The sequence below is a fragment of the Seriola aureovittata genome, chromosome 10 (genome assembly GCF_021018895.1).
Source record: "Seriola aureovittata isolate HTS-2021-v1 ecotype China chromosome 10, ASM2101889v1, whole genome shotgun sequence".
In the NCBI taxonomy this organism is placed as follows: Eukaryota; Metazoa; Chordata; class Actinopteri; order Carangiformes; family Carangidae; genus Seriola; species Seriola aureovittata.
In genome coordinates this window covers 6,920,340-7,064,518 of record NC_079373.1, presented here as the reverse complement: position 1 = coordinate 7,064,518, position 144,179 = coordinate 6,920,340, and the positions used below count along the sequence as shown (strand labels likewise).

The following is a 144,179-nucleotide window of genomic DNA, read 5'->3' as shown; positions in this document are numbered from 1 at the left end:
CTAAAATGCTGTATATTTCTTTAATGGTTAGGAATATTCTCTCTCTCGTTTAAGATAAACGACGTTTACAGTTTGGTGTGAATTTCTCCTGGCTATCTTTCAGGGTTACAGGTGGAGACAGATTTCCTGAAGTCCTTTGATATTGTAAATGTAATGACGCAATGGACAAAGCGTGTCAAACAGCCTCTTTCTCAAAGATATAAATCTCTTGTATTATTCACCGTACCTGGGCCATTAAGTATGAGCCACTACCTGCAGTTTACAGATGATCAAGTAAAGACAAGCTGTCCCACTGAGATCTCATCATGTTGAGAAAATGCACCAACTCGCATCCCCTCCTTTCCACATATTGCCAAGCATTTATCTTGGAGATGTGTTGACGTGCAGTATGTTGTGAAAATAAAGGGGCACACAGGTTGAGAGGGAGTAAAAGCATAGAGAGGCTCAAATGTGCTTGGACGTGAGCCTGAGGAAGATTCGAGAGTCAGAATTTATAATCTATCTGACAGCAACAAGCTCCATTCCTCCCTGGAGTGACATGCCTCATCTTGCTCGCGGCGCAGACACACACACATACAGACACACATCATCACTCTCACCAATCATTTGCCTCCAATCTGGCTGTCCAGCAGAGTGATATACTGTACAATGATTGAGCTGAGGGAGATTTTTTGGTGCACACAAGTCATTATATTCTTACTCTTTTTCCCTGTTTACAGTATTTTCAGTTAGTAAGGCACACATACACAAAAATTTGCATATGCATGTGCAAATCCAGATACAAACAGACCTTTGTAGTCTTGGTCTCGCAGGTGTTGGTGAATAAAGAATCACAGGCTCCTTGGTCTTTGGCCAAGTTGATACCAGTGTTGCACATTTTATCCTCAAGCACTGTTACACAGCACTGCTCCTGCACTACCCTGTCAGCAAGAAGAAAAAAAAATGCAAAACACAGGTGGTGCATTTATTCTCAGCTCTATCAATAACCCCCTCCACTCCACACACAATGCAGAAAACAACCTTGCCTTAAAGTGTAGCCCATTAAAATCAGCCTGAGGCGTGCCTGATGGGGATCTCAGAGTTGTCACACTAAAAATGCATGGATGAGTGGGATGAGTAAAACCCTGTGTGGATTCAATGGAAGTTTATTGTGTTTTGCAACACTGACATCACTGGGTTTAAACTAGGTTGAGCAGTGCTCCCTGAGGTCTTTCTGCTGTTGTTTTAGACCTGGGTTAAACCAACATTTGTCTCCCAAGATTAACATTTGCCCACCTCCACATGTCCTTACTCATGGTGGGATTGCAGCTTTTTTGAAGGCATAACTCCATAATGATATGACTAATACTAACCACTCCCTTAAGACAAGCCTGCTATGTCCTGTAAGAATAGAGATTACTACCACTAATTGGTTGACTCTACAGTTGCAAATACGTATATGTTTGCTTGGGCTCAGTGACATCACCATGGCAGAATCAGTGATAACGTGTAATAGATGGGATTCAAAACATTTCTATTAGTATAAAGTGAGTAGCAGAAAGTATTTCAACTGACCTTGACCAGGACCTCATTGATAGGAATCAATAAAACACTGCATGCTTTAATGTCAAAACCATTATCCGGTAGACGCACAGTCCTTTACACAAGAGCATTATTATGAAAATATCAGTTACTCAATATTTCGGTTAGATCAGATTTCACTGTATTGTCTAGCGTTTCGCTGGCTGTTTGTGCAGTCCAATCAGTTAAGAGTGGGTGACTGTTTCTGTCTGGCTTGGATCTCTGCCTCTCTCGCTGCAATTTTACAAGACAGAGAGCATAAAACGCCACCCCCTCACGTCTCCTCTCTCATTTCCAACAAGCCTCTTTATCAACTCTTACCAGAAATCTCTTTCCACATAAACCACTGTGGATCTCAAATTCACGTCTAGGCGCACACCTCCTCTGCAGAACCTTTTAAGGGCACAGTCGCACTCCTGTTTTTCTTTTCTCTTCTCTTCTCCTCTCTCCTCTCTTTTCTTCTGTACTTTTTTTTTTCCCCTTTGGTGTCTGAAGTAATCGTTCCTGATTTCCTGTTATTGCCTCTCAAAGGTATTTCCTGGGTTTTGAAACAGCCCCTCTTCTGACCCCCCCTCATCCTTTTCAACCCCCAAATACACCCTGCTCCCCCACAAACCTCTGCCCTTTTCCTCTCTTCCCCTCGCTCTATAATTTAGACAAATTTGGGATCACTTAGGGTGGCTATGGTAAATGTGTTTGCCATCAGTGTTCACAGCAGCAGATCTCCCTGGCTTATGGGCCCTGAACCTGTGGCAGCACACCTTCTAGGGTTACCAGCAGACCTGTTATTATCCCATCACTATTAGTGTTTCCCGCTCTCACGTGAAGTGAATAATGTGCCTGGAGATTTATGGGAGTAAGGTAAAGCAATCTCATATTAAGGGCCCACAGACATTTCCCCCTCATACATGGTACAGGCCAAATCCCTGTGGGCCAATACTGCAGGAGCTTCTGTGGTGCAGATAGAAAATGTACGATTGTGACAAAGGGTGCAGCACTTAATGACTTGTAAATCTGAATAAGCCCCAGGCAAGTCTTCCACCACAGCCCTCTCACCCTTGTGGCACACAGATTAATGAGAGCAAAGCAGCATATATAGTGCTACCTGCTTACCTGCACGTGGTTGACTCGGATATGAGAGGGAGGGATGCGCAGTCTTCGTTATCACTGCCGCGCTTCTGTCCATCCTTACAGCAGTCCTCTATCGAGATCTGCTCTGCTCCTACAGACATTAAAAGCGACACGAGGTAAGTTTTTGCATGTGTGGGCAGGTAAAACAAAAAAAGAAGGTGGTGAATTTGTACACGTCCCGTTCGCTGTCAGGACATTTTCTAGCACCATTAGGAAGGAGACCCCCATGTAGGTATTGACTGCTGGAGACATGTAGACCGCAGGCAACACACCTGCCTGCATACACATAAGGTGGATTACACACTCGCCTTGAGACTATGGTGTTGCTTTTACATGACTACCAAATGGCATGGTCATAAGCATTGTCTTATGTTATTAAGCATTAGTGATTGACACACTGTTTTGCTAATTAAGTGAATTAGAATGATCAAATCTGGATATCTAACCCAAACAAAAGTCTTGCCAGTGTCCTCGAAGGCAAGTTGCCTTTCCTTCTCTGAAAAAATGAAAAAACAAAATTCTAAATGTGTTTGGCAATTTAAACTGGCTGCAGGATCTTTTTTTTGCCAAAGACAATGAATGATGAATATGTTGTTGCAGACACAAGAGGGGCTTTTTTTTTTTTCTTTAACTGGAGGACAACCAACTCTGTGGCAATCTGGCTGTTTATTCATGTGTATTAGAGAGTATGGAATGCTGAATCCACTGTAATAGAAGAGGAGTTGTTGCTGGTTAGTGACTGAGTGTTTTGAATTATTGGGAATAGTGATTGTGAAATGCACTGAAGAAATCCATCTGTTTGAGACACAGCACGTCTGGCAGCAGTGAGCAGCTTCAGATAGTGAGTTAGATTAGGTAGGGAGGACAAGTGTCTGGAATAGCAGTCCTCAGTTTCACAGACTCGCTGCTTTCTCCCAGAGGGCCGAGAGGAATTTTATTGTAACCATTAAATCAAAGATGAGGAACAAGCAGGAATAGTCATCATCACAACATTTTCTGCATTGATAAACTTCATAACATCTCAATGAGCACTGTAATGAAACCTCTCCGAATAGTTTGCAGGTTTCTATAAACCCAGCTCTGCAGCCCAGACTAAAATACCAGCAGGGTGACTGGAGAAAGGCTGCAGGAAATCAAAGCACAGAATTAAAACATTGTGACTATTGCTACTACACGAGGGATGATTAACCTGGCAGCATGGCGGGAATATGGACAGAGGATTTATTACTCGGCAGCCACATTAGCTGACTCACTACTGACTTCTGGAAGTCTGGCACATCCCAGAATCCTCTGGCCAATAAACCTTGTAGCAGCTGGATGAAATGAGATGGCATTTTAAAAGCTTTTCACATGCGCCTACCAAGTAGGTCCTCTCGGAGTCTCTCTCTCTGTGTGTCTGTGAATGTTAAAGACCTCTATCAACACAGCTACACCATGATGTTCCAATGAGACAGGAGCAAAAATATTTTGCTTGCAAAAAGCTGATAATGTGAATTTGCACTGCGTGCCATTAATGCCTCATATAAAGGTGTTAATGACCAAGTGTCAAATACCCTTCTCCCAACTCTGCAGAAGTTGTGCACGTTTTTTTTCTCTCTCTTTTTTGTTTATGACCATTACCAGTAATTGACATCCTTGTGCCAAAACACCCGGTTTGTATTGAAAGTGGAAAGGCATCCAAGGAGCACCTTTCCAGATTCCACAAAATAGCTAATCCCCTAATCTTTCCCTCCAGGGGCATGGTAAGTATATTTTAAATGACAGGAATAGTTGGTCACATACTCTGGAGATTTCTCCCCACAGTAGTTCTCAGCTGATAACTAACTCAGACCCGCTAAGCATCACAGAGTCATACCAACGCCACCGCTGTCTGCTGCTTTGCAAACCTAAATTGAAAGACCAGAAGTGGCTTAAAAATTGTGTGCTGCTGTTTTATCAAAAGAAGCAAGCCAGGCCCAGCCGTTCCTCCAGTCTAGATGCAGCTCGCCACAGTTCTGTGTCTCTGTGATGCATTGTCTGTCTGGAGAGGGCTGATTTCCATCTTGGATAGCAGTGCTGGTTGTGAGGGCCATTCTGTCTTGGCAGAGCAGCACATGGCTTGCCTGCGTCTAGACGCCTCATGTAAACAAGGCTTAATGAGCCCAGTGGTGGAGCTCCGCCCAAACAGAGTAGTTGGCCAGGCGTCACAACAGAAGTGTGCATCTCTCTCATGGGCTGCACTCAGGGCTTTTATTTGGAGGTTTCTGTCAGTTTTAAGGCTGTTACACAAGAGGTAGATCTATCTATCTATCTATCTATCTATCTATCTTTCTATCTATCTATCTATCTATCTATCTATCTATCTATCTATCTATCATACTCTTTCTTTGATGAGGTCTTTATGTGACACACTTAGCTACATCTGGGAGCTTTGCTCATGTAACTGGTTGAGCTGATAGTTCAAACTGACCTGTGACACCACCCCCTACAATGAAGGCAGCTTTAGAAAAAAGTGGCCCCTGCTGACTGTGAAAATTGCCCCATGTGTGACCAGGGGACCGTGAGCATTTGGATATGCCTCATCCGACGCCTTGATGACCCTGCTGTGGGCGCTCAAGTATAAATCACACCCATCTGTCTAGACCATCATGCCCTGGTGGGACACTGGTCATTCTGAGCATCTCAGCATACCAAGGTACTTGGCCTTTGGCCTGCAGGGCAGGAAGTACAGAAACCAGGGCATTGAGAGCTCCTACTTACAACTATTGTGAAACTGCATTGTAACACTCCTCAGTTAATGTGACGTCTTTTGTTTGTAAACCAAGTTGAGTCTAGGCTATTGCATAAACACAATGAAATGAATAACAAAAAGAATGTTAAAGATGGTTTACGTTTTGATATGACATTTTCATGATACATAAAAATGTATTGTGTGGAAGTTGTCAAGCACAATGCAGTGTGCATAGAGTTACACTCTTTATCTCACTGCCTGCATTGTAAGTTGTAAGGGAAAACAATGGAAACATAAAATAAATAATAAAATAAAACTGACTTCCTTCTAAATCACTAACCGGGTATTTGAATATATAATGACATCATTCAACGCTGCTTCATTTCAGTGCAGCCCTGCAACACTTTGAAGCACCCAACTTTGTAAATTGAGCTTTATCACATGTCCCAACTAGTCCTATTACAAATCCATCCCCTCCGAGTCTCACGCTTTGTCTGCAATCAGTTTGATACTTACTGTAAAATAAATGCTTGAAAAATAAAAATCTCCCAAAGATCATTCACCCCACATCAACATCATCATGTACCGGCGCCATTGTTTGCCTTGCTTTGGCCTGTCTTCATTAAAAGTCGTCACGCAGCAGTTTGTCAGAGAGAGAGGTAACTTACCTTGGCCAAGGAGAACTCCGAACAGAGAGCAGAGCAGCAGGACACGCGGACCCATTGAATGAAGAGAGCTTCAACTAAATGCTGATTTAAAAAGTAGGTGATCCGAGCACTTTCAGCTTCCCGATGCCTGTTTTCTTTTTCCCCCTGCAAGCTGTGTGAATAAACAGCAGAGCTCCTTTAGAAAAGAAAAGACTGAGTCCGAGAAGTGGATGTGATGGAGCTGTGAGTCGCAGTTGCAGCGTGACTGGAGGAATGAGCGTCTAATTATGGCACTGTGAGGGGCGGGCTGGGGCCACAGACACCGACTCATTACTAATCAAACCGGGCTTTTTTTTTCTGTAGTAACTCCAAATTAGAGCCATTAATCGTTAGCTCATTTACAATATATTACAATTAAAATATTTTTGGTTAAAACATCCTCTGGGGTCGGTTTATGTTGTAATTTATTACTATATTCTGACAGGAATGATTCTACCAGAAAAGTCCTTCTAAAATGTTCTATATGATTGCTATTGATGATAAAGTATAAAACCTGAAGTACTCCAGAGGGAGCTGCCATCACTGTTATTGTACAGCCTACTACTGCAAGTGTCTTCGGGCTACTGTGCTACAGAGTATGCATGCATACTTGGAAATCGTCTTCCCATCAATAGCAAAGTAGACTTTTCTGTCTGTGACTAATGATTGTACTGATTACTCAACATCTGGAGCTGGTTTGGAGGTATTTTAAAAATCTGTTGTGGCTATGTCCAGACTGTAAGCTTCGAAACCTTTTGGATATCAACCCTGTCTGCAAATAAATGCACTTATTCACTGCAACAGTTGGGTTTGTTGCACCTTAAGAGAGATGATAGATGAGATTGGAAGCTGGCTCTGTGCTGTTGCATTCACCCCTTATATTTGAGCCCTCACTGATATCTGCTCAGTGGTATTACTGCTCTCTGTAGGCCCCCTACTGCGCTTATTTTCCTCTTTAGCTACTAAACTTTACAGCTGTAGCAAAGAAAATGAGGCATTTACCCTTAAAGTTAATAAATTAAAGCTTTTGTAACACTACCACAGATGTGGGCTCACTGTCAGCCAAAGTGATCATGAACATGCCACACACACACACACACACACACACACACACACACACACACACACAAGTCTACCAGAATTGGCAAGAAGTGGAGAAATAATTGCTAGACTGCATTATAAACATTTTGTACCAACTAAGGCTCTCTGTAAATTCAATCAGTCTACTGACTCTGGGCATGGTGACAGGGAGAGGTTAAATGATCTTCTAATCAGAGCCATATGTCTCCACCACCAGTCTAGCCAGTCTAGAAACATCACGGAGGACTTGATATTGGGACACCACAGGCATACAGGGAAGCCCGCAAAGTCTATGGCAGTTATAAATGGGTAACTGCACAGTAAAAGTGTAGTATGTGACGAGTTGTGTCTCAATCTCCGTGCTCCTCAGCGCACCGCAGCCTTCTTATAAGAGAAGCCTGGCAAGAAGACGAAGAATATTTTAAAGCGACGACACTAGTGTTTTGAATATTTTGCCAAAAAATCCCATTTGCCACAAAAAGTAAATTATAAATTTAAGAATGGTGTTTGTATGACTTCCAGGCAGCCACTTGTCTCATTATTTCTCAATATGATGCAGTATCACTATTGCAGAACTGCTTAAGGGTAAATGTGGGTGGGGGAGTTAGAATTCTATGTTATTTATCTTCCTCATTTAGAAACAAATGCCCTTTTCAATACTGGATTCCATTTCTTCCAATAAATCTACTTGAAAAACATCCCACTATGTGTGTGTGTAAAAATGAGCTTGCAGAGATCTTACTCAGGTAATCCATCACAGTGAACAACATGTCTGCTTTTATTTTTGTCTGTCACTCTTCTGTTGCTTGGTAAAGCAGAACAGAGATCTGCACTTTCATTATCACACTTTAACACTATAACCTTGACAACAACAGGGGCAGATATGTTGTTTATTGTAATGGATTACATAACTTCAGAATATTTTTCTTGCAAATCAGTGTTAACACCTTTACAAAATGAACAGTTACCACAGCGAATACCCCTTTTACTGCAGACCAGTCTTTAATCTAATCTTTTCCTAAGTCGTAACACAGAAAAGAGATACAGGCTCCTAAAATGACAGCCAGGCCAGTGCCAGGCTTCAGCCTGGACTGGTTAGAGTACAACTCACCCTGCCTGCTAAACCTTTCACAACCCACCAACTCTCACTCCTCCTCTCCACCTCCAATCTGGGCTTTAACAAGAAACAGCAGCATGAGCTGACCTCACAGCTCATAGGTGGAGGAAATTAGACAAGCCGAGGTCGCATTCAGACAGTGTTAATCTTGTTGTGGGGGGTGTGGTACAGTTCCTTTGAAGCTCAGCAAAGCTTGTCTTGCCACGTCTGTGTCAATCAGCAGAGAGCCACTAACACATCCAGGCAGACTGAGGGGCCCAAAGGCCTTATTCACTGTTTCTCAGCTCAGCTATAGAAACTTGGGGAAAGTAGCCTAACTTAACTGTTAAGTTTAAGTTGTAATGAGGTTAATGAATAATACTTTCCTTTTTGTGGAACATTAATAGACTCAATTAACATGCTGTTATAAGGAGAAGGATGTGTATAAATCATTACCCAGAATAAAGCTATCATATTTTATTGTACACTGTAAACACCTGCACACTGACTTGCATGCAGGTATGTTTATGACTAAATGTTCTGGCTATTGGATATTAGAAGAAAGCAGTTCACAATGCTGAGTGTGCAGAAGAGAACAGGTTAACTGAATCAAACTAATCTTGGAAAAAAAAGTCTCACACAGTGAAACATATGCAACATGTTTAGTCCTTCACAATAAAATATGATAAGTCAGGTAAATAAACAGATAAAATGAATAAATAAATAAATGATATGTGAAGAAATGAAACATAAAATTTACCTTTACAACATTAAATATGTAGCTCTGCAAGGAAAGATTATATATGTGACAATAAAAACATCTTTAACTGTCTGTGGTTTTATCAAACTACTTTGATCCCCTTTACATTTTCACTTTTCTGGCCTTGGGGTGCTTGTAACTCATCTTAATCCACATTAGATAAACTACAAACATCAAAGCTTGTTATCGTCTTTCCTCTGATCACTGCTGTATTTACACATAGAGTGCCAAACAGGAAGAACGCAGCAGACCTGACCACACCATCGGTCAGCTCAGTGTAATAAGACTTATAATAAGAATGAGTAACTTTCATGTAACAAAAACCAGACTGGTGACAATCAGCTGTACCCTGTAAATGTGCTGCATGTATTGTATACATTTCCAGATATGAAATCCCAGTCTGATTAATTAAGATTTTCAGTGTTGATCCAACAGTGTAACCTTTTTATATACAGTCTATAGCTCTAACACAGTTTAGTCCAGAACATAGAAAATGTGTATCATAGGTCTTTGTTTGCAGTTCAATTCATCATAAAACATATAAAACATCTTAGTGACCTGAATTTGTGTCATAAATGTTTTGTGTAATAAAGTTTTAAACCTCAAATATTAGCTGGTGATGGCAATGTTGCTTTCACACTACTGCCTCTTCTCCATTGGGACAGCTTGGTGCATCCTGGGAGTCTGAACATGTGCGCTGGCGCTTTGCTGGCTGGGGGATATTGTCAAGAGACAAGACTTGAGAGTAAGGCGGGGCAGTGGGTATCATCTCCACTTTGATTTCTGCGAATGTTTGGTCAGAAAAGATGATCCTCAGGTGTTCTTCAAACAGCTCCATGAGCTTCCTGCCTGCCACGGTGACCTCTGTGACAGTCTGACATGCAAGCAGAAGAAAGGTTTACTGCCAGGTGTCAAGAACTGAATAATACTGGAAAAATGGGGGATTCTGCAAACACTCTACCTCACTGAGAGCTGCACAGTTCCCGAAGAGGAGCCTGATGTCTGATACAAACTCTGCAGTGCCTCGGTAGCACAGACTCTGCTTAGCCTCCAGTCGTTTTTTCACAGTTGAAAGATTCATCGGCCTCTTTATAGTCTGCCTGTTATTAGCACATACCTACAGTATTTAGAAAGGGAGAGATAATAAAATGATGAAACTTCATGGGCAGATGTTGATCTATTATTTATAATGATTATATTACATGTCAGCATTGTGCACAAGAGGTTATGGATTTGTACCCAATTTTGTTATGTGAAGGTTTATAATGAAAAGCCAAATATGGGCACTGTGGTTTCACGCTGCACACAAATGTGGCCTTTTATGTACTGCAATGTACAGTTTTTAGGCTAGAATTTTTCATTGTGATTCACTAGGTGCAAATACTCTGTATATTTACAGCACCTGGTTCAAGTTTATCTGTCTTTACTGACAAATACTGCATAATACACATCATTAAAATTACAGTTACAGTAACTTCATGTGACATTAATCCTGTGAACTTTTCCAAGTCACACATGCTTCCAGACTCACCGCGGGGGATATGGGCTCTTGAAAGTTTGAACTCAGGTCACTGCAAAACAAGTGCAGCAACAGCCTCTCACACTTCTGCAGTGGTAGAAAAAGACATCTGACTTAATGTCAACTGATAACCAAGAAAACCAAACACAGTCCTCCAATCTACAGTGTACCGCATCTTCTCACTCCGCTAGTCACTTGAATCTGAGATGAGTACCATGTTGTTATTTATCTGACAGTGATCCACTTGGTGTCAGGCCTAACACTGATTAACATTAGCTGCTAAATCACTGCAACACAACATCAAGGTACTTATTGCTTGTCAGAAAACTTGCACAGTTCCAGATGCTATTATCATTACATGTAATTATTCTACTATACAATATATTTGCTAGACAACAACAAAATCAATAAGGCTGCAAGTCAAATAATTATTAAGGTTGATTTATAAAAGTGATCCAAAAACTATTCATGAGTATCACACACTCACTCCTTTTAGACATGCTGTAAGTTGTGCTCTTAGTTTTCTTGTGATGGGTGTGTTAATGTTCAAATTCAGACTATTAAACAAGGAAGGGGTGAATTTGTCAGGCAGCCAGTGGGTTTGGTTAGATTCAGTGAGGGAGCGGGAGGAGGGCGCTGAAATATGTACAAACTATCGTATGCACCTTATAACATGCTCCAAATGGTTGTACATAAGGATAGAGACAGAATTTGAGCACTTACCTTTATGAAGATATGAGTGTTTTTGTTGCAGATCAAACTACAAACTTACATACCTACAGAGGTGAGGTGTCACACCATAATGATATGTGTTGCTTGGGATAAATAAAGTTACGGAGTTGAACTGAAACTGAACTGAATGGAATGAAACAAAGGCATTGTTGTTTACTAACTGTAAAACCAGAGCTGAAACAGTCTGACTTACTTGAAGATGGTAAACCTTCATTTGAACTTTCTGGCAATAAAACCATTTCTAATTAGAGGTACTACAGTTCAACAATCGCCATTGTAACAAGAAAAAGTACTGACTCGTTTGTCCACAGAGGGAAATCCTCCTTCAGAGTCTGGCTCCTTCTTCACTGTTTTGGCCTCAGGTTTGCTGTCACAGTCATACTCCATCTCAGGCACGAACAGGTCACGGCAGAAAGAGCAAAACCACTCCCGACTGAAAACAGACAGTCCAGAGACTCAATGCAAAAGTCCGTAAAAAATGAACATACATTAGCAAGTGCGTAATGCTGATGTCAGATGAAAACCTCCTGTTGCCAAAATGTGAAAACAACTTGTCAAAAACAGCCTCGTTCTTAGAAGCTGAAAGGTCTGTTTTCTTTTCATTCCACTGACAAACACAATTTATTGATTCTAAAATAAACACAAGGATGAAAAAACACCAGTTATGAGGTTTTCATGTGAGACCAGCAACAGATGAGTTTCATGTGGACAAACTTGCCTGGGAGATTTTAGGAGAGATGGAACATGGCAAGTAAGGTGAAAAACTTTGAGACACTTATCGCAGCACAGCAGCTCTCCTCCACTCTGACACACAGCACACAAGACCTCATCAGAGTCTCCCAGCCGAGCTTGATTTTGTTCTACCTGCTCTTCTCCTCCCAGCGATTTGATCTTACTCTGGTCCCATGGCCTGCTCGGAGGCTTGGAAGGGCTGGTGGGTTTGTGGTCTGTGCTTTGAAGAGGAGTCGGGACCTTGTTGCCTTCACCTTGGGCACTGATTTGCGGGTGTTCACCTGTGCTGTCAGGAAGGCTGGCTCTTTGGTTGTTTTGTACCTGAAATCCACAAACAAAGCTCTGAAAATCCTGCAACCAATATGCCATAAATGGGCTAAATTACGTTAAAGTCCATTGAGCTGAATCCTCATTACACACAACGCTCCGATGTGGCTAATTTGCTATAAAGGTCAACAGCACAGTCACACTCAGAAATTTAAAGGGAAATTCTTGGTTTCATACAAACTGGATTTTAGTTTTAGTAGTTTGGACCAGCATTCCTATTGGTAATAATAGCACTGCACCAACCAAGTTGATTGCTGAGATCTGGGGATGTGGTAACATTACTAAAAAGAAAACAGATGGGCCAAGAAACATGAGCAGTCAGAAGACCATACGGGTTTAAAACAATCTTCAACTTATTTGGAAAAGAAAAAAGAAAGCAAAGACTAAAATTATTACCGAAACTGAAAATCTGTTTAAATGACACTGAACTCTTGGTTCAACTTTGTCATTTCCATAATTGTGCCCGCACATAGATTTTCTGTACAGTAATGGATCATTACTGGCATTTCAGGTGCCATCACTTTTGTTTTTACTTCCAAAGAAAGAGGTTTAGATAATCTGGCAAAACTGCAGGCTTGTTTACAGCCCGTCTAACCGCTTAGGTTTCTTGCCTCGTCTAACTTCACTGTAGCAATAATCTCTGTTTCCAAATCTCCCCAATTACTCTGGTGTGTACACTGTGATAACCGACCATCTAATAGCCAAAAATACTACCCAAGCTGCAATACACTACAATTCATACTGTGTGTTTTGCAAAAAATGTACTCTTGCTACAGTAACAGGCTTTGGATAAATGTATCTACCAAATCTATATATGGAATACTTTAATAACTAATAGTAATTTATTGTCTCCTTACATAGCTGCTGTCATCTTCTGGCTCATCTTTGATGACAATGATGGGCCCTGGTGACGACCTTCGTCTTCTCTTCACAGCTGAGCCCACTGCTCCACTGGTCTGTTGTGTTTCTGGGGGTTTCCAGGAAACCGTCCTTGGGAACAAAGTGAGAGCCAATTACAACAAAGTGAAATTCACTGGAGACACCAATGGCACAAAGGGACTAAGGTCATATCAAGGCAGCAGACTACTTTTCAGATAATCTGTGCTTTTGTATGTGTATGTATGTGTGTGTGTGTGTGTGTGTGTGTGTGTGTGTGAGAGTGTGTGTGTGTGTGAGAGTGTGTGTGTGTGTGTGCGTGCAGCTGTCTTCTCACCCTGGTTCCTCCACTTGGGATACAGTAGCGTACCCTGGTGAAATCTCCTGTCCTTGCGCTAGAGAGGAATGAAAATCTGCTTGTGTATTAATTTCTTAACACAACAACACACACAGTCTCAACGCCACTAAAATATACAAAAGTAGAAATGGTACAGACATACCATTTCTGTGTGGCAAAGAAGGTGGCAGACTCTGGGGATAGTTTGGTTTCAGCATATATATCGGACCGGCTGAATCGTTCCTGCTGTCCAGATACGTGTGCTCAATCTAAACACAGCAGTGCATGTCATTTACGCCACAGCAGGAATAATGCAATAATAATCTTCAGGTACATCAATAGAGGAAGTCACTTACTGTCTGTCGTGACTGGGATGAACTCACGCCACCATTTATGGGCAGTGGTGTAATATTAGTGTACAGAGGTGAAGAGGAAAATATGTCCATAGGCTTGGCTTGGTAGTTGGAGCTGCTTTCCATCCCCCTCAGAGACTACAGATGAATGAGTGAGACACAGAGAGATAGAGAAAAAAGCTTAAATCATTGTCAGGTTACATTCCTGTCGGCATCTACAAGCATGTGCTGCTAGAAGTGGAGATGAAAAGGTGCATTTTCATTACTTTGGTACTGGCTGTGTGGGTTGATTGTGGGACTAAACCATAAACAAAAACTTCAGGCAAATCTGAGGTTTTTTATCCACTGTAGCTTTAACCTTTTCTTCCAATAAAATGAATGAAACCAAATAGTATAAGGACAACACCAACATTTTCCCTGTTTTTAGCTATGGCACAATTTCATTTTAAATCACACTTTAAAAGTCCTGGAAAGCTATTTTCTCAATCAGCCTGTTACAATGAGCAATTAGGACCTACATACTTACTACATATAACATTTTCAAAAGTTATTATTTATTTTTCTTATTCTACACGACATTACTCAATTAAATCTGATCATCCCACACTATCACATTGAGTGTTTGATTAAGTTATATTTTCTAACTCTAACTTTGGGTGTTGCTTATTGACTCATGGATATTTAATTTGAAACCAGGAGTGTCATGCGACATACTTTTTTTTTTACAGAATGCAGTTGACAGTCTTTGCAAACTTTTACAGGAAACCATTAGTTTTAATTTATTTCACAACAGTGTGAAAATCAATTTGCAGACATTTGAAACTTGCATCATGTCAGCTTTTCTATTCATTAAAATTACACGAACACTATGAGTTCATTTTTCAAATTAATCTGTGCTTACAGCTGCACTATGACATAATAAAATGACAAAAATAAAAGCAGACACGTTCTTCATTTAAAATCACAGACTTGTCAGTTCTTCTTAAATTTCTTTAAGCTGACTGTACCATAATGAAGTATAAAGAAAAACAAATGGCCACCCACAACGCAACACAACCTTAAAACCTATAACAGCATGACTACAAAAATACACTAGTTTTAAGTGTACATGATTTGCAGTAAAATGCTGGTATATTTCTTTACCACAGGGAATATTATAGAGTTCATTATGCAGCTGTAACAGCTTGTTCACATCAGTGCGACGCGACTTATGTGTGCACTTCACACGCCAGTATTGTCCTGTGAGTGAGCCTATACTTCGGTGCTGGAACCAAAACACCCCGTGAACTAGACTAAACAACTTGGATGACGAGATATTATCAACCCTTTCTTGTGGAAACTTGGGTTTGTCCTCTGTCACATGTTGGCTGCTGTTTTCCTGCAGATTTAGCTGTTATATTTTATGATTTTGAGTCATAAGCTCATCCAAGGCTAAAATCCGTCTTGACAAGGAAAGACATAAATTGCCCAGGATGTGAAGGCTGTCAGCTCTATTTAGGACAATGCCATCCGCTGTCGTTGCTTGTTAAGAGAGCTTGTCAGTCAAACGGACACACACACACACACACACACACACACATTCATAGACACACACGCAGAAAGACACACTAACCTGGGGCGTAAACCCAGGGCTGGGTAAGGTGCTAGTTGGGCTGATGTGGTTGGGAGGAGGCACAATGAATCTACGGCCTGGTTGTGGGGGCATACTGTGGGAGGGAGAGCCTCCCTGCAGGGGCCCTGGGACAGTTCGCTGTAGTCGGACACTCTGGTACCATGTCCACGGTGGAGGAGGTGGCTGCGGCTGCCAGTGGGCTTGTGGGTTTAGCTTGTCCACCTGCATCTGGAGCTGAGCCAGAGTATTATGGGAAGCTCCCATGGCAAAGCTGTTGGGTGAGCCTGAGGGTCCTTGCCCAGGGTGGGACAGCTGATGAGGGATACCCTGAAAACCAACCAGCTGGTGGCCTGGTACACTCTCCACCACTAAAGAGCCTGAGGACAGACACACACAGACACACACACACACACACAGACAGACAAACACACACACACACACCCAGACAGACAAACACACACACACACACACACACACACACACACACAGACTGGATGAGCATAACAAGTACAGATGAAAAATACAACCAACACAGACAAAACTCCTCCACAAAACTCTGGGGAAGAGAAGGTTTGGGCAATAATACAGAAAAAGTTTTGGAAAGTTTTGGTCAGTATTAAGGGAGGAATAATATGTCAAGTGGGGCTGCAACTAATCATGTTTTTATCTATTTAGTTATCAATTATTAATCTGTTGAGAATGTTTTATATTGTGCTTGTGCTCAGCCAAGTTCACATGGCTTGTTTTGACAAAACCCAAAGATATTTAACTTACGATGATATATAACCAATATAAAAAGCTACTTTTCACAATGAATTAGCTAACAGAATATTCGCTTAAGCTCAGATTTTAAACACAATTGTCAGGCTTAAATGAGTTGCTTTAACTGCCTGGCATTTTAGGCCACTGTTAAGCCCTCTAAACCTCTGAGTCCTTCTGAGCTTTCTTCCCAATTCAGCATCCTTCACCCACATGACAAGGGAGAACCATGTGATTTGCATAAAGACAGTGGCAGTGATGGAAAAATTTCAAATTTATTCCATTTCAGAATCAAGCATCCACTGCCCACATCCTCTTGATGAGATGACAAGTCCCAAATTGCTGTATGCCAACAACAATAAAAAGCGATTTTGGGAAAACAGTGGAATGAAAAAGGGACTGGTTTCTGATGGAAAACCTCTGCCGATGCAGTTTCCAGATACATAGAGTATAGCATGTTCACTAGTCCATTTTGATGTTGTTTAGAGACTATAACTGTTGAATCAGTTGGTATTTAAAGTCAAATAGGAGATATAATACACTATAGTCACATTTGCGTGAGGTTTAAAGGTATCAAAAACTACGAAAAAAGAAAAAGTGACAAATCAAAAAGGAATCAATTCTCTAAGTTTCTAAATTAGCTTCTATAACAGAGACATTTATGTCTAATATCATCTTTATGTCTTGTATATTTATGTCTTACCCAGCTCAATATTCGAGGCCCAATAAGAGGATCGACATTGGAAGCGTACACTGCTCTGTGGTATAAACGAGGTACTGCATTTTGCCCGCAGGAGGTTTCCAATCTGAAACAGAATCTGAAACAGAAGGGATGTTATTAATAATTTTTAGAGGAGCACACTTGTGTGTTACAAAAGGCATATGTTCCCACTTCATCACGTGCAAGACAGGCCAGGCTCTTAACAGGCTCTCAGAGCTGAGCTGAGCTTCACGTTGGGAAAACAAAGAGCCGTGATGAGATACTGTTGAGTGGATAAATGATCAGGCCTCACCAGACGTTTACAGTACAAGAGGGCCGTGCCCCCGTTCTTGGCTGTGGCCCATTTGGTGAAGTTGATGACATGATCCAGGTGTCTGGATAGATAGCCGATGTCCTCCTGTTGCTTTCGCAAGACGGTCTCATGATCCTTTGTTGCAGCCTGGAAAACATGAATAAGTGAATGAATATTTGCAGTGTTCAAACAGCTGGAGGGGATGTGCTCTGGGCCTCAGGGTGAGACAAGTCGACTGAGCTTGCAAGCAAGTAATGTTCTTCTGGAAACAACACCACAGCAAGTTACAGGTCTCCATCATGTGATGAATATCATTGTTTTTGTTCTATTTGGTATATATTTGAAATCTTTGTTCATACCTCAAGTTGATTAATCAGCATCTTGCCCTTTTTGTTTATCTCCAGAATCAAACTGCAGATGGACTTCTTTATTTCATTTTGAACAGACGCACGATTTCGATCAACCTGAAACAGTCTGCCAAACATACAACAGTCAATAAATATTCAAATTTAACAAATTATATGCAGTATCAAATATCACAATTTAGAGACATCTCATTATTACTGGAAGTGAATAATTTACCAGTTATTCAAGACATCATACTACAGACCAAAATTTCTTTTTCAAGCACTTCTGTATACCATGTGTCTCCCTCTTTTGTTTACATTTAGCATTTTATGACATGTGTAATATTGTGGTATGTGGGAATACATACCCATTGTTTATGGAGTTTGACACCTCTTCAATCAGTTTCTTCTTCTCCTGCAGCTGATGGGTCATACTCTCCATGTGCTGCTTGTGGTTTTTATAAGCATCTTCAAGGAACTGGTAACTAATCAAACAAGAACATTAAGTCAGTGGATACAATATAAGAAGTAAATGTTGATTACATAATGTTAGTGTTCTGCCCTGCTACTGTAATTAATCCCTGCCTCTCCTCAATTGGGATATACTATACAGTGCCTTGCTTGAGAACACTTCAACTTCAGTATTAGTATGACAATATACTGTATGGCTTATCTATGCAACATCAAATGTCACATAGTTACTTTTATGTTAATTACATAAATCTGAACAACATTATTGAGAGTAATGTCAAACAAAACTGAAATTGACACTCAGGTGATTGAATCTGTATATAAACATTATGATATGACTTTATATTGTAAATCAGGACTGTACTTGTGGTCCTTGTGCTTTACTAGCTGGCAGTCGCGACAGGTCAGCTGGTCGCAGGTCTCACAGAACAGCTTCAGTGGCTCTTGTTTATGGATGTCGCAGAACATCGGCCTCTGAGTCGACACACCATGGACTTCTGGAAAACAGCAGAGGGTTCATCATTTTAGACCTTCATTTGAGAAACCAGACAATATCTGTTCCATCCACTGCCTGGGCAGCTGGGCTTGAACTATACAGTAGTTTTAACTCCAAGTGTGTCCCATTATTTAACTGAGTGATTAGGTGTTAAATCAGTACACAGTACCACAAAATTACATATAACTAGTTAAGATGGCAGGTTTCTATAGTTTATTTATCTTTTTGGCCAATACTCTAAGGGGGAAATCTTTTACTTTTACCATAATTTGAAATTTAATTTCAAATAATAGTAAAAGCAGTGTGAGAATGTAAAATATTGCAATAAAGCCATATTTTTGCATATGATTTCATTAATGACATACTGTTTGCTGTGTCATGTTAAATGGACTGCTCTAAAAGGCCATTATGTTTCGTTGCATTTACCTCTTCAATCTATCTACTGGACTAAAAAAAAAAAATACACTAAACCCAGAGCAAATTGTGACATCCTCAGCACTGATCCCATAATAGATCTTGCCTTTGTCATGGAAACACACAAGTGTTTCACAGACGAAAAGGTTGAGATGAAGACACAGGCTTGAATACCTTGTGATACTTCTGTCTTCTGTCTGATGGTGTGGTCCTTGGTGAATTTGACCCTTTGATGCGCCTCCACACATGTGGCACAGAGGTACTCAACACAGTCCACACAAAACCCGGAAGCTTCAGTGTTGTCATCACAAGTCATGCAGAGCTACAGACAGAAGGGGCAAGCATCCGAAGCAGGTGACAGGAGATGAAACAATTTATACCTCTTGTTTGATCAAGCAAAAATAGATCTTAGATCTAGATCTATCTGCAAGAACGACAAATGTCTGTTTAGCATTGGCACCTCAAGCAAATGGAGGGCAGATGTCTGCTGTAGAGATTCCCTCAGTGCACAAGCTGACATTGCTCATCTTACAGGAATATCATAGCCATTATCCTAAAAACTAGCAACAAGGCTGCCCCCATATGGTAATGCATTTTTTCACTAACCTGGACTGTCCTCTCCACTGTGCTGCTGGGAGCCTCTGCTGAGTCCTTCACAAACACGTTTTCCACCACATCTATCTCCATACATTCCTGCCTGCAGACCGGACAGCGGATCACATTCACTGGAATCAGACAGGAACACACATGTTGGTCTACATTTATGTGCCTTAAGGACAAATAACTGACACATGGCGCCAGATATTTGTATCCATGAGTCCACACACACATGAGTAATCACGTGAGTAAAGCCTGTGGCCTTAAACACAGCAGTAATGTTACTTTCCTGCCTTGATTAACGGTGATGCTCCTTCATATGTTTGTAAACAAAGTGACTCACGTGGTTTGGTCGCGCTGTCAACCAGGGAGTTTGGCGCCTCCATCAAGGTCAGATTCCTGGAGGGTGAAGGCAAACATTTCTTGCAAAAAGAGTGCAGGCACGGCAGAAGTTTGGGCTCTCGACTGTGAAAGTTTAGATGGCAAAAGGGGCAAGTGTCCAGGTAATTCTGTCCGGTTGCACCTGACTTTTCCTCTTGTACTGGCATGCTCTCAGCTTCGTTCTCAACGATGATGACAGGAGCATCCCCTGACTCCTGTTTCTCTGTTCGTCCATCCATTTCCTCAAAGGCTAAATCTCAGTGTGTACACAAGATATACAGGCACAGGTGAGCAGAACGCGCGCGTTTTCCTCTATACCCTTGGCGAAGACGGCATCTCCTCACACCTGCTTCCCCCCTTCTCTCTCAGCCAGTTCAGCGCTGTGGATGTGTTAATATTCCTGCTCACATGTAAATATATCGACTATAGCGGCTAACCTGTAGCACAAAAGATGAAATACAATACCTCCGCGCGAGGGTGTCGCACGCTCGCGTGCCGCAGATGTTGCTCAAATTGCACCGCACGCGCTCGTTGCGGCACGAGAGGGGTGGGGTCAAAACAGTGCGAGCTCTGATAGGAGAGGCACCAGCTGAGTGCTAGAGGATAAACTCCACCGTCACGGTGTTCAACAGTCTTCATGTTTGTTTGTTACTCTGAAAGTTAGTGTGTTATTAACCAATTAAGGCTTTTCTTATTATTGTAGCTAATTAGTCAGGCTGTACTGCGTTACTCATCTAATAACGTTACTTTTCATGGCGTTACATTTCATCCGTCTGACTTAAACTGTGCTCGTGATAAAGGAGACCTACTCCACTACAATTACTAAAACCTTCATTGTATGTGCTCATACAATAGTTATTGATTTAAATTTCTATCCTGTAAGCCATTAATTATTTTCTTGAAAATGTGTTACTGAACGATTAATACCAGCCCACATGGATGCACATATAGGCCATATCAACTTAAACTCCAGTTAATATGAATTTATTGGCATTGTAATGACATCATACAACACTATAACTGACTGGGTGTGATTAATCTTATGTAATAATACTACTATCATTTACATTAAGTGTGACCATCATTCAGTTTGTTAAGCTTTGTTTATAAAAAAATATGTATAACTTAAATTACTTTGGTAGTGCTTTCAATTGTGTATATTTGAGCTGCTCTCAAAACAACAATAACAGCAACAACAATTAGCTAATATAATATCACTATCAATGACAGCCTGCCTATGTAGTTGTTATTTAACACAGCATGCTGAAAAACTGAATAATAAATATTTACACAAGACTGTGTAACAGGAGGGATAAAAATGTTATCTGCTAGTTAAATTAAGCTTTTGACTTTCCCTTCTCCTGAGAAAAACAAAGCAGTGTGCCACAATGTAAAATCCACATTCGTCAGGTCCGACTGTTTGGGTTTGAGTCTGTCTGCAAATGCTCTCAGTGAGAAGCCATCAAGTGCATGTAAGTTAAAGCTTCAAAGTTCAAGGTTCATGGTCATGTGCTACATTATCTGTTAGTCAGGCTGGAGAGCAGTTCAGTTTATTCACTTTAGCTCAAACATGAATCTGACTGCAGAGAGACACAGTATCGCTCTCAGTGATGGGAACCGTATTCCACTGCTGGGACTGGGCACCTATGGGAACCCTCAAACGGTAAGAGGGGGACAGTATTGTGTCTGTGTTTCTAGATTTAGACATGAACTATTAATTGTTATTAATGACTGCTATACCAGGTGGACTCGTCATAGCGTAGGAGTGTCTGTGTTTACTGCTTGCTGTGATAAGTGCTGTGGATAAACATTAACCAGAATTTTAAATGTTGCTGTAAAATCTGAATATATACAGCATGACTCAATCCAAAACAAGTCAGATAATGTTTACATTTTCTGTGGGTTTCTATAGACACCCAAAGGAACAGCATTTGAGTGTGTAAAGCTGGCCATAGATGTGGGTTACAGGCACTTCGATGGGGCACTGGTGTATTTCAATGAGCACGAAGTAGGTCAAGCCATTAGAGAGAAGATTGCTGATGGAACTGTTAAAAGAGAGGACATCTTTTACTGCGGAAAGGTAAAATGTTCTGACATATCATGCGTCTCATTTGTCTCAATTTAATTTGAATACTATTTATTTAGTTTAAGAACTCTCACATGTGAGCACTTTCCCAAAAGCAGAGTTGTGTACTGTGCTTCACTTCGATCTCTGTATTTTCTTCCTCAGCTCTGGAATACCTTCCACCCACCAGAGTTGGTGAGACCGACTTTGGAGAAGACTCTGAAAGCCTTAAAACTGGACTATGTGGACCTCTACATCATTGAGCTTCCTATGGCCTTCAAGGTTTCCATACACTGCACATATAAATGGCAGTTAACTTATCAGCCAGCCATTTAGAGTCTGAACATTGCCCTTGCACACGCACACAGTGGTAGTGTTTCATTTAGATAATGCTGTTACAAATTTACCTTGTCAGACAGAAGGATTTGATATAAGAAGATATTTCACTTTCATAGAAAAATATGTGAAATAAAAGAATGAATAGAGTTAGAAAGGATGTCAACACGGGGCGCCTCGGTGGCTCCCCTGGTGTAGCGCTTGCTGCATGGGCTTGGTCCTGGCCGCAGCGGCCACGGGTTCGGGTCCGACCCGCGGCCCTTTGCTGTGTGTCATCCCTTCTCTCTCTTCCTGAGTTTCCTGTCTATCTCTCACTGTACTGTCCGAGTGAAGGCAAAAATGCCCACATTAGAATGTTTATAAATTATATAACATATAGTGAAGTGTTTTTAGTTACAGTTTTACAGTTATATTTATACATGGTAGCTGTATAACAATTGTGTGTAATGGGGCTCATGGTTAGCTTTAGGTTTGGAAAAAAGACAGCCAGGAGTGTGTTTGGTTAAGACTTTGCAACTGGAACAATTTGGCTGATATTTGTATGAGTTGTAGAAATTCACTAAAATAATCAAGTTGAAGCCAACTGCAATGCCACACCGTCACTTTGCACAGTATTTCAGCATCACCATGACCACTTAATGTCACCACAGTCTCTTAGGAAGTGTGTCTTTAAATAAGTTTAATTAATACAAGTTATTTAATTGTGTTTGAAATTTTAGCCTGGAAATGAGTTCTATCCAAAAGACCGGGATGGAAAATACATCTACCACCACACAGACCTCTGTGCAACATGGGAGGTCAGTTCTATTGAGTTCACAACAGATAATCCTGCTATTTGATGGCTTTACTCATCTCCCCCCGGTTGTCTGTGATATCTCGATTTGATATTTTCATGACATAATGGCATATTTCATGATATAATGGTAAGACTGATTGCATGGATCTTGTATCAGATTGCATTAGATTTAACTAGAAGTATGTAATGAAATGTCAAGTCAGTGCAATTCAATTTTTCAGATGTATTATCTATGAGTGCGTTTACATGTGCATTAGGATCCTGATTATGAGCCTTATCTTGTTTTTGATTACATTTGTGATGTATCATTTACATGGAACATGAAAAACCTGGTCATTCATATCCCTATATACATGATCATAACAGCATCCAGTTTACTAATCCGGTGTCTTGATTTCTCACCATCTCAGAGAAACCTGGATAAGGTGTTTACATGCCACAGTTATCTGGTTTGCTCCAGGTAGTACATCCAGGTTTCTGAAATCAGGATAAGCTGTTTACATGCACAAAACATAACCAGCATTAATTTGTTGGCCCTTTTTCAATTTAAAGGAACTGCTGTATTGTCAGTGCATTTTAATGGTGCCTATGATGTCCTGTATGTCATAGATTTCTTCCGAGAAAATACAAAAATAATAACAACACAACAATGAATAATGTGAAACCAGCAAATTGGCATGTGATATTCCCTCATACTTGGATGTCCATGCCAGAACATTCTGTGCTGCAGCATTAGAAACTGTCAAGAAGAGTGTCGTAAACAGCCAAGCTGTGTTCTGTTTTTTCCTCTTCCCTGTTTTATGTTTTGTTTTGTTTTTCTCCACTGTCTCAGTAAGTCTGTAAAGATAATCACTATCAGTCTTTGAGGGGATATAAATCTTTTATTCTCCACAGGCTTTAGAGGCTTGCAAAGACGCAGGACTTGTTAAGTCTCTGGGAGTCTCCAACTTCAACTGCAGACAGCTGGAGCTGCTGCTGAATAAACCTGGCCTCAAACACAAGCCTGTGTCCAACCAGGTGACCCCCGACTTGTCTCTTTAGCCCCCATGTTGACATCAGACATAGCATAGTGTATGTCATACGGTAGTATATTACAGCATACAGTGGTTTTATAGGTTGTTAAATGGAAGGCAATGCTTAGCTTTTCATACTTCAGGGCCACTGAGAATTCTCTGTTTTCCATTCAGCAAATGTTAAAAGAAATCAAGTGACAGCTCGCCAATAAATCTGAGAGCAAATTCAAGTTGTTTGATGAAAGGATTTATCATTACTTGGGTGAAGTGATGCGAAGTGATTTCGGCTTTCTCTGTCCTCACTTGGTCCATTTATGTATTATTCGATTCGTTTTCTTGCATAATTAGTGCCACGGGTGCTCAGCTCCGAGGCACTCCTCTACAGCTAGAATAGCTGAGAGGAGTGCCTCGGGGCGGAGCATCTTTTAATATTCCTCATACTTATTAGTGCCACGGGTGCTCAGCTCCGAGGCACTCCTCTGCAGCTAGAATAGCTGAGAGGATTAATATTCCTCAGACTTATTATTATTCTTCCGCCAAATTTTGGCACGTAACTCGTCCCGCAGCTTTGAGAAAACCCCGGTAATATATACATCAAAACGTGCGTCTTGATCCCGAAAGAGGTGCTATGACTTTTGGTGTTAAAATTTAAATTTTTTCCAAAGTTATTCCCAAAATACTGGGAATAAATAATGCATTAGGAATGCATTGGAATTTCCTTTAAAAACCCACAAAATTTCACCTTTTTTCTACAAAATTTCACCTTTTTTCTGAGTCACCCAGCTCTCTCATACCTGCACATAGAAATGTGATTCAAACTATAAAACGGAGGAAAACTTCTGCTCTCTCAAAAACATAACTGTTTTACATAACATGTAAACTTTTCAAACTATGAGCACTCAAAGGAGGAGTGCAAATCACTTTTTCTTCAAAGTTAGAGTGACAGCGTCAGTTGGCTAGAGTGCGTGAAGCAGTAAAAAATAACCTTTATTTTTATTTTTAACTCGAGCTCACGGCCAAACCGTAAAAAGGAGACAAATAATTCTTTCTCAAAATGTAGACATAGTTGTTGGGATTCATGAAATGTAACTTTGACAGGCAGGGTCTGCACAAAATTTAAACGGGGGTGCCGAGTCCAGCAGCAATACCTGTCTCACTCTCATTGACACCTAATGTAATCGTCATTTTTTTTCAAAAGAATCTCACTCCGTCTTCACACTGAGCTTATTCACTCATTTTAAGGAATATCTGAATAAAATAGAGACTGTAAGAAACTTCTGGCTTCAGTGTCTGTCACGGTGTTTTCGGTTTTTGAAAAGAAGTAACGGTTTTCTCATAATTTACAATTGTTTGAAGCCATGTAGAAGCAAAATTCTGGGCAGATTTTCACATTGCCATGGCAACGGCAGCTCCTGACCTGACCTGACCTCTGACAGCCAAGGGCTGCGTGATGTCATCGCTACAGTGACATAGAGCAGATTTTTACCCTAACCCTAACCTTATCCCGGCAGTAGACCCCGTGGCACTCAAAATTTCCCTGGAATTTTCTAGGTTGATAATACTCCCCTGTCACAAAACAGTCAGACTATCTCAAAAGAAGTCTTTCTTTTGCTTTAATTGTTTAATAAGTTGTGAATTTTTCCATTTCCATTCAATTTTATTTTGGCTAGTCAGAGCGCAGGGTGCTAATGTAAAGTCAACACTTTTCTTCTCACTCACCTGTAGGTTGAGTGCCATCCATACTTCACACAACCTAAGCTTCTGGACTACTGTCGTCAGAATGACATTGTGATTGTTGGCTACTGCCCAATTGGCTCCTCCAGAGACGCATCCTGGTACGTAGGTTTTAGGAGGATGATATTTTTAAAAATGAGTTGCTGGCAGTTGATATTTTTGCAATGTTTTGATTCCCCCAGCATCATATTCATGGGAGGGTGAAAAAACTCTGAGCTGCATTTTTAGACAATCATATGGCACGTGATCACGTCTCTGTGACACTTGTACGAAGGGAGGGGAAGGATGCAGAATTAAAGTTCACTAACAAAACTGAACCGCTAAGTCCTAAATCCTGACATGACAGATAACTTTTGTCATTGTAAGAAGCTACATTATATTTGAAATGGAGATCAGTATTTGGCAATGTTAAAAAAAAAAAAAAATCATATGTGCAACATATTGGTCACATATGTGACTGTGCTGCATTATTATTGTTACAAACCCTCATACTAAACATAAAAACTCTGATAAAAGTCTCTGTCCCGGCATCATTGGTATTCTCTTCTGTCTCTGGTTCAGGGTGAATGTGAAATGTCCTCCCCTGCTGGAGGATGAGCTGCTTGTGTCCATTGGGAAAAAGTACAACAAGAGTAGTGCCCAGGTGGCTTTGCGCTTCAATGTCCAGAGAGGAGTTGTGGTGATTCCCAAGAGCTTCAGTCCTGAGAGGATCAAACACAACTTCCAGGTGGGTTAAATATATATAGCATATATATTTTTTGATACTAGGGTGTGTAGGGTTCATTGCAGACACTTAAACTGTATGTTACAAGGATGCTTTCAAATCCACTACAGTATTCATAAATATGTAATTTTAATAAAACCATATTATACTTTGATACAGATATTTGACTTTTCACTCACTGAGGAAGAAATGAAAGCCATTGAAGCACTGAACAAAAATATTCGTTTTGTGGAGCTGCTGATGTAAGTATAAGTTGAACTGAACCTGATCTTAATGTAAATTCATAAGCTATAGTATTACTGTGTTGCATTGTTCTTTAACATCATTATCTGCTATGCAGTAAAAGAAAAGGACGTTCTCACACTACGCTGAGGAATAACTACACTTTTTGTTTTGACGCAGGTGGAGTGACCATCCAGAGTACCCATTTCATGATGATTATTAAACTTTACACATATAATAAGAACAGAAGATAGGCTTATAATCTGCATATTCTTCCCTCTTGAAGGTTTGAACTGGTATTTTTTCACACTAAACACTAGAGGGCTCTAGCTCACAGAGAATGAAAAAGACAAAAGCAAAAATAAATAAATAAAAAGGTTTTCAAGGATAACACACAGCTCTGATGTGAAATGGCAAACTATATTTCATATGTGTAATATTGAAAGGGAGTTGTTTAAAATGATGCAATTACGTAACTGCTGCTATGAACAAGTTTCATTTGAAAATAAGACCATTTGAATTGAATGTGGCAAAATAAATCATATCTAGAGGAATACATTTTGATTATCACTTCTCCGGTTTCCTGAAATAGACACATTATGTACACATTTCTACACATTCAAATTTTCAGATATATCAGCTACTAACGACCTCTGTACTGTATTTCGGCCAAGCAGTGTCTGATCCCCTCATGCATACATACACACACGCACATGTATATATATATAGTGTGTTTGATGTTTTTTTTGAACGGTGATGCCATGGATGGTGACGTGGAAGAAAAAAAACTTTAAAATAATTTTTTAATTTCAATTAATAAAACAAAATACAATTTTAGCTTCACGTTCGGTTGCATAGCTGGTTACATTATGTTTATTCTTCTTGTGTAACATGACTGCCAAATCTCTGTTGGCGTTCATCTTTAAGAGCACAAATGAGAGAACAGCTGAGAGCGGTCTGTGACACTTTGATGTGAATTACACGGTTAACCCTGAGCTCTCTGTGTCTTGTTTGGTCAGAGAGGGTATATGAGTTTGGTAAGATCAAATCCATCATCACAGTGTTGACATTGTGTACTCTCTGTGTACACACCTATTACCTAATTTGACCATCATGGACAGTTTTCTCCTTGGCTGTCTGTCAAACGCACAAGTTTTCCACCACAAAATGAAAGCATGGAGCTGTCAGCAGCATTTTACTAACGTGGGTCTTTTGTTATTAGCAACTAGTCTGTTAAGGTCTGTTTAAAGTGGCCATTTTTTTTATCTGCTGTAAGAAACCTCTACTTTTGTTAGGATACACCTCACTTGAAGAGGCCCCCTTGAAAAGGGTTTGTGTAAATATTTGTATATGCCACAGTTGATCACTTGATTTCGCAGAAACCTAAAAATGGGGTAAAGAGTGAAGATACATTAATCTGGTTCATTGCAGTGCACTCAAAAGCTTGATTTTCCAAGCTTGTCAACCAGTTAAAACATCTGATGTTCTGTCCTTCCACTGACCTCAAGTTAGCCAGTGTAGTTTAATGCATGGTATTTCTTGGATCAAACTGACCTAATATTAATCATTAACAAGCCCTGTGAGTAAGTGATCCTCTGCAATGTCTGAATTGCTGTGGACTAAATTCCAACTTCCCGTGTCAGAAGAACCTTAAACCATTTGCTTTCACTCATCTAACTGAACCAGCACGTTTGAGTTTGATCTGAAGAGACAGGACGGGCATTTCGGAGTAAACAGAGTACAATCTGAGCGGTGACCTGTGGCTGTACAGTTAGAGAGCAGCAGGAGGCTGTAGAGAGAATGAAAAAATACAGTTCATTAATGAGCTCCCCTCTGTTGAGTTGTCCTCTTTTGTCCCATGGATATTTGCAAGCATGACCACGACTCTCGATTTGGCGAAAGGGAGGTGTTCACCTTCTTGCAGAGAATTAGATGAAAAGATTGATATCTCTCACTATACAATTCGAATCTACAGTCAGCAGGCAGTTAGCTTAGCTTAGCATAGCACAAAGACTGGAAAAGGGGAAAACAGCTATAACAGCTAGTCTGGCCTGGCTCTGTCCAAATATAACAAAATACGCCACCTCTAACGCTCAATAACATGTTATATTTAATTTGTTTAATCCCTACAAATACTGCAGTGTGACAACAACATGTTATGATTTTATGGTTAAGGTTTGCGGTTTTTATATGTTATGGAAATTTGGCTATTGGGGATTAGGATGCTGCTGTATCTTTGCTATGATATCATACTGTAGGATTCTCTTTGATTAGCTACTATGAGGTCATGCCATCAAATGGAATTAGAGCTGTTGGTAAAAACTGTCATGTTTATGGCCAGAAGCTATACTAATGCTGAAAATTGCAGAGAGACTTAGAGAGAGATCTGGACTCATTCAGGAAATAAACAGGTTGGTTGTTGTCAAAACTGCCACAAGACTGAAGTCAACTGCAGATGCCTTAATTTTTACAGAAAACTAATGTGTCTGTGTCTTGAATTGTAATTTGATTTGGTGGTGGTGGGGGATGGTGGGGAGTTTACAAAAAAAGACCTCACCCTGTAAGGTTTCAGACAGGAAAAGCAGAAACACATCACTCCCCCCATCCCCACCTCCAAAAAGACCCTCTGGATTGTGACCTTGTAACAAATGCCTTGAACCGGGCCGCTCTAGACCCCTGTGGTGGGAAAATGTTCTGAATGGGCTACTGGGTCTGTGAGGAAGGAATCTGGTTGAGGGAATAAAGGCTCTTTTCCGGGGGCTGAATTAAAGATGTGTGTTGGAGCAAGGAGTGATGTTTTAATTACAATCAGTCAGAAGGAAACATATCAGAGGCTCTTATTTTGAACGTCATGCAGAAATTATTTTAAGTGTACAAGGTTTGTGGATGATGCATTTTTGTATCTATGTTTTTCAACCAAACTTAGTAATATTTGAGATCATTGCACACATGCATACACACGTGTGTACATGCTGCGATACACAATTTCCACCTAAAATACAAATCTGACCAGCCTCTCCCCCCATACTTTCTGCTTGTTCTCTGGACAGAAAGGCCCTGGGAGAATGTGTGTGTCAAAAGGTTACGCAATCAGCCCACCACGCTGAGACAGCACAGACCTCTAGTGTGCTGTGGTGAGTGAGTGTGTGTGTGTTTGTGTGTGGGGGTGTCTGAATGGAATTGGATGAAGGGGAGGGGGGGTCTTCAGAGAGGGGCAGCGCAGAGGGAAAATCTCACTGCGGGCTGCACCAAAGTTTTCAGTTTCTCAGATCTCCGCCCCTCCATGTATGTTATATAGTGAAACCTGAAACGGCAGCAGGCCTGTATTTGGTGCCCCTCTCTTCTGGAAACTGTCATTGTACAACATTATGAAAGGTGAGTGCCTTTGATCATTGATCATGTGGTTTAATTTTTTTTTTCTGTCACAGATGGATAATGACTTAAATTACTGCTGAATATAAACATATTCGTGGCCATCGTGGAATTCTATTTGATTGTTTATTTATTGGCAGCAGAGCTCAGTGGAAGCTGTTGTTTAACATTTCGTTTCTGAGAGCCATGAATGGTTCTTCATTTTGCCCAGCTAATGAAAGGCCTGCATTATTAAAACATAACCAACACGCTCACGTACAAAGACTTTGCATGTGGGAATCGAAACTTGGCTTTTATAACTTACTTGTTGTATTCAGTGCATTTCTATGCAGCACAGTGCATCCAATGCTGATATTCATGCTGTTCCATGCTGTGATCAGGACTATGTGACACTTATCAGTCTTACCAAAGTATTGATAGCAAATCACACCAGATTATTCAACTTTATCAAATGTTTAAAACTCAAAAAACAAACAAAAAAAAAGAACAAGTTGATGTCATTCTTGTTGACAGGTTATGCTATTTCTTTTTACTTTTTTTTTTACTTCCCTTTATTTATTCATTTATTTATTTGTACCTACCAAAATTTAGCATTTTTAACTTCCATCTAGATGTTGAACATCACAAGCTGCAATTGTAAATCTTTGCTGTGTACAGGTAGACGTGTAACATGGTTTGTCCTTGCCTTATGTAACTGATCTGGTTATGTATTAGCCTGCAATTATCCAACTGTGGGAGCGTCGGGGCATAGAACATGATGAGGATGTAACTCTGAGCTGCACGTGTTTAGAAGCGCCAAGATGACTGCCTTTGTCCATGAGATTCCATGAGGTCCCACAGGAATAGGAGACCATTATTTCCCATCCTCAGGCTTTTGTTCTTATATTGATATTATGATATTATGACATTAGCATGGTTCTTATTCTTATGACCAATACCGATGCTAATTCCTAGTAGTCTGGTTTTACTGTCCATAATTTACCTGTTTTGGATCACGCTTGCTGCTTTCATCAACCTTGTTTCCAGCCACACCAGGAAACTGTTTTCAGCTAAAAAAGAAAAAAAAAAAAGCTCTGATAAACTCACAGCACTTTTACAGTTAGCCAACATTAGAGAAAGGGTCTTTAAGGAAAGGGTTAAGACCAAAACAGAGCTAAAGGGTATACTGGACTCATGGTCATCAGGGGGACACAAATTCCAACTGAATGCTAAAGTTGCTCTGTGTATGCTGGATGTGTAATCAAGCAAGTGCTTGCTAACAAGGTCATAACATGTCAATGTGCCATCACGTTTGATTTGACTATAGGACTGGCTCAGGTTTCATTGTATGAGGCAATTGTGGAACATCGTTTATGTGGTAAGAACCAGTTACATGGTGCAGGCTAGTAAACACATCTTAATTCAGCACGTAGGCTAGGAAATGTGTAATTTAAAGATCTGATATCCAGTGGTTTAATTTCTCACCTTGCTGAAGTTATGTAAAAAAATATAGGCTACCTAGGGTGTGTCAGTACACTGTGACATCACTGCTGGGTGTGGTTACAGAAGCAGCAGAGCACAGTTCTGATGACACCCACCAGTGACACTGGGTGAAACCTTAAACTTTCAACCACTGTGGGAAAGTGAGTAGCCTTCTTGCTGAGAGTTAGGTGAGAAGATTGACGGTACTCTCATGTGTGTAATTAAGCTAAACAGAAGACATCTTAGCCCCGCTTTGCATTGGACTGGAAACAGCTGGTCTGGCTCTGTCCAAAAGTTTAAAAAAAAAACAGCTTACTAGCACCTCTAAAGATGACAGATTCATATGTCATATCTTAGTTGTTTCATCCATTCAAAAACTTAGCTGTAAAAACTACAGTTTATAGTTTTTACGGGTTGGGCAGTCTGCTCGGTCAGGACCCCACAGGGTCCCTTTTTAATGCACCTGTAACCCCTCATCATTTTTCAACATCCATCAGACTTCCAATTTTGTCTGCTGTGTTGAAAGTTGACATGAGTCGAGCGAACTGCAGCCATTGTCTACTGACGTATATGGAGTGATACTACGTCATGATTTTAAAGTCACAGTGAACTTTTTCTGTATTAAACAGCATAACAATCTTTCCCAAACCATAACCAAAGTGCTTTTGTTGCCTAAACCTAACCACAGACAGGAATCTAGATGTGAACCCCAGTCTCTGGCGTGACAGTCATGCGGTTTATGCTGCTGCCATCCACCTCAACCACCTCCTGGTGATTCTGCTACTTTTAATAAATGTAGCGCTTCATTCAATCAAAATATATGTTGCCTCTGAACTTTGAAGATTATTCTAAAGGGTACACAGAATGTTAAAAAGTGACGCCCAGGGGTCCTGACCAAGCGTCCATATGCGCAACTACGGAGTGACTCTTGTCACCGTGAGGTTGCCAGACAGCAGGAGAGACTCCAGATTTAGTTACTTTTGCTTTTTCAAGTCTTCATCCTAAACTAAGCTATCAAAGGTGCTCTATACAGACAGGAGAGTGGAACTGATCGTAACATTGAACTCTCTCAAGTTAATATGATTATTTCCTAAAATGTCGAACTACTCCTTTAAGGACCATGCATATATTAAGATCAGCAAACAGCAGCACAACATGTCCAGTAAGTCAGCCAGTCCTTCATTCAGTCAGTCACTCATTCAATAGGTCAGCCTGTCAGTCACTCAGTCAGTCACTTGCATAGGCAGTTCACAGCTTTTCAGAGAGAGGTGAAGTTGGCGCTTTTTCATGGGATAATGCTCCACTGTGCCTCAATGAGGTCATTCTCAGTCTTGGCATATTTTCTCACAGTGTGCCTCTCTTCTGATGCTCCATAAGTACATACGTGTGAAAACTATTTCAGACTGACTTTGCTACTATAAATATTCACCTATTAAAAGGATGTGTTTGAAGTGAGGTATTTGGCTGGTGTGATGAACTCCCCCAGTGTCCACTGAGAAAACATGAAAAAATGAGGTAAACTGTGATCTGGCTGCAAGGCCAGTGAGGATTCTCTTCTGCCAGCACAGAGGAGAGGAGCTCCTCTGCTTTTGTTGCACTAAGCCTTCATTCCCACCAAGTTCCTTTTAGAAAACAAGGGGCTCTATTTTTACCTCAGGCTGCAATTTGGCTCCAGCGCTGGAGATTTTGGCTCCTAAAACGGATCCAACCTCCAACCCCATGCGCACAGCACATACAGAGTCACACTTGTGCTCGACCTCTGCCCTATGCCAGTAGGAGCACATTCCTAAAGGTGGCTTCACACAGGGCTGTTGGCTAAATGGGATTTCCACCGCCTGTGTTGTTTTCAGAACATGTAACAGAAGTCAAATACAGGCAACTTCATTGGTCCAGATCACACAACACGTAATTTGTGTTTGTTTGTGTGGATGCATGAAAGACAGAGGAAGGGAAGGAGGTTCGGTGCAAAACATGTGTTCCACTGTCTCCTCTTGCAGACTGATGACGAACTTGTTTGAATGCGGACAGTTTCAGAGGGAGATAAAAGGGTAACAGAGGAGCTGGTGAGAGGCCTGTTAATGCAACCTGACAGGAGTGAGCACAGTCAGTGAGCTGTCTGTTTCATCCACAGAGAGAAATTCTTTCAGCAGCACTGGTCCCCGAACAGGGTCTGGCTGAGGGCTTGACTAACTCACGTAATATCATGCCATTACTGACCTCACCCAGCACAGCAGAAGTAGTGATAGTGATGTATTATAGCTCATGTAAACATAAAAAGATATATTTGGCACATCACATGCACAGTAGGAATTCTCCTTGAGAACTAGCCAAGGTCCTGAAATCCTTTATTCTCTCTCCTGGTCTTAAATCCATGTAAGCCCCAAACAGACCCCCTTTACTAAGCAGGGCAATATTCTTATATATCACATTTAATGACAAATAAAATGAATGTGCTTTGCATTAAAAATGCGCACATGCGCGCACACACACACACACACACACACACACACACACACACACACACACACACACACACACACACACACATTATAACTTATCATAATCTTAGGAAAATGTAGTTTGCTTTTGCATGTTGACACAGACACAGATTTCAGGACTTCAGTCACCTGAAACTGATTAGATTAGAAAACTGACACTTACAGACCTGATAGGTGCAACTGGATTATACTCAGTGAGCAGGTCAGGAGGAGTTAAACCATTAAGTGCTTTAAAGACTGTTGGGTGAACTTTAAGCTGGGTCTGATTTCTCAATGGGTGCCACTTAAGTGATTTAAATACTGCAGTAATATGTTTGGCTATGACTGTGCATATAGACTCTGGCTGCTGCATTTTGAATTAGCTAGAGCTGAATTATTGGATGCAATTTCAGAATGACTGCTGTGTCAATTCCAAAAAGAGTCTCTACAAGACAACTGTCAAATTTATGTTCATAACCCATTTCTTAATTTTTTCCAGATTTGTTTGACTTAAGAAATGTGAAAACTGCAGGACAATAATTCATTATTATCATGTATTGACTGTCTGTTGAAGCATATTGTGATGAGATGGTCATGTTATTGAAAATGTTTGATTTAGTGCAATTTTTAATACTAACACCAAAGGTTCTTTTGGCTGATGTAACTGCATAACTGTCAACTATTTTATTATTTTTCACCACATCATGATATATAACGATTTAGAAAAAATATCAATCTGGTGATATAAATTTTAGACAGACCCAGCCACTGTGGTGAATCAGTAAAACTGTCACTGTTTGTGGAGTAGGATTTGCCTCTAAGGGACATCATCTCTCTCTTTACTATTCAGAGAGACTTGTTGATCCTTACAAATTAAAACTTAGCTGTAAAACATGTGCTATGGGATTGTTGGAATTGCCTCTTTAACTCTTTGTCAAAGGAACTGCTATTGAAAAACAAACCAATTACATGAAATGATTGCCATTACCATCCTACAGGCTATAGCTATATCTTTTGCTCTATTTCTTATTTGTAATATTTATTTTTACTCTTCTACTCTTTTCAATTTAACACTTAGGGCGCACAGGTGAGATGGAGAACACATCCAAGGTAGAACCCTCCAACGGGCACAGCAGACCCCTGGACATTGTGCCCAGTACAGAGGAGAAGATGACAGACAGGGGTCAGTGGGGCAACAAACTTGAGTTTGTTCTGTCAGTGGCTGGAGAAATTATAGGCCTGGGGAATGTCTGGCGTTTTCCCTACCTTTGTTATAAGAACGGAGGAGGTAAGTGCTGGAATTACTTAAATCTGGTTTGTTATTGTTTGTTGTTTCCTGTTTGACACAAAATGTTGCATTTCAGAGTGCAGTCTTGCCTGCATGTACAGCATCTAGTTATTGAGGCAGGATTGCACTTGGTTTAAACCTAACATAAAGAGAACATAAAGAGGCATTATGTGGGTTAATGTGTGATCTAGTCTGTGGATCAGTTGCTCAATGGAGGTCATGGTTCACCAAAATTAGGAAAAGAGCCAGAAAGGTTTTTTTCATGCAGCCAGTTAGTTACTGTCTGACACAGGATACCTCATTTAATACAGAATAAAATCTTAAAAACAAAAAAATCTTTAAATTTCCATAGGAAGTGAACTTTGATTCCCGTAGATAGACGATTTCAGATTTCTTTTACTTTGGATATTATTTATTTATGAAAGAAGGAAGAAATTTTGCATCAACATTGTTTTTTATTTACAAACCGTGCCTTACAGTGTAAACGTGTTAATGAATTTGAAGGTTCTGTAAATAATTGTCACTGCCACTAGATGTTGCACTAGACCACCAGCATCTCAGACCAAAACAAATATTTCGTCGGCCACACCTCCGTCATCCCCTCCCTGCGCGTCCTCAGACTGCAAGGTGTTGCGAAGTCAAGTGAAAGCGGCAACAAAACACACAAGAGGTACAACCGAATAAAGTTACACTGCGTATACGAGAGCCAACAAAATACAATCCAGCCACAACCATTAGCATTGCCGTGACATGCTACTGCAATGCTGACAGTTAGCTAGCTAGCAATAGCAACATTTGCCGAGCACATTATGGATAATAGTAACAGCAACTTAAATAACTGTTATCATGCCTACTGCAGCCAGTCACTCATGAAAACAGACATGTCACATTATTTAGCCATCGAGTTACTTACACATGGAAGAGAGAAGAAGCCAGTTCCGAGTCAAGCTGAAGCCCTTTAGCATCTCCTAGGGTTCTCCATCTTGAGAAAGCCAGACCAGTATTGGCTTCATGGTCTGACTGGAATAGAAATTCAGCCTTGGAGTAAACCACCGCGACCGAGCGGCACAAATTACACTGGGAAGCCGGTAAAAAACTTTATGGATGTTTTGAAGGTCCACCAGCCGACAGGGATTTGAGCTGGTAGTGCCATGGCCAGCCCACATGTGCTCTGGTCTCATCCCAAGAACATAGATACCCAGATTACAACACATACAGAGAGGATGTGACATTCATTACATTCTCTGCTCAGGACGCCATTACTCCACATATCTTTACATAGAAAATGCTGCTATATTAATGTTTATAATCTCATTTACAGAACCTATAAACAATTAGCATGTGTCTCTACTATTCTACATTGCTTGAGAGCATACTGAAGGCATCTGAATGAAGTGTTGAATCTTGAAACCTTGAATCTGTGTGCTTATGTCAGGTGCCTTCTTTATCCCATACCTCATCTTCCTGTTTGCTTGTGGGATCCCGGTCTTCTTCCTGGAGACGGCTCTGGGTCAGTATACCAGCGAGGGGGGTATCACCTGCTGGAGGAAGATCTGCCCTTTGTTTGAAGGTACTTTTCTTTTTCTTTTTTTTTTTTCTTTTACATAAATGTGATTTACTTTATATTTAACATGTAAAAATGCTGTACAGCACCATGAGTGGCTCAATCTCCTCAGTATAGCAGTTTTAGTGCCATGCACTCCCAAAATCTGCTGATCTGTTTTTCACTTTCATGATATCACTAAGCTGTATCTTATGCTTTGTAAAAGTGTATGTGCAGGGGTTCACCCATCTTCATGATGTTTTGAATGTAAATATGTCATGATCTAATGACCACAGTATGTGTGTTATTCTGTAACAATGAGTTGCTTGTGCACCACACAGGATACATTCAAAAATGTATGGGGGCAAAGCCCCGGCAACATATATCTGTACAACAACGTGGGATGAAAGGAATTTCAGTCTGTTTATGTCCATGTATCATTTTCATTTATCATTAGCCTTTGTGTATATACAGTATGTGTATAATTGTGCATGTGTTATGTGCATGCCATACAGATGTGGGAGGGTGATACATGTCATACAAATGACTGGAAAGCAACCAACACTGGCTAACAACACATTTCTCCAATGCTTGTAGCATTCAGCTGCCCTCCAATAAGCCTGTAATCAGCCTGTACTCATAACAGCTTGGGGAGAGTATATTATAATTTGGCCTGCATGTAATTTAGTCTGATGCAGTCATTTGAAAGGGCAGAAGCGGTGAGCTGAGGATGGGTTTAATCAAACACTGGAAAGATATGCTTCTTCCAAGGTTAAATTATGCCTCTTTGACTATAGTGAATGGAACTGTCAGGGAGCTCTCTCTCTCACTGATTCAGAATAATTTCTGTGAGCCACTTGAGATAAACTAAATCGAATTTGAAATGTCCTCAGACTGCTGTCGAATACACTGCTGCAACCAAACTACACACTCCAGGTGTGCTTGTTTAAGGGCATCCACTTTGCTCTTGACTGACAGTGTGAGCAGAAAATATCTGCAGGACAATGCCTCATCACAACACTATATTAAAAACACATACCTCTATGGAGGTAAATTAAAAAATATAGTCATGAGTTTCAGGTGACTATAAGGAGTAGAGAGAAAGACTGTGTGAAAAATGCAGATTTCCTCAAAGGCCAATTTGTTAAAACAAGCTGCATGGTTGCAGCTTTTCTGCAATTGATTTTCAATTTTTTTTTTTTTTGCCAAAAAGTAATAATAATGGCTGTTTGTTTCGTACTGCTCAGTAAATGCCATAAACCTGATGTTTTCTTTTCCAGGAGTGGGTTATGCCACCCAGGTGATTGTTGCTCTACTCAACATCTACTACATCGTTGTGTTAGCCTGGGCCATCTTCTTCCTGTCCAACTCCTTCACATGGGACCTGCCCTGGGCCTCCTGCAACAACTCCTGGAACACGGGTAATACACTCCATAACAACAGCCAGAGATGTTTAGTGTATATGTAACCATGTATTTAAACTGGTGTAGCCAGGCCTCCATTTTGGCAAGCGCAAGCACAAGTTTGCTTAGAAAAGAAACAAGACAGGGGCATCTAGTGGCGTAGTGGGTTGAGCAGGCACCCATATGTAGAGGCTACAGTCCTCGCTGCAGTCGGCCTCGGTTCGAATCCCGCATCGGACGGCCCCTTACTGCATGTCATTCCCCCTCTCTCTGCCTCCCCATTTCCTGTCTCTTTCTACTGTGCTATCATAAAGGCATAAAAAGCACAAAAAAAAAGAGAAACAAGACAATTCTGCAATGGGGAACTGATGGCAGAGCCTGTTGCTGGTGGACTCATGGACTGAGGAGCTCCTTTTGGATCAAGTTTTTGATTTTCAAAGCTTTAGTTATCGTATATTATATGTTTTGTTATTTTGATTTTTCTAATCCACTTTAACATTTTATTAATTTGTAGTTTTATTTTATCTTCAGGGAGTGAGTGTTCCTGCACCATTTCACTTCTCCGTCTCAGTGCTGGCATTGTTTCACTTGCCTGTGTGTAACTTGGAAACCTCAGAGAAAGCTTGGATTTCTTCACAGGATTGAATGTCTTTTTGTCTTTCCTTCATTCAAGATTCCTGTATGGCATTTCAGAGGGGGAATAGCTCCATCAATCACCATGAGAACGCCACCTCTCCTGTCATTGAGTTCTGGGAGTAAGTGCCTTTTTGTTGGGTATGTCCTCAAATGGCCTTATGTGCCAGCAAATTCACAAAATATTCATTTCAACAAGAAGGTTTTAAAAATGTATGATCGTAATTCTAGATGCAACTTTTACAACTTCAAAAGTTTTGCTTTTTAGCCACATGGTCTTTTGAATTGCTTAGAGGCCCTTTGCTTCCTAGCTCCTGAGAGCACAGACAAAATATTATACTGGGAGAGTTGTGAACATAAATACACTGAATATGGGTTACAATGAATTCTTAGACTAGATAAAACAATTCAAATGTTTGTCTGTTGCATGTTTGTGCCACAGGCGCAGAGTCCTGAGGATTTCCTCAGGCATTCATCACATCGGCTCTCTGAACTGGGACCTGGTTGTCTGTCTGGCCATTGCCTGGGTTATCTGCTACTTCTGCATTTGGAAGGGAGTGAAGTCCACTGGAAAGGTAAAACCTGTCCTCCATTCATGACAAACAAATACTCTATATGGGAATAAGACCTATTCTGGTCCCAGTAAATAAGTTAGAATGTCCAGTGTCTAATGTGTCTAGTGACACCTAGTGTTGAACACTAATGAAGTTATTTAAACCTTTGGAAATAGAGCAAATCCTCCAGATTTGTGAGGCAGTGGAGATGAATAGTTGCATCCACATTCATCCTTTTTGATCTTGCACAGTATGTTCTCTTTTAATTGTATGGACTATTTTGACAGATATCTTTATTTTCATGTCTTATTCACCTCATGGTTCGTGCTAGTAAAGTACAATTTAACTTGTACCCAATCAAAGCTAACTGCATTTTGTAGTCTTTCCTAATTGTTTTTGATACTTTCTTACCTTGGTGGATTGTCTTATTGTACTAATATTGTAGTAAACTAGTGTAGATTGTCATTGTATTAATGTCATTGTCATATATTCATTCATTCATTTCTATATTTGTGTATCCGTTCACAATTTCACAAAAAAGGCTTCCACTGAAATACTTGAATCATGGCTTCTTTCTCGAGTGTTTTTGTTGGAAAAGTGTTTAGTTTTTTGTCTAGGCCAGGTGCTGTGTATATCACATCACGAGGGCCAAAGAAGACTGATTTAAAAAGCTTTTTAAGCTACTTTGCTCTGGTTTTAATTGATAAATATTTGCTGTATGGCCAGGCTAATTTTAGCCACATTGAAGGCATGGACAAAAAATGACACCAAGAGAACGTCAACTGAAAATCCTAAACACCAAAATGTTCCATATATTTGTATTATTTGTACAAAACCCTTTTAAAGCTATCTAAAACATTTTTTTTGCCTAAACAAACATCATGAAGAAGAATGAATTTCTACAAAGGGACAAACTGCTATAAGCCAAGCAGAGACGTATGCCTGATGACAAAGTGCTGCTGTTTCTCTGCAGGTGGTTTACTTCACAGCCACCTTTCCATATGCTATGTTACTGATCCTGCTGATCAGAGGGGTCACCCTGCCAGGAGCCTCCAGAGGAATCCACTTCTACCTCTACCCTGACCTGGGACGCCTATCTGACCCACAGGTAGGCTAGAGCTGCACTTGCATTCAGATTCTCAGTTCGTTCTGTTGAACATACACAGAAGGACACACTCATAGCTATGCAGTTACAACTGAAAAAAACCCATGTCTACCAGCGTTTAATGCTTTGCAAAATGCTTTGATGCCTTAATATTGGTAAAACTGGCACAAACTGGTACAGTACTGCCTTGGGATGACCAGGCCTGCAGATACATTATGCACATCCACAATTTCATGGTCAAACTCACCCATACTGATGGATAATTTAAGCACATTTTAGCCAACCAACCTGTCCTGTGACTCCCTGAAGCTTATGCCATCTCTGCAGTTTCATTTCACAAATATTAATACATTACACGTGCTAGCCTTGCAAAACTGTTGCTGAACGTAACTCCGTTGCTGACAAGTCCACTTTATCAACTTAATTTTTATGTCAAAAAATCAGTTAGTGGAGGTTTAAGGAGAGAAGATATAAATCTTGTGCGTCCATCCATCTACTTGTATGACTTTTTGTGGCAGTAAAATCACATTGCTTCCTGTTTTTGTAGTGAATATGAACATAGGTTCCTTTAAGCTGTTTGGACAAACAATGCTGCGAGTGGATTTGGGTTGTTGGTAGTAACATGGGCTTCTTTCCTTTCCGTTACATTGCAACCAGTGTGAAAATCCAAAAGAGGGGCCCTCTTCAATCCCTCTCAGGGCTCTGGGGATGAATACAAACCCTGTGTCTGCAGGCCAAGACAAGCTAGGCTGGTGGAGTTGGTACCTTCGGAAATACCTGCTTTTGTGCTATGTTGTTGGTTGGACCCCCAGTCAATCAGATCTTCAGTCCTGGCTGCCAGCTGCCTTAAACATGCCCCAGTGCTCTGGAGGCACTTTACCAGAACTGCAAGAATAAAGAGAAACCTCATTTAAATTTTGAAGTGCGAGTGAGTGTTCAAAGAGAGGGTGGAAAAGTGCTGCACTTTATGCCTCAGAATGACTGAGATGGATAATAGGCTTTGCTGGTTGGGTGATGTTAGGACGGTGGTGTTGAGAGGGTGAGTTCTGGAGTAAGGAACTTCAGATTTGATAGCTGCATTGGGAGATAAATTGTGTTTTTAAGAAGAGATGACGCAGTTTGAGTGGAGGTAACACTTTCAATATGGAGAATAGATGAGAGGTTGTGTGAAAATCAAGCTCACAATGGACATCACTGAGTTAAAAAGGCTTAACAGCTACTTTTCTGTGAGTCTGGGACTGAAGTGATGGAGAGTCCCCAACATTTGATGCTGTACGAATTTTGTTTTTTTGTCATATTAACCTTATATTGTTAGTGAGGTGTCCCTTGTCAATAGACACGCTGGGAGGATACATATTCCTAAGTTATGAAACATCAGTCTACAAACACTAGAGAGTCCTTCCTCACGTGCATGGGTTTGAAATCTATTTCCACACAAGCGAGTGAGCTGAGCTTTCAGTGTTAGCAATACATCGTTTTGTATTACTGTTAATCATTTGAAAGCATGCAGAGCAAAATAATGAAAAAAAGGTAAACTGATAACTGTTACACATTGTACTTGTTACACGATCAGCTGATGGTTCTGTTTGAACTCTGGCAGCTCGGTTACGTAGGAAGCTGGTTTGGTATCAGAGAAGCTATGGGTTTTGTGGCTGTGGGTTGAATCCAGATTGTATGAAAAAATGTACAGTGTTTCTCAAAGACACATTTTTAAAGTTGAGTATTTTACATAATACTTATAAAAATGTTCAGGGCAGTTTAAAAGCTACTTTCATCAGTTGATGGAGTTAATTTTTCCCATGGGATACTTCAAAATCAACATAATAAAACACTGCAACAAAAAAGGTTTTGTACTAAAATTATTATCGTCTTCTCCCTTTGAATGTATTTTCTGTATTTGACTCTCTTGTTTCTGTTCTGTCCTTAGGTATGGATGGATGCTGGAACTCAGATCTTCTTCTCCTATGCCATCTGCCTGGGCTGCCTCACTGCACTGGGAAGCTACAACAAATATAACAACAACTGCTACAGGTGTGGACTGAAATGATTACGCAGTGAGCATTATGGTCAACACTAATCTCTGTAGTCCGCCTTAAATGTCAGTAATGCTTAATCTGTTGTTTAGTCGTTCAGTTAGTGTAAATGTTTTATTTTTTTATATGAAGGGAATCACTTCTCGAGGACAGACATTGCTGTGTAATATTTGATTTTATTCATTATGTCTCCCTCTCTGTGTTGTCTCCAGGGATTGCTTGTCCCTCTGCTTCCTAAACAGCGGCACCAGTTTTATTGCAGGCTTCGCCATCTTCTCCATCCTGGGCTTTATGTCCTACGAGCAGAACGTACCTATCTCAGAAGTGGCAGAATCTGGTTGGTGGTTCTTTTACTTAACTTTATGAAAACAGATCACTGCATTCATACTATAGGTTAGGTGCTATAGGAATATCATTCTCTACTTCTATTTCTGCTGATTTACTTTGGTTGAATTATTCTAAAAAGACTTAAGATATGAATCACGCACTAGACTTTATCTGGGAAGCTGAGCAGCTCAACAATATGCAGTTCATTGTGATCATGTGACAGCACACTGAGCATATGGCATTAAAAATTACTGTATGAGAATGAATTTGAAGTTGGTGGAATCAATCAACATTTTCAGAGCATTCCCATGAGCAAAAATGATCAGTAATGGAAATTTTTAATGAGAAAAGCTGAACTGTGTCTAAACCAGGTCCAGGTTTGGCCTTCATAGCCTACCCTCGAGCTGTGTCCATGATGCCTTTCTCCCCTCTGTGGGCCTGCTTCTTCTTCATTATGATTGTCTTTCTGGGACTGGACAGTCAGGTGAGACCAACATATGAACCACAACTAAACAATCACACACACACACACACACACACACACACACACACAGAGGGTTCAGTCAGTGCAGTTATACAGACATAACTCTTACTGCACAGTCCTTTTATTCTACTGAGAGAATGGGTAAAATTTAGCTTGTGTAGTATATTTTTGAATAGGTCAGAAATCACATACATTACCATTGGCACACACACAGAAATATATATATATATATGTATGTATAGTACAAATATCTCATACTTTGGATGTTTCCCTCCTGATCAGTTTGTGTGTGTGGAGAGCCTGGTGACAGCCATGGTGGACATGTATCCCTCCACCTTCCGCCGTAAGAACCGCAGGGAGCTCTTCATCCTGGGAGTGGCCATTGTGTCCTTCCTCATGGGGCTCATCATGCTGACAGAGGTTAGTCCCAGTGACTCCACTTCTTTTTTTCTTTTTTTCTTTTTTTTTTTTTTTTTTTTACAGTGATTACAAAATAACCATATAATCTTTATATTTTGCATGACAGAACTCCCATTCATAAACATCTTTTTCAAGGTGATATTAAACAAGCATATTAACAATGACTGACATTATGATAATGAGTCATAATAAAAGAGTGTAAATAGGATAGTAAAGGTGAAGCTGCAATGGTGGTTTGAGTAAGGCCTTTAAGTGAAAGCTTCCTTTTTTGCCACACTGATGAAATGACATCAGTGTGGCATGACCTAACCCTAACCCTAACCCTAACCCACCAAACATATTTTAAAGTGAAACTGCATATTCTGCCTACTACAGCTTCGTCAGCACAACCTTCTGTCCACATGAACGGCACATTCCTCTAAAGTCCCTTCATGTCCAGACAAAATCGATTCTCAAACTGTGTGCTGTCTAAATCAGTGTTGTAGTACTGAACTCCAGGACTTGGACCTGAGGATAACTCGAGGCCTGATTTTAAGGACTCGTGACTCAAGTTGGACTTGAGCAGTGACGAGTCAGAATTGGAATTTATTGGCAATTTCACAGGGTGACAACAGGATGATTGGACTATAGATAATATCGCGCATCCATAAGTGTGAGAGGGCACATGCTTGCGAGAGCATTGGAGCCAATCTCGTAACACAATTCAGATTCAACCATGCTGACTGGGACTCAAACACTGGGGACTCAAGGTTTAGTGACTCGACTGCAACACTGGTCTGAATATGAATGTTGCACTTTGCAGAACTGTGTGCAAGAACAAAATAGATCATTGACTTTCACAGTGTTCTGAGATTTTGTCTTCAGTTGACTGCATGCAGGTTTTCTTTAGCTTCATTTCCCTCAGGGTAATAAACCCGTGTTTGCCCCCACAGGGAGGAATGTACGTCTTCCAGCTCTTTGACTACTATGCAGCCAGTGGGATGTGTCTGCTCTTTGTGGCTATTTTTGAAACTGTTTGCATTGCTTGGATTTATGGTGAGTGTATTACTCAGGCTATTCAGGAACATTTGAAGGGGGTATTTAAAAGACAAAGGCTTTAGTCTCACTAGGCACTATTCATTCTCATCCACTGCTCTCCAAGGCTCTCTTTTGTTTGATGCAGAGCTTTGGAGGCTGAGGCTGAGACTGAGCGAGGGGAGTGTTATTTCTATTCGATGGTTTATTTTCAATAATCAAATGAATAAAATAAATTCTAAGGAGTAGTTTTCTTGAGCCAAATAACACAATTAAGTGGCCTAATTTAGCCACTGAGCAGTAATTAGTTGAGGAGTATTAATGTGATGTTTTTCCACTGCTCTTCAAACATAACACAGATGATTATTAGATATTGATGTAAGTCTCCACTGCGTTTCTCTCATCTCTCCCAGGTGCTGACCGTTTCTATGACAACATAGAGGATATGATTGGCTATCGCCCCAGCCCTGTCATCAAATACTGCTGGCTTTTCTTCACCCCTGCGACATGCTTTGTGGGTTTCACATTCATTCTCACTATGCATGTTTTTGCATTTCTTTCTTGGAAGCAGAGCAGCCTCTGGTGGCCAGTGTGGAAAATACATTTTATAATAATAAGTTAATGGATAAGATTAGTGTTAAAATTGAGGTCAAGGATTATAATCAGCTATTTAAAATCATATTTTGAAAATAAAACTATGAAATATTCTTACTCTCTCTGTTAACAGGGAACCTTTGCCTTCGCCTTGATCAAGTACTCACCTCTGAAGTACAACAATGAATACATATACCCATGGTGGGGCAATGGGATAGGCTGGATCCTGGCTCTGTCCTCCATGCTGTGTATCCCTGTCTGGGTGGCCGTGAAACTGTACTACACCCCTGGAACACTGAGAGAGGTATGTTTCACCTAAAAACTGTCCTTTTCAGGAACAAATTCTCAGCTTTATTTCAAAAAGCATTTTAACATCTTTTAGCTAATTATTTTTGTTTCATGCCCTGAAAGTTTACTGTGTAGTTCAACACTCGGACCACCTTTGTTTTCAGTAGGCACCTCTGATGTCAGACTAAAATGGCAGACAAAAGTACCGACTAGTTGCAGAACATAGTGGACAATTTTGCATCTTAGTAGCCAGATACTTCCCTCAGTAGTTGGCAGACACCAAACCAGAGTTCAAAGATGTTTGAATATTGAATTTGTTCATCAGGTGGCCAACAACGTGACTCCAAGTCAATGTTAGTGTCTCTCCACATCTCCTGGCAGTTGCTAATACGTCAACCATATCATCTTTGTAATGCACTAATATGTCAGTGCTATGTTTACAGTTTATTACACTGCCCCTAAGTGGTCAGAAACAACAACGTACAAAGCTATTAAAGCCTAAATATTGCAGTTATTTGAAATTCTTTCGAAAATAATCAAATGCTCATCCTGGTAATCTAGTGGTTAAAGCGTTCTCCATACTGTATAAGCACAACATCCACGGTTAGATTCTGGCCAGGTATCATGTCTCTCTCTTCCTTCATTTCCTGTCTGCATTTCTACTTTCACCATGAAATAAAGGCAAAAAAAACAAAACGAGGAAAAGTCAAAAAATATTACTGATTTTGTGTAATCCCTCAGATAATATTACTGGTTACAGTCTTTAGTAGGTAACTTCCTCTGATGTCAGCTTCTTTATGTAAAAATGTTTTATCCGGAAATGAGTAGCCATCAATCACTTACATATTAAATTACTCATATATAACAATAATATAATTTGAATAATTGATAAAATATCTGTTCACAGCGCATCGCTTTCTTGACCACTCCTTCCACTGAGTTACCGAAGACAAAGCAGGAGCAGGAGAAGCTGCTCGCCATCTTCGCAGCCGATGGCGACAGCCTCCATCAGAAAGCACCTCCCACTAAGGACGGTTACTTCCCCGTTGATGAAAAAGAGTCCCACTGCTAAAGACCTGAGGGTTGAAATCAGAGCCTTGTAGGGCGTCAAAGGTCACTCCTCAACTTTGACACTCTGTCTGGCCCCATCCCCAACTCTCTCTGTAATACCTCACCAGACAAAGTGACGAAACGAACGCACAGACGCAGAGTTTAAGAGTCACCTGAGCTGTAACTGCTGATCTGCTGCTGGAGTTTTCTCCTTTGTACACTGCCTTAAACACACAGTATGACGGCATCAACATTCCTACTTAAAGATTGACATCCTCTTTAGGAAAGCTGGTTATCATCTCATTTGCGAGTGGCAGAGTCACGTGTACATTTGAAAAAAAATGTGGCCATTGTTGTTACGCAGTGGCTGAGAATTTACATTTGATCGTTTCTGCTTTCTAAGGAAGCATTTTGTTTTTCTGTTATGGACATCTCTAATGTTCAGTTCGTCTGACATGACATTCCAGTTACATTACTGATTCTAACAGCTGTCTGCTGCAGACGGAGCACAGGACGTCTCACAGATCATAAAAGTTCACGTGAATAAAATCTGTGTGTGTTTAAATGCACTTCTGCAATGTATACAGTACAAATGTATTGTGTATTCAATTCAGACACGCCGACAGCTCTGTTTTTATTGTACAGTAGTGAGTTCTGATCTCAGGATGTAAAATCTTCCAGTAAAACATCCTAGAAAGGCATTTACTAATAACCAAGAATTTGATTTTAGATTCACATTTAGCTGAACTGACCACAACTCATCACAATTAGGCTTCGCTGTTGGTATTTCATATTAACGTTACTGTTTTCTTCCTTTCGTTTTTTTTTCTTCTGCATGAATATTTTACATGCCTTTTGTTAGTCTTCTGATTATTGACATGACTTTAATTCAGTTGGTTTTGCCTCGTCTCATGCATTGAATCGTATGACATTAAAATGTAAAGTGGCTGAAGGAGACAGCTGTGCCACTTAGATAATATGAACAGGGAAGACTGTAATGATTGAAGGGATTCATTCCAAAATGAACATCTCTCTTGTCATCGCTTTTTCTGCTGTATGAATGAACTTCAGCCAGTGTTTCTTTAGTTGTAATGCTGGCATGAAGATATGATAATTGATTACTGATAGAGAACACTTTTACTTATGTGTAACTTTTGTATGCTAAAATTATTTTTTATGACTGAATAAAAATACCTTCATTTGAAATGTACATTTCTATTGAAATATATGTTTATATTTTATGGGTCATACAATTTATTATTCAGTACATGAATGATCATTTACATTAGTGAGAATTTGCTGTGTCTATTGATGATTAAAAAGAAATATTCTAAATTTCAGCAACACCTTCCTCACTGAGATCATATTCTCAAATAAAGTGGCATTATTGATATCTGATTTGCTATCATGCGATCTTTTAAAGTATTTAGGGATGTTATGGTGTATGTAAGATGATGTGTTGTCTTCAGAAATGTTTTGTTTTGCATAATTTAGCATTTTAAGTACAGTACTAAGTTGCAAAATGTACAACACAATTAAAATACCTTTTCTCTTTTAAGCAGTTGTAGTGAAGTTGAATAACACATTATAGTTCACTGTTCCTAAGAGCCATTATTCCTACATAAAGGCTCTGATAATATCTGTATCTTTATATCTGATTATGAAAACATTACACCAACAAAAATGCATATTTGTATTGAAAAGAGAGAAGGTAAATACACATTTAATTTAATTAACTTTTGATATTTCTTTCTGTTATGGCGAAAATATGTGTAACTAATTGTAATATATATAATGTAATGTAAAATTAATGTAATATTCACATAATATAATACATGTATATACATTGTGTGTAAACATTACAAATTAGCATACAAGCTAATATCAAATTAACAAATTCAACTGGAAATGTGTGGAACACTTTTGGTAATACTTTTAACCTGTCTGTGTATGAAAGAAGGGGCTTGTGTGTGAATGTGTTTGTGCGATGCCTTTTACTCTCTCTTCATTTCTAAGGATGTAAAGTTTGTGATCAATGAAAGAACCATGGGATTAATGGACTGCTGTTTTTTTTTAATATTCTTTCATTTCCACTTTGTTTTCCTTGTCTGGCTTTATCTTGAAAAGGCATCTGTTAAGACCTGTTGACTACATTTGAAGGTAGTGCTACATTTTGATGATCGCCAATTCTGTGGATGACCCAACCATTATCTGACACTACACTGAAATACAGCTTGAAGTCAAAGGAAAATGTTCTTAAATTGCCTTTTTAATCAATGGCTATGATCATACCTGTTTGAAAAATACAGTCAAGACCATTTGCACATTTACACATTTCTGCAGCCTCTGAACTTCAGCACATTCAGGTTGGAATAAATAATGGATACTACATTGAAGTGTCAAGTCTTAGCTTCAGTTTGAGTAGGTTTACATCAATATAGAAAGAACTGTGTGGGACATAGGTATTACTTATGTTACCAGTAGAAAGATGTTGGTGTTTTTCTATGCTTGAACTCATTAAACAAAAATATAATATCAATATTTTCCCACAGTGCTTTTACCATAACTTCATGAATGAAAATGAAGATGGGAGCTGTAAAATGCCGTGAAGAGTTGTGTTAGAACCTTAATGATCTATGACACATGATGTAGAATGTTCAGTTATCACATCATCGCTGTAGAACTCTGACATCATAATGTTGATCATGGTTGGAACCAGCAGCTGCAGAAAAACTTCATTCATACCCAGAAACCTGAGCTGAGCCGGATCTCCAAACCAACCGTCCACATTTTCCCAAATGACAATGATCTGTATTGATAACTGATAATTTGAACTCCATTAATTTGAATACTGTGTCAGGAATGTTTATACAACTTCTAAACAGTTTCAAGTCAAGTGTCATCTGCTAAATACAATGGCTCATCTGTCCCGTTCAGGCTCTTCACTGCGCTGAAATGAACAGACAAAGAAAGCAGGTAAGATTTTTTTTTTCAGCAGCGTGTGTCTCTTGGCCAACCCACTTCTCCCTGCTATTTATTCATATTTTGTCAAAAGCAATATTTTCACACAGTTTGGTTAGTGAATGAATACACAATCACAATTTTAACAATTTCTGTACTTGAGTACAAGACCCTTTATAAGACTGGGGACACAAATTTGCAATCAATCAAATTATATGGGCTAGACAGAAATGATATGCAGTAAATCTGGGGCTTTTGGGTATTTTCGGGGAGAAGATGGTAATCCAGCCTTGTCCCTGATGATACTGTTTGATGAATAAGAATCTGAAACTTAAACTTTTGCACAGTGCTGTAAATCAAAATCATACATCAGTAGATAGCCTACTTGAGTAAGATACATTCCACCACTGTATAATTTATACAATGAAATAATATAAAAAGCAGCTGCTGAAGGCTGCAACTCCTCCTCCGGCCTTTAGGCGGAGCATGTGGACCAGTGACGGTGCAGCTCAGTCCATACGTGGCCTGTCGTTATCCGTCTGTTTGAAGCTCTTCCAGCAGGGGTCACTGTAGTCATTACTCTGAATCGGTCACTGTTTACGGAAGTCCTAGTGACGTGTCACTGTCCACCGAAGCATTGTGGGAAAAAAAGTGGAGCTGACGGCCGTTGATGGCAGACTGCTCAATTTGGCAAATATCTTCGATTAGTGGGCAGTCTAAAGAAATATAAATCTAAGGGGACGATGCTGCTTCACGAATCTAATGTCAACGTGCTGTGAAGAAGACGAACATATGCCGGTGTCATCGCTGCTCTCCTGCGCACGGGCGCCCAAAGCAGAGAAGTGGGATACTGTGTCAATGGACCGCGGCGTTTTTATTTTCTTTTCTAAGGGAGGCGAGTAAAGTAGCAACGGATTATATTCCCGCTGTGGATGGGTGGGGGGGCGACTGCGCTCCCGCATTCCTTATCGTTTGAAGTTTCTTGAGATTTCTGTCGAAGGCGCCGTCAAAAATGTCGACCAGCAGTCCCGAAGCGGTGAAGAAATTGCTGGAGAACATGCAGACGGACCTGCGGTCTCTGTCCATGGAGTGCAAGAAGAAATTCCCCCCAGTCAAAGAGGTTAGCCGGCTAGTTAGCTCTACTGAGCTGTTACCTTGGTGTTCAGCTATTAGTTTAATTTGCGAATCTGTTGTTATAGCCGAAACAATGTAAATGTCACATATTAGTTTGTTTGTTTCTACACAAACCACTGGGCCTCTGGTCTGTTGTGGGATGTGGACACTGAGTTGTCCTTATACTGTACGGGTAAATTAAAAGTTGTGACAGCTGCTGGGCCAATATACCAATCAGTGGTTCAAATCAAAGAATATACAGGTGTTTGAATGGCCTGTATCACACTATTAGATTAATATGGCTCTAATCTGAAGCAATCGTATAGTGGAGGGTAACCCAAATAAACCCAGCTGACTCACGTTCTATTTACACAATAGCTAGGTTATTTATTCAGGCATATTCATTGGGCATATCTGTTGTACATTACTTGGAAGTCAAGTAATTTAAAGGGTCCGTTCACTCAAATCGCAAAAAACCCGACCCAATTTCTTTTTCTCACTTACCATTGGTAGTAAATACATTTTTTGTGGTTATAATCAAGAGATAAGTGAATTGATATTTATTCTCTAATTTGGGTGAACCAACCTTTTAAGACAAGCTTAATGTTCTGTTTGAAATTATGTATGATGGGTTTAGTTTATATTGATGAATATCTGCATTTGGACATCAGTAATTATAAGCAATCACTTACTGCAAGAGAGTGGTCCTGTACTGTTGTTCAGCCATGCAAACTTTGAAAAAATATCCCCCATATATGACCTTTTGCAAAGCGTCAATACACTCAAATCACAAAATATACATATATACTATATGTACTTGTGCACAAGGTCTGTGAATTATCCTGAATGGCCATGGATTTGTCACCAGACATGTTACTGTTATCTTCTAATGTTTTGAGTGCCTCAAACAAATTTCCATTCAACCTCATCGTAGGGGGGGGGGGGGTGGCTGCAGAAATTAGAGATGAATATCTCAGAACCTTCACAGCTAAAACCAGAACTATCAGCATGGTGAAACAGATACCTCCAGTGAGAGAATACTTTTTTGTGATTTGTGAGATCTAGCTCTTTAACATTTTATTCTAATATCATGGCGTTATTGCATTAATTTCGTAGTACAAAGTTGAGGTTAGCTATTTTAGGAAACTTTATTGTTTTTGACTTTTGCTATAAAAGACCTCTGTTTTGTCTACATTGGTGTGTTTAGGATCTCATGTTGCATTGATTTTTGATTTTTACAACAAGTGTGCTTGTATTGACACAGCCAAGAGCCATTTCATACAAGTGTTTTTTTTTGGGGGTTTTTTTATTCCTTGGAATGACTTACTGTTTGTGGTTGGTGACTGGCTTCGTTGTGCAGCAGTGTTGGTTACATTTCTAATGACATCATGTGTTAGTGAGCGTAGAGAACAGATTAGTGTATGGGGATGGTGATGTCAGGGCCTTTCACAGTGTATGTGTATTGTCCAAGTCACATGTAGAAGACTACAGTCAACCCAGTTTTATGACTCCACTTTGCCCCTAACGACACACCCCTCCTTATTATGGGCTTTGCTTTCAACTGGTCTTTAGGGCTGGGTCAGAGTTCATTTACATCTGAAATGTAATTTATTGTCATTTGACCCTTAATTTAAATGCTAAAAAAATAGATATACAATTTTGAGGTTGGTGACATGCGACTTTGGGTAAACACGACCTTCATTCACTCGCTGTTGGTTGGTAGTTTGACCAGGCTGCATTTCCTGATTGTGTGGATGCTATTCTATCATTTCATTTCACTGAAGTGCACACAGGGTGTAGCTTTGTACTAACCAAAGTAATGTAATTCAACTGACATCATCTCGGCCAGAGCCTCTTTGTCTTAATTCCCTGTAATTCTCAGGTATAGCTAACTCACTGTTTGCTTGCCTATGTAACAGTGGTCAGGCAGGTCAGTAGATATAATGATCTAGTGTATGTGGGGATTTTGTGGTTGTGGAAATATGCGCCAACCAGCTGAGTGGGGAAATACATATCAGGCTACACTAGCTTAGTTTGTTTTCCCTCTGGTCTCACCTTGGATAAAGACAACATTAAAATGAGAAAGAGAAATACCTCAGCAAGTGCATCCAGTTCCTTTGGGTTTCTCTCACTGCAGAGAGATTCAATACATTGACTTGAATGCTGGATGCTTCAAAATGAGGTGTGTGGCAGTCACACAGGAGGACCATAAAAAGCATACAGCTGGTCTCGCGTCAAAGGCTGCTTGCTGGCCTTTGCCTAGGGGCCTTATGAAGCATCTCCTTCAAATATTGATTTATCATCACCCAGGTTTCCTGGTCCTTACCAGCATCTTTCCCTCAGGGATCACAGGAGTGCAGAGAGCTACTTTGATGTTCCCCACTACCTGAGCTCACTCACGCTCTGGTTGATAGTGTTGTGATTGGAACAACATTTTCCAATTTGGGTTGTCATGATTATATTTGCTGGGATGTTTTCGTGCAGCAAACAAGCTGAGTACCAGTGGCTGTCGTTTGAATTCAAATTATTTCAGTGGCTGTTGCAGCACACCAATGTGGTCCTCATTTTCTCCCTCCATTCCTAAAATATGATTTTTATGGAAGATTGCCTTTTTGTTTGTTTTAACCAGATTTTCAGCACTTACTAGTTTAGCTGCTTAGGCATTTTTAAGTGACTCGTGCTTCATAGTAAATGATCAAATCTTAATACCAAAGCATTGTATCCCTATTGTGAAAGAAGATTAAGAAGGCCCTGTCCTCATTTCCCGGCCAATCTTCATTCCAGTTCCTCCCCTATTTCCCAGTGCATCTCCCACAGTGACATTGCACCACAGCCAGTGCTTTCTCTGGATTAAGAGGGGCCAAGAAGAGTCTCACTGATTTTTTTTTTTTTTTTTTGTATCATAGCTTCACACTCAGAACCTGTTTTTCATTGAGAAGCAGTCAGTGAAACCACAAGGGCTTTTCTGTCTGTTGTGCTCTGATTGCTTTTGCTTAGGTAAAAAAAAAAAAAAAACATCAGGCATCCAGCCCTCCACTCTTTCCGTGGATGAGTCAGGTGCTGTCACCTGTATGTAACTCGCAGTGAAATGTGGCTGCTTTTCTTCTTGGGAAAACCTGCAGAATTAATGGAAGCATTATGAGCAACCTTTGTATGGCTCACTTAGCATAACTCATTTGCTAGACAGGTCATGTACGCTGCACAGAGACAAAATAACAAGCAACATGAAGTGAGGATTAAGTGAAGTGGGACTACTGCACTGATGCTCTAACTGAATAAGCCTTTTCTATAATATGCTAAGTCAGTTCCATAAAACTGCTGAGTTCTCACAATGTTTTTCTAAGGAAGTCAATCTGTGATGAGCTTTACTAATGTTGCTTTGCAAAGAAATGAGCTGGCACTGAGACGTGGGTCAGTTCCGCTTTGAGGATCTCCACACAAAAAAAAAGGCTTTGGAGAAGAACTGAAACTATTGAGCACTTCCTCATGCAGCCTGGTCCTGACATCGGTTGTTCAGCGGAGTCTTAATATTTAATGTTGCTAGTATCCAGGGGGTGTACGGACTTTTGTCCAGTATTGTTTATGTTCTGTACTGATCCCACCGCAGTCATTCCTGCGAGTGAATTATGTGCATTTGTGAAATTATGAAATATTACTGTGGAAAATACTCCAGTGATTAATCAGAAGACCTAAATGATCAAACTATCTGTCTTATACTAGATGTACTAAATGTACTGTATGCATGTCAGTTCTCTCAAATGCACTAAAATCCATTGTGCGCAGTTATAATCTAGATCAAGAAATATCAAATCAGACTTTAAGTAAACAAACTTTTGATACCTGATTCTATGGATACATAATGGTTGGTACGGTATTGAGGTGTAATGCCAAGCAGTAGTGAGTGCATCCTGAGAGACTTTAAAGATGCAATAGGACTTTAATCTTGGTAAAAGCATTAGTTTGTTAACATTCAGCTACAGAGAGCATTGAGGTTAACATGCCAGTGGCTACACGTCACTGTTTATGTGGCTGTTGAATGCAAACAAAATAATTGTCATTCAACCTTGATAATGCTGTAGCCACCCACGTTCTACACTCTCTCACAATGACATCATCAGGCCAGTGGTATTTCCCTCCGCATGGTGGTGACTTCACAATGCTGACAGAGAGAAGTAAGGTCTATACTTATATACTACAACAGAAAGCTTAAACAGCACTTTCTATGAGGAAGTGGGTGGAAAATGTGTTGACATGCAAAAAGAGAGATTTCACTGTTTTCAGTCATCCTTGGATTCTGTCAGCCAGTAGACCAAGATGAATTTTCATTGCGTAGATTGATAACGTTTTGTGCACAAAACCTGCAGCGATTCATTGTCATTGGCTCCAAGATGGAGCATGTGGCTCCACTCGAGACTGAAAGGAAAGGAAACCCAAACACTCTGCTTCTAATTAAAGGCATTTATTGGTTTCCTGGTTTTCCTCTTATTGGACTGACTCACAGTTTCTCAGAGGTTTCAGCGAATCAAAGAGGCTCCTTTTTAAATCACCTCCCTACCTCATTTAACAGCATACTCAGGGCCAACAATCTCCTCAGTACTCAATACAGTCTTATTGTACATGTGGAGACCGGACATAAACATACATGGCTACTTTGGCAAAGCCGAGGGCTTTTGATAAGTATAAAGAAGGCTGTTGTCAGACTCAAGGGCACTTGAAACACTATTTATAACATGGCAATTGGAGAAAACATGCATCTTTCGCAATCCCCTGGAGAGACAGGCTGCAAAATTTCTGGATGACTCATTTTAGTTGACTGTACTGACAGCTGTTGCACACTTTGGAGATGTTATGTTGTGGTATATGTGCATTGGTAGAGCATCACAGGTTTGAAAACCAGCAGTTCCCAGAGCTGAGAGTGATTTCTCCAAATAATCTGACTAGCAGTTCAAAACCCAAAGATATTTATTTTACAATGAACTAACAAAAGCAGCAAATCTCAGTGGCTAATGTTTATCATTTTTCCTCAATAAATGACTTAGATAATTCAGAATTATCAGAATTGTTGACTTTTAATTTTCTGTTGATTGACAAATCATGTAATTGGTGAATTGTTGCAGCTCTAAACTCATCAGACTGCAGCTTTAACTTTAATCTAAATTTAAATGAGCAATACAAAGCCAGAGAAAACATTTCCCAAGCTTTAACAGGAGGTATTGTTTCAGTTCTTTATTTCTTTAAAAAAAAAAACTCAACCAGACTCTCCCAGACTTTGCCTTTCTGCCACTTTGCTTTTCAGTTATCCTTCATAGCTACAGTATATTATTGTCTCAGCCTCTGGGAGTATTGAGAGTAGCCACGGCAGGGTTGTAGTTATTTGTGACAGATAAGCTGTCTACGTTGCCCTCATTGCCCTGTAATGAACTCTGGCTCTGTGTGTGAGGAACAAAGGAGAAGAGGGAGCCTAGCATTTTTTTGAAGATTAACTTTTTAAGGACCTGCATGGTAATAGGCCAGTTCACAGTTTGTATGAAACAGCCCAGCCCCACTCACAAGTGGTTGCTTGGTAACCGACGATTCAGCAGGTTATGAATTGTTGACTTCCACAGTGGCTCGACCTTGTGGCTGTTCAAATGACGTGTTAAAGTGATACAGTCATGTTGTCGGCCAAATACCTCAGCCACTCTGATGTAAAGAGCAGTTGCAGCATTTCTCCACATCAAGACTTTTCAATCCAAAGTGACATGACTTATTTACAGTTATTTATACTTTCATCTTGTGAATGCAGAGAAGGGGAGGGGTGGAATGGCTTGCTGCTTTGTTTTCATCATGTTGAGCTGTAAATGGTCACTTAGTGGTCTTTATGATAAAAAGGCTTATTATCTGAAATTATTTAGTTTATGCTCTATCTCCGTGACTGCGGACATTTTATATGATAATGGATGCTTTGAGAATAGAGTTGAGACTCCGATTATGTGTAGCTCATGCTTGGGATGTAGTCAGAAATGCAGCGGCCGGCTGCATGAAAAATGTATGCCCATTCGCTGAGGATGTTGCTGCTACTGCTGATGTTGGTGGTTTACCTGTTGTTGGGATCAAAGGCCGCAATATGTGGCTATTTTTCTAGAATAAAATAATAAATGGATTACATTTTTGCAAAGAAGTCACATCTACAGTGGTGAGAAGCGTTACATGAAAAAGCAGAATAGCTAAATATCTGGCAGGGCAAGGCAGTGACAAAAACAGAGTGAATGCTGGCTTTACTTAATTCCTGGTGACTGCCTTTCATCACCAGGTGCTTCATTCAGTTAGATGCCAAAAAGATATTATATATTGTTGTTTTTCAGTCTGCATCTGTACAGTTGTTGTCTGCAGATACATTTGCACATAGCATCTTTTAGATAGGTTATTATTTACATTATGAAAAGTGGTGTTTTTTTATGGTAATATTATATATTGATACTGGTATATCATGATATTTGGGCTGGACTTTTTTATCAAGATATTGAATTTTAGATATTGCTCAAGCCTAGACAGGGTGAGAGGGAGTAGTGGTGGGGAGGAATGCTGGGGAGAGAAGGAGAAGAGGTTATGGGAGACATTTTTGGGAACAATTATGTGCTTCCTGTATTTGTGTTTTCTTTTTGTACTGTGCTGTTGTCTTTAACTCGTGCACCTGACTGCAAGCCAAGTTTCTCATCTGGGATGATAAAATGACTAAAATGACTGAACTGAGCTGAACTGAGGTTGGAGGGATCTTGACAGGTTTGCGGTGACTTGGATGTTGTTGCAGAAAGATGATAAGAACAGCTTCTGTTTTGACTGGTAAATGCTCAGAGTCTGTGTTTCTCTCACTTGTCTCCATGTCATCCCCTCCTCCCACCCCTTTCTCTCTTTTGACATCCCTCCTTCCCGCTTTCTAATTCTTAGCATCTCGTCCCTGCCAGACACCTCACTGGGGAAATCACATTCTACTAGCACATCCCTCTCAAGTTGAAGCCCTTTCTTAGCAGATTTATCAGTCCTGATTCTGTCCTTCCCGTTTCTCCCCTGTGGCCATCATTACAAGAAATTTTGTCCACTACCAGTAGCTCAGCGGTGCTGCACCATCAGAACCTTTTGATACACATTACATCCAGTGTTAACCCTGAATGTCTCCTCTCTCTTTTTTACCCCCCGCCAGGCCGCAGAGTCTGGCATTGTGAAGATTAAGACCATTGCAGCCAGGAACACAGACATTCTGGCAGGTAAGTGAGAAAGTGAGAGGTGTGGTAGTCAACCACAATTGAGAGATCTGGTTGCCACTTTGTCAGAGGGTGCACTTCACTCTGATTTGAAAATGATGAATTCTTATGAATTCCCCCTCAAAATATTGTATATATTTGAGTTATTTAAATAGAATTTGATCATGTCAATAAGATTATTCTTGATACTCCTGATAGTGGTTATATTTGGCTTTAGAATACAGGTGCGACTTTGCTGTTTTAAACACTAACTCTAGTATATGTGCACAATTTCTCAGTGTAAATGTTGATAAATGTGCACTATTCCATATGAATTTAAATAATCAAGCCAACAATAATGGTTATGTGTTTGTATTCACATAAACAAGAGACATACAGAATGACATCATTCACTGTATTCTGTTTGATTTTTGTTACTGTGATAAATCATATGCATTGTACAACACATGACCATTGATTCCTCCAAAAAATATATTGCTGGCATACTGCTCGCTCACCCAGTGTACAGTAAGATAAAGGAAACCTTCATACAAATGTAGATTAGTGCTCATCCCTCAGCTTTTGTTGTAAATCGTATTGATTGATTTGACATCCGTATCTTCTGAATTCTCTACAGAGAAATTTCAAATGCGTCTGGTCCCTCTTCACTTGAATAGTAAATTGTGTCAGCACAACACTTTTTGTGACATTTGCAGAGTTGACACATAGTCAACATTTTCCGAGTTCCACTGATGGCTGTGTAGCTCCAACTGCCCCTCTGTAGCTGTGAACTGTACAGTAACTCACTGCTGCAGAGTTCGTTCATATTTACTTCCAGTATAGGTTAACTAGTTGTGACAGTAATGAGATGTTACAAAAAGCTCAGTGAAACTTGTTCTTGTTTTTGCTCTTATGCTACACTGCAATTCTGACCACTTTATCTATGCTTTAGTAAGGGTTTTGTTCTCCGTCCCTTCCTCTTCAGCACCAGTGTTTGATATTCATATTGATTTTAAATCAGTCAAAAGGCAAAAAAACTTAAGACTTTAGAAGTTTGGATTCTTAAAATGCCATTCTGTGTTTTGGAAAAGCATTTTCATATGTTGCATTCATTTTTTTTAAATTTAGGTAAATCAAATGACAGCATCTGCGCTTCCCTTTATATACTGAAACGAAATGTGCGATTCCCAAAATGTATTTGTACGCTGTATTTGTGCTATAAAAATAAAAAGGAAAAATGACATTCAGCATTATCTGTGTCCTTTTCCTGCAGCTCTGAAGGAGAACAGCTCAGAGGTCGTGCAGCCTTTTCTGATGGGCTGTGGCACCAAAGAGCCAAAGATCACCCAGCTGTGTCTGGCTGCCATCCAGAGACTTATGTCCCATGAGGTGGTGTCTGAGGTGAGGACAATGAGCGACCCTGGTATTTTGAAATTACAAGCCTAATGAAATAAGAATACGGTGAAAAATATGATTAATTAATAAAATGCAGTTGTCTAAGGGGAAATATAACACATTTTTAGGCCTGTCTTGATGCATGTTATTACCTTCACCAAGGAGGTTGTTTTTACACGTCTGTTTGTTGGTTTGTTTGTTTGTTTGTTTATTGTCAGGAGAATTACGCCAAAAAGTACTGAACTGATTTACATTAAACTTGGTGGAGGGATGGGGCTTAGGCCATGGAAGAATCCATTAAATGTTGGGCTGAATCCAATGAAAGGGGTGGATCCAGGAATTCTTTATGAATTTCCTTTTTCAACAATTTAGTCAATTTCTCAGGAAATAATGTTTGGATCTAGATGTAAAAAACAACAACAAATCAGAAACGTGTATGGTGTTAAGATCTATGAGTTTTTTACAATTTGGCGCAGACCCAGATAATAAGAAAATGCTGAAATAGAATTACACACAGAGTAACAGTACATGTGGCAGCAGCAGCATTTAAAAAAACTTACATCAGTATTTCAACATGCAACTAATAAAATTACACAATTGCGACATAGACATGAGGCAATTCATGCAAGCTGTGGAGCTGTATGACTTGTATAATGCTGACCTCATAATTTCCAACAGCAGGTAGTGAAACCATACAAGTGCCTTGCGTAAGGATTAAAGACAATAAATAAATAAAGCTGTACTTGAACAAAGGATGTGAAGGATTGTTTGGCCTTGGTGGAGATACACGCTCTACTGGGTGCCTTTCTAGTTCTTAATGTTAGTTTTTATAAAAATACTATAGAAATCTTATAGAACTAAAATGTGTAGCTAAAGCTTATGTCAGAATATCATTGTCTAACCTGGTTATTATCGTCTTGAAGAGAGCCAAGTCAGTCATCATGTTTCTCCAGTTTTGTCATAAAGAAAATACATCTCTGAAGCTTAGAGAAAAGTGGGCTTGAGGTAATACAATACATGACTCACTTTAGGTAGATTTTTCTTTTTCCCCTGGCATCTCAGCTTAGTCTGTATCAAAGATTAGCGTTGTTTGTATCTTATCAATTGTCACAGTTAACACAGGACCACTGTTTTCCTGCTGTTAATTGTACTAATTATCTCGTAAACGACCAAATAAGTGCATATTGATGGACCTCAATGTAACTCTGACCCTAACCTTTAAGATATTGTACATTCAGTGCACATATACCTGCAAATTTAAGGTCACATACAACCCCAGGCACATCCTTTCTGATATCCTGAGCTTAATTCATTCCGATCAATACAGGAACCAATGCAACTCATCAATACCCAATCAGGCAAGGTAAACATTAGAATGGTCAATCTGAATTTACTCCTGTCACTGGTGGCTACATCTGAAAGGCACCAACACCTCCTTTCCTCTTCCACTACTCATTTTGTCTTGCAGTTGATGTCCATCCTTTTAGTCCTATTACATTTTCAAGGAGCCGTCTACAGTTTCTGTATTTGAGGAAACCACTGGCCTGGAAAAACTATGACGAGGATGCTCCAGTAGTCTCATGTGATCTATTTGTGCAATGGCAGTTAAACAGCCCTGAAGGAGTAGGTGTAACAAGGTATCAGTCGCAGGAAATGAGCCACTGTATGAATTCCTTTCACATGAATATAGTTTAATATGAGCTCATGTGAAGAGTTAAGAGGTTTTTGAACCTTTTAAATAACCCAGCTGGAGTCAGACCTGAGATCACAGCTGTTTCAAAGCCGGTACCCCGGAGCTGCAGCACTACTGCCTATTTAATACACGGTTAAAAAAAAAAATAAAACAACCTGTTATTAAAACCTTATTGAGTCATCCCGTGCTTTCTACATTTTTATTTCAGGTGTTTATTTGATTAGCCTAACATAGGTTTCAAAGCTTCTGCCTTTGGTTGCAGAGAGTAAGTGCTCTACCCTACCGGAATAAATCCTCTCACAAGAGAAGTGTGACATGACAGGCGACCCGGTGTAATTGTGATTAACTTTTTAATCCACATTTCTCCTCTTTTCAGACCATATTATGATATTATTATTATATATTATTGGTACATTTGGGTTGTGACTAATTATCATTAATTCATCTGTTGTTTGTTAACTAGTCAATAAACTGCTGTACATCATATCAGAAAATGCTTTAAATAAAAGGCACATCCCAGTTTCCCAGAGCCCAGTGCGACATCTGCACATTGGTCTGATAATCGATTAAAAATGATAGAAAAGCAGAAAATCCTCACATTTGTGAAGCTGCAACCAGCTGCTTTATAAATGAATATGATTTTAAAAATTGCTGATGTTAATTGTCCACTAATTAGTTCAACATGAATCCACATCAATTTATACAGCTGCATATCTTCACAGCTTAAAGATACTGACTGCGAAAAATACAAGCTCAACACAAGTGTGTGAGGCAGATTTTGTGAGTGAGTCTGAAGTTTGGGGGAAGTCTTTTCCTTTAATATAGCATTTTGTCTTTGTGTCTTTTTTTATATCCTCTGCAAGAGTTCTTTATCCTTGTCTTTGAGGGGTTCGTTATCTCACCGGTGCACTCAACAAACATCTAGCAAATCTGGGACAACTAGGACACCCACTTCACATATTCTATAACACACACATTTTCTGATCCATTGAACATTGTAAATCCTCTGTTCTTCTCTGCCAGCAGCACTCTATCTCATCAGCACCTCTGAGCTGCAGGGTTTCAAAGCCACCTAGGGCCTCACACAACACAGCCAGACTACCTTTATTCTGAAGGTGTCACCGGAGAGCCCCATTTCAGACACTTTGTCTTGGAGAGAGAATTTGGTGAAAGTTAATGTCACTTTGTTTCCTTGGGGAAGGAGAAGGCTCTGTTCAAATGCACTGAAAGAAATTGTTGTAAAAAGGACAGAACAGACACTATGAGGGCTTCTGCTGATGCGCTAAACGGGACTGTCAACTTTTCCCAATCTGGGCATCAGCATCTGTAATGAAAACATTTCTACAATGCCAGTTGTATGCTCCTGAACTACAGAGTAAAATATTTGGGAGTGGCCATGTCAAATCCTGCACTATCCTGAATGAAGCTGTGGATTTAGAGCTGAAATGAATAGCACTTGATAAATAATTTGAAAATCAATTGTTAAAGTCATTTAACTATCAAAAATACCAAGCATTTGCTCCAGCTTCTCAAATGTGAGAAATTATTTTGTTTGTGTTATATCTTTGTAAATTTATTATATTTTGGGTTTGGACTGTTTGTTAGACTTCAAGCTATTTTTTGTTATATTTTATAGACTCAATGATTATTTATTAGTGTTAAAAATACAATTGACAGATTGATCTTTAATAAAGTAATTATTAGTTGCAGTCCTAGTAAGTCTTTTTTGTTGTTGTAGTTTTTAAATAAAGAGTCCTCCTGTGACTCCAGCCTGTTAGTCCATGTAAGAGCAGCTCCGAGGGGATTCGTGATGAGTAGTTATATTTTGGACAGCTTGACCCAAGAAAGGACATGCAGTGTCACATACAGTCAGCATCAAGTGACATAACATTAACTGGCAGCTAGATCTGGTGTTATTGAACTCAATGGTGTTGTGACCCCTCAGCAGGCAGCACCAGCTGGTCCCACAAGTGTGCGGTTTTTTTTTTTTGTTTTTTTTTGTGTGCCTGTCTATGATTTTAGGGCTGTATTGACCTCATGTTTCTGTCTGTTACAAGCTAGTGACTCTGATACTGCCTCCTGAAGTCGAACTATAAGTGCCTGTGTATTGTAATTGAAGGTGTTTGTGTGTACGATAACAGGCAGCTGCGGGGAACATCATCAACATGTTGTGGCAGCTGATGGAAAACGGTTTGGAGGAGCTGAAACTTTTACAGACGGTCCTCGTCCTGCTGACCACCAACACTGTTGTACATGATGAAGTACTTTCCAAGGTGCACGGCCAACACACTTTTGTATCACACAAACTGTTTATTTACCGTATATATACCTACATACTGCACATCAGGACTCAAAACTTTGCAGGTATCCATATAACCTACTTTTTCTGAGCAAGTCATCCAACATCTATTATTAAATTATGGCTGTAATGTTTTATTGTACCCAACAGTTCAGATTTGTGGCATCCTTGCTCCAGAGTGTACACAGTGCCAAATTATATGGTCCATCAAACTGTCCCACTCTGCTCACACTGTTCTTGTTGCAGTGTTTATATCTGCATATGCAGCATAATACTTTTTATGTTTCACCCCTGCCCAGGCCATCGTGCTGTGTTTCCGTCTTCACTTCACTAAGGACAACATCACCAACAACACAGCGGCCGCCACTGTCAGACAGGTTGTCACTGTGGTGTTTGAGAGGATGGTGGCTGAGGATGAGCGTTTCAAAGGTCAGAACGTGTTGCTGCTATTTGGGTGAAATTGAGAAGGGGGATGAAATGTGAAGTTTGATTTCATTTCGTTTTTCTAGCATTTAAGATTCATGGGACTTAAGATGTCCGGAGCTCATCTACATAGAGACTATTAAGTATATCGGCAGCCAATAGGAGTTAAGTTCTTACTTCTAAGGTAATTTTGATATAATATAAAATATAAAGACATCCAGAGTCCGTCAGCATACAAGGAAACATGAGTGTTTTGTTTTTTTTTGTTTTTTTTTACTCAACTCAACTTTTATTCATATAGCACCTCTCATACAAACATGTAGTCCAAAGTTCTTCACAGAGCAGGATTAAAATAACACACACAAAAAGAAAAAAATGTGCAGATTAAAGATTTACCACAATAAAACAGTAAAATGAAGAAGAGGGACAAAAGTGATGAAACCCAATGATAAGTCGTTAAAAACTGAAGCAAAAGCAATAACATTATTCTGAATTAACATTACTCCAAATTAAAAAGTGAGATTAAAAAGATATTTCTTTAATTTTTGTTTAAAAATGCCAAGAGAGCTCGCTGTTCTATATCCAGAGGCAGTGTGTTCCACAGTTTAGGGGCATAAAAACAAAAAGCAGCCTCACTGGTACTTTTATTGGACACGTAAGGAACATTTAAAAGCGAAGCAGTGGAGAACATTAATGATCTGTGTGGAACTTAAAATAAAATCTCTGATAGGGAGTGGGAGTTGTATACATTAATACACTAAAGTAACATCCCTTATCTGAGCTAACACTTACTCTGTTGATTAACTTATTTTTCTGTCAATGAATTGTTTAGTTGGCTAAAGTTATGATTCCCACCCCCCCACCCCCCAGGCATTGTGGAGCAGCCTCCTCCTGTCCAGGGAAACACCAACAGGCGTTCTGTTAGTACTCTGAGGCCCAGTGCAAAAGATGCATACATGCTGTTCCAGGTAAGTCCACCAGGGGGCGGCAGCCTTCCACAGACTTCTTATTGGCCTCCAGTGAAACCCTTTAGGCCAAGCTGGCTTTGAAACGTGGCTCATGATGTCATCATTTTAGGACTAGAGACAAGATCGGAATAGTCCCCACAACTGCAAATTAATGATAATGTCAGCCGTTTAACCTCGAGTTAGTTGAAACAAGTTTGTAATTTATTTCATCTCTGCTGTTAAATTAAATTTGCAAGAAGTTATTCAAAGGTCCCTTTTCATTCCTCGGCCATACTGGGCTTTTCTTCCTTGTCTTCCCGCAGCAGAGCTCAGTGACTGCTCTGTTCCAACCGCTGTGATGAGTGTGAGACATAACACTCCATTGTTTTGAATGCCGTTCTGTGCCTCTCTGCAGGACTTGTGCCAGCTGGTTAACGCTGATGCCCCCTACTGGCTGGTGGGGATGACAGAGATGACTCGGACATTTGGCCTGGAGCTTCTGGAGTCTGTTCTTAATGATTTTCCTGGAGTATTCCTACAGGTGCATCCATTCTAACATGTTTATGGCAGATGTAGTGGACTCTTATAAGACAGAGAATTTACAGAAAGTACGGTTGCAAAATAACAGAAAACTTTGACCTGGAAAACAAAGACCAAAACAACACTTCCTCTTAATTTTTTGCCCACCTCCTGTTGATTTTATTTTATCTTAACATCAGACGATGTGCAGTGAGACAAATGCTCTGTAACAAGTTGTATGTCTTCGTATCTCACACTTGATCTGATCCCAGCGTACCTCTCCCTCTCTCTATTCCCCACAGCACCAGGAGTTCAGTTTCCTGCTGAAGGAACGGGTGTGTCCACTCGTCATCAAGCTCTTCTCCCCCAACATCAAGTTCCGGCAGGGCAGCAGCAGCTCCGCCTCACCTGCCCCTGTGGAGAAACCTTACTTTCCCATCTGCATGAGGCTGCTGCGTGTGGTGTCAGTCCTCATCAAGCACTTCTACAGCTTACTGGTGAGGAACTGATCTGGCAGCGATGGTCGACTGGCCAGAGCTGTTGTCTGATGGATGTTTTATGAGCGAGGGATTTTCTACAGCTCAGAACTGATGCACCTAATTGATTTGGTCTGATTAGCATTGGATTAGCGTAGTCGCACTATTGTCTTAGTTCTGCTCCAGGTGCTTTCATGAGCTTAGCTGCATCTGAGTAATTTACCATTGCATCTGTTTTTATTTAGTGATATTCTATCAATCCTTGAGATGGAAATTTGTCTTTTCATCAAGAAGCGTGTTGAGCCACAGTATAGCTTCGTCAAAGCCAGGACAGTCACTCTTTACTTTAGTGGGCAATAATTCTGTCCCATTCTGATACGTGTTTGATTGTCTTGCAGGTGACAGAGTGCGAGATCTTCTTGTCTCTGCTAGTGAAGTTTCTGGATGGGGAGAAGCCACAGTGGCTGAGAGCAGTGGCTGTAGAATCAGTGCACAGGTTATGTGTGCAGCCACATTTATTACGGTAAGGAATGTTAAGGTCTACTAAAAAACTCAGTAACTAAAATACATTTTAGTTGATGTGTCCCAAAACTGTCTTAGTTAAACATGAACTCATATTCTGCAGCTGCATTGAGTGAACAAAGTCTGGATTTCGTGCCTCTTCTTCAATGGCTATTCACTTCGCAGCCAAACAGTGTAATGTATCTGCTCATGACAGCTAAATGTTTCTGCAACAGCTGATTTATCTACCTCAAGATACAACAACAGAGGTCAAGCTGAGCAAGAAAAGAAACCCACACTCTCTGCAATATCATTTAAATAACATAAGCTATCTTTATTATAGCAATCTCAGCTTTTAATACGTCTACTGTCTGTGCTGTCAACAGGCTATGAAATAGTTTGGTGCCACCAGCACTGTTCTAGGAGTAGCGTTGACACATCTGTTGATCTCTTTGTCGCAGAGTGAAATGTCTCAACACTTTATAGATAAGACATTCACGGTTCCATGAGATGAGGACAATATTTGCATGTTCACAAATAAATAATAGTTAGCATATTAGCACGCTACCAGCTAATATGTACTGCTGAGGCCTAAAAGCTGCAAAGTGAACCTGATGCACACTGAGCCAAGTCTGACATTACAGGTTTCACAGTGTAGTTCTTCACTGTTTCATCTGTGTTGTTTTCCTTTTTCCAGTTCTTTCTGCCAGTCATACGACATGAAGCAGCACTCCACTAAGGTATTCAGAGACATCGTCAACGCCCTGGGGTCCTTCATCCAGTCCCTCTTCATCGTCCCTAATGCGGGCAACATTGCTGCCGTCAGTGCACCTGCTGGTCAGTTCACTGATTAGTATTCAGGTCCTTGTTTTGACCTCTACAATACTGTGGCACAGTAATCAGTGTGTTTCTAATACATTGTTAAGTCTTCTCTTTTATTCAGCCTTCAGAATTCCTGAAGCTGTGAAAAGATGCAGAATATTCAGCTATAAATGTTCTGCAGCTCTCAAGGAAATATGTTCAGATGCACCTGAAATTCAGATGTTGATAAGAAATTAATGGAGATGTATTTAAAAATATGATATCTAACACATATTCTGTTTGAAAAGGAAATCTACTCAAAATTAACTCATTTGATGTACAGGTTCAAGTAGTCATGAGAATGAGTGTATTTTTTTTTTTATCCTGTGCTTGATTCCACTCCATCTATTTGACTTGTTTCATTCACTTTTCTCCCTCCCTACTCCTCTCTGACTTTATGTTCAGGTGGCTCAGGGTCAGGGGCCCAGGGCACAGCACAGGGCGGCCCGGGGACAGGAGGAGTCAGTGGCAACCTGACCACCCAGGCTGCATTTGAATACCGAGGTACCTGGATACCCCTCATGACCGTCAGTGTCCAGGGCAGCGCAAAGGCCACTTAGTAAGTCCTGTTACCACACTGGCTTTAAAAGTTCACCTTCCTGTCTTTCATTTCATGTGTAATCAATGACTTCATGCCTTTAAAACACATAAACACACAGAAATAACAAGTGAACATGTTAAGTTGTAGGGATTACCACCTCTGTGCCGCTCATGGGTGTAACCATAAGCTTGCAGCATCATTATTGAGTCAGCTGTAGCCTGTGAGCAGTGATACTGTGAAGCTATGTTTCTTCAAACCACAGATCATAATAAGACAGAGATCAAGGGCTTAACCCTGCTCGAGGAATGAAAATACTATTGTAATTAGTCCTCATGTATTTCACAGGAGAGCAAGGTTTAAAACGGAGAATTACATTATTAGCCCGAGGCCGTCTTGTAACAAGGAGAGGTGTTGTCTAAATTGTCTTCTCTGACAGTAATGGAATCTGTTTTCTGTAATTAAGGTTACTGCTGGTGGTTTTGGAGCCTGCGTAGAGCAGACGTAGTATGAAGGAGAGTTAGCTGTACACACTTGATGCTTCTGAGTTCAGAATGAACAACAGCTGCTTTTTATTTCGTAAGAGAGAGAAACCAACAGAATCCAGGTGAAAGACGTGGTCTTGTTAGAATTTCAATCAATCAATTGTATAGCATCTTCCATACAGGTTAGTGCAGCTCAAAGTGCTTCACAGATGACTGATGAGAAAGAGGACAAATCAAGTAATAAAACTGACAATGAGATACGGCAAAATAGATTTTGAAAAATTAAGAAACAGACAAAAAAACATATCAGAATATTAATTATAAGATACATAGATACAATAAAATAAGTGAATAAAATAAATTGACTGAAAACCATACTACATTAAAAGCCAGACTGAAAAGGTACGTTTTGAGTTTACGTTTAAAGATGTCAACACTTCCGGCTGCTCTCAGGTCCTCGGCTCGCAACATAAAGGTCTCGCACTTCTCAACAACTAACAGACTCGTGCCAGAGGACCTAAGGAGCTGTACTTGTTCATAGAATGTAAACATGTGATACATACTGTATATGCCGGTGCAAGACCACAAAGTACTTTAAAAACAAGTAAAAGAATTTTTAAACTCAATACAGAAACTAAGACCAAGACCGTAAAGTCTTTAAAACAGGTGTAATGTGTTCTCTCCTTCTGGCCCTGGTCAAGCAGAGTCCTGAATCAGCTGTTGCTGATTTATACCATTTTTTCGGTAGAACCAGATAGGAGAGCATTACAGTAATACAGTCTGCTGGATATAAAAGCATGCATCAGTTTTTCTGTGTCACCCAGAGAGAGAAATGGTCGCACTTTAGAAATATTTTTATGGTGATAAAAGGCGGATTTGGATACAGGCATTTCCTCCGGCATGAAGAGTGAGATGATGCAGCACGGTAAAAGACGTGTTTTGCACCTCAACACAATCGACACAAATTATTTAAATACTTTTGGTGCAAATCAGTCTTATGAAAGAGGTCTGGATACCTGGGACAACTGGTGTACTGGAGTAATTATTGTAGAGGAATGCAGTCCCCAAAAATAACTGAAAACTGACAGGTTATTAATGGATTGACATAAATGTTGTTTCTCTTGTAACATTTTCTCATTTTGATTAATTAAATAGATACACTTAATTTCATTCTAGCACATAATACCAACTTCTCTTCACCGCCATCTGATTTGCTCTGTCCCTCTTTTTCATCCACTAGTCTAGAGATGCTGGACAAGGTGGAGCCCCCGTCCATCCCCGAGGGCTATGCCATGTCTGTGGCCTTCAGCGCCTTGCTGGACCTGGTCAGAGGCATCACCTCCATGATAGAAAGAGAACTGGCTATGGAAGAGGAGGCCGCTGCTGAATTCAGAGAGGCTCACCCCGAGCAGGAGTGGCAGCCACAACCTGGTAAGAATGGGCAAGAGGAACAGTGTAAGGTGGTAAGACTAGCAAGCTCACATGATGCAGTGAAATGTTCAGAGGGGAAGGATACAAATAAAATAAAATGCTGATAAAATGAAATGCATGCAAGTTACATGGGATTCCAATACGACACAGGAGGTGTGCTGATGAAATTAAATGTGTGAATTATTAAGAGATGATATTTTCAAATATAACATCTTAAAGAGAAACTGCACATTATGCCAAACCCATTAGGATTCTGGGTGGTAGCACTGTCATGACCCCTGGTGGCCAATATAGTGCATGCAAGACATAGCTGTTTCAAATGACATGTCAAAAATGGAGGCTTGTCACTTTTCCCAAGTGATGCCATCTAAACGTAAGTGAAATAATTCCCGGATGAACTCAATAATAGTTTGTGTCTCTTGCTCAGGAGCTCACCTGGTGTGGGAGGAGATGGTCAGTGCCTGTTGGTGTGGTCTACTGGCTGCTCTGTCGCTGCTGCTGGACGCAAGGTAAACCTGTTTGTTGCGTACTAACTAATTGCTGCTCTGTAGTCAGTGGTTATGTGACTTATTTACATTAGTAATTCAATCAGGGAAGAACTGCCCCACAATGAATCACTCACCACAATATATTTTATATTGCACTTAACAGTAGAAAACACACAATTTAAACGGAGTCTGAATACACTGCACATTCTCTTGTTTTTCATCTTCTATGTTAAATAATAATCTTATCTTTCTCTAATGATGAATAAAAGTCAAGATCAGCCTTGATGACATTTGCTAGGACATTACCACTTAACTAGATGTAGTTGCTCACACATGATGACAAAAAAATTCAGCTAATACATATAAAAGAATACTACCGACATAATATGAATCTTTTCCTCATCTTTCCATTTTGTCTCTTCAGCACCGATGAGACGGCGACTGAGAACATCCTGAAGGCGGAGCTGACCATGGCCTCGCTGTGTGGTCGTCTCGGCCTGGTGACGCCCCGGGACGCCTTCATCACCGCCATCTGCAAGGCCTCTCTGCCGCCACACTATGCTCTGACCGTCCTTAGCAGCAACGCCGCGAACCTCTCCAGCAAAGGTACGGTTCTCCAGCTGCAACCGCCACTTTAAATACTGCATAGAAAACGTAGCACAAGCAGAACCTCAGGTGTGCCATTAGCTCTGTTTCTTTGCACATGGCATCGGCTAAAACATTTAATTGCCTGTATACAGGTACTCTCACCAATAGACATGAAATACCTGGGTATTACTAAAAACCCTTTGGGGCTGAGTTTGGTATGCATGTCTTTACTCCTGCTTTAATGTTTGCATTATGAAATCCAAAACATAACCGTAATACACACAGCTTAAAGTCCTCCTTTCCAACCCTGAGGATGGCCTCTGGTCATGTGTATTTATGTTAAATTAATGAGCACTTCTCATCTCCCATATGGTTAGATGTGCATTCTGTTAAACTGAGCTTAACATGTAAACTGCTGGCATTCTGCCCGTCCCTACTGCCCTGCTCTTATTGCGTTAATCCATAACTTTTCACTGTGGCCTCTAATTAGGAACACCAAGGAGAATATGTCTGGGGAATGTAGACGAGTACATACACACACACACACACACACACACACACACACACACACACACACACACACACACAGCTGCTCTCAAACCAACCACTTAGACGTTCACCATTTGCATATTAGCTTGTAGAGATAAAGCCAGCAAATTGGGTCTCAACTCGCGATGGATGTTTGCCTTGGAGTTAATTAACAAAGCTTTTCTTGCATGTCGTAAGCTTGTATTACTGACTCTCATCGAAAGACTTGACTCCTGTGTGTGTGTGTGTGTGTGTGTGTGTGTGTCTGTTTGTGTGTGTCTGTGTGTGTGTGTGTGTGTTCGCACATGTGTGTGTCCATGTGTAACTTCTCCACAGCCTACTCGATCCAGGGCCAGAGCGTGCAGATTATCAGCCCCTCCAGTGAATCTCATCAGCAGGTGGTGGCTGTGGGGCAGCCACTCACCACCCAGCCCCAGGGCACCGTGGTGGTAAGGACACACAATTATGAAGGGGCCGCGGTTACACTTGACATTTAATAATTTAATTTATGTAGCAGTTCTCCAAAAACAAAGCTCACAGACATCACATAATCAAGACAAATTACACAAACAATCATTTTCCAGAAAGAAGGCAGCAGCTGCAAAAGAAAGGAAAACTGTAGCTGCTGGGGAGGATTAACACCCTGATTACTCTAAGGGAGGAGAGATGAGAGGGCTGCAGCCATGAACACTAAGACTGAACACTGTTCAGACACACTGTCAGATCAGACCCAAGACCAAGTCCAGACTGAGTCAAGACCAAATGATTTAACATGCACCAAATTGTTTCGATTGTTTCAATTTGGAATTTGAGAGCTACGACTATATAACATCCGTGCTGAGGTCGTTACATTGGCTTCCTGTAACTTTTAGAATTGATTCAAAAATTTGAATGCTTGTTTTTAAGGCCATACATGGTCTTTCACCTCAGTATCTCTCTGACTTGCTTGAGAGCTATAAGCCAGCTAGACCACTCAGGTCAGCTGGAACATGCTGTCTGGTTATTCCCCGGGTGTCCACAAGAACTGGTGAAACTGGCTTCAGCTTTAATGCACCAAGTCACTGGAGCATGCTACCTAATCATATTAGAGGTGCTCCTACGCTATCACCATTTAAATGTAAACTGAAAACATGACTTTCTTAGCTACGCTTTCCAGTAGTCTGGTTTGCTCGTCTTAATTTACCATTTTATTTTAATTTTATTCCTTTTTTTGGTTTTATATGTCTTACTATTTTATTAGTATAATTAGTATTTTATTTAATCATATTTTATTCCTACTTACTAATAGTTTGAACTTACATATCTTATTATTACTGATTTATTACCGATTTTCTTTCTTAATGGGTTGTATTTTATATGTATCATTTATATGTGTGTTTTAATTTGTCTCTAATGTTTTATCTTTACACTATCCACATAGTTTTTGTGGTTGCACCTTCTGTGATAACTCATGCTTTGTGCAGCACATTGTGCTTCCACCTGGAATGAAATGTGGAGTATAAATAAAGGTTTGCTTGCTTTGCTTACAGTGTCTATGATATAACCTGAAGAATCACTCAATGGTGCAGTTGATAAAACAGCAATCCTGCATGCTGTTTCTAAAGTTTCTGAGCAGTTAGCTACCCACATACACACACACACATACTCTCAGATAAAATAAAATGCAAAGCAATTTGTGTGCGATATTAATATGCATAGTATGCAAAACACGCCCTTTATAATACGCCCACATAAAAACAGATGCACTTTGTCGCTCAAGTCACCATTCAGGTAAGGGACAACTGTTATGAACATAAGCAGGCAAGCCTGTGCATATAAATTTCCCCTGAGGGCAATAACGTTTTAAAATCCGTGGGAGGTGACCTTGATCCTGACTGGGAATCATTATGTTGTAATTACAATTCTCCCCATTCTAATAATAATTTAGCTCTCACACTATGTGCATGTATTCACCCCGCTCCTTTCTGTCACTATGGTCACATGGCCGTGACTGTTGAACTTCAGCCTATAATTTTAGTAAGACGGAAAGTTTGAGCATTTTCTTCTATTTCACTCATTGTAGTTTTCTCTGGAGAAGTGTCTCTGCTAAGTTCCTGATGACGTGCGTTAAAATGTACTGTAGTTTAACTGTGTGTCCCTCTGTCAGCTGACTGCAAAGAACATCCAGTGTATGCGAACACTGTTGAACCTGGCTCACTGCCATGGGGCCGTGCTGGGCACCTCCTGGCAGCTGGTGCTGGCTACCCTGCAGGTACTACTATCACCACACACATGAACGCGCACATCTTAATCGACTTAGACATTGACACTCCCTATTCTCTCTGTTTCACACACCTATTCATGTACACATCCTCTTTTCATAAAGCAAAGTGATATTTCTATTTCAACTGTCAGTCAGGAAAGAAATGGCCTTGAGCTGATCTAAATTATCTTCTCATTTAGGGTGAATAATTTGCATTGTCTAACAGTCTTCGGTGTTTGTTTCTTGACCTTGTCAGATGATGTTTATGTACTCTCTCCTCTTTTCAACCTCATCCTCTCACTTTTCTCTCCCAGCATTTAGTCTGGATCCTGGGACTGAAGCCGGGCGTGGGTGGTGCCCTGAAGCCGGGCAGAGCTGTGGAGGGACCCAGTACAGTGAGTATATAGCGTGCTGAGCGTGCATTGTACTGTGTGTTTCTCACCTCATTGTTGGCGACGAGCTAACTGTCTTGTATTTTGTATACACTGTATTTGTGTCTTTACCGTAAACAGGTGCTGACCACAGCAGTGATGACAGACCTGCCCGTCATCTCCAACATTCTGTCCAGACTGTTCGAGAGCTCCCAGTAAGGACCAGTGTTGCATCTGTGAAAACCAACACACAGAATATGAATAAAATTATGTATCCATATGCTCTTAAATAGCGGATATGCAGATGTTTTTTTTAAGAAATCTAGGGGCTGGTAAATGTCACATCTGGTCAACAAAAATGATTTTTTGTGTCTCCAAACTCAGTAAACGTTTTACCCTTTTAAACATAATGAATGATAAAATCACAACTTGAATCTTTGTACTCCGGTTTGGAAAAGAGTTGTTCATCCTCATAAATATTCATTGCACTGGAGAATAACCACTGTGCTCAATGTGTTTACAGTAAACAATGTGAATTCTTCAATATGCAGTAAGTATTTTGTGTGATCTAGGTACCTGGATGATGTCTCCCTCCATCACCTGATCAACGCTCTCTGCTCCCTCTCCCTGGAAGCCATGGAAATGGCTTATGGAAACAACAAGGTAAAGAATCTCTGTATTTTACTACGAGTTGAAACTGGATTTGGATTTGGCGAATTTATCAGAAGTAATACTTCTTTTTACTCTTTATAAACTTAAAGAGTAACTGTATTTATGTAGTAGTTTAACAGTGAACATTAACAACATACTTAAACAAATGAAAGGGTGAATGTGCCAGTTCCTTTGACAAAAGTCCTAGTACGGGACTGTAAGCAGCATATTTGTGCACTTGGACACTTACAGAGCCCCTACTTATGTATTCAACCAGAAAGGTTAGAAGGAAGGGATTCCAGTAGTGTTTACCCACAGTTTCTATTTTCTTGTCTTGTTTTCAGGAACCGTCTCTGTTTGCTGTGGCCAAGCTCCTGGAGACTGGCCTAGTCAACATGGACCGCATAGAGATTCTGTGGAGGCCTCTGACAGGCCACTTACTTGAGGTAACATATCAAGTCAAAATGACAAATGTTTGACAACATCTACTCAGAGCTGTAGCCCATGAGGTGCCGATAAAAAGCTCTGTTCTAAAACACTTTTGGTATCACCACACTTCAGTTTATTCATACTCACATTTCATAAATGTCAACCAAGGTTGTACACTACTACTACACATACTAACACTTTATAAGAGCAATTTATTTTACTGGTTACTCTTAGGTTAGACTCACTAAGGTACAAAGTTAAATAAAGAATAACTTTATAAATGCCTGAACCAGGATTTTGACCTCAAATAGGCACCAGAGACAAATTTAGTAGAATTGAATTCTGTAATTCAGTAATCAGTAATTGTTACTTTTCCAGTGCCGGTTGGTTTGGTTTCAAATTTTCAATGATCTCACTAGAGACCTTCATTGAAAATTTGGAACCAAACTCTCAAAATAATGAATGAAAAAAGTAAAAAAAAAAATTTCAAAAATAATTGCTCTTCTTCCTCTGCGAGACCTTTTGGTTATTTTACTCACCAACAAGGCTCTAATAATAATGCCACTTTTTCCATGGAATCTGGAGCACATGAGCCCCTACAGTAAAATTTGAAATCATAGCTGCAAGCAGCAACACGGAGACTCAGGCTTGAGTCTAGCAGTTTAGTCATGCAGGAGACAAATAGTTGAACAAGCTGTAGAAAAGCTGAAAGTTTTTTAATTAGTATCACATTTTTTTGTTTAAAATCCGATTGATGAACGTATGAACGATTCAGTTGTGTATTAGAAAAGCTGTAGTTTTTACTTTTTTACTACACTCTGTATTTGTTGGCAATTATGTCCCCATGTAAGAGGATTCTCTTTTTATATATGTGTGTTAAGGTGTGTGTTTGGAGGTTTTCTTCACATTTTCTTTGTCTGTCTCCCCTCTCTCTCTCTCTCTCTCTCTCTCTCTTTTTGCAATCCTGTCTGTTTTGCAGAAGGTAAGTTCAGATTCTCTCCTCCTTAATCACTGGCTTTCTCATCTCTTTCTTTACTCCAATCTGTTGTCTCAGTCTGGCAGCGACATGTTGGGAGCTGAGAGGTTGCTGTGTCAGAATGTGTCCACAGTGCGTTTGCTCCGCTACCAGTCTTTGATTTTTGTGTTCTTCTTGTGAGCAATTTGCAATGTGAAGCTCTGATTTGTCGCATAGTCAGAATCTAAAGCTGCACCTGCAAAGTGTTTTTACTTGATGCTGCTTATCTTTCTTTGCAGGCTTGTTCAAATTCAATTTCAGTGATTTTCTTTTTATATTTATAGGAAATCATCACCTTTATTACGGATGTAGGTTATGACAAAGATCTAGATTAAAATATGAGACGTTAATCATTATGCAGGGCTTCAAATAATTCAGTAGACACACATGGACCAGTTTGGTTCTGGAGGAGCACAGCTACAGTATGTACAGTTTGGTCTGACTGCTATACAATAAAAACATGAGTTTGACAAACTTCCCTATAGACCGGAGATGATTAATTATGAAGGTAAAAATATTGAATTTTTATTGGGATTCTTCAAGCAGAAGCCTGAAGAAGGTTTTGTACCACACTAGCGGCGGTACTTTTCTCTGCTGAGCCAGGCCTCTCCATGTGTATCTATACTAGCTCTCATGATTACACTCTGTCACAGCATATCCTGGTATCACAGGGGGGATCCCAGTCTCTACCACTCAGTCTGTGGTTTATTTCATCCACTTGTTTCACACCCACCCACTGTGACCAATGTGGGGAAACACTGCTCTGAACAGCCTCTGCATCAGCTCTGTTGTTTCTTGCGTGTGTATGCATTTGTGTGTATATGTGATATGTCCTGCAGGTCTGCCAGCACCCAAACTCCAGGATGAGAGAGTGGGGGGCTGAGGCGTTGACGGCGCTCATCAAAGCTGGCCTGGCTTACAAACACGACCCTCCGCTGGCCCAAAATCAGGTCGGTAACACAACAGGTGGATGTTATCAAAATTACAAAAAGTCTGCTTTACGAAGGCGTATTCTCTGGTATTCATTCCTCAGTATTGTTTGTTTTCTAATGCTGACATTTGAGAAATCGCAGTGCAAGTCATGACAGAATTGTTTAACGTGCAAAACTGAGATGGCACAGTTAGTTTCTCTTGTTGCTCACAAACACAGAGTCTGTGACCTTCACCTGAGTGAGACAGATAAAAGGACTGGTGCAGAGCTTATCTAAAAGAGGGCAGAGCAACTGTGTGGAGATTAATAGAACAGCACAGAGCCATAAAAATGATGACTGTCCTGTAGAAAATACACAAAGTGTTATGGAATGGAGAGTGGAGATAAAAAAAAGGAAAAAAAAAAAAAAAAATTGGCAGTTATACTAACTGGGTAAGTGGCACAAATTGAATGTCTGTCTGCTACTGCGCAGCCAAAATTAATTTTGCATTCATTAATTCATGCATAGATAAATATTTTTTAACAGTGACCCTCTTAAGCATCTATATTTATTATGTTTTGCAGGTTTTCCCTTAAATCTGTATCGTCATCTGTGTCTCACTTGTATTTAACAACTCTAACAGCAGATGGAAGTTAACTGATTTTACACCTGCCCACACACTATATATCTCACCCAAACCGGATATAATAAATGAGCTTAATAAAGATGAGTTTTAGATGCTTTCACCACATTGAACTGTCCTACATTTTGAATATCTGTGCTGGGTTGTAATGTATTGTAATCGCATAATTTATAAAGTACAAATTAAATTTTTGCAGATAATTGTCTGTCAGTTAACAGATCAGTTGCTCTCTCCTTTTTTTTTATCCCCAAGCGGCTGCAGCTTCTGTTGCTGAACCCCCTGAAGGAGCTGTCTAACGTGCTGCATGCAGACATCCGCCAGAAACAGTTGGAGAGTGTCCTGCAGATCCTGCAGAGCCAGGGTGACAGCCTGGGGCCCGGGTGGCCCCTCGTCTTGGGTGTCATAGGAGCCATTCGCAATGATCAAGGGTAAGAGCACAAAGGAGGAGGTGAAGATAAATGCATATATTTTATTTCTTATACTGTTGTTACACTGAAAGTAATTCAACAAACCAAACGAACAAATGGGCCATGTGTCTTATTTTCCATCAGCGAGTCATTGATCCGAACAGCCTTCCAGTGCCTGCAGTTGGTGGTGACAGACTTCCTGCCCACCATGCCTTGCACGTGCCTCCAGATCGTAGTGGATGTAGCCGGCAGCTTCGGCCTGCAGAACCAGGAGCTCAACATAAGCCTCACCTCCATCGGCCTACTGGTTAGATAACAGATGTTTTTATCTTTGAGGGTTATGCTTAGACACACAGGCAGGTTTATTGATAGCAGTTCGTTTTCTGCTCTCACATAGAACGTACTGTAAAGATGCTTAGAAAACTTTTGACATCAGCAGTCTGCTGGGCTTTTCAGTGGCCACTAGTAGATTATGCGTGAATGTGTGTGTAACTATAAAGATGAAACATGTCTGTACTGACAGAGAAAGTTGTCATGTGAGGTCAGACAGTTTTCTTTTCCGAAGGAGTTTGAATGTGATTAAACAATTATAATATCACATGATCCTTTGTTTTGCATGATTGTATCTAATTTAACAGCACTCAACTGCTGCTCTGACGTTTTCTAGATATGTTGTACAGTATTCAGGACATGCAAAACCTGGTATTGATCTGTGGTTTGCAGGATTATTTCTCTGGGAGTGTGGCAGTTCCTGTGAGATTACTTTATGGTAATAGGATAGCTAAACCACCAGAAGCATTTTGCCAACCATCCTCTCCAATTTATCCCTTCCACTCCCGGGCCCCCAACTTCCCTTTTTCACCCACAGTGGAACATTTCAGACTACTTCTTCCAAAGGGGCGAAGCCATCACACAGGAGTTGGGGAGGGAGGAGGAAGCTCTGCAGAAGCAGGCCCAGGAGAGAGGAGAGACCCTGAACAGGCCATTCCACCCCGCCCCTCCCTTTGACTGCCTGTGGCTGTGCCTGTACGCCAAGCTGGGCGAACTGTGTGTCGACCCACGGCCCGCTGTGCGTAAAAGTGCTGGGCAGACATTGTTCTCCACCATCGCTGCCCACGGGACCCTGCTGCAGCAGCCAACATGGCATATTGTGGTCTGGAAGGTAGCATGCAAGAATTTGTCATTTGATATAATTTCAGTGGAGGAGGCTGTCGTCCATCTTGTTTGTACAAAAAAACTACAATACAGGCATTCATTCAGGGAAATGCTCCAAGATATTTAATATTGCCTCCAATTTTCTGTAATATATCAAAATTTAAAAATTTTCTTTTAGCATTATCTATACTTTCTGATTGCAACCGTAATTATTGTAGAAACAGCTCTAGATGTGCTTTCTTTGAAGAGCGGCCATTTCCAAAATGCACCAATATTCACTTTGCTGTTGGTTGAACTATTTCTGTGTCACCACTAGGTGCTGTTCCACCTGCTGGACTGCGTGAGGACGTCGTCCACCACAGCGGACAAGGAGAAGATCGAGTCTGGTGGCGGGAACATCCTCATCCATCACTCACGCGACACGGCGGAGAAACAGTGGGCGGAGACTTGGGTGCTGACGCTAGCCGGGGTGGCACGCATTTTCAACACAAGGCGGTATCTACTCCAGCAGTTAGGTGAGCCACTCATAATCTACGCTGATACTTAGCCAGTCTCTGATGCTGTTGTACATAAACTTAGAGTATGACACTTTGCTACAGGTTACCACAGGCACTAAGGAATTGTAAACAATAAAAATGACATACTGAAATGTATTCATAAATCTGTGCCAAGTGTAGCAGAAGTCCAGAAACGTTCTGGCTGTTTGTGCTGGTATATTACCACATATTAAATCATGTTAAACCCCATGCGGACAGGATTAATATTCCAGGGAGATACGAATGATAGAACGTGAGCTCCTCGTTAATTACTCTCATCTCGTAGAATAATATTTTAGCCAGTGCCAGTTTCCAACAGGTGACTCATTTCTAACACATTTCCAGCCTACTACGCATAAAATCACTTAGTGGAATAGAGGACACCTGTCCTTCCTACATAAAACCTAGGTAGAATAAATAACTAGCTGGCAATATAATATCAGTGTAACAGGGTCATATTCATATTAACACAATGTGATAAGAGGAAACCAGACACACCTGTGTAAGTGCTAATTGTCTTCCATCATTTTGCTGTTCATCTGCAGGTGATTTCTTCGAGGCCTGGGAGGTGCTGCTGAACCACATTCAGTCAGCCGCTCTGAGCAAAAACAACGAGGTCTCCCTGGCCGCCCTCAAGAGCTTTCAAGAAATCCTACAGATCGTCACACCTGTGAAAGACTCGGACAAAGCAAGTGACGCACTAGCTGCTATGGGCGTCCCCCCGGTGCTCATCGACCCACTCTCGGCGTCTGGCCCTGGCAGACCCCTGGTGCGCTCAGATTCGCTAGTTGAGCGGCTGACGCGTTATAATGGCGCAGAGCTGCAGGCCCCTCCCCCAGGGGAGGAGTCAGCCTTAGAGGACTCTGCATTGTGGTGGTCAGCGTGGAACACGTGGTATCGCACAGGAACGGACAGCACGAGGCCGCCCAGTGGCCCGACAGAGAAGCTCTCCTTTATCCCCAGCCAGCCCTTCCTCACAGCGTTGATACAGATTTTCCCAGCACTCTACCAGCACATCAAGGCCAACTTCAGTATGGAGGACCTGAAGAAGCTGGGGGTCATCCTCCATGGGGCTGTGTCTGTGCCTATCAGCAGTGATGCCTCACCTTTCATTCTCCCCTCCTACACTGAGGCAGTGCTCACCAGCTTACAGGAAGCTGTGCTCACCGCTCTAGATGTTTTGCAGAAGGTGGGCAAAGCACCTGTCTTATCAGTAAACAAAAGAAAAATGGTACCAAAAAGTCTTTTAGAGATCCCATATTGTATGAAGTGAGATTTTCATGTATTTTTTGATTATAAAGCAGGTCTATGGTCTATATTATTCTGTGAAAGTATCAAAGAGAGGCACACACCCTCCATCCTGATTCGCCTACCAACCTGTTGTTACTAGGGCTCCAGAGAGACGCCTGAGAGAGGAGATGTAAAACTACATTGAGACTGAGAGTTTTTGGTTCATAAAACCACAAGTGTATCTTCTTATGGATTTGCAGCATCCAAATGAGCCAAGTGGGTTGTCGTGGTGGCCTAGGGGCACGTACCACAATTTCTCAGGTTTCTTTAATTAAAGAATCCAAAGTTGTTTTTCAAATATTATAAAACAGAGAAAAGCAGGAAATCCTTAAATTTGAGAATGTGGAACCAAGGAGCCAGTTTTTATGCTTCTGCGCTGGTTGTCCGCCTCATAAATACGATATCTCAGGAACGGGAATTTTTTCTAATTTGGCACACACATTCATTTTTAGCTATAACTAGAATAAAAATACACTAGGGCTGAACAATTGATCAAAACATTATCGAAATATGGCAAAGTGCAATATTAAAATCACAGGAGCTGCAATTTTTTTTGATAAAGGTAAAATGTGTCACAACATACCATAAATGAAGCATTGTAAAGTTATAGAGATGCCGTGGCCTGCAAATCATATTCTCCAGATGTAAAGGAACATGCTTGTTTGGTACAAGACCCAAAAAGTTGTAAATCAAATGAAATGCAAAAATGATCATTCTAACTGAAATCGTAATCATAATCACATCACAATCGTAATATCTGCCAAAATTATCACAATATTATTTTTTTTTTTTTACATATTGTTCAGCCCTAAAATTCACTTAATACCTTAAATTCCTTTAAAGTCTTCTACATATATTATATGCGTCTGGACAGACATGGATCTAAACTGCAACTTGACTGGTCGGAGGAGGTGTAGAATGCAAGGTGTGAGTTCTAGTTCTTTGTAAAACAATAGCTTAGAATTGCTGACATTTTTATTTGACTGATAAAACATGTCCTTGTACCTTTAATTGACACCTTGAATCGATACTGTGACTCTAGTCCTCTCTGTCATGAATACCGTGTCTTTAAGAAATGCAACCTTTAGCACTACCTGTCGTCCCAAGCTTATTTCTTCCCATTTTGTGTCAACTCAGCCCAGGAAACGGTATGTTAGTCTGTTAAATTATGCAATATGCAGTCCCGCGGTGGATGTCAGCAGTGTTTGTTCCTCCCTCTCCCCCCCTGCTGCAGGCCATCTGTGTGGGCCCGGAGAACCTGCAGGTCATGTACCCGGCCATCTTTGAACAGCTGCTACTCTTCGTGGAGTTCTCCTGCAAGCCTCCTCAGTACGGCAGGATGGAAACCAAACACGTGGCCAATGCCAAATACAACCAGGTAGGGGGACATGGACTTGGCTGTTGGACTGCTTTGTTTTCATTTGCAATTTCTTTTTACAGTTCCTTTCATTAAAATGTTGGAGCGTGTACACTGTTATTCATCGCCCTTCTCTCTTCAGCCATTCTCAACAAGGTCATCCGTCTTCTTTGATGTTCATGAAGCCCCCCCCCCCCACAGTGTAGTCCTTATGAAGCCCCTATGGTGGCCTTTCATGAGATTGACAGGTTTTTCTGGACTCCCATTAGCAGCCCCGAGCCAAACCTTCCTCATATTTCCTCCGTCATGCTTCATCTTGCTGGCAACACGCCAGAGAAATGTTTCACTACTTTTCAGTTCAAACACAGTTTAAATTCATTAAAAAAAAAAAAAAAAAAAGAAAAGGTTATTTCCAAGGAACCCAGTGATCTTGAGCAAAATTACTTCATTTATGAAACCACAATCACCCACTCGTTTCTTCTCAAGTACAGAGGAGAGTCTTTTCACAACATTGTTCTGTATATATCAGTCTCTTTCTTACTCCCTGTTCTGGAAACCTATACAATCCAGCAGGTGCTGTGCCTTCAGGAGAATGCTGCAAGTCGTCTTGATCTAACTGGCAGTGCCGAGAAATGTTAGCGCTATACATGACAAGCCTCAAATCCTTACGTCAGCCTGTTAGTCCTGCATGGGGGGCCCAGACTCAGCTCCTATACTGGACATTTTTGTTGATCTGAATCGGCCTAAATTGTTTAAGCGAGAGGTTCAAACAAAATTCCCAACCAGCCAAACAAAGGTTATGGGTGGTCTGAACTGCCTTTTTGGCTTTAAGTAGTGTTGTCAGATGTCCTTGGTGCTAGGAGTGAGTGTTTTTGCCCTAAATTTGTCCTGATTATTGAAAATTATTTACCCAACATGCCACTGCAAATTTGATATAACTTCAAAACACCAGTTTAATTGCGATCTTCTCTCATTCTGTTTCTTGGGACTACTCACTGGATTACCATTTTAGATCCAGCTGTTTGCACCGGTGAGTTCCATCATCTCCTTCAGCCCCCCTCTATAGTTGTACTAAGCTGTGCTGAATGGTGATGACCTACCCTCTGCGGTAGGTGAGATATCACACCGCATGGTAGGCTCTCACGTCTCATCTGCATCTCTCACTCACTCCATGCTCCCCCTCTCTGCCTGCCACTAACTGGTGGTTATTGCCTCTGTGTGCACAGTCCCTGTGCAGTTCCATTTTCAGTTGATTTTGTGTTTTTTGGTGATGTTCATATACACACGTGTGGTCCCGTTTATATTTCTTAAAGACACACTTTGTGACATTGAGTCTTTTTTTTTTTTTTTTTTTTTTTTTTTTTTTTGGCTATAACATTTCAGCTGTACTCATATAAGCCTACCAAACCTTTAAGCAGACTAATTGTCACTGTGATTTTAAAACAAGTGTGTGTTACTTCTGCAAAGTGTGCCTTTAAAAACTGCTTTCAGTGTGGCTCTCCCAAAAAGTAGGGATATTGGTTTTTCCAGATTTGTTTGACTAATGTTAGTTCTTCTTGTTAAACCTTCTCGCCCTGCAGGCCGAATGGGTTGCCTTAAACTATGTGCCCTTTGCTGAGCGCTCCTTGGAGGTGGTGGTGGACCTGTACCACAAAACTGCGTGCCACAAAGCTGTCATCAATGAAAAGGTCCTGCAGAACATCATCAAGGTATTTTCACCAGGATTGGGTGTTCAGTTTCCATGGTTACGAAACTCCTAGTTCAGTCTTGGAATTGATAGACTTGTTAGGGAAAAAAAAAAAAATCAACAAAAAATATGTTGGATTAAATGAATCTCAAAACATATGACCAGAATCAAAGCACTTCTAAAGTGTTTTTCACAAGCGTTTCGCATTGAGTCGTAACTATGTTTATATGGTTATGGTTTTTGTTAGTTTTTTTTAGCGCTGACCCATGAGGGCAGAAGTTTACTTCCTCTACATGACTGTGTACTGGTCGCCATTAAGCACCAGTTATTGTTGAACGCTGTGCAGTGATAAAAATGTTCTGTGGTGGTAGGAGGTTTTGCAATTTAAAGAACTGCTGCTGCACCGTTCAAATGGATCAAATAACTGTATATATCTGGAGTTAGTTTCTCATAGTGACAAACCCACAGAGAATTATCACCCGACTCTGCATTTCACCTAAGCTCCACTAAGCCTTTTAGCATCTTTCATCTCATTGTTTCTCACTGCTCTCTGTATGTCATGCATCTGTATGGGAATGACAATAAACCTAAACTTGAGTATCTGTTTTCAGCAAAAAAGCTTTAAAACCCACAGTCAAAGTTGGCCACTACAGTAGCCAGTGAACATAATGGAGTATTTAGCAGTTAAAGAGCCAAGTAATTCCTTCAGGACCTGGTGGAGCGCAAAATGGAGCGAAAAGGACGGTGAATATTGGACTTACATCCACGGTGCCCAGAACCATGACTTAGAATTAAATTCCAATTTTGATCAGTGTCTGCTGGATGTTTAAAAAGGTAACTGTTTGCTGATGCAGCATATCATCTTTGAGGTGATAATACGTCAGTGTTGTGTTTATAGCTTGTTGCGCTTCCCCCCCAGTGGTCAAACAGTCAGTTTTTGATGGCTTAAACAAAAAGATTCACAGCAGACAGTTAAGAAGTATTGGATAAATAAAGGAAGTGAGTCATTTTGTTCAGTTCAGTTTTGTCTTCTAACAGCCTCTAAGGGGCAGGCATGGATTAACCATGACTGAGTGAGGAAGAGACTAAATGAATGCTGTGAGTGAGTTACTTTCTGAATCCAAGAGAAGCTTTGAATGTAATAAGTGTGGTATATTTTGAAATCACTAATTAATTCTGTTTGCTGTCTGAGGACTCGGTGAATGTCCAGCAGCCTCTGGGCAACTTTCACTTTACTTGTCTCTGACCTGACAGCATTAATCTCAAGACTTACAACTTCCATGCAGCAAATGTGCCAAGCAGTTGATGCCCAAAAGTGTTAAGATTCCCAAACCTTTTTTTAATGCATTCTGTCAAAAACCAAAAGATTTTGTTAGTGCAAGTCATCGGAAGGGTAAACTTCTTAATCTGACATTTTATCCAGTTTCTGACACCTGCATTCAATTGCTCTTTTCCCATAGTATGTTCATAGGAAACCCCAAGCAGAAGAGAGTGTATTTGCCAAGGAACTATTACGAAGGTTCCCTACAGACAGATCCAAATCTCTCTCCCACCCCTTTTTTGTCTCCAAAACAAGAAAGCGATACTTGTAAAACCTCAACCTTGGGGAACCCAGCTGTTCTCTGAAAAGAGGACTTGGTCGAAAAGATGCTCTATTACATTTCCTGATTTTGTAGAATGAAACTTGAAGTGGCTCTGCCTGGTGCAAAAATGTCTACAAATACTGCTTTGATGGTAACTCTGTATTAGAGTCCTTTTACATTTTAGTATTAAAGACAAGAGGGTGAAAGGCTTTCAGGTTACTCCAGTATGTTGTAAAGATTTTACCTTGAGGTGTTTCATTCTCACGATCTATCGCTTTCCCTGTCTCTTCCTTTCTTTTTCCCTTCATCCTCAAGACTTTAAGAATGCCCTTGGGTTTGAAGTATGCTTGTCCATCGGAGAGCACCTGGAAGCTCGCCGTTTCGTCTCTGCTCAAGGTGTTGTCCATTGGACTGCCGGTGGCACGCCAGCACGCCTCGTCTGGGAAGTTCGACACCATGTGGCCAGAGCTGGCCAATGCCTTTGAAGACTTTCTCTTTACCAAAAGGTATAGATTAAGAAAGCCTCAAGCTTAGATCTGCATTTCTATATATGAATATTTTTGGAAAGTCTGAGTAGGAAGCTCATTGTTTTGGTTATTTTCCTTTTGTAGCACACCTCCAGATAACCTGTCCATCCAGGAGTTTCAGAAGAATGAAGCTATTGATGTAGAGGTAAATACCTGTTTCTACCATCCGGTATGTCAACATGATTTGGTGAGTTCACCATTGTCAGCATCACCATTGTGTCCTCTTCATTTTAGGTGGTTCAGCTGATCAGCACAGAAATTTTACCTTTTGCCAATTTCATCCCCAAAGACTTTGTTGGGCAGATCATGGCTATGCTCAATAAAGGTTCCATTCACTCACAGTCTCCTTCGTTCACAGGTAAGATGTGACTTTGGCAGCTAAAATTAATCCAGCTATATTTTTAACTTGTATTTCTGCCACTAACGGGACAGCAGGGTGGACAAGAGCTGTTTAGACATTGTTGGAGGAATCTTACTGTGATCAGGCTTCGTTGCAAAAGCCCTCCCTGTGGCTCACCAGCAACAATGGCTCCTGTCAAACTCTTCATGTGTTGAGCAAGACAGTAAAACCCCTTCTGTGCACTCATTGTAAATCACCCCAGAGAGTGGCATCTGCTAAATGCCTGAAATGCAAATGGTTTTCTTTCGACAGAGGCAGAGATCGATGTGCGGATGAGGGAGGAGTTTTCCAAAGTCTGCTTTGAGACACTGCTGCAGTTTTCCTTCAGCAACAAGGTGTCCACCCCACAGGAGGGATACATCTCTCGCATGGCGCTTTCTGTTCTCCTCAAGAGGTCCCAGGATGTTCTCCGGCGCTATGTGGAGGACGAGAGGTTGAGTGGACGCTGCCCCTTGCCCAGGTAAACCTTTCCCTACACCTCTCAATACAGAACCACACGGTGCACCAGCAGAAACACCTGGGTTTTTTTTTTTTTTTTTAAACATGTCTTTGGACACATATCTTCATCAGGAATTCAGCTTCAAACTGTTCCGACTGTCAGCTCCATGATTTAACCACTGAGATATTGCAATGCAAAACCAAGACCACCCCAGCTCCATCCATCATTGTTCTGTTTCTCTTTTGTAAACAACACAAAACCACTATACTTATATCCAGTTTCACACACTGTGTTTTAGTGTTGGGTGTAACTCTTAACTGCAATAAATTGTTTTTCTAAGACACGATAGAAGTTAAATGGTGCCCACGGGGAAATTGCACCATTAGTACAGAAAATGGGATGATGGGGGAGTTGAGAAAAATCGGATAATTAGAATGTATGCATGAACAGCAAATGGAAGGGTTGCTTAAAAACAGCCGATCAATATTTTGAACACTAGCATATATATGAATGTTAAGAGTGAGAAAATCATTGATTGTATTATCAGAGCATGTAAAAAAAAAAAAAAACAGCTTAACTGGAAGAGCAAAATAAGCATGCCAAGAAAATATGAAAAGTAACCAATTGTTTTTACAAAGAAATTGATAATATAATACAAATATTATATGTGCTACACTGAGTTCACATAAATTTGACGACTTGTACACACCGGTCAAATATTTATTCAGGCAGATTTTTGATTTAATCAAACTACTTCAATAAAAGTGTCAAACAAGGGCTTCATATCTCTTAGGTTAAATACATATTATTGATAATTATTAATATTTGATAAGCAAGAAAAATAGGCCTGTGGCCCAAAAGACTAGATAAACTAAATCAGAAGACAAAGTTGAATACCCTGTGTTATCATGGACACACTGTAATAATTTGCCTACTATCTCCTGTATAGTGAGAGAAAATGAAATGTGGTAGCTATACAGTGTAATCATATAAAGTCCCTCAGACCGTCAGTCACCGTTTCCATGAACTTTGCTAATTTCATTCTGTATTAGCTTGTTTGTTTAAAGGAGCTATTTATAAGTTTTGCTATTGCTACATAGCTAGCATTAACATTCCTTTATTCACCAAGAGCTGTCTTCAGATGTGGAAAGCAACACCAGTGTTACCTCTTGTCTTTATCACATCTTTTCCTCTACTGAAGCTAGCTGGTGCTAACCAGCTAGCCCCGGCCCGTCTCGTCACTGAAGACATAGCGCTGCTCAGTGGGGGGATTATAACCTCTTGTATTGTAAAGACAACAATGGCTGAAGCTCTTGTCAAGCAACAATCACCACCACTTGCTTCCAGCAAGAAATCACGTTCAGCTGCAGAGAAAACTTACAAATAGTGGCTTTAATTGTAACTTTTTCTGTCATCATTTCACTTATAAGGGTGTTCCTTGTTTTTTTTCCACTTGTCCCACAGTTGGAGCATCTACAGGTTTTCTGTTCTGCATGTCACAGTAGCTAATGAGGGTCTGTGGTCTTTTTTCATTTTAGGCAACAAGTGACAGAGATTATCTTTGTCTTGAAAGCTATCAGCACTTTGATGGACTCGCTTAAAAAGACGCAGCCCGAAAATGGTGAGTATCAAACTGTGTCAAGGATTAAATAGATCTTGGAAAGAGGAGACATAATGGAAAAAAAATACAATAATGCCACCATATCTATCATCTATTCATTTCAGATAAATGTGTCAGAGTACAGTTGGGACCGTTTTTCACATGAGTTTTATCTCTAATCTCGGTAGAACTGTTTATGTTTCCAGCAAGGTCAATTACAAGAAGTGATTTTTTTTTGTACCGCAATAGATTGAAGAGAGACAAGTGAAATTGCGTTTTTGAAGTGCCCTTCAAGATGTTTGCATTACATTGCCCTTTATTCAGAACAAAACTCATTTCCATATGCCTGTGGGAATTTTATCAAGGAAATTATTTCTTTGATTGCCCTCTGTTACAGTTTATATTCTCTTTCTTCCTCTCCCTCCCATCCCCAATCCTCCTTTGTTTTTTTCTTCCTCTTCCTCTGCGATTCTTTTGTTTACCGCCTGCAGTGGATGGCAACACATGGGCTCAGGTGATTGCCCTGTACCCCACGCTGGTAGAGTGCATTACATGCTCCTCGTCTGAAGTGAGCTCAGCCCTGAAAGAGGCCCTTGGGCCCTTCAAAGACTTTATGCAGCCACCCGTCTCCAGAGTCCAGAACGGAGAGTCCTGACCAGGCTCGCGCTGAGATCATTGTTTTTTTTTATTATGAAGAAGTCTTGAATGTGTCTTCTTGACCCACGTGCTTCACAAGCGCACGGACATGAACTCCATGTGAGACCCATCTACGGTGACATGAAGCAACCCACGGTGAACAGAGATTCAAGGCCCGCTCGGACCACATCAATGAACCTGACCTTCATACGCATCATCGTATGCTTCTCATGTGAGCTGATAACGCCTCTGCCCCCTCCATTCTCATACAGACTGGCTGCACTCTTGTGTTAACTACACAGATTAAAAAAAAAAAAAAAAATTGCAGTGTTGCCTCTGGGTGTGTGGTGATAGTGTTGATGATGTAAACAAAAAAAGAGACAAAAACTGGGGCTTTATCAGTCTTAAAAATACACTTAGACTTTTGCAACATTTTCAACAGTGAGGATTTTATGCAAGAAAACAAATCTTACTGTAACATTCCATGTCATCTTTAGCCAGCCATCTGAGAAGGGATGTACTTGTCTGTATAAAATAAATGGGACAATTCTTCAATCAGCTTTGCGCTGTGAGTGTGCTCAATTACAATGTGCGTTAAGTTCTTTACCAGATCACAAGTAAATCCATTTAAAAAATCTCTTTATTAATATCAAGTGTCCATGTCCCTGCAACATTCCCTTTTATTTAATATATTTATATTTGTTGTGTCCTTGAAGGCTGAACCTTGTTAAAATGTCACCACCACCATGGACATAAAGCTATTATAATGCATCAAGATAGCCCTGATTCAGATTTTGATATTAAGGTGTGATATTAAACAGGTAACATTTTTATTTTCTCCCCCAGTGTTAATATTTCAGATGTGAAGTTCAGGGACAATTTGATAAGAATATTGTAAACGTTTGGGCTCAGGTACTAATTTTTAGTCTCTGAGTCTCTTCTACTTTACTGTAAACTCCAGAAACAAACCAAAAAAAAACCTCTTTACATTTAAAATCCTTATGCAGAGCACTTATACACAAAATGACATTGATAGCCTTCAGGGACCTACGGGCTCCCTCTCAATGTCCCCTGGAGGTCCCCGAGCCCTAGTTTAGGACCATTCAGTAGGTCATATGAGGGGAAAGGACCGTTTAGGGGTTTGCACTGAAGAAAAGGGAGGGAGGGAGGGAGGGAGGGATGAGGAGGAGGAGGAGGAGGAGGAGGATAAGGAGGAGGAGGGAGGGGGAGGAGGAGGAGAGCGGAGGGAGCAGGTCTGCTTGGGCGGGGTTTCCCTCTTATTTCAAGTCTGCACAGAAGAGCAGCGACACGGGAGAGAGAGGACGGTTCATCCCCGGCTGCATGGGAATGTCGCTGTAGTCGAGACGGTGCATCTCTTGAGCTCTACGATATACATGTATATTTAAAAAAAACAATAATAATAATAATTTTTCGTTTTTTTGTTTTATCAATATCGTCGTTTTCGTCTTTCTCTCGCATTTTGACCAGGCACTGGCTGAGGTAGTAGTTTGTGCTGTTGGTTGGGTTGTGACACTGCCCGCTATGGAGATGACTGCGCAAGCTACTGCCTTGCTAGTGCTGGTGCCTCCACTTCAGCCGAGGGAAAAAAAAAAAAAGCCCTGCTCACAACGCTGTTAAACGGTTTTTCCAGGTAATGCACGCCGTTAGTGTTGCAACTAGCCACCGTGTTATATCTGAAGCTGTGATTTACTGCTTTTAAACGGACAATAGCTTGTGGTTGCATTGTTGCATTTTGAGCTGAAACCGTTTCAGAACTGTATCATGTGTCATCCAATAAAATAGTGAATGACTGTGCGGGAAAAAAAAGGACTTTGTTGTATGCAGTTTTAATTTTACACAGATTTAAGTTCATTAACATGTATTTGATTTTTAACTGGTACCATGATGCGTTTTTTTTCTTGCAGGATGAAGGTGAAATCTTGCATGTGTTAGATTGTCCTCTTTTTATATGCAAGTTTTAATAATGTGGTATGGACATTTTTAAAATGCACGAGCAAGTCGTATGGATTTGCATAGTTTTCCACCACCTCAGGCAGAGTGGGCTGTATAGAAAGCATGTAGGTCAAGTACTGTTGCTATGAGGAGAGGAGTGACGTGGCTCCCGCTGCCCACAGAGGTATCCTACAATACATCTGCTCTGATACACACAATCTGGCTTTATGGCTCTCCCTCCTTTGTTAATAATGCTGCATACCATCAGACACCGGGGCAGATAGTGCGTGTTTGTGTGTGTGTGTGTGTGTGTGTGTGTGCTCCTCCTGCATCTAAACACCTCTCTCCTCTATGCAGGGCACAGCTTAGACATAAATCTGTGCAGCGCTGTTGGCACTGTTCACCAAATAATCTGATTATTATGCTAAATCTGGGTGGTGTGTGGCACAGTATTTGAACTGTATGCTGCGCACAGACAGCACATGACTTAACCCCCAGGTCTGGGAGCAGAGCGCTGATGTGGGTCATGCGTTGTGAGTTAACCTTTGAAATCCTCCCTCTGGTGCCCAACAGCATCTGGCTGCTCTGTATCACATTAGTATGGTCAGTCAATGGTCTCGTGATGGGGGTGGGGACCGGAATGGATAATGAGCTTGGATTGGCTGTAGGGGCCAGGCAGCACTGGGTCGATGAAACCGTGCGAGGGCTGCAGTCTTGAGTTCAGACCCCCCATAGCCCAGAGGAGAGCACACCGCTCATTCAGTGACTGACTGAAGATTGAATCCTGCATTTGACCTTCCAAGGATACTCCCATTAAATATTTATGAGTTCACACATGATGGTGTGTTAGGCAGAGTTATGTTCATCCTGGGCTACAGTTCCTCCCACTAGCATCTGTCCTGATATTACACAATAAATTCTACTCCAGCTACTCATTGTAGAGAAACACGTAGGTTGAAAGGAGTGACTTCTTTTCCCTTGCAAAAGAAGCTGACTAGTAAACAAACCACAGAGGGGACCTGTAGTTACTGTCAAGCCTGTTGAGTAGTTGTCTACAGGTTTGCCTTTAAATATATTCAAATAAGTGTAAGAAATTCAAGTAATCCAGCCTCCAGGGTAAACCCAAACATCATTTATCACATTCTGACGGTACAGAGACGCAGCCTATGGACCAGTGAGCAGTGCAGAGGCAGCCCACGTCCTCCTCATCCATCTTGTGTCAAAGCTCTCATTTGAGCCGGGCCGCAGATAAATCATACTTGAGGCAGCCAAAGCCCTAAAGCAGTAAATTAGAGCCCCCGCTGGAAAATCTGAACACTCACGTGGGGTATCACAGCTGCACTGCTGAAGCAGCCGCACCTTTGTCCTGACAGGACGGTCGACCCTCGAGAGAGTGTGTGTGTGTGTGTGTGTGTGTGTGTGTTGGGGGGGGGTTAAAACTGACATCTGCCAATTATTTCCTCAATTAATTGATTAATAGTCTGGTATATAAAGGAAAACATCGTAAAAATGCCCATCACAAAATCCTAGTGCACAAGGTGATACCATTAAATGTGTTTTATCTGCCCAACAAACCAAAACCCACAAATATTCCATTCATTATAATGTGAGACCAAGAAAAGCAACAGATTGTCAAGGTTAAGAATCAAGTATTTGGCATTTTTGCCTGAGAAAAGACTTAAACAATTAATCAGTTTTCAGTTACCAATTCATTTCTTTCAAACAAATAGTTGATTAATCGACCAGTAATTGCAGCCTTATTCTTAAAGTCGACAAAATTGATGGACATAATTAATATGTAACTATTTAAATTATCCATGAATAATTTTTGCAAGTAAAATACTAATATTTGCTGCTACTAGTTTCTCAAATGTGAGTAGTTCATGACTGGGGAATTTTCAAAGTGATGGGCAGAAAAAAATGATAATGAAAATGGTTTCAACCCGATTTGGAATGCAGGAGGAAATGTATGTCAAAAAAAACAATATGAGAAATCAGCATCTATTCACTTAATCCTCTGACAGGAGGCTTTAGGGCTGTGGCTTCAGCCATCCCATTTGCACTGCAGTGAGAAACAGCGTCACCTTCTCCAGTACAGGAGATGAGTATCCGCTGCAAGCCCACTCAGCATCTCCCTCAGATCTATCCACGGGTGGGGTGGGAGTGCTGTGACCTTGGAAAAACAAGCCACCCACAGGATTGACTGTGTCATCATTGCCGTCATCCAATCTGGACCACACACACGTGTGGAGAGTGGGAGTGGAGTGCCAGATCAGTGCTTGCCTGAATGGAGGAGGATGCGGTGCTGGCCTGTGGGGACCAGATGGCCCTCCAGCTCCTGTAGAGGACCCAGGAGTGTGAGACTCCTACAACAGCACTATGATCCTCTGAGTGTGTAAAGGTGTGTCTATGTGTTTTACATGCTTGTACCATAATATCCACCTGTTGATAGGATAACATGAATTGAAAAGCGAGGTATAAAAGTGATTTTTTTTTTTTTTTTTTTTTTTTTTTTTTACAACTGTTGACGTGGGTGGTCCGTATATCTTTCCTGGCTCTCTGCTCTCTTAATCCTCAGAGCTTTTATTTTCCACCTTGTATTTTGTTTACTTGCATACTTCATTTTTAGCTTGATTAAAAAACAAATTTTACAAAAAAATAACAGAAAGGTGGGACAAATAAAAGAGGTAATAACAGGAATAAGGTAAATTCAGTCAAAATGACCTGCACACATTTAGCTGCATTGTGTAGCACTGCTTATTAATTAGTCTCAGGTGCAACAGTCTGACTGATTGAGCTCACTGATACAAGTCAGATGTGCGTGGACTTCGTGAAACTTCATCTCCCCCACTTCCCCAGCACAAAACAGTAAGTTTGTATGTTCTTATCAATGCTTTCCCAGTGATCCCAGTTGTATATACCTCGATGTTTAAGAGTTAAAAATCCTTCGTAAGGAATTTTTAAAAAGAAACAAAAGGATATCCAATAGAAAGGTCTTTTTTACAGAGGACATTTTGACACGTAACAGAAGAAAGAACAGGTGTAAATAATAAACTAAACGATGGCCGACTTCCACTGAACTCCCTCTGTTTCAGGGTCTTATGTTGGCTCACTGTCATTGTTTACTGGGATGATAACAGTCATCGTTAATGTTATGAGTAACACCTGTGCTTCTCACTGTGACAGTTCAAAATGTCTGCTGTGAAAAACCTGCTGTTTTAACCCGCTGTCACCACAGCTCCAACTGACATCAGCAAATGTATATTTTTATGTTGCCTATAATCTATAGGACTTAAAGTATCGGGTAGTGGATAGTGTTTGACACATAACTGCCACCACCTGTTGATATTACAACAATATGATTTACACCAACCAGTCTAAGGTGTGGCAGTGAAAGCTGCTTCTCTCTGACTATGACTAGTCAAGGTTTCACATTGTTAGTATTGTAGTTGGTATAAATTCTGTTTGAGGTGTTTCCACCTTTTCAAAGAATACATTCTGATGAAGAAATGAAAAGTTGGCAATGGGCTGAGGCAAAAATAAGCCAACCAATACTCACCTTCAAAGGGGGTAAAAAAAAAAAAAAAATCTCTATGGGACACTGCACCAAAGAGTAGTGAATAGTTGTCAGGTGTCAAAAACCCGCCAGGTTTCCCTTTACCTCTCTACAGCATAAGATAAAGGAATGCATCATTCTTTTCATACCATACCTCTGTCCTGAACCATGAAAGCTTAACCCTGAATTTGATTTACACCTTTGTTCTCAGGTATGTTAAGTATTCGGTGTCGCACTATGTCGGTGGAGTGGAGTAGAGTGAAACATGGCAAAAGGTGCATCTTAGAGTAAAAGGAAATCATTCCCCATTATTCCACACCCGCTCTCACTCAGTGAATTTGAGAGAAAGACCAACTGAAATAGGGATGAACATCTCTTGCACTTTTTCTCTCTTTGTTATCAAGTTGTCTTTCATCACTTCTGGGTGTTAGTGCTTCAGTGTCGAATTTCGCCCCTCGCAGCAGTCTACACCATGAAATCTTCTATCAAGCGACTCTGTGAACTGATACCCTTCATCCTTCATCCACATATTGCTTTGGGACTCACTTGACACAGTTTGTCTGACTGGTGATGGCCATTCTATAGAGTTACTGGAGTGTAAGGGAGTGAGTTTGTCCCTATTCAAGTTCCTACAGAGAGTTTCTTTTAAGAATTGCATTTCCTTTTTGGACATGACGGTAAAAAAAAAAAAATCTGCAGTGTAACAGTACAGACAGGTCATGACTGGTTCATCTCTTAAAATAAACTAAAACTACGTCCTCTTTCTTACATGGCCGTCGTTGGGCCTGGACATTAAGTGTTGAGCAACCTTTATGTCATTTTCCCCATTTGTCTTTTTACTCCCTTGAACTTGTCACTCACATCTTGTTTACCTGTCTACTACGCAGTCAAGCACACCGACTTTTCATCAGCAACACAGCAGAGTAACATGAAAGAAAACGTGAAAAGGTCAGGTATTGTCATTTTTTTTTAATAGAGCAGGAAAATGAGCATTTTAAACTTTTTTTTTTTTTTAATTTTTAAATTTTTATACTGTTCCCAAATTTTCAAAACGGTACAAATTACTTATTTTCGTTTCGGTAAGATGTACATCACTTACAGTAAGAGAGAGGAGAGAAGTGTCCACTGAAAAAAGTTATTTACATTTATACATTTAAATTAAGTTACTCTGTTCCACGTTTCACCAGCTCGGACCGCTCGCACGGCAGGTGAGATACAACATTTGTGCACAATTAGTAGTAGCTGGAAAGTACAAACTAAACTAAATGAGCTAAAATGTGGAAAAACCACTGAGTCCGGGAACAATATCGATTGTAGTGACACGTAAGGTTAAATGTTGTCAATATAATTGTCTGCAATGATGTTCGATGAATTCTCACTGTTAGAGGCACCTGCTATTCATGAGGATGAGTTTATCTTAATACGGTTGATATATCAAACAGATACTGACGAAAGGTAAAATGAGTGCATGACTGTGGGGAGCTCCTTTTTTCTGCTTCGATGCTTTGCTGAAAACATTTTTACCAATCTTGCAGACACAGGAGCAAATATGAGAATGTAACTAAATAATGGCACAGGTAGCAGCTGAGGATGCAGCCAATGTGGCGTGCAAACAGCCACTTAAAGAGGACAACGACAAGGGAAGAAAATGATGAGGTAGATGGCTGATGGTGAATAAGTGCAACGGAAAGACTTGATTGTTTTTTTTCCCCTCTTAAAGCTGAATTAATATAAAAGCTGGGCTAGATTAAAGAGTGTAGTGAGATGTTGTAAGCAGGGTGAACAGGACTCCTACTGTTTGTGTTCTTCATAAATGTGTTTCAAAGTTTTTGTTAATAGTGCGTACATTATTGCAACGCAAGGGATACAAATGAACAAAAAACCAGCTGCAGCATTAGGAGAACCAGCTGATGGACTATCTACAGAGGGCTTACAAGTTAATTTTTCCTCTCAACAGACTAACAATTGCAGACGACTGAACCTGGCTACATCAAAAACCTACATGGAACAGAGGAGGAATGATTCATATATACACGACATCAGTCTTCAGGTTCGGTTTTTTTTTTTTGTTGTTTTTTTTTTTTTACACTGTACACGTGTTCAACCAAACACACTTATCAAGTATGTTGTACCTGGGAGTATTTACATTTTCACATTTATATATATATATATATATTGTGCATTAGTTAGTAACAGCAATCCTGAGATGCATATTACCATCTCGTCCATGAGAGAACGTGCTCTCAACCTTTTGCATTGCTTCACAACAAAGTTCATGATGGCTTCCTCAGTAAAACACAGAAGATTGGGGGTAAGAAATATCAGTAGTTCAACTTCAACTTTTCATGATTCAGTTTTCTGCAGTAGTTTCTTTTCTGTTAAAAAAAGGACCAGACAGAAAGAAGGGATACGATCATCCCCGGATGATCAAGGGGGAAAACAGCCTGGTCAGAAATCCCGTCTCTGACTAGAAACGTCATGGATCCCTCAGCAAATGAGGAAGTCCACACTAAAGCACTTTTAACAACAGAGCACAAGGGACGTGGGAAACTGTAGAAGTGAAGTTGGGAGTTCAAGGCAGGGTTATATTTTGGTGGTGGTGGTTGTAGTTACGCCGCTCGGCTAATTCTGCTTGTTGCCGTACATGAGGGGAATGATGTAGACAGAGATGTCATCTCCGGAGCCTAATCTGTCGTTGGATATCCTCCAGCCGCGATCCTTCAGCACCCCTCGTGCTCTCATGATGAGGTCTTGAGCTGCCATTGTGTACCTGACATAAGAGAAGTGATAAATGATTAAGGCGTAGTCTTGGCATAGTGATAAACAAAGAGATAAATGGTCGAATCTGATAATGATTATGCACAGTATTTGACTAAGTACATCTGCCTGCAGCTAGACGAAATTAAAAAAAAAAAAAGAAATCAGTAAATGTTAAGATCAACTTTTGAAACTAAGCTCACAGGAGAAGAAGAGTCAGAGCGCCTCATTAATAGTCTTACAAGCTTTTCCTTGACATCAGAGAAATGACTTATCTAAATGTTTGGAAATTTGCATAATTACAACAAGATAACAACGTTCATCCTCTCCAAATAAGACGGGGTGAGAGGAAGTTCAGCCCTGACTGGCGGCTGCAGCTGTGCGATGAGTGAACATGCCTGTGCTGATCATCGGGGTCGCAGTTTGCCAGGAAACAGGTGACTGCTTCAGCTACTTCCTGGTTGGAGAGAACGTCCCACAGACCGTCAGTTCCCAGCACCAGAACATCATCGGCTCCGTGTTCACACTGCGCCAGTGGGTAAACTCTGACCTGAAGGTGAGGGGGTGGAAAGACAACGAGGATTGAGAGATGTGCATGGTTTCTAGGAATCACTTGGACCTGAGTTGCGTGCGTGTGTCTTTGTGTTAGTTTCACATAAAAGGTTATCTTTAACCTTAAAGGGTAAGTTAAGCCAAATTGAAAAAATAATCATTTTCTTACTTTTCCAAATATCTCAAGAATTATTTGTCCAGGCTTTGAGATATTTGCTTATAACTTTTCTGCCTCCACCTCTATAGAGTGCTGCACTAATGTGTCCTAAAACCTGAAAAATTAGTTAGCATGTTAGCGATGATTCCCTCATCCCAAAGTCTATGGGTTTTTTGAATGGGTTTTTGGTTAGATTACTAAAATAAGGTCTGTGGTTAACAGACATTTTCACGTTTAATTCTACGACATAAAATACGTCGGTAAATATCCCAATCATTATTTCTTTGAGCTTTTACTATTCTTAAAAAAAGGCCGGTTGCTAAGAAGTGGCTAAATGAGACTACAGAGGTTGTCGGGGACGTTAAATGTCATCATGCCAAACACAAATACTGATCCACTCACCAGTCCACCTTTACAGCCTCACTGTGTTTATACTTTACGTTAACACTTTTGCAAACTATTACTAACTTTGTAAGAGGAAAGGTTGTTGTATTAGAGGTAAGCGCTAAATCAAACTACAAGTTGGACGTTTTGTGGTAGTGAATTTGAAGTCATGCGACTTTGGTATAGTTTATTCATTGCCTAACATTAGCTTCTGGCAATTGTATTTAGGCTTAAAAAAATCATAAAGCATTATAAACTTATGTTTGTAAGAGCTTATTTTCTGCAATATAATAATAAGCCATTGTAAAAAATTCCTTTGTCTTTCTGTTGAGGGAATCAGCATGACGCTAACATCTGGGTTAGAATGAGTTAAGAATTAAAATACATCATCCCTGCAGCACTCTACTGTAAACGATTAGTATGGAAAATCAATGCGGGACCTGCCATGTATTATCCTGACTAATGGAGACACTGTGGAGCACCACAAATAATACTGATATCTCCAAATCTTTGAAAATAAAACCAAAATCTCTCGGAGTGGATTGATAACAACAGAAGTAAGTGAGAAAATTATTTTCCTTGATTTAAGTGAATTGAGCATTTAAGCCCAATTTTCTTGTCACATCGTCCTCTGTGTATTTTTCTCAAAGCAATTGATGGCCTCAATCTTTAAAAGACACGCTTAAACAAAGAGATGTTATGTTACTGTGGCAACCCAAACTCTCAAATTACTATGGTTGAACAAAAGCATACTCTGAAATGGCATGCAAAATAATGCCCACAGGCCTTGGACAGCAAAAAAAACAAAACAAAACATAAACCAAAAACCTTAGTTAGCCTCAGCTTCATGTAATTCCTTCCACGGAGGAGTTGCCCGTTCACAGCAGAAACACCAATCTACTGCGGAGGCAACTGAGAAAACAGCACAGCGTGACCACAGTGCCTGTGAAAGCCGTAGTAAAGGAACCAGAATGACCTCTGTGTGGATCATGAGCCTCCATGTAGTTGTAAAACCTTTTGATTTAAGTTAAGCTTTGCAAGAAAGAAAGGGAGCAAGGTTATCAATCCATGAGATCCAAGAGATGGTAGTTCTCAGAATCAATTTCAAAACAGATTTGAAACAGCAGCAAAATCTCTCTGGATGACGGGTCATGACCATAGCATTTGATTTTTTTGACTCAACGCTCACGTTTGATCTCATGAATATGATTTGGTGACTCCAAATGTCAAGGTCAGCTTTTTTCTTAGCTTTTTTTCTTTATATCCTGTGAGCACTCAGTATTTATATCTTGGCAGAAACTTTTTTTTTTTCACAAACCCTGCACAGCGCAGTCCCACCTCTCCCACATACATGATTTCTTTATATAGAAACTGTTTATTTTTTCCTACATCTAACATCCAGTGGGACCTCTACTGCTCAGGTCTGACATGTCGTACATATACCAATAGTGTGTTAATGCCCTGTCTGAAACAATAGCGACTTCAGGGGTCTTGGGAGGGGAAATCGGAAAAGAAATTCAAGATCAAAAAGCGAGGTTGAACTATGACTGAACTCAGAGGGCGATGAATTAAAGATCAAGAGAATTCATCGGCTTCATTACTACTGCAATCGTGCAGTAGACACAGGGAAGGAAAGGAGTCATTGGAGAGCGACGGCTGGTGGGGAATGTTAATGTGCAGGTTGACCACGCAGTTCACAGTGTGGACTGTGAACAGCCAAAAGGCCTTTTACCTATTGTTACCTACGCACTCTCATTTTATCAGGAGGTCATGAGGTAAAATCAAAGGAAAGATCCACCATAAAATACTGCAACACTGTGAACTTCCTGCTATTGATGCTCTGAGTTACATTTCCTTTATTCTGTATTGCTCACACGTCGATGACCTTCGCAACAACTGAATATTAATATTATTAGTTAGTAATAACAGTTACAAACATGAGTTTCCGTCCCTCCAGATCAATTTTAAAATGTCACTTTTTGAAGGAACAAATCCGGAAAAGAGGAGACACAGATTTCTACACCAAAACGCATACCAACAAAAGTGTTACAGGATGTGTGTGTGTGAGTTGTCTTATCTTTGTTTACCAACCTTTTTGTGAGCAAAAAGTAAAAGATACGTACTGTTCAACTTAAATAATAGAAATGTAGGAAACCATTGATCCGAAGTTTCACAAGAATGGTTGAATAAATCGATTCTCAAACTTTTATTACGACTATTAACACTCTTAGTTGTGTGTGTGAGTAATTTCTCTTTGCCTGTTACACACTGCAAAGAAAGATGGAGGATACAATTCAAAATGGAGCTTACCTCTGGGCAGCAGGACAGGAAGGGCTTGATGTAGATGTTGGAGTCGTGCACTTTGAGATTGTGGTCCCCGAGACCTCTCGTGACCCCGATGGTCGCCAACACACGAGCCTGCAAAAGATCAGAGGCGTGTGAAGCACAACCTCCATTTGAGTCAAATGAACTCACAAGTGTTATTATTATTATTATTATTATTATTATTATTTTTATTTTTTTTTTTTTTTAATTCAGAAAGGAGTTTTGAGAATTTGAGTTTATTATGAATTGGGTGTCATTTTTGTAGCTTTAGTCATCATTTACATTGGTTATGATAACACGGTCTGATTACAACAAATTCAGAGGGAGCAAGAAACATGAGCAGTCAAATGATCAGTGAAACTAACAGATTAGCCAGATTATCATTAACCCATTTTATTTGGAGGTGAGCCTGTGAGCGAGTGCAGCCAAAATTTTGGTATTCATTGTACAGAAAAACTGATGTATGGCGAGTACAGGAAGTTGAAGTTGAACCAGCAAAGACATACAAAAATAAGACCCAAGTTTTAATAAAGTGGAATTATCCAGTGGCCACAATAGAAAAAAGAATTTTGATAGTTGTGTTTTGGCACTTAATTTGACCCCAGACTGTTCTAATGAACTGCTTGTGTTCATAAAGCAGGTTTCAGAAATATACTAAATGTGTGTGACTGTGAAGCAACATCTTTTTGAACGAGAGCATATATAATCCCTGTGAATCCTACTTGAATGAAGTCATTAAAATACAATGTGACTTTCATCCCTGATAACTGTAAAGAATAATCTGCATGACATATCCCTAGTGCCATTTCACTGAAGAATGCAGACTACTCCCAGTGGCAACCTTTATCTGGATGGATGCGCAGCATTTAGGCAAATAAATACAAGCTCATCGTCAGCATCTTCCAGTTTTGTAAGTGCCTAATGATCGTTCCCCAAGTCCCGGAAGCCATCAAACTCATTTGTAAGATGTACGAAACTCCTTTTGATTCCTTCTGTCTGCACAGATTGCCACCGCAGCCTCTAAAAATGGCTGCTGGCACCAGACTGGGGAACTGGGCTAATTGAATCTACTGTACAGCGTATGAAAAAGCACGGCACAAAAGGACGGGGAGAGGAGTACAAGGGCAAGTGAGGCCTGGTAGGTATGAGCTCGGATCAGTATGCAGCACGGAGAGGGAGAGAGAAGTAGACGGAGAGGGGAGAGTGTTTCAAAGTGGCCGTGAAGCTCCTCCGGCAGAGAAGGGGAAACATCCTGGGATTAATTGTTGAGAGCTGGGGCCCAGCAGGCTGCGCGCCGGGCTTTGAAGTGCTCTGGCGTTACTCTCCCTTGCACAAAGCTCCCTCACTCTATCTAGCCATCCATCTCCACGACTCACTTCAAAGGAAGAGGATACGACGTGGGCACGGCCAACTGTGCAGGGGTAAACCCGAACGTGGTTGCAGGCAGAGAGTACTGTAGGGCGACATCTGCCCCAGTCATCCGTCAAACATGGAATCTACTGTCTGTCTGTGTTTAACAGAAAACCGGAGAAGGCCACAGAGAGAACATATTCACGTCTATCATGTTTCCTCTCTGACCTTTTTTCGCGCATCAAGGACAAGATGCTGCACACCAGCGCATGTCCAGCATCACTGAGGAAGAGGAAAATGTCATGAACACTGTGCTGCGCTCTCTTGACCTTTTCTTTTGTGTTTTCTGTCAAAACACTGACAAGATTCTCCTGCAAGTCCGTGTTTTAGTGACATTATATTCCAATTAACATACGTCACTTTTTGGCCATTTTTCATCTGTCTTTCATCACACTTTCATCATCTAAAAAGAGACTCCCACCACTGACCCCCATCTGTGTTAGTGCTACGTTTTCAATCTCCCGCGGGACATAAAAGCAAAAAGTCCATCAGAGTGGAGAGATGTTCTGTGCCATAGGTTTGTGCAGGATGTGAATCCGTGTGGAAAAAGAGGCCAGGAATGCTTTCCACTGGCAGGCTCCTCCACACAGTGATGGGGGTGAGGGGTGCTGACTAATGGTGCCCTGGCGAGCTTTGATTACAGGCGAGGCGCACAAGGCCGTGGGAGTAAGTTTGTCAGCGAGCGGTCGCCGAGCTACTTCTTACCTTCTTCCCTTCGCCGTAGATCAGGGGAAACTTTAGGTCATCATCCTCGATGGTTTTATATGCCCTGCGCAGAGAAGAGAGGACACTTTAATGGGGTTTTGGTTTATGGCAGGCGGTGCACACGTGCCCTGGAGATACATCGCCTCCACACACCACCACCCCACCCCCACCCCACCCACAGGCCTAGCTACTGAGGCGACTGGCACAGAGACAGAGACAGAGAATGCTAGGAGGAAAAAGAGAGACAGTGAGGGAAAAAAAGAAAATTCACCCCGACATCACACACAGCCTTTGCATAATTCCCTCCTCCTTTTTTTTTTCTTTCTAACTGATCTTGTAAAAGTCTCCCTACTGGCAAAAAATGAGACATCTATAGATGTAGGAAACACTCTTGGTTTACTGTGACTTGCTGTGTGTGTGTGTGTGTGTGTGTGTGTGTGTGTGTGTGTGTGTGTGTGTGTGTGTGGTGTGTGTGTGTGTGTGTGTGTGTGTGTATGTATATATGTGTGTGTGTGTGTGTGTGTGTATGTGTGTGTGTGTGTGTGTGTGTGTGTGTGTGTGTGTGTGTGTGTGATCTGAAGGTCTGGATGTAAAATGGCTGAATGATGCAAGAGTATCCATGTTCACATTCCCCTGCTCTCAGAGCAGTGTTTAAACTTCCCCATCTAATGAATAATTTACCATCTTCAGACTTGGACCAGACAGAGCTGCAGTACAAAAACACTGTAGAATACTGTATGTGTTCACGCCACCTCCGAAGATACACTTTTCACCTTTTACAGCTCAAACAGTTTCGGTGAAGACACTGTGCACTCTTGCTATTAACTGAGTTTACTCTTCTTCACTCATTCCCACCCAACGGTTTTCACTTCAAAGGAACAGCTGTTTCACTATACAGCACCAGAAACATTACAAATTTGAGCCAATTTCCACTAGAGCTGCCAGGACAAAGTTTTCCATTCACAACTCACACCAGGGGCTATGAATATGAAAATCTGGCTTGTTATGAAGTCAGAGTCCTGACCTGGATCAAATAGTATTTATAAAATCAGTATATTCTTTATTCTGGCCTTTAGATTGAAGGAAATGAAAGAAAAATGCTCTCAACTGTGATAAAATGGTTTTAAAAGTGAGTTTAATACAGAGGCTAACAGCTATTTAGCCTGAAAAGTTAAGTAAAACTAACCTAAAAGTATTATTTTGCAAATACTTTGTAAACATCATGTGACTCAGGACCTGCCCCACGCACCTTATCCAATGTATTTAAGCTGCTGTGAAGCAGATTAGCAGGGACCAGGATGGTTTTTACATTACTGCTGGTTCCACTCAGAGAGACCATATGTTTCCACCTAAGGCGAGCGCTCTGCTGCTGCACTCAGCACTTTTTTAACAGTGTGCAGAGCGAGGACTATCACAGTGAACGCAGCCCACAAACACAGAAATACAGTGTGCAGCCTGAGACTCAAAGTAAAGAGGCTGAAGAAGCGTTTCCTCACTAATGTTTGCAAATGTTCATGGTGTGGAAAAACCTCTAAAGCAGCTTTTTTGATGATGTGAAACTTAAACTGAGCATTAAAAGAGACATTATTAATTAACTGGTCCTAGCCTCTCTATTCATAAAAAAGGGGAACACCATTTCTGCTGCCTTATCACTCCAAACGTCTTTGATTCGAGTATTTCACCTTCATGAAGTCTCCAAAAAGAGAAAAAAAAACAAACCCAAAACACTACAACACACTTCACACACTTTCTGTCATTATTTCAAAGATGTCTTGGATGAAATCCCCAGAGCCTGCTGTCGGGGACAGTCTCCCTCTCGAGATGTGTGTTTACAGCGAATGCAGCCTGTCAGACTTGCGATAACAAGTGTGTGACAGAATGAGAAAGATACACATTAATCCTGTTATGATACCTGCTCCCTGCTCTGGGACACCGAGTCCAAAAACAGCGAGGAGAGTCGCTCAAGGGCTGTACTGTTTCACCACAACACTGAGCGCTTTCACATTCAAGGGCTGTTTGGTCGCCCAGTACATTGCAGTGTGTGACTGACAGAGAGAGAGAGAGAGAGAGAGAGAGAGAGGGAGGGAGGGAGGGGAAAGGGAGAGAGGGATGCAGGGAAGGAGAGGAGGAGGGGGTGGAAGGGTTGTATCGTCCCCCTGCAGGTGACGAGAGGCAGGCAGGAGAGGAGAGGAGTGATGTCATCTCCGCTCGGCGCTAAGAGGGGTGACACAGAACTATTAGCAGTGTGTGCTGAGCATCCTGATCTACACACACTCTCAAACGCATTCACAAACACACCCCACACACACACACACACACCTGTCGACAGACTTTGAGGTGACATTGTGGCGGGCCTGTGTCAGCAACGGATGAGTCAGACAAATTGGCGCAACTGACAACTGGGTTCCAATAAACCTTTCGGCCAACGTTGATGGGCTTTTCATAGATCGACTGGTGCTTTCAGGAGCAGAGTGAGGCCACAGCTAAAGGCAGTGACCCAATGAATCTCCACATGTACAGTAGTAAACTGTAAGCATCAGTCATACTGGCGCAAACGGCAGAGTGGAGAAAAAGAAGGGAAGGAGAGAGGGAAGAGGCAGAGAGGGGGTGAGAATCTATGACAGTGATGAAGTTGTGCGTTAGTCTCCCTCCTCTCTCGTTTATTGTCTATAGGATGAGGGGGAGGACAGATACCCCAGTGGGCGTGGGCATTAAAGAGAGACAGCTTGAGAGTCGTTTACTGCCATTTATCACTGCCCTCCTCTGTGGCCTACACATCTTTTTTTCCTTTTTCTTCATCCTCTCCTCCTTTATCTCTATTTCTATCTTTGAAGCTTACCTCAATCTACTCACATTTCTCTCTGTCTTTGAAGCAATTTCCTTCTCATCTGTTCTTTTTTTTTTTTTACCCCCCTCTTTCTGTCCTCTCCAGCCAGCCACCCTCTTCCCCATCTTCCCTCCTGCCTGGCTGGCTGTGTTGCTATGGCGTTTGGATCCCGTCGAACACGGCTGACTGCTCAACATCTATCACTCCGGGATGTCTCGCAAACAAAACCGCCCTCCATCTGCCTGGACAAGAACAACCATTACCGTTTGCAACGCCGACGCCAGCGCACACTCTGGTCCAACTGGCCGAGGGAGGGGAGGTAAAGAAAGCGAGGGAGGGAGACAGACAGAGGTGGGCTGCAGGCCTGTATGCCTTCATTAGAGCACGGCCTTGATCATGGATGCCCGAGTACACCCACACACACGCAGCATGTGGGCACACTGACTACACATTCAGACAGGAGAGTGTGCACATGCACAGACAGAGAGCTGCAGAGGCATGAAAAGATGATCCTCTGCACCTATAGAGCGTCTGAACTGAACCTATACAGGATGACACAGTTAAGTCACACCCACACACATCAGAGCAATCAGCCACGCTGGCTGACAGGGTACTAATTTAAGACCGAGACTTAGCCTGGGTGAAACTGAAGCAGAACTGGGTTATGGGTAGAACCTGATTAAAAATACATCACAGGCCGTCTGCGCTGCTGAGACAGTAAGCAGGAAGATGACAGGCTGAGAGTTGTGGGCCCAATAAGGAACACCGCCGCTGACTGACCTACATCTGCTGAACCGAGCAGCGCCGCAAAACACACCCACAGGGGGGTGGTGTCAAAAAACATACTGTTCTTCTCTCCCCAGTCACCTGCTTTGTCCTCAGTCTACCCCCCCCCCCCCACCTCATATCTATATGCATAAGCACGCACATACTGTAAGCATAACACATGTTCTACAAGGGGAAGACATAATTAAAACACAAAGAGCACATCAATTTTTAAATAACTTAATCACCACTGCAAAAAGCAGTGTTGGTTGAGATTAACATTTAATCCAGAGCTGTATTTATGTACAGTTTTGAGCTACTTGTACTTTGAGTATCTCTATATATCAAATCCATTTTCTTCTTCAGACACATTGTGCTTTTAACCTAAATGCATTTATCTGACAGATATAGTCACTAGTTATTGCACATTGAGATTCCACATACGAAACATATGATCACCTTATAAGATGTGATATGATGATGATAAAGGTTGAACTACAGTAGATAGTATATGAACAAGTCAAAACTGTCTCCAGCTGCATCATAAAAAAATGTCGCTTACATGTTAATTCAGTGAATAATCAGTAATAATAGTCCAGTATAACAACATAACACTGACAGAGCCTTTCTGTCTGCATTACGTTTTAATACTTTGAGCACATTTTGCTGTTAATAGTATAATTAAAAAAACTGGTCCGTCACAGTCTTTCAGACTGGTTTCACTTCAGTTTGTTTCCTTGTTTGTTTCTGTTTAAACTGTGACAGCTGATCCTGGATCAGATCCAAGCTTGAGCACCATCAGTCAGAAGAATCTTACACAAAATTTTACTACAAATGTATTACATATCATATTATTACCATTACTGTGTAAGCATATCAGTGTTGCTTACACAGTAATGCTCTGTGTGCTGTTATAAAGACAGGTATTTCTATTATTTTGTCTGCCAGTTATACACTTATATAAATAAAGGTAAGTTAAATAACAGAAACTCCTCTCTTGATAATGCAACACAGTTCACCAGCCTCCAAAATGATCACACAGCTGAATCAACTTCGTTGTTGGATAAAAGCTGAGTATTATAACCTTCACGGAGGAGGATTTATTTAATAAACTGACATCTGTATATGTTACTGGATTAAATCCTCTTAATTACTTTATCAGCGTTTGGCCTGTGTATCCCCAACATAAAACACTTCTTTTGACACATTGTTGTCATTTTTCCACAGTTCAAGTGCAGTTTGGGCACAGATTATTTATAAACTTTTATTAAAGGTCTGATTGTCAGACTTTTCTGATTAGAGTGCTGCTAACTTGACATTTAGCCTAATGTGACCTCAGGAGCAGTGTAACTATGTCTGAGTTACTTTAGTGTCAAAGTCCTTAAAAGGAAATAAATAATAGAAGAAACTAGGTCTAAAAGTCGGCACTTGAAGCTGTACATGCAATCATTCCCTCCCTCCCGTTTTATCTCGTTGATGCCCTCGTCCCCTCCTTTCCTCCCATCTCTTGTCTTTTTCTTTGGCTTTCACATTTCCATCTGTCTTCATGTATTCTCCCTTTTCTTCCCTCTCACACCCTCTTCCTCAGGCTCTTTGACCTTTATTATCTCCCTATCCACAATAAGATAAAGAGCCGGGGCCTTGCTGTGCCCACAGATTCCTTCTTGTGCTCTTCTCACACTCTGAAGCAGAAATGTCACGGCCTCCTAGACAGCAAAGCTTTGAATTACTTTTTTTTCTCCATTCCGTTACACAATGAATGTGATGGAAATTTCTTTTATGGAGCATTTTCATATTTGGTGCATTATAGGAAATCACTCCAATATAGATAATGTCTTGAAGTAATTTGTCTCTGAGGGCACATTAATGAATCTGACTGTATGCGAGATCAGTTAGAAGATGTGAAAAAAAAACTGAAGATGGTATTTAACAAATGTGTTTTGTTTTAAATAATGTAGCACGAAGGCAGAGGAGACACTTCATAGCAAGACACTACAGGTGAATAGAGTAAAAATTTAACTAAAAGATATCACCATGAAACTCCCCCAGCTTACTTCTTACAATAAGAAATTTATTTTATAAGTTTACTGCAATTGTATGTTTAAATACACACGAGGTCTTGTGTAATTAAATATGCACCGATTTGCATAAATTTCCAGGACAGAAATAGGAACATTAGATAAAGCCAGGTTCAAAGTTCATGTTTCATTTTGTCAACACATTAGAGTCAAAGGTTTTCACAAGAGGATCTCTATTTCTCACACATCATAAATCAGAAAATACTGAAAAAAAATCAATTTTCGACATGCTCTTAGGAATAAAATGTTGAATGGCGATGAATGATATGAACAACCCGCCTCTGTAAAAACCTTCAGAATATTGGCATAAAAGTAAAACTGGAAAGTTTGGTGTACGATGTATGCGTACTGAAATGAGAAGAAACTCATTTTGAGAAATCGGCCTTTAAAGATGAAGTATTGTGATTCACATCTACAGACTCAAATAGACAAATTGCAGTAAAATAAAAAGTAAAACGTATTTTGTTTTGTTTCCACTAGCCTGAGAGAAAACATGTTATGGAAGCAAAATAGCCCCAAATCTCAAAATTGACCACTGCATGAAATAACTATATGTCTCACTGGCTGCGTCTTGCCTCACTGACACACATACTGACGCAGCAAAATGAGAAAAATCTAAAAAATCAAACATTGGTATCCTCACAGTTAGCATGTTTGTGCATATTCAGATTAGGTGATGATTTCATAGTTAAATCAGTCTATAAATAAATGAATCAATCAACCCACCATCCCGACATGGTGAAGTCACGGTACAGCATCCTCTTCCCGACCTCTTTCCTCTGCACTCTCCTCGGGAATTCCAGATGTGTAAACTCGTTCCCTAATAAGTGGGGCTGCATGTAGGCCTTTGATATAAAAAAAAAAAAAAAAACACAAAAAAAGAATAAGATTGACAAGCCCAGGGGATAGGAAAAACAATTCCATAGTCTATTAAGCTGGCAAAGAGAGCAGGCGGTGTAAGAGAGACAGAGCTAAGCATAGCCAGTGTCTCAACGGGAGGGGAGGTCAGCTCTGCTAATATCTGACAGCTGTGCTCTCAAAAAAAAAAAAAAGAGCTGAGAAAGGTTGTTTCTTTTTTTTTTTTTCTTTACCAGGAACTGCAGTCGCTGTCTCTCTGACTCTGGCGTGAACTCTGCTGACATGGGGATGACTTCCCTGGCCCGGATAATGATAGCTCTGAGGGTGAGGAGCAGACAAAACACATCTCTGTTACTTTAAGCTGGGTCAGTGTTGCTCCTGCTGGCTGCGGGACACGATAAGACGAGGAAGAAGACGGGACACTTCACGACAGAGAAGGAAAAAAAAAAATAACGTCACGTGGCCTGTGCGTTACGTATGGTTTGCATGTGTGAGTGTGTATCTCACCTGCTGTCCCCTGCGTTCCCAACGTAGAGCTTTCCGTCTAAATAAACAACCGCCAGAGCAGTGCAGCCGCCTGAGATGTTGTAGACTGCCTTCTCCTTTTCTATCTGTACATCCTGAACACAAACACAGACACACACATTAATCCTCTGATGAGAGCACACAATACACACACACACACACATCCTCTGGAAATAATCATGTTTCTAATCATCACAGCCTTCAAAAAGTTTTTCCTATCACGCAGCGGCACATAGTATTAAAGCCTGATGCTGAGTAAAGCATTTCCTTCATATTTAAAACCTGCCATGATGCATGATTATTAATTATAGCCACATAATGGATTAATTTATCAAGAGTGCCATAAGTCAAGAAGCAATAAAACAAAATGGAAACCAAAAAGGACATTAGAGAAAGTTTGGAGGGACTGCTGGTTATTACACCAGTTAATTAGCCCAGATTAATTTGGTGCTAATTAAACCAAAAGAATGATTTGAAAAAACCCACACTATTAGTTCATTAATTGGATGAATAATTAACCTGTCAGTGAATTAATCAAAACGCTAACATAAATTTGAACCAAGCTGCTCACTCTTGGTTTAACCCTTCTTTGCTCTCTCTCTCTCTCTCTCTCTCTCGCTATCTCTCTCTCTCTCTCTCTGGCTGGTGCTGATCTGACGTTAGCAGCTCCTCTCATGGCAGAACTGAGGCCAGGAGAACGGACGACGCCCGGGGTGCCTCCCTCACATCCCTCCATCACTATCAACAGACTGAGTGGGATGAAAAATGTTGGGTGAAGACGTCTGCAGTGAGTCCAGCCTTGACACGTTTTCCCAGGATGGATGTTCACCCCAGCTAAAGCGCATCACCTTCTGCTGTGCTGCTGACGACCTCCATCTGGTTGCAACTCTGCAAATATGTGTGTGTTTACCGTAAGTGTACATATGTGATTATATCTGATCAGGGAACAACAGTGGACTGTAGTGTGTGTGTGTGTACACTGTGTCTATCAATATGTGTGTGTTTGTGTCTGGATGAAAGATGGGTGTGTGTGTGAATCCGATTGCATGTGTGTGTGTGTCTGTGTACTCTTTGTATAAGACTTTAGAAAGTCTGTGTGTACATGCATGTGTGAGTTTCTGTAACCTTCCACTCTACTACACACACACACACACACACACACACACACACACACACACACACACCAATGTTGCTACTGTCTGCTTGAAGAAGCAACACATTTCTCAGGAGTGAGAGGGCATGAAGGTGTATAGAGGACAGATACATGTGTGTGTGTGTGTGTGTGTGTGACTTGAGTGGGAGGGAGGTGAACAAATGTGTCCTTCACACTGAATGAATTATGAATCCATAGCCAGCCATACATATTTATCCTCACTGTATCCAATACCTCTCGCTGCAGGCAAAGTCTTTAATAATGAAAATGCCTGCATAAACATCTACACCTTTCTCCTCTCCACTTCCACCAGGAAGAATCGAACAACAGGCAGAAAGAGACAGAGACATGCAACGCTCAAACATACACATCTCATTCTACTAAACTGCCACTGCAAACACGCTTGCTGCACTCCTTCAAACTAAAGTGTTTGTGTCCTTTAAAGACCAAGAAATACCACAAGGTCGGACTAACAAATCAGGAATTTCCCAATTTCTGAAGTCCTTAATCATATCAGCCTTTATAATAAAAACTGACTGTAAATGAAGTAGTCGTTCACCTAAGAAAAAAAAATCTGCCACTCTAGCAACAAGGAAGGAGGAGAATTTATCAAATTCCACTATAATTCCATTGAAATCCAAATGACTATGCTCAGGAAAAAAAAAATCAAGGACATTAAAATACAGCTCAGACATACACAAAAACTTTCATACAGCACACACCCACACAATTGCATTAATTGTATCTTAATGCAGTGAAAGAGACTGACTCAAGGAAACACAAATGCAAAAAAAATAAAAATAAAAATTTTAGACACCTTATTTGTTGCAAAACTCACAGTAGGCGCTTCATACTTTTAAAATTAACAATTTTATTTAACATGGTTTTGTCATGAAAGCCCTGTATTCCACGGGGACTTACAGAATAGACCAAAAAAGAAAATCTCTCTGTTGTCTACGATGTTACCTGGTTCATGAGTTTGCAGAAAGAATGGGAGCGCCTAAAGCTACTAGATCCAAACAAAGGAACAGAAAAATGAACTCTGAGAACAGCGATGGCTTCGACAGAGGTTTGCAAGGGATGGAAAGCTCTGATGAAACAGTGAGACAGGTAATTAACAGAATGAATCATTTTTAACTAATTAGCAAAAGCAGTGGCATATACTGTAAGTTGTTTATGAGGGTAAAAAGGACCTTTTCAAAAAAAATCTTTTCAAAAATTAGCTATTTGTAACTACAAGCCTCTGCCAACACACAGTCACACACCATACCTCTTAGACTTTAAGTATTTATATATTATATTCAATATTCAATTATTAACCTGTGATAGACTGACAACTTGTTCAGGCACCAATGTAGACCAAGATGTACAGGGAGAGAAAATGTAGAAAAAGAATGGCTGGATTGAATGATTAACTAGAATTACACTCAGCAGGCCAAACACACTGTACAAAGACTAGATGTCAACACCATTTATGCGTCTGATATTTTACATCAAGATTTGTACATTATTTCCTGATAAATAGACAAAAATGTTGAAAAATGCAATGTTGCAATGTTAAAGTGATAAAAACTATTTCTGGATCCACCCCTTTAACCAGATGAGCACTAAAATGTAATGGGTTCTTCCCTGGTCCATGTGCCATCCCTCAGCCAGGTTTGATGCAAAGCACTTTTCACTACTTTTTGGGCAATCCTGCTAACAAACAAACAAACAAACCACCAAACCAACAAACAGACACTGATGAGAACATACGCTCTGACAACTAGACTACTCCTCATACCACACAACAAAAAACACAAGAAATACACTTAGAGTGTAAAAAGGTTTAAATAATGCATTCATTTCCTGAAGGCCAATGCCTAACAACATGGCTACCTCATGGTAAAAACTTAGTAACAGTGACCTGAAAATGGATTAGTGTAATTCGAGAACTTGCTTATTTGCTTTCTGTCTGAGAGAGAGAAAATTGATACCTCACGTCTGCCACGGCTGAAGCCAGGAGGTGATTAGCTTAGCTTAGCATAAGTGGAAGCAGGGGGAAACAGCTAGCTGGCTCTTTCCACTGTTCAAAAATAAGCACACCAACACCTATAAAGATCACTAATTAAAGGAATAGTTTGATATTTAGCAAAATATTATTTCCTCTCTAGCAAAGAGTTAAATGAGGAGGTTGAACTTAATAACATTATTATGATTTGATGATAAATATGAAACTACAGCCAGCATCTAGTTAGCTAAATTAGCATTAGCAAGACTGTAAATGGGGAAACAGTTAGTTTGGCCTTGTCTAGAAGGAACAACATCTTCCTAACAGCACCTCTAAAGCTCACAGATATTAATTATGTCTTGTTTGTTTAATCCAGCGCAAAAATGGACAAATGTAAAGACGACACATTGTAGTTTTAGACAGGGTATTGTGCAAGACTGTTTCTTGGCCGGGAGCAGCGACTTCCTGAGTCTCCTCTGTTTACTGTGCAACCACACAGTGATGAGGTTGCTCTTGTTACACTTTGGCTTTTGTACAGATAAACTACATACCATATAATGTGGCAGATACTGAGCTTTATAGGCTAGTCAGACTGTTTCCTATTCCTGATCATCATAAACTGAGCTCTAAAACACTCACATGGTGGGAAGATATGTATCAAGCTCAACCTGGTCTCTCTCTCACACTCACACTCACACTCACACACACACACACACACACACAACACACACACACACACACACACACACACACACACACACACACACACACACACACCACACACACACACACACACACACACACACACACACACACACACACACACACACACACACACACACACACACACAGAGCACCAAGCCCACGGGCTAAATGTAACTAAATTGCACTGCAGAGGGTCAGACGAGGCCAGAGATCTCATCCCCTCTTATTTCTGTCCAGGCCCAAAAAACAGCTCAGAGTGATATGATTCTGAGTTACTTTTTTTATGTTTATACATCCCTGAGTGTTTATCGGGCCTGAGCAGCAAGTCCACACAACCCAGTCACTTTCATAGGAATGCAGTGAGTCGTGTCAGAGGGGAATTAAAGGTGGATCACCACTGATAAGATACAGAGGCTCGGTGAACTTCTGAGACAGAGATTTAGAGCGACAAACCTTCCCAAGACTCTCTGACATTTCCCATTTTCTTAAAGAATGAGCTTCATTAAAAAATAAGGGGGGCTTTTAGGGGTGAGAGTCTGCCAAAATCGGCTTTTGGGTAGTCACTCATAAAAAGTGGAAGTGACAGTTTTTTTTTTGTTCCAAGCAGAAATGTGTATCATTTGAAGCAGAGTGCATCTAATTTCTCTGTAACAATTACTCAAATTAAAATAAATGACAGCTGCGGAGGAAAGTAGGTGTTGTAATTAGAGCTCATAGGTGAGAAAAAAAATGCTGTAACCACCTGGAAAAACAAATTAGTAAAACACTGAACAATCAGCTGGAAATATGCTTTAAAATATCGCTCTCTGAGGAACAATTTTAGACCACCATTAGACAGTTTTGTAGCTGTAGGATTAGGTGTATGAGAGTGAAAGATACTGTGACCTCAGCTCCAATGCTTGAAATGGTGGATTTCAGTACAATTACCCTTTAAGAAAGAAAGGGTGCACAAGGTAGAAAAAGTGCAGATTCAAAACTGGATAAAGAGCTGGAGAGGCACATGAGAGGAGAGAGGGGAGGCAGAGAGAGACATAGATGTTTGCTGACTGTTAGGAGTCGTGGGCAGATATGTTTCTGACTAGAAAAAGATGAATAGAGAAGGAAAAAGAAAGCAAAAGAAAGAGAAACTATTGCACTGTAAAGTCATGATATGTACTGCAGGTAAGCTGTAGACCATAATTTTAATATCCGATGATCTGGACTCTTCTCAAAAACTGGATTTCTGCTGATTGCTGCCATGATAGTTTAAACTAATTTTAGTGTGAAAGTACAACACTGTCCAACAGCAGTTCTGTTATTATCATAAGTAATTAAAAACACAGTCCTCATGACTCTGTGGAACAATTCATCTTATCATATTATACAGCTTTGGTAAACATAGATAATTGCACACTGCCATCTAGTGGTTAAAACAAGGAAGCACCAGGATTAATGGTGTTTTCTAATGGGATTGAAGATTGATCTGCACCGCCCTTCATAAACATCTAATTTATCCTCCCTGAATGATCTCACCCACAAAACAGATGTTAGCTTTTAGCAAAAACCTGGTGATGTGTTGATGTTGGTCAAGCATTACTGGAATATAATTCAGAGCGTCTGTTTTAACCTTGCAAAGCCAGATGGGTGGGTTTTACAACAGCAAGACAACATAGATACTAAATAGATGTTATTTATTTATTTGTAAATATATTTTCATGTATTTTCTTATTTTTATTTTATCGCATAGGGGCCTCTGTATTTGCCATACTGCTTTAGTTCTTTACTTTGCAATCATGTGCATATGTTGTCTCAGCTAAAACTAGTCAATTAGTCGACTGACAGAAAATAAATTAATTTTCATTTAGAGCAACTTTAATCTCCCAATGTAACGACCAAGTCAGGACAAACTGTTGATCAAAGCCCTGATGTTGAAACTGCGGCCAGTGACCTTTGACCTGTCCCCTTCAAAGCAGGCAGGCCCGCACTGTTTTGATTGGTTCTGGTCTCAATGTCTTGGCCTCTGCATGAGTTAAATCTCCAGCATCAGCTCGCAGCACAGGTAAGTGTGTGTGACCTGCAGCAGCCAGAGGGGAACAGTGCATCATTTCTCCTGACTCTGAGAGGCTGTTTATTGACTGCGACTGAGTTATCGTACAGTTTATTTTGTGTGATCACACCTCAACCTCACGCACCACGTCACCTTCGCCCAGCTGGTAACACACCTACTCATCTCTCTGAGCTGACAGAAGAGAATGACACTCCAGACGAGTCCATATCAACTTACAGCAGTACAGTAAACACCTTAATACCTAAAACTTTTGGAGTATCAAACGCTGCTTCTCTGATTCTGGCCTCGATAGCTGTATAAACAGTCACTAAACAGTCAGATGGTCATCATGTGTGGTGAAATACTGACTGCTTGGAACATACACACAGATGGACAGCAGAGGCGGATTATGCTGAAGTAGTGATTCGATGTTTCGAAGTTTGTTTTTTCTATCATGGAAACTTTGAATGAATTGTAACTGAAATAATCCAAGCTGACAGAAAGAAACTCTTTTCAAGCCGACGGGGAATGAGTGATACACAAAAAATATAGTTTGCGTGAAGAGTTATTTTAAAGTTCCTCTCCAGACATGTTTTAAACTATGTAAAAATCCTCTGCTATGATTAAATATTTTGTTTAATATGGTTCTCTCACATAAAATGGGAAAAAAAATGGAAAACTGGGGATCTTGTTGAAGCACATTTACTTCCTCATTGAGAAATTTTGGATCAGGCCTTATGCCCCGCCCACCACCACTGCTCGCACTTGGTTGACAGGTGAAGGAGCAGTGCCTATCAAGATGGTTTGTGATAAACTTTATTTATTGCATTGTATAAAAAACATCATATGGAGTGTCTGTGTATACATGTACTCAAATTCAACAGGAAAATGTTTCATGTGTGTACGCTTATCTTTGTTAACCAATAGCAGAAAACTGGGATGCCTATGTGCATTTTGTTTGACCCTCTAATTGCAGTGAATCAATATCAGTTGACTTAGAGAGCAATTAGAGTTTAATGGATGTTAAGTAAGCATACTGAATGATCTGTGTGCACAGCTACTGATAAATGTGAACTAAATGACTAGTCCTGTTGTGTGTGTGCATAAGGTCAGTGGAAAATGTATGCAAAGAAAAACTTATTTGGATTTAACAGGGAGTTAACAGAAATTTGTCACTTCAGGCAGCAAAAATGTGCGTTTTTCTTTTTCAGCAACACCCTTTCATAGTGAAGGACATGACTCACCTGGGAAATATAGGAAATAACTAAGTGAAGCAGCAATACAGCGATATTGAAGGCAGCCGGACATGGCATAAAGGCCAACAGTCCACAGAATAATGATGGCATACTATACTATATCATCTTAAAGCAGAAGTTTCCAACCTTTTTGACCTGTTAATAAAGTGTGTAGAAATACCTGCTTGTGAGTCCTCATCACAGTTAATGGGCTCAGTGTGATATGAGCAGCGAACCTTTCAACAAGAATGATTTTCAAATAGTTTCATTCAAAAGTGTTTAAGAGGCCTATAAAGATTTAACTATCCAATATTCCTCAAGAGAGATGCAAACCTAAGAACCTCACTGAAAGAAATACACAATTTTGTACAACATAAATATTTATCATCCATAATTATGTGTTGATCCTTAATATATGAATAATTAGAAAACCAAAGGCTTAAAGATACACCTTCTGATTTTGATAAAGGACTGAAACGTGCCATCAAATCTCTAAATTTGCTTCCAGCTCACTTTTTATGGAACATTAAAGTTGAGCGGAGAGGCCAGTACCAGATTTGGGGGCAGAAGCGGACACAGAAACAGAATCAGGGACAGTGTCTTTAAGATTGTCTGAGGTGGAATTCCCTTTTTCTTTGTGCTAGAGGATTAGTAGCACCACGCTCTGTGATTTAAATTGTGCGTAGTATTTTCATTTTATTGGAAAGTTCATCAAAGACCTTTTAATAAAAAAACCCCAAAACTTTCATATTCCTACTTCTTACCAAGAACGTGCCTCTTACCATGTCTTTGAAGGCATTCTCGATGGCTCCGATCACCAGGCTCTCATGTGAAACTTTCTTCTCAGTAAAGAAGCGTGTGGGCGGGGTGCTGGGTGAACCTGGAGCCCCCGCGGCGCCCCGGAGAGAGGCAGCCCTGGTAAGGGCGCGTTGCGACGTCGGGGTGAGGTGGTGATTGATGGGTTCCTCACCCAGGCATGTGGGGGGTAGCAGGTTTGGAGTGCAGAGGATCTCCAGCACCTCCTGAAGGTGCAGAGCAATGTGATGATGGAGAAGGCGGGAGGCCATCACAGCCGCCCCAGAGCCGGCGTGGCCATCGAACAACGCCCAGTAGTGAAAGGTTAGGTCTTCAGAGCTTTCCTGGATACGGGTGAGAGTCAAACACGGCTTCATTAGTCAGTTGTGTCAATATTTGAATCTACAAGGTGTGATCAGAACATTTTATCTGATCCCACATTCACACCGTAACAATCATAATAAGTCAGTGTGTGGATGGTCAGATAAGAAGCAGTCCACTGAAAATAATTTATTGTTCCTTTGGTTCCAATATGAATTAGTTTCTTCAACAGTTTCTCTACAAAAAGCTGATTTCAGCAGGTTAAATCTAGGTTCTAATAAGCTTTCTAACAAAATACCTGGAAAACAGCCTCATCCATTACTGTTTGAGTTGAGTTGAGTTTATGATGAATTTAAGACACACATGATACAGTATATTTTGTTATCAAATCAATTAAATGAAATGACTCTTGATCCAGACTTATAAAAGTGTGAATGTAGGGCAATTCCAAGCATCCATTCCCTTTGCAGTGCTATGATGTACAGCTGTAGTTCCCAACCCGGGGGCTTGGACCCACCAACGGGTGCAAAGATAATGGAAATCTCAGGGGGAAATAAGAGAAAAAACCTTTTGCCTATACAAATTTCTTTTACTTAATCATTGCTTTTTTCATACAGTTCGCAGTCCGTAGCAGGAGGTCATAAATAGATGTTGCATAAAGCGCCACAAGCCAAAAAGGTTGGGAACCGCTGATGTATACTGTCAGTGACCAGAAGGATACAAAAAAACCCACTTTAATAGCACACTGGACCAACTTTAGCCATGAGTCCAGCCACAAATCATGGCAGAGACTCAGACAGGAAGCTGACTCATGCAGGCTTTAGTGCTTCACATTACGCAATGTTAATGGGTGAAAGCTCCTTTCTGCAGAAACTGTATTCAAATGTATCCCATCGGTGCTTTCAGGGAACCGCAGCGGCCAGTTCAATGACATCTTCTGATCATACACTTCCTGGATGAACTTGTTGCACTATGATGTTAATATTTCCTCTGGCATCAGTGCTTCAATTTGCAGGTTTTAACAGACCCGTCATGAAAAACTGTCTGATCCAGACCTGGATACTGTCCCATGAGTCCATCTACAAAGTGCCTCCTCCCACATGATGTTCAGACAAAGTCTCCTGTGATCTGGTTCATTCATCACACACCTTTGAGTTTGCCGCCTTCAAAAAGTGCAGAAACTCTCTGATCCTCCGCCCTCCTGGAACCAGTGGTCCTGCTTTTTCAAAGTCTGTGAGATAGCGATTTAACTCCACTCTTAGTGATGACGTCATATACAATGTAGTCATGAAGTTGCTTGGAGTTGCATACATCTCATTATGCCGTGACATAGATGTAAAGTGAAAAAGGGAGGGCTGACTTCTGCATTTTTTCTGGTCACTGAGTGCAGATCATTGCTTTCGCATATTTCTGCAGACACTTCAGCTAGGGTTTTCTAAATATAGTGCATGCCGATTCTACAACATGAGCCTATGAAGGAAGCTAAGAGCACTAGAAAGGCTCTACACTACTCTTATTGGTCTAGTATAACTGCAGTAGTGAGTCATGAGGTACTTGCATGAGTTTCCTGTAGGCTCTGGGTGGGCCTGAGTAAAGTGCTGGTGGGCTGAGAGGAAATTTTTAGCAGCAGTGTTACTTTATATAGATATGCATCGTCTTTGGAAATTAAATTACTTTGGAAAGAACTGTTCAATGAGGAAATACTGCATGTCAGATCAGACAGATAAAGTGAAACACAGGAGATAAATATCAGTAGATTAGCTGTTTTTTCAGCCTTGTAGCTAAAAGGCGACAGAGCAAATGCTGTCAGTGACTGAATTAAGTCCGCCAGTATGCTGCATTAATGTAGTACACTGCCGTATAAAGGCAGTGACTTTGCATCCCATAATGATGTAGTTTTCTTTTATACACGTCATACTGTATTTGCAAAAGCACACAAGGTTAACTTAAAAATCCTCTTTGTGTCTTTCTATGAGTGAACACACTCACATTTGCCTTCCAGTGTTAGTGGCTGTCAAGAGCAGCTGAAGGCCACAGTGCTGTGTAAAGGACGCTGTATGTCCCAATAAACTGCTGATGGGACAGGATGAAGGCAAGGGACAGTGGGTCCCAACAACAGGCCCCTGGGGGACATTCAAGGACTACATCCACTACATTCAAGTGCGATAACATTTTATCAAAGAGATGGCTCAGCTGCTTGCTCCAGGAAAAGAGCATTTTATTTTAAGTTCTCAAGATGCAGCCTAACATTCAGTTTGTATTTTTTCTTATTTAAAAATTTTGCTCTAAAAATATAAGACTTTAAAGAACAACATGACTTGGTGGTATATGGTGGAAACGTTGAATATTTCCTGATCAGTTTGACTCACCAGGTTCTCCCGGAGGCCCAGGCCCTCTCCGTTTGGCAGGGAGGACCTCCTGCGGGTCATGGGGGTCCGGTTGGGTGTGCAGCTTCCTGCAGGTCTCCTTTTGACCACCAGCACTTCACAGCAGGCCTGGTCTTCGTTTAACGTGCTCTTTCCTGCATTGATCACTCTAAACAGAGATAACAGGACACAGAAAAGGGGCTTTAAGCTTTAAGCTATCTTAACAGGACATCTAAGATAAGAGACAAAGAGATAATAAAAACAATCTGAATGAATAAAGTAAAGATAAAACAAGACATTGAAGAATCTGGAGCAATGACATTACAAAACCCAATGGCTAAAACAACTTTGGCAAGCATGATGTGTGGACTATTCATGATATACATAAGTGTACAACTATAATTATGAAATACAATATACATTATATGAAAGTATATAGTGTTATCCAAAATATATGTGCAGTATATAATCATAATTCAATCCTATAATAAAATAGAAAATAATACTTTGATGTAGAATTTAGATTCCTTTAATTTAATATATACTAAAAAAAAAAAAAAAAAAAAAACTCCTAACAAAGCCTGAGGGATGAACTATTTCCAAGACATCAGTTGTCATCTTCACTCACATCACGTCAAGTACGCCCCTATATCCGGGAAAACAGTTTAGTAACAGCTGTGTCTTTGATTTCACTTTTCAGCCGTGCATTTATTTTTTACTAAGATACTAATCTCCCGAATGTTGGAGGATGATACACTGATGCAGGTAATCTAAGGGACTCTTGCTCAACGCATCTACTGGACACATGGCTGTTGATTCAGCAGATACGGGGGGCTAGAGGACGACCTTTCATCCATGTGATGTTCTTAGGACTATAAAACCAAACTTCTGTTTAAGGGTTCGACTGCATGACGGCAGTTTTCTGCATTAAACACACCGAGATAAGGTGAATTAATGTCAGCCGATACACAAACTTTAAATACAGATTTCAATTTGAGTCCCACGCATGTAGGGCAGAGGACAGGAAGACACATAAATACTGCATTATACAACACCTGGCAGATGGTGTGCTGCTGCTGCTGCTGTTGCTGAGAGCGGCTGTAGTCAGGGACAAGCACCCGCTGCTTAACAATACTCCAGGCATTCTTAATTTAGCCACACCGTAGGAGATGTTAGGTCTACAGTGGTCCTATTAAAGCTGTGCAAATATACTGTTGTAGTTTATGAAATTAGAGAACACAAGGTTAAATTAGCAAGGGACCTGCAGGAACAAAATGTGAAATATAAATATCTATTTTTTGTGGAAATCCTGTCACTTTTTACTTGTCTGCTTCTTCTGTCAACATGTGATACAAAAAGATCATTTGAAATTTCTTAACGTGCTTAAATACATTAACATATACATCAAGTCAAGCTATTCTCAATCATCTGCGATGTGAGAGGCAGCCATGACTGTTTCCCTATGGAGGATCCTATATAAATAATCCTAATTGGTCACGGGGATGAACATGCAGAGCAGAGACCCTCCGTCTCCAGCTAAGAAAACACTGTGGGTCGTAAAACTGATACTCGCTGGGCAGACCTTCACTCAGGAAGATTGATTTTAATTGCTGTCTTACACAATGTGCTATTCACCATAACCACCCCTAAAAACTAGTAAAGGCCCCCTGTAGTGTGTCAATAAGACTTGTTTAATTTTCCCACACAGCTACAGCAGCTATGAAGTACATGAGGCATGAGGCTCACTTTGTATCAGAATAGTGCTAAGAAGTTGATTAACTGAGAAAATCAAAATCTATTTCTTATTGAATCATTGGTCGGGAGCAAATGTCAAACATTTACTGTCTCCTGTTTCTCAGATTTGTCGTGTTTCCTTGCTTTAATTTACTGTCAGTGACATGAATACTGAATATTTTTGAGCTGTCATGATATCAGAGTTTGGCCAAAGGAATACAGAAAATTTGAAAACAAACAAACACAAAAACTAATAACAATGCTTCATCAAATTCTTTAACTTTGTTTATTGTGTGTTTTGTCTCTTATTTGGTAAATGAATTAGACTCAAATACGAGTGTAGGGAGAAAGCAGCAACCTCCAGGGCTGAAAAATTAGGCCAACACAGAAGTGCCAAAAACAGTACTTCTTTGAATGGCCACTTGAGGCTGGCTCCAAAAGTGAGTCAATCCTCATAGACTCCCTTGTTAAATAAAATGTCCAACTTTAGAGCAGAAATAAACATGTGTACAGCCTGGTGCAGAAAATGGTTTTGGTCTCTATAGCTACAGTCTATGGTCGGGAGGTGGAGAGTGTGTAACCATAACTGTAGAAAAATAACAATTACCCTTAATGGATAGTGAAAAGGCAACCAGATGAACTGATAAATAAAAGATACACTAGGCCTGACATCTGCCATCATAATATTATCCAATGTGTAACATGGTATCAATATTTCATTTCTTAAATATCACTATTATCATTAATACCAGTATATCGCCACACACCTGCTTTGAATTATAAATTCTTATTTGGAAATCCAATTCTGGGAAATTGTGACAGGTAGGCTATTTTTCATCATTTTCTGACATTTATTAGACTAAATAATTACCCCATTAATTGGAAAACTAATCAACTCATTAACTTACAGTGTAAATAACTTAGCTGCAGCCCTACATCAACACTTTGCAAACAAGCAGAAATGCAGTAAAAGCTCAGAAAAATGCAAACATCATATGGCTACATGTACATGACACCTATTTTATATTAAACCTGGACTGTCACCCTATGACCTCAAATACTACAGTGTGACCATATGTGTGGCTTAAAAGCACTAACACTAAAAGCCTGGAAAATCTCTTTTCTTATACATCTTCTTACTGTAAGTCAGTGGCTCCCAAACCGCACAGGTGCAAACAAAGCGATGGGGGGAAAATGTGGAGTTCAGTAGACATTCTGACCTGTCAAACACAGGTGTTGCTAATAACATTATATAATTGCTGCGCTGCAGTAGTTGCTGGAGGGGACCCGTCGTTAACGTCATTAGTTCCACCTGTGTTTTTTTTTTTTCTCTCCAGAAGGCAAATGTAAGGAAAAATAGGGACGACTCTTGTTTTATAACAATTTTTATATTTACACAACAATAAGCTGTAGCGGTATCCTTTTTCTCTGGCTTTCAACCACATCTCGAGTCGTCTCAGTCGTAATGGAGACGACTCAGTTTTCATTACTCATTCCTCCATGCCAACGGTGCACACACCATTCACTGATGAAGACGATGAAAAAGCTTCAGAATGAGGATGTTTGCTTGTTTTGCCTGTGAATGGGTTTTTGGGATTTTTTGATATTATTAGTATTTGTTGTACATTCACACATCCTTCCTTTGTATTTCTATGCGATTTTACACATTGAATATTTACAATGATAATTAGAAATGTTGGTAATAATTTCTTTATGGCATATAACATCTACTACTGGATCATCCTTATTATATCTCACTGTATTTGTCTTTGATTGTGGCTGTATGCTCTTCCTCCTGTGCTTATCTCAGTTTTCACAAACAGATTATTCAAGATAATGATAAAGACTATACTAAAATGGTGATTATAGTGGTGCAAGACACTGACAATGAAAATGCCACTGTTAATCAAGTCTTACGTCCACATAGTTTTTCAGGGTTAAGCTATTACTCATTTCTGACAAGGTCAGTTCTGTTTTTATCTTTAACTGTGATGTGACTCATTATTTTAAGTTGAAAAATGGTTCATATTTAAAACCAAGTTGCCATTTTTATTGCACATTACTGCAGGCTACTGTCCACAGCACACTAAATGATCTTAGATGATTTCCGTTCACTTTTAAAATGAACTTAGAGAGACCTGAACCCTGCCGGAGATGGATAGTTAATCACAGTAAACATTTAATTAATTAAGTTAATTAATTGTTGATTACTTTATTACTGTGGGGTGATGGACATTTGAGAATCAGCATTGCATTCACATGCTTTGTTGTCAGAAAGTCAAACCAGTCAAATTTGTTAGTGTCATACATTAAGAAAGTTGCCTGCTCTTAAGTATACTTGAGTCACTTCCTGTGCTCATGAAATGACGGTATGCTCTGAAAAAATGCTCAACAGTAATATAAAGTCTACAGTGTACGTGTGTGAGATCTTGTTAATGGCTAACTCATTTCCCTAACTTCATATGATCCATAGAGGCCACAAACTTCAAGCACCATCATGCATGTCTGTGACCGAAGCACTGCAGGGAGTGACGTTCATTTGACCCTGGAAGATCACAAGATTAACAACAGTGGAGCTTTCCAGCCTTTCATCTCCGATATGAGAGGAAAAGCCGTCCACACCCTGAGGCATGAGCAGTATCCGAGAGCAGAGCTGTCGCATTCACTTACCTCATCTCATTTTTTCTCATTTGAGACAATGGCATGACCTTAATTACCCTGTCAGAGCTGTAATCTACAGCGCTCCTTCTTTGGGTTTGGGGATTTTTCAGTTTCTCAGTAACACTTGAGGTGAAGTTTTGCTCCAACAATGTTATCAGGAACCCCAAGGTGGTTTAAGGTGCACTGACATCATACATTTACATATTTCCATAATACTTAATAATTGTACTATTATACAATTAATTTGTTATTTTGCAGAAATAATAAGCAGCTTAAACTGCAATAAAATAGTTGTATAGATCAGTATACAACAATACTTCAGTAATACTTACTAGAGAGTAATACTGGTCTCCATTTTGAAAAGTGAACCCTTGCTGTGTTGTGGATTATTCTTTGTTGCCATCTTCTTGTACAACCAAAACACACATAATCGATGCCAAGCTGTGGAAGAACCTGGAGGCTATGACTACTACAAAACACACTGCTCACAAAGCCCAGGTAATTATAGCTTGTTAGGTTGGCTATTGAAACACTGCAGTGCCCATAACTGAGTTTCTATTTTCATGCAGCCCTCAGCTCCCATTCTCTTTTATGTGTTTAATCAAATCCTGTTCAAAGCTCCATGCCAGCAACCCCATTTCCAGATGAACACATTTTAAGGTTAGTTTTTTTTTTTCATGTTAAATCTGTCTGTACATGCAACACATGACCCCTGTTGACACATAAATGTGGCCATATTTTTGATATTATTAGTATTTGTTGTACATTCACACATATTCCTTAATATTTACAATGGTAATTTGAAATGTCACTAATAACTTCTTTATGGCATATAAAATCTATTATTAGATAATCCTTCTTATATCCCAGTTTTTGTCTTTGTTTCCTACGTTTTGTGGCTGCGTGCTCTTCCTCCTGTGCTTATCTCAGTTTCCACGAACACATCATTTAAGATAATGATAAAGACACTAAAGATACTAAAAAACTGATTGTAGTGGTACATGATGCAATTCGTTCAATGGTGACTCATGTTTTAGCCACACAATGAAGAAAGATGGCGATGAACCGAAACGGCACCACACTGTTTCTGCCTCGGAGCGATGTGCCGTGTTGATGTAGCAGAAACAACACAAGAACATGTGCTGCGTCATGTGACTGAGCACTGGGAGGCTTTGTATGTATGAGGAGCTGCTCATGTGCTTCCACTCCAGAGTTTGAGTGTAACACTGACTTCATTTGGCTCCTTTACAATGGAGTATTGAGTATTAAAAATGGAAGGAAAAGACTGAAGAAAACCCCTCCAATAAAAATAGAAGGACAACAAAGGTATTTATGGCATGTTTGTAGAGTTTACAACTTCTATCAGCACCTTTTTATCTTCAAAAGATCCTTTGAACGTGCGTGCCCTGAATCGACTCCACACCGTTAAACACCCTGGAGCTGCCATATTCTTGTCTGTGATCCCTTACCGCAGATTCTAACACAGAGTTTTCCAACTTTCTGCCATGCACATACATGTCTGCTGACCTTCAGCCAAAACATACAGTGTGCAGTGGCGGTGCTAGTCTTTAACTTACAGACACGCATATTGATTTAAAGCATCGATCGGGCTGCTGCTGGGGTTGCAGGGGTGATGTTGTCGGTTCTGGGTCGGTGGGGAAAGCTTTGTCACGACTTATTCTTTGCCCTCACAGTACGACTACTCTCCTCTGCCAACACGCAAGGTGGAGGAGTTGAAGAAGAGGGAAAAAAAGTGGAGGAGAGGACGAAAGGTGAAACCAGTTTTTCTACTCCATCATCAAAGATGGATCTCTCATGTTGATGAAGGGTTCGTAATGACCACTCCACTACAGGCCACTTTAGAAAAAGAACTGGCTTTGGTGTAATCATTTCACCACTGTGTCACGCCTACTGTGTTTTATGCAGAAAACTGCCTGCTTTGATTTGTTCTCATCAGCACAATCCAAACTGAAGCTACACATTAGGTGGAGCCCACTGTCCCTTATTCCGTACTGCCTTCACTGTTCCGCCTTTAACTATGACCTCAGTAATAAATACCGACAATGTCACCATGAACCAAAGATTATAAATGTCAGAATCGTAAAGGTTGAATTTATGGCACTGAATTGCTTAAAATTGTACAGTTGTGCATAATCAAGTGGCCACTGAGTGTATATGCCTTTGCATTTTTTGGTTTTGTGAATGGACCTAGTCACAGCAGGGTGAACCCCTCCAAAAACGGAAAAAGACTTCCAGGAGAGAGCACACCTGTGTTAACATCAATCAGGGTGACATTAGGAGCAAGTTTCCCTTATCACTTCTCCACCAAGCAACATGCAACATGACAGCGCTGCACCCAAAGTGCTCGGTGCTGGGGAGAACAGCTGCGCTAAATGTAGGCTGTCTGCAAAATTGAGGCCTGTGCGTGTGCTGCACAAGGAAAGAAAAGGGTGACACAAGTGAGCAATACTCACTGATCCATTCAAATGATCATGCTCACTGGACCAGACAGTGCTCCCACTCAGAGAGACAGTGCATCAGAATCCTCCTCATAAAGCAGAACTGCTCTTCCGGGCCACAGTGAGAGTAACACAATAACCCTGGATGATGCTGAAAGGCTCAGAGAGGCCTGCTCATTGATGAGGGAGAGAAACACAAGACAGAGAAGTACTGTGCAGTTCATCCTGCTGGATCTTACAGGTTTTACAGTGTGGATTAATTAGTGCTAAAAGTAACTGTTTCCCAGCTCTAAGTGTGATTGGAATATTTACTGAAACTAATCCAACTTAGAGATTCCCTTCGAATCATGTTTCCTTCAATATAAAGATGCAAATCAAAGCATCTGTTTTGTATTACTGTTAGCTAGTCATAAATGCTGTTATATTAGCTATGTCTATAGCAATGGCTATCATGCTTACGCTCCCACGCTTAAAGACACTTAAAAGTTTGACTGAATGCGCTAGAGGAAAAGTCAGGAGATCAGATAGTGTTTATCCTCTGGGCACCATGAACATCTGCACCAAATTTAATGGCGATCCGTCCAATAGTTGTTGAAATATTTCATTAAAGACCAAAAATTTCAACCTTCTGGTTTCACTGGCGGAAAAGTCAGAGGAGCACCAAAGTCAGTATAGTTTTCATTGTCTGGAGACCATGAATTTCTGCACAATCCGAACAAGAGTTGTTGAGATGTCACTGTTGTTGAGCATACACGAACCTAAAATGTGTTCAACTGATTGTTTCCCTTCAAGTTTTCTTCAGCACAAAGAAGTAAATTAAAGAATCCATTATTTTATTCCTGTTAGCAAGACATTGCTGTTACATCTACTATATATGTAGAACATTTAAAAAGCAATAACTCTATAATAGCATCAGGCAAAAAGAGCATCTCACAATGCCAGCTGATAAATCTTCAGATGCACTACAAGTATCTATCAGTTTTCTTTCAGAGTGATCCATTGGTATCTGACCCTGTTAACCCTCCTAACTGGATCTGTATGGATCACATCATCTCCTACGGGTTCAGGTCTTCACCGCAGCCAGTGAGATTTCACAACAACAAAGCCTGCTGGTCAACCAGCTGTTGACAAATCCCCAGTATGGCTGAGTCCTGGCTGATGCTGCACCAAGCTGGTACATGCACACACACACACACACACACACACACACACACACACACATACACACACACATACACACACACACACACACACACACACACACACACACACACACACACACACACACACACACACACACACACACACACACACACACACACACACACAGCAGAATCATATCTATTCATGAAATGAGGCTGATCCTGTAGAATTATGCATCCTGTTTAAAATATGTTGATTTTGAGAAAAAAAACCTCATAAATTCATAAAATAACAATAAATGTGATAAATAATGATGAACATGATTTTTTAGCAAGAAAAAGAAAATCAGGATTATCTTTTTAAATTAAATACAACCCACTTCAGAACATATATGAGTGGGTGAGGCGAATTATCCTCCTTTCTTTTCCATCTTCAGATTAAAAACTCTCCATGGCAGATTAGCATGAGGAAGCATAGAGGAGGGTGTGTATGAAAATTGATCAATTTCAAAAGGATTTCTTCTGTCTATAAAAAGCTGACACCATATAGATCTCTTTATGTCTGAAATAGCAAATTAATCAATTAGATGATCATCTAAAAAAATGACACTGACAACCATTTTCAGTACTGAATATATTCGGTGGTTTCAGCTTCTGAAATGTGAGGATTTTATTGCTCTTAACTGACAGTCTTTCAGTTTTAGACTGTTGGCCTAGCAATCTGTAGACAGGGCTTGAGCCCCGCGAAGCCGTGCTGCTCATTTCCCGCTATTCTGTGACATTTTATGGATAAAACTAAATTATTGTTATTTTCAACCCTAATGTCTGTGGTGCTAAAGTGTTACTGTGTCCTGTTTATTTCTCACAAACAAAGAAACAACTGCCTGAGGGAGTGACACTGGACTGGTCAGCTGTCATGTTTGCAGACAACCCTGGCTGACTTCAGATGATAAATGTTTGCACATGTAAATTTTGTTGACAGCAGAACGGCTAAAGCTGAATTTAAGTGTTTCTGCACACAGCGCTTATACTGAACATCCAGCATCATCGGTTCAACAGTCGGAAATAGGCGTTCTGTCATAACGGCCTATCAACAGCATCAATAGCTACGAGACAGCCTCAGTAACCGCCCAGATACTTTATGTGGGTCTGTATGAGTAGAAGTGATTGTGACTCTGAGGTCTCAGGCCAGACACAATGATGAGAACAAGGCTTTGTCATGTTTTGGAGTTGTGTACCGTCTAAAGTTGTGTAAGCTACATGTAATTAAAGGCAAACTGGTTTGGTTGTGCAGGCTGCTCTTATACATGCATGCAAATTAAGTACTCCATACGTCCATACTCACCTCTGCTGTTTGTCGCTGTTAGAAAATAGTCAAACTATCTCACCACATCTGCATTTTCACACGTTCTGCCATTTCTTTTTCTTTGGCAGCTGCACTCCCCGTACCAACAGCACGGCTTATAAGTAACAACTTAGCTTTTCATGAGTCAATACAATGAACTAAATGCTGTTTATAATACATCCATTTAAAATACAACACAGATGGCTGGCAGGAGGAGAGGCAGGGAGCCAAATGGATTGATGCGATGTGATATCAATAATACAACAGATGATCTGAGATCCGGTTGCAAATTCTGGTCTCAGGTAGGTTATCAAGCAGGAGGAGAAAGACAGTGTCTGACATGGAAAACACTGACTGAACATACACAGCTAACCTGCTTTTCAATACATCCTTAAATATCAGGTTTTACTGGCTTTACAGGGACAAACAAAATGATCAATATTAAGACTATGCACACAGGTAACAGGTAAGGTGGGAAATCTGGGAGACGAATTCCAGTTCCAGCGTTCCAGCATGGCCTTATGGGTAAATGCCAATAAAGCATATTACATCTATTTAAAAGAAAACCTAATCTGAGGAAGCAGCATATAAAAAAACCCATTATGACCTCTCATCTTACAATGAATCTACACCAGCTGAAAGCTTTCAGTAGGCTTCTTTGCATCTGCTATGGTATCACAATAATAATGTCTTCCTATAAAGCCATAGAGACTAGATTATAGTCTGTTGTACATAGGAAACTGTGGTGTTTATATTGTGTGGTAGCCTGTCATACTGAGGGAATATATGGGGAAAGGCCAGCTGCTCCGCCTTTGCTTCATATTCATTTAATATAGGCTACACGTGAAGCCTGTTGTAATAATATAACATAAGAGGAGCGGCTGGTGTTTGTGTTTACGCCCTGCTGAGTGATCTCAGTGGTCCACTGCTTGAGGATGCTGTGTGTGGATGTGCGAGAAAAGATGGACGCGTACAGGTTACTCACTCTGCGTAGCCGGTGGACCACGGCAGCCGCTTGGTCTCCTTCAGTATGAGGATCGGTCTGGCAATGTGATCCGCCGAGCACTCGATCTCGTCCGGCGAGAGTCCCAGGAACTCCGGTCTACTGTACGGGAATTTCAGCGGCAGATCCGATCCGCCGGGATGGTCTCCGTTGGAGCCACCAGCCATCATACCTCCCATAAAATTGGCCACCGCCGATTTCACCCGCGTGAGCATGGTCCTGCTGCAGCGAGGGTCCAGGCGATGCGATTGCGTGAGTCTCCCCCCGCCCGAAAGATCCCCGCACGGCGACGCAGTTTCGCGGCGTGAAAGGTAGACACACAGCGGCCGTGGAGACTCATTCAGCAGCTCAGCGCTCCCGCGGTGAACACGGAAATGAAAGCCACACACACACACACAGAGAAGGAGAGAGAGAGAGAGAGAGAGAGAGAGAGAGAGAGAGAGAGAGAGAGAGACAGAGACAGAGAGAGAGAGAGAGAGAGAGAGAGAGTGAGAGGGGCAGTGCTGCACGCTAGTCATGTGACAAACCGGTTGCTGCTGGTGGATTTGGTCGCACTGGCATCTGAGTGAGCAGCTTACTGTTTGTCAGTGCCCGAGGTCAAAGGTGCGTAATCCCGGAGTGACGACGACCTTCTGGGCAAAGTGCAGCGCAGCAGTGAGCGCTGACCCATGCTCTGAAGAACGTGGGCCTTCATTCACATAACACACATCACAGTTAATGATAATCGTACAGTTGTATCATCCAGTACAGACCCCCACCGCTGATGCTGTGTGACAAATAATATTATCTGCAAAGTCAAGCAGTTTTATTTCTTACTTATTCTTAACTTTTCTTAAAACCAATATATTGTCAGTGGTAATCCTTCCCTTCACTGTAGGCCTGCCACAAACTGGTCTTCGTCATGTGATGAAAGTGACAAAATTCAAAACTGACCATAAAGTGTCGTTATTACATCGAATAAGGAAATGTTTCATTTTCATATGGGCTCTTGGCTACATGAGCATATTCCTTTTGAGTAATTTTTTGAAGGCATGTACATTGTTTTCCTACATGTTCGGGGTCTAATGGAAACTCAGAGACGTGTGTGTTTGGCCTAATTCCAGTACCAGAAATTCCAATAGAATTGTTGGGGAAGAATAGTGTTGCGTAAAAAATGTAGTAGTCTACACAAAGCATCAGTCACAGATGTAGAGCATGTGAAAGTCCATTGTATTTAGCTATGGTTAACAGCTGGGGTCCCAAACAGAAATAATGTGTAATTTTCTGCTCTGTCATCACCAATTTATTTGCAGGGATTTGGGAATTGGGAAAGAAAATAAAAGGAGGAGACAGTCTCTCTCTCTCTCTCTCACAAACACATGCACATGCACACACACACACACACACACACAGGAAGACAGCGTGAGTGCAGTCAGCTGAGATTGGCATGCTTTCTGTTACACTGTTAATAGGAGGAGTGGATGACCATGAACTGAGAGGAAGCCAAATAAGGAATTTATAATATGGAGCATAACTTGAGTCATAATAGTAATAATAGTAATTATAATAATAATAATAATAATAATAATAAAAAATTCATATCTAGTCCATAAAAAATTAAGTGCGTTTTGAGAAGAAATCTGAGACCTGATACTGACTGTTGCAGCTTCATTTCCTCAAACTAAGTTAATTGTAAACTGTAAAACAGACTAAAAAAATCTGGGATCCTGCAAAGATGACACATCTGAGCAGCATTATGGAACTTCATGTGACTTTCTGTTGTTACTTTAGTCGTCCTATTTTGTTTTTGTTTTTTTATTCTTTTCTCCGTTTGTTCTGGCCTGAGAGTTGGCGAAAATCTGACTGACTGGGCGTGAAGCCAAACCACTGGGACATGTGTCTAGACATCATGAACTTGGAGCTGCATTTTGGAGAAGTGAACTTCACAAAATGATCTGTTATACAATACCACAGCGTGCAGAGCAGCCAACTCTCAGATCAGACTCTCCTGCAGTGCTGAAAGGTGAAGTTTAAAATCATGAGTCTGTTTATAGAAACACCCTTGTAATGACAGAAAGACTGTCACATATTGGCACCATCAAACTCAGCTGGGAGTTGATTCAAATCCATTTAGTCCAAACGTTCACTGGAAAAAAAACATCCATTTGAATATTGTTGGCTTCTGTCAACAACCCATAAATCAAATTTAGCTTGAATTTACTGAGAGTTGGCAGATTTCAAATAGAAGTGCACATATTTAACATCATAATCACAAGCATAACTGATTTAAGACATTATTTATATCTCTTCTGATCGTGTTTGTAAGTCTTCACATGTGCTTTAATTCATAATCTCTTTTCTTTACCATATCATCGCCTATCGTTTCAGTCACATGACTTCTAATAATTCCCCCGTTATGTAAGAAATACTCATTTGCTTTAGATCTCTAGTCAAGCATGACCAGATTTTGCCCCAGGGCAAAACTTTACTATTATCCTCTACTGTCCTGCAACCCACCCACTTACATCCAGACACCAGTTTACTCCAGTAATACAACACAGTAATTTCATTAGGCCCCTTTCTATCTAGGAACATGGACTACGTGAGCATGGTATAAACTAAAAGAATAAATGTCTTACAATTAGCTGCTGACATCGGGCCCAGAGCACATTTCACACATAAATGTCACATGAGAAAATTCACATTGTATGTACATGAGAGTTTCAAGTCAATCAATTCATATGTAATATCATAAGTGAAATAAATGTGTGTTTTAGCATATGAAATAACATTTGATATGTGACGGATTCTCACATAGGCATAAACTGTGGTTTTTGAACATTTCACATGAAATTTTACTTTGATAACTGAAATTTAAACTTTCACATGTAAAACCATTAATTTTTCATGTGATTTTTTGTTTTTCTTGTGCATTTGAGTCGCTGAAGCTCCTGCACTCTGCTTAAATTCTTCCCTCCGCCTTTTTTCATTTTTCATCATTATAATGACAAAATATTGAAAACAGTGTCTTGTTTTTGTGGTTATGTTTAGACATCTTGCACTTGTTTAAGGACAGTGAACGGATTGTGGTGAGGATGAGACAGGACATGAACCCCAACCCCAAGTCATATGCGCAGTGCACCAGACCCAACAAGCATTTATCTGTGATGTTCCACTGAGATATGATGTTTACTTGCTTCCTGCTTTGGAACAAAGTGTTGCTGTTTTTTTTTTTCGTCTATATAACGTGGCTTTCTGAAGAATACAAGACAAGCCCACTGTACCTCATTTCAACTCAGCCACATCATCTTCAACCTTCATTCCTTGCTTACACACCGATTACAACTGTGAGCTCACTCATTATACAGGACGTCTCCGGTGAAAATGAATGAACTCCAGCACAGTTGCCAAATTGGCAGACTATATCTAATCAATAATTCATGAATTTGCCAGCAAACAGCTCCACTGACCTAATTACGCACAACCAGCCAGTCTGTGAGCTGGGATGCAGGATGTGATAGACTCCACCTCAGGATACACAGTCATCCATAATCGGGAAAAAATGAACCAGGGCCCTGGGTGGGGCCCTGGTTCATTTTTGGTGAAATGTGCATGTTAACAACAATGAATACACAGTATGTTAACAGTCACTCCTCGGTAACATGCTGATGTCACGTGTGTATTAGAGGTAATTTAATAGAATCTGAGGCATTAATTAAGTCATGAATTTTAGAGCTTTAGACCTATTGATGCCACAATTTGAAAAGTCAGGATATCACCAGTCATTATGATTCATTGTGAATGATTCATTTTATATCTAGGATCTTTATCTGTTTGGGATAAAGTATTTGGACTGAGGTGTAGCTCCTTTTGTCTGTTTTTAAAGGAATTGGGTGAAATCTGTTGTGTTTTTGACAAAAGTTTGGGTAAGACCTTTCCTGTTTCAACATGACAGTGCAAAAGAAATGATTTTCCAAGTTTGTTGTGGAAGAACATGACAGACCTGCCCTGCACATCCCCATGGCCTTTAAATGAACCTTATGAAAAATGAGCCTTACCACCCAACATCTGTACCAGACCTTAGTAATCCTTAGTAATCTCCAGAAGTCCCGTTCTCAATATGGTCACAAAGTCCCCAGGCTGTTGTAGCAGTTGATTAATGCACATGGATTTGACAGTAGCGCAATATGGATGACGGGTAATGCTTTGGTGTCCACATACTTTTGGCCATTCCCATAAAATTCCATCGAATGAAAACTGAAATGAATCTTTTGGTAAAGACATCCCTGTAAAATAAAACCAAATCACTGAAGGGTCACCTTTCCTTTGAGAGACACATTATGTAATAAATATCCAAACAAGTAATCTTACACTTAAACTTTGAAGTTCCCAAAATATATGACTGTATAATGACCGAAGTTTTTTTTAGTCCTAGAGCGAGGGCCAATTCGTGTGTGAGAGTGAGCCGGATGCAACGACCTGTTAGAACCATAACTGTGAGGAAGTCATTAAGTCATTACCCGGAACAAGCACCCTTAAAAATCTATTCTATAGCTTGCAGGCAGCCTCTGAAGAGATGAGAGCATGATATAGATTTGCAGTAGTTGTTATGTAAGATGAATGGTGTAACACTGGTAATGTACTGTAAGTAGCAGAAGGCCATTTACAGTAAGTGAAGTATAAATCATATGCACAGATTAGTGATGCACGTTTGTGTCAGTGACCTTGATTCAACTTAAAGCTTTATTTTGACTTTAGATTATTGTATTAAGTAAATATTCCAGTAAGTGTCGATCAGTCTCTTCACATGAGGCTCTAAACTGTGGCTCATGCTTTTTCTTTTTTTGTGTGTTACAAATACAGTAGCTTACAGTAGTTTTGAGACCTATCCCTTTGAGAGATGACATAATTCTGCAGTGTTGGTCAGAAACAGTAGACCACCAGTATCTACTGCAGTTCTGCTGGATGCTGTTACAATAGCACAGGGTGTTTCTATTTTTTTGGTTGACTCCCTGCACATCGTTTCCCTCCAGCTCTGTCTCTGTCTTATTCATCAGAGGATTATGAAGATGATGACAGGGTCAAGATAGCTTGAAGGATGTCATACCAGCCTGTGTGTCTCTCTCTGTGTGTGTGTGTGTGTGTGTAATCAGCCTGCCAGTCCATCTGATGGCTGACTCACAGACGGACACAGACGGCCACCCACACACACTCGTTGCAGAGAATAATCTGTGTTTGAGTATGGATGATCACAGAAGCTGGTTTTGTGTGAGAGACTGAGAGACGATTCAACCGAGCATAGTGTCAGCACTGTCTACATCTGTCTTTAACTGCAGTTTTTATCTGAAGCACTGAGACATGACAATGACTATGCGGAACTGTCACACTGTTTGTGATCAGCTGATAGGAAAAGTGGCCAAACAACTCTTACTACAGCGACTAGTAGTAGTACTAGTACAGCCAGTACTACTATAACTACCATACTATTGCCACTACTTAATATTTTGGGAGCGGCTGTGGCTCAGGAGGTACAGCAGGTCGTTCCACTAATCAGAAGGTGGTTGGTTCGATCTCCGCCACATGTCAAAGTGTCCTTGGGCAAGATACTGAACCCCAAATTGCTCCTGATGACTCATTCATCAGTGTATGAGTTTGTGGGTGAGATGTATGAATGTGTGAGTGAATGGGTGACTGTATTGTAGTATTGTAAAGCACTTTGAGTGGTCAGTAAGACTAGAAAAGTGCTATGTAAGAGCAAGTCCATTTACCATTGATTAGTTCCTCTACTACTTCCATTACTACCACTATCCCAGAACAACTACTAACACAAATGCCCAGTAATAGTAGTGGAAGTGTATTTGTTCCATATGCCGTCTCGTTTGTATTGTCATTTTTACACTAAACTTTGCAACGCTTTTAAATAAAAACATCAGTTCATTTTGTAAATCTGTTGATTGTAGGATTATCCATAATTAAGTTTACACCCTATTAGATTTTGGTATGTAGTGTTACATTTACACTAATACTAGACAGGAACCAAAAATTTCACAAACATATGACATAACCTCTACTCTATATGTGTGTTGTGTTTGTGTGCTGCAAACAATGGTGGTTATTTTATCTGGTTTTCTGGGTGGCTTGTTGTTTTGACCTCTGACCAGCAGATGTCACCAGTGTACTGGACATCTTTCAGGAGAACACACCAGATTTACTTCAAAGTTTCCAGCTCACTCTCAGAGCAGCTCATCAAGATTTACATTTTATTCTACACTGCATTTACATTTTACATATTTGTTGGCACCTGTCTGCATTTGTCAGGGTTTCCAGCGCACAGCCAAACACATATAAGGTGTTTTTGTAGGATGCAATGAGGGAATAACATTACATCAGTCACACATCACCAACCGGGTCTGGTGCTGGCGTTGAGTTGTGAATTTGTGTGATTTATGGGTGTCAGCTCGCCCAGATTCCATTCCCATCTGCCCGGATCAGAGAGCCGGGGGGTGGTCAGAAGCTCCACAGGGGCGCCTGCTCCAACCATTTGTCTCTGTTACTGCCTTCCTCACTTTGTGGTAAACAACACCTTCCTCCAGAAAAGTTTCATTTGGGGTCTGTCTATGGAAAAAGTGAGATGTTGTTGTGGTTATGCACGTGTCTGTGCTGTTTTTGGAGGTGTATCGAGCATTTTCACAGATCACATGTGAAGTGCTGTTCTCATATATTTTTTTTTACTATTTTAGAAGGACATTACATATAAAAAATGTCGTCTTAAAGGACAGTTAGCCAAAAAAGATCATATGCAGTCTTTAGTCAAACATCATGTTATAAGATATGTGTAAACATATAAATAAATGTAAACGAGCAGAGGGCACGCTATGCTTCTGCGCTGTGGTTGTCCTGGTTTTTGTAAAACTGATCGGACTATAGTGGACTTTGTGAGGAAGCTCTTTTGCTATATGCGATTTACATTTACATTTTCTTTCTTCAATTTAGACAGTCGCACCACCACCAGCATCATCGAAAGCAACAGCTACAACAGAGAAAAATATGTGTTTCTTATATCTAGAAAATTCCAACTTGTGTGCATGAATATTGCACAAAAAAATCATAAGAAAATAGAGAAAACCATAAGTTTAGCACCAAACTGTGTTCCAGGGAATGATGCAATATCCAAAACATTCACATGGGGGCAGGGGATAACAAAAAAATTAGGTAGAGATCTGAGTTGGCAATATATCTTTATGTGTGATCATATAATTCAGAGGTGCAGTCTCATCTGATACTCATAAGAAACCATCGGGTTTCACTATGAACCATTAGGTTTCTCATAGTTCATTGCGAGTTGCTAAAATGAGTTTTAAAAGAACAATCACTGCCATGTTATGTTATTCGATATTATCGAGTATATTTATCACAGAAGGAGTTCGCTTGATCTCACTGTGCCTGCATGTCTTCTCTTCGGGTACTCCGACTTCCTCCCACAGTCCAAAGAGATGTACGTTAGGTTAACTAGTGACTCTAAACTGCCCACAGGTGTGAATGTGAGCGTGAACCGTTATTTGTCTCTATATGTCAGCCCTGTGATAGATTGGCAACTTATTCATGATGTGTCCCGCCCTCACCCAATTTCAGCTGGGATTGGCTCCAGCCCACCAGCGACCCTATAAGGATAATTAGGTGTCCATGTGTATTTACAGACGACAGGCACACTCTTCGATGCCACTTCTTTGTTCCTCATGATAATGATGCTGAAAGCAGTCCCTGTATAATAAAACAGAAACTTCTTTATTTAGTCAGAACCTCTTGAATTTTAATGAAGCTATACAAGCCACCAATAGATCCTTTAATAAAAAATATCATCATTTAAAGTGCCCTACAGGTGACCTATACTGTACACATATACACATAGACATATATATATATATATATAATATATATATATATATATATATATTCTGAGACATAACATAAAGTGGATAACCAGAAGACTGGTACCAATGTATCACCTTTTACACTGATGTTTTTTTCACCACACAAAGTGATACTGCTTTATGTCACAGACCAGGAAATGGGCTGTTGTTCTTCCACAACAAACAGAGGTATGGTAATGGCAGATGGTTGAAATTGACTTTCAAGATGCTTTTTCTTTCTCCAAGAGAAAAAAAATGCAGCAGCGGGAAGATGGGAGGACCACAAATATCAAGGTAACTCGCTGTCCATTCCAGAAATAACAGGGTCTGTGGGAAGTGTGGTTTTAGTGTGGTAGACTAACAGCAGTGTCAATTAAAGTTAGCATCATGGAGTTTTTGAGCTCTAGTAGAGCAATAATTTTATGAAGGATTCCCCATTCTGGATATATACTGTGCTCTAGTAGTATAAACATGAGTATCGTCATGGAAATGAGCACTTAATTCACTTTCCTGAAGACTGCTGGAGCGGTAATGTGATTGTGTAGTGCATGCATGTATGCATACATATATGCATATGATGTCTCTCAGATTTTTCTTGTCTTTCATTTCATGTTTATTTACATCAGGGATCATGCACAAAATAAATTAATCTCAAAAAAGAGAAAACATACTCGCACCAGATTTAGTTACCAGCTCATTTCAATCTGCAGGCCCTTGGCAGGTGAAGGGGAACAGTAAAACAGAGCAAAATCCAACATCACCACAACAAATAGGCCAACATCCTATTCATAACCAGGCAGACACACACACACACACACACACACACACACACACACACACACACACACACACACACACACACACACACACACACAGACACACACACACACACACACACACCACACACACACACACAATAAAACAATTCATATGTACACATAATAGAATATAGATATTAAAATAGCAAATTTCCAACACTGAGTGGTGGCGGGAACATGCCAAAGGCACGTAGAAGAATGCGAGCCAATGTAAACAAGTCGGCTTTCAAAGTATAAAAGGTTCGCAAATGTTTTGTGAGGAAGGAAATGCATTTAACACGCTCTAGGACACATTCATACATTCAGGATAAGGATGCATTCAAGGATGGACACAATGCATTTTGATGCAAAGCACTGAATGTAAACACAATTGTGTTTAAACATAGAAGTACATTCTTGACCTTGGAAATAGGAGTTTGAGAAAACAATGCCAACTCTCAGACTGTGTGATAATGATTGAAAGATCTGGAAAAAGCTCCTAAATTGACCTTGAGTTGGGATTATTGTGTCAGTGGCTATTTCCAAGGTCAAGAATAAACTTGCCATGGGTCAAATCAAAGCAGCTTTACACTTTCACGTCAAAAGATCAACTTATTTTTTTACGGTGAAGTAGCTTGTCACCTCTGTTTGTGATACCCCGTGGTAGTTTTAATTGATGACATCCATATTTACATGTGCACGTTTGAAAGTTGAAATGCACAGTGACTCTTCTGGAGAAGTCACAGAGAACACATCTGTAATAATGCAACAGCTCGTCTCAGTGCGATGCTGGAACATGAGGCATTAACCAGCCAGGAAGACATTAAGAGCATCACTTAATCTCTCTCTGCTCGTGACACTGCTGTTCATAAATAAGGCTTTCATAATTAGAGAGGGTCAATTTTTCCCTGACCTGTGGGCATGAGCAGGGAAAATTATTGCAGTCATCCTTCATTAATCATTGTCCACTGAACCAATTTCACCTGCTGTTGGTTTCTAGGCAACAACTCCACTGTGAAGGCATCACATATTTTGGTGGTTGTGGTGTGTGCCTTTGATTCCCACCTGCTATGGATGTTCACGGATCAAGTCTATCATCTCTGTGCAACCCTCACACGACGTCACGCTGTGATCTTATGGCACATCAAAGCACATGTTTGATTAATAAGGGGTTGATGTGACCTCCTCTTCTTTGAGAAATGACACGAAATGTCTGTGTATGCAAATCGCTGCATGAGGCTGTAAGACAGCTTAGTTTCCTCTCCATTTTTCAGAGCAGGATGCACTTTTGGTAATCTTGTAATAAGTTATTGTATTTAAAGATGATATTTTCCTGCTTTTTTAATCCTTACCACCAGCTGGGGGAACAATGTAAATTGGCTTGACAGTTGTGACAGAGAAAAGGTCATGTTATTTAAAGCCATCGGCATGCCTCAGTTGAAACACACTCCCCCGACACCTTTCCGAAGCTGGAAATGGAGGGCTGTGTCCAACAAATTCAGGTTGTGTTTGTTTGATGCGGTGTGAACAAGCAAAACAAAATGAGGGGTGTTCTAAGAGGGGTATTTCTAAGATTTTTATGCTTTCAAATGTGGTTTCTTGGCAGGAGCAGGTGGCGGTGATTGTCGCTTGACAAGAGCTTCGTTGTGTTTACAAGACAAGAGGTCATAATATGTCCTCTGAGCAGCGCTACGTCTTCAGGGTGGTGACGAGATGGGCCGGGGCTAGCTGGTAAGTGCGCTAACTTCAGTAGAAGAAAAGATGTGACAGAGACAAGAAAAAATTGGCATTGAAATTGCAACATTTCTTCTAGACTATATACTGCTGTTAATGAGCTATGCTAGCTATGTAGCAATAGCATATAGCTCCTTTAATGGTAATATAGCAGGATTTCTTAAGAGTGGCACATATATATATATATATGAAAAAAATTATTTTCAACAGAAAATGTATTTTGAAATAAACATATGGTAACAGTGCCCAGATTAATCAAACAACGTACTTTCCCAAAGTGTTTTTGTGGATGAAACCTGCTGAAAACCACCAACATATGACTTCTGTGTTTTGTAGCACTTTGTCGACTACAAAATCCTCTGCTAGTAAACATAATCCGTGCAGCGTTTAAGTGTCCTCCAAAATGTGTCAACCATTTTGTAGTATGTGAACATATTTCTTGTTGACAGGAAGCTCAGCTCTGTATTGCATAACTGTCCCAACTAGATGTCCGAGCTTTGTCAGCTGTAATTACGTTCATCTTGAGCTGAATCTTTGTTGCACATCAAAGAATTGTGTCTTGTTTTATTGTATGTATTTGTATTTTACTTCCATTTATGAATAATACTGCTTCTGTTCCTTTTAAATATCAGCAAAGAAAAACAGACTGTACCTTTACTACGATGTCATATGTTATAGTCATGATCTTGATTAGGATTCACATTCCTCTGCTCCCCCTCTCGAGGCCCTCAGCTCAAATAAAACCCTTTGCTACTAGGAAACAATAACTTATAGACAGTGTGCTGACCCCAGAAATATGCTGAGAGTTGAAGCTGCAAGTAGACAATAGACATACAGCTGCATACAATTTCTGTGAAGCAAAACAACATTGTCTCAACGACAATGTATTTGGACAAGATAAAAAAAAAATGTTGAGCAACCTTCCTCTGGATTGGTTGAAATGTTAGAGAAAACTAGGGCAGGCTATACAGCAGCAATTGTCAGTTTTCCTCAGAATGAGGGAGACGTTGTGAATATGCATTAATTTTTCTTTGTTGATTTAGCTGATTTTCAAATTGTTCTTAACATGGCTGTCTATTCAGCCTTCTTCACACTGCCAGGACATGACAAGTCCCGGACAATAAACGTTTGATCGAGTTCCAGATTTTGTGTACCAGCATGTTGAGACCTGCTTGTTTGCATGAATTGAACGGCCTCTGGGGAGCGATTAAACCACACAATACTACATAGAAGTGTTATGTTGTTGTTATTTTCAAGGCCGATAGACGGAGAACAATGGAGCAGGAAGAGCGAGGCGGCGTTTTTAATGGCGGGAGATACGCCAGGATGCTGAGAGGGGGCCTCGTCTCATCTGACTCCTCTCATCAATGTGTTGGGAGAACTTCCTGTCTACTAAGTAGTGGAAGTAAGAAGTCTCAGACAAAAACTGCACATCTCCATTTGTTAAAACTCAAAACTCAACATTGCTCTCAGAGCAGCAACTCCGTAAACACTTGTCCGACTTTTTCTTTTGGCCTGTTTTGTTTACACTGGCCTGCCAATAACAGTTTCTGTTCTGGGCTGAAGAGAGGCCAAGGTGTCAGGTGGAGGGAAGCCAGCTGTGGACACAATTGTCCAGATAAAAACGGAAAACAGTACTTGTTTCCCGTAAGGAAAACATGGATGGAAGTTGTTTACTAACTAAGAAAGGAAGTATCTTCTCGGCACTAGTCCCACATGACGCAAAATGTTTTTCTAGTCTAAGAGTTTCTTCGGAGAAAGCGCAATTAATCAAAACCACTGTTTTTTGCCTGAAGTATTGATACACAAAACACACAAAGGACACACAAAGGATATGAATGTTTTTTGTTGCTGTTTCTCTTCACAGACCCCTGTCGAACCCATTTATCTTTCTTTACTCCATTCATTTCACCAGCAGCTCAGTATGTAGGCTATTGTATGAGAGACTGTGCAGTGAAATAGATTTTCTGATTGATTTTCTTTTTTTTTTTTCTTCCGTGTCAACGCAAAAATAAATAAATAAATATCCAAGTACAAAAGAACCCAATGATGCAACTGATAAATTGCCAGAGAGTTCATACATTTTAGACACAGAAATGTATTGAATGAGAGGAATGTTTTTCCATGAGCAGAAACTTGTTGTACTGGTACAAAGAGCCTCTTTTATGGAAATGCTACTTTTTTTTTTATGATAATATGATCGGTCTGTTTTCTGGCTGCATAAATCACAGTTGTTCAAAGTCTCTGGAGAAAGTCTGTCACTGCCTTCTTAAGTACTTGCTCAGTCTAGGCTCTGACTGATGAACTTAGCCCAGATCATGTGTGTTTCAGAGACATTTTAATGATTGGCATGTCTAATTAGATGCAGAGGGAGTGCTAGACTGGGAGTTTGAGATGTGTCCATCAGACCTGCAGCGATACTCCTTTCAATCCACCTTAAAAAGAGCTCGTAGCCACATGATCCCTGTTGATGCCAATGCTTGTTTTATTCTCTTTTATATAGCTGGCAATGACCACCCCCAAATACCACTGTATACTGTACCAGATTTGCGCCAACGGATAAATGATGATATTACATGTGGTGAGCGAGGTGATCAATAATTGACGCCATCAAGAGTAGAAAGATTGTTGGGTGAACTGATATCACTGCATTGTTGCATTACACAGCTGTGACACATTTTCCAGCAAGAGACAGAAGAATG

The 144,179-nt window shown here is 40.5% G+C and overlaps 5 protein-coding genes across 7 annotated transcripts in view; 2 read left to right on the top strand and 3 right to left on the bottom strand.

Moving 5' to 3' along the window:
• Window positions 1-6,380, bottom strand: part of fbln1 (fibulin 1) — a 32,931-nt gene extending 26,551 nt beyond the window's left edge. Inside the window, exons 1-3 of one of the 2 annotated variants that reach the window (XM_056387808.1) lie at window positions 6,070-6,380; window positions 2,674-2,782; window positions 791-920 (exon numbers count right to left, since the gene is read on the bottom strand). In XM_056387808.1, the coding sequence (XP_056243783.1) occupies window positions 791-920; window positions 2,674-2,782; window positions 6,070-6,124 (294 nt within the window). In that variant the 5' untranslated portion in view covers window positions 6,125-6,380. The remainder of the gene's footprint in view (window positions 1-790; window positions 921-2,673; window positions 2,783-6,069) is intronic. The other variant, XM_056387807.1, reaches the window with a different exon arrangement.
• A 2,531-nt stretch (window positions 6,381-8,911) lies between these two features.
• LOC130175762 (transcription intermediary factor 1-alpha-like) lies at window positions 8,912-20,499 on the bottom strand. The gene is made up of 18 exons (XM_056386302.1): window positions 19,952-20,499; window positions 19,618-19,736; window positions 19,186-19,333; window positions 18,466-18,598; window positions 17,999-18,115; window positions 17,643-17,757; window positions 17,284-17,430; window positions 16,974-17,088; window positions 15,512-15,888; window positions 13,903-14,037; window positions 13,710-13,815; window positions 13,547-13,604; window positions 13,191-13,323; window positions 11,993-12,327; window positions 11,572-11,707; window positions 10,555-10,629; window positions 9,985-10,140; window positions 8,912-9,897 (listed from the first exon to the last, which is right to left on the bottom strand). The coding sequence occupies exons 1-18, from the start codon at window positions 20,226-20,228 to the stop codon at window positions 9,658-9,660; spliced, it is 2,922 nt and encodes a 973-aa protein (XP_056242277.1). The 5' UTR covers window positions 20,229-20,499; the 3' UTR covers window positions 8,912-9,657.
• An 892-nt stretch (window positions 20,500-21,391) lies between these two features.
• slc6a13 (solute carrier family 6 member 13) lies at window positions 21,392-48,483 on the top strand. The gene is given in 22 exon segments (XM_056387680.1): window positions 21,392-21,652; window positions 21,902-22,069; window positions 22,220-22,336; window positions 23,110-23,187; window positions 24,081-24,203; window positions 25,925-26,034; window positions 26,495-26,660; window positions 30,149-30,254; window positions 35,277-35,477; window positions 36,913-37,047; window positions 38,301-38,441; window positions 39,097-39,178; window positions 39,499-39,631; window positions 40,584-40,718; window positions 42,643-42,746; window positions 42,961-43,085; window positions 43,447-43,559; window positions 43,842-43,979; window positions 44,912-45,014; window positions 45,407-45,507; window positions 45,721-45,891; window positions 46,783-48,483. Coding segments are annotated over 22 exon segments (2,808 nt in total). The 5' UTR covers window positions 21,392-21,559; the 3' UTR covers window positions 46,948-48,483.
• Window positions 48,484-50,503: 2,020 nt separating this feature from the next.
• mon2 (MON2 homolog, regulator of endosome-to-Golgi trafficking) lies at window positions 50,504-89,828 on the top strand. 2 transcript variants are annotated; one of them, XM_056386923.1, is made up of 35 exons: window positions 50,504-51,006; window positions 58,180-58,243; window positions 59,493-59,620; window positions 63,449-63,580; window positions 63,906-64,035; window positions 64,900-64,997; window positions 65,392-65,517; window positions 65,798-65,992; window positions 66,370-66,494; window positions 67,170-67,309; window positions 67,739-67,892; window positions 69,597-69,787; window positions 70,215-70,296; window positions 70,700-70,881; window positions 71,728-71,840; window positions 73,538-73,642; window positions 73,948-74,028; window positions 74,146-74,219; window positions 74,577-74,667; window positions 75,000-75,101; window positions 76,939-77,049; window positions 77,906-78,081; window positions 78,205-78,367; window positions 78,929-79,222; window positions 79,532-79,730; window positions 80,297-80,940; window positions 82,276-82,419; window positions 83,411-83,428; window positions 83,979-84,107; window positions 85,984-86,174; window positions 86,280-86,340; window positions 86,430-86,553; window positions 86,848-87,055; window positions 88,573-88,655; window positions 89,126-89,828. In XM_056386923.1, exons 1-35 carry the CDS (start codon window positions 50,899-50,901, stop codon window positions 89,287-89,289), a joined length of 5,130 nt encoding a protein of 1,709 aa, XP_056242898.1. In that variant the 5' UTR covers window positions 50,504-50,898; the 3' UTR covers window positions 89,290-89,828. The 2 variants fall into 2 exon arrangements, with proteins under 2 accessions (XP_056242898.1, XP_056242899.1); XM_056386924.1 differs by lacking the exon at window positions 83,411-83,428.
• Window positions 89,829-95,733: 5,905 nt separating this feature from the next.
• On the bottom strand, window positions 95,734-131,454 carry ppm1h (protein phosphatase, Mg2+/Mn2+ dependent, 1H). The gene is made up of 10 exons (XM_056387687.1): window positions 131,040-131,454; window positions 120,717-120,882; window positions 118,014-118,370; window positions 110,105-110,217; window positions 109,831-109,915; window positions 109,466-109,584; window positions 103,070-103,133; window positions 100,940-101,047; window positions 97,935-98,086; window positions 95,734-97,549 (listed from the first exon to the last, which is right to left on the bottom strand). Exons 1-10 carry the CDS (start codon window positions 131,270-131,272, stop codon window positions 97,402-97,404), a joined length of 1,545 nt encoding a protein of 514 aa, XP_056243662.1. The 5' UTR covers window positions 131,273-131,454; the 3' UTR covers window positions 95,734-97,401.
• Between the last annotated feature and the right edge of the window lie 12,725 nt (window positions 131,455-144,179).

What these genes read in the sequence shown, in the direction of transcription:
- LOC130175762 (XM_056386302.1), bottom strand. Translation starts at nt 20,228, where the DNA reads ATGGATGGACGAACAGAGAAACAGGAGTCAGGGGATGCTCCTGTCATC. An exon ending in GCCCTGGGTTTACGCCCCAG is followed by an intron (nt 14,038 to 15,511) that starts GTTAGTGTGTCT and finishes ATTCATCTGTAG; the next exon opens with TCTCTGAGGGGGATGGAAAG. An exon ending in TTCTTTGCCACACAGAAATG is followed by an intron (nt 13,605 to 13,709) that starts GTATGTCTGTAC and finishes ATTCCTCTCTAG; the next exon opens with CGCAAGGACAGGAGATTTCA.
- ppm1h (XM_056387687.1), bottom strand. Translation starts at nt 131,272, where the DNA reads ATGCTCACGCGGGTGAAATCGGCGGTGGCCAATTTTATGGGAGGTATG. An exon ending in TGGTCCACCGGCTACGCAGA is followed by an intron (nt 120,883 to 131,039) that starts GTGAGTAACCTG and finishes ATCTCTGTTTAG; the next exon opens with AGTGATCAATGCAGGAAAGA. An exon ending in GACCCCGATGATCAGCACAG is followed by an intron (nt 97,550 to 97,934) that starts GCATGTTCACTC and finishes CTCTTATGTCAG; the next exon opens with GTACACAATGGCAGCTCAAG.
- mon2 (XM_056386923.1), top strand. Translation starts at nt 50,899, where the DNA reads ATGTCGACCAGCAGTCCCGAAGCGGTGAAGAAATTGCTGGAGAACATG. An exon ending in GGCAGCGCAAAGGCCACTTA is followed by an intron (nt 67,893 to 69,596) that starts GTAAGTCCTGTT and finishes TTCATCCACTAG; the next exon opens with TCTAGAGATGCTGGACAAGG. An exon ending in GGACGCTGCCCCTTGCCCAG is followed by an intron (nt 87,056 to 88,572) that starts GTAAACCTTTCC and finishes TTTTCATTTTAG; the next exon opens with GCAACAAGTGACAGAGATTA.